The 144,179-nt window shown below is 40.3% G+C and overlaps 4 protein-coding genes and 1 long non-coding RNA gene across 6 annotated transcripts; 1 reads left to right on the top strand and 4 right to left on the bottom strand.

The window, feature by feature from the left end:
- Window positions 1-12,916: 12,916 nt before the first annotated feature.
- LOC129717285 (uncharacterized) lies at window positions 12,917-15,060 on the top strand. Its single transcript, XM_055667146.1, has 6 exons — window positions 12,917-12,926; window positions 12,991-13,335; window positions 13,382-13,539; window positions 13,617-13,898; window positions 13,956-14,304; window positions 14,366-15,060. Exons 1-6 carry the CDS (start codon window positions 12,917-12,919, stop codon window positions 14,653-14,655), a joined length of 1,434 nt encoding a protein of 477 aa, XP_055523121.1. The 3' UTR covers window positions 14,656-15,060.
- On the bottom strand, window positions 14,704-20,289 carry LOC129717286 (uncharacterized). Its single transcript, XM_055667148.1, has 3 exons — window positions 20,265-20,289; window positions 16,158-16,787; window positions 14,704-16,001 (listed from the first exon to the last, which is right to left on the bottom strand). Exons 1-3 carry the CDS (start codon window positions 20,287-20,289, stop codon window positions 15,697-15,699), a joined length of 960 nt encoding a protein of 319 aa, XP_055523123.1. The 3' UTR covers window positions 14,704-15,696.
- Window positions 20,290-20,952: 663 nt separating this feature from the next.
- LOC129717701 (uncharacterized) lies at window positions 20,953-108,724 on the bottom strand. 2 transcript variants are annotated; one of them, XM_055667798.1, is made up of 5 exons: window positions 108,401-108,716; window positions 106,833-107,601; window positions 78,551-78,679; window positions 23,125-23,247; window positions 20,957-22,662 (listed from the first exon to the last, which is right to left on the bottom strand). In XM_055667798.1, exons 2-5 carry the CDS (start codon window positions 107,083-107,085, stop codon window positions 22,478-22,480), a joined length of 690 nt encoding a protein of 229 aa, XP_055523773.1. In that variant the 5' UTR covers window positions 107,086-107,601; window positions 108,401-108,716; the 3' UTR covers window positions 20,957-22,477. The 2 variants fall into 2 exon arrangements, with proteins under 2 accessions (XP_055523774.1, XP_055523773.1); XM_055667799.1 differs by lacking the exon at window positions 78,551-78,679 and having other exon boundaries at window positions 20,953-22,662; window positions 108,401-108,724.
- LOC129717702 (uncharacterized) lies at window positions 91,065-91,758 on the bottom strand. The gene is made up of 3 exons (XR_008726727.1): window positions 91,586-91,758; window positions 91,467-91,522; window positions 91,065-91,406 (listed from the first exon to the last, which is right to left on the bottom strand). It is a non-coding gene; the product is annotated as an uncharacterized LOC129717702 (long non-coding RNA).
- Window positions 108,725-134,153: 25,429 nt separating the features above from the next.
- LOC129717288 (uncharacterized) lies at window positions 134,154-139,583 on the bottom strand. Its single transcript, XM_055667152.1, has one exon. It carries the CDS (start codon window positions 139,581-139,583, stop codon window positions 134,154-134,156), a length of 5,430 nt encoding a protein of 1,809 aa, XP_055523127.1.
- Window positions 139,584-144,179: the final 4,596 nt, after the last annotated feature.

The raw sequence follows: 144,179 nt of genomic DNA on the forward strand, positions 1-144,179 counted from the left end.
GTATTCTTCAAGTGGTGGATGATGTTGTATCGACTCGACCGCTTTTGAAATCATTTCCTCGTATAACTTCCAATCGACATTCCGTGTGAGGTCATGCGGAATGTCAATTGGTTGCATGCGAGTTGACCCGTTTGTAATTGAAATAAGAATAGGCAGATGGTCGCTACCGTGAGGATCGAGGATTACCTTCCATGTGCAATCCAACCGTAGCGACGTCGAACATAAGGATAGATCCAAAGCGCTTGGGCGCGCTGGAGGTTTCGGGATACGTGTCATTTCACCGTTGTTCAAAATAGTCATGTCGAAGTCATCGCAAAGGTTATAGATTAAAGAGGAGCGGTTATCATTGTAGGGGGAACCCCAAGCCACACCATGAGAGTTGAAGTCTCCCAAAATCAAACGTGGCGAGGGAAGAAGTTCTATTAAATCAAAGAGCGACCGTTGCCCAACCTGTGCTCTGGGAGGAATATATATTGAGGCAATACAGAGCTTTTTACCTTGTATTGTCATTTGACATGCGACAACTTCGATGCCTGGAATCGAGGGGAGGTTAATACGATAGAATGAATAGCACTTTTTAATTCCTAAAAGTACTCTTCCATATGGGGTGTCTCGATCAAGGCGAATAATATTAAAATCATGGAAGTTGAGATCAATATTTGAAGTAAGCCAAGTTTCACAAAGGGAAAATGCATCGCATTTGTTTCTATTTATTAAAACTTTAAATGAATCCATTTTTGGTAAAATACTTCTACAATTCCACTGTAAGACAGAGATAGAATCCTTCGTATACGCTGATGAATTAGGCATCGAAGAATACAATCGCTGCAAGGAGGAGCCATTGCGCAGTCAACTGCTTCAAAAATGATCTAACTGTTGGGAGGAATGCTGTAAGAAAAATTTTAATTGGATCGGGTACATTGAAAGTTTCAAAAATCCAGTCCACAATGTCAGAAAATTTCACTAATCCAGAGTTTGTTTCATCAACTGGGAGTGCAAAAGGAACAACTGGGGTTTTAGATGTTCCTGGCAGTGCTGGGAACTCCTTCTGGGACTTTAAATTTGCAAGCCCAGGAGGAGTTTGCTTCGGTTTTTCCGCAGCACTGTTTGGTTTGTTTGTAACTTTCATTTCACTTTGGGAAATCTTTGGACCTTTTCGGGGAAGTTTAGGAGAGGAAATATTTTTCCTCTTTCTAGACGCCCCAGGATTGGCATAAGTTGTTCCCGCTGGCGAATCGTCAGAATCGGTTTCATCAGAGGACAACAGATCAAAGGGGTTCGATGTTATGGTAGAAGTGGTCACGGTCTTCTTCAGCATCTCAGCGTAAGATCGCTTTGAACGCTCCATAAGTGACCGCTTGATTTTATCTCTGCGCTGCATGTACACCGGGCATGTGGAGAGCTCATGCTGATTTTCCCCGAAGTGAATACATTTTTCAGCATTTACACTGCAAGAATCGTCCGCATGAGTTTCTCCACACTTGCTACATCGTGCCTTATTGCAGCAGTAGGCGGCTGTGTGAACAGAACACGTACCTCTTTACTTCTCCTTTCAGCAGGGTTGGTTGTCCGAACAGCCGTTACAGACAGCAGCACCAATACAGCAGCTCCAAACAGCCACCAGCAGCGAGCCGGGTGTGTGATCACTCAGCACAGCGACACAACTTGCTGTCAACTGTTGGCTTCTTCTTTTTCCTCCTTTGTGTTGAGATTCTCGTCCACTGCTGTAGCACAAATCACCTTGCAGCCAAATCGGCTTACGCACCAGCAAACAGCCACGATGCGAAACAGTTGCACAAAGGCGGGCGACCTTGAACCTTCACTCGACCAGGCAAACAATGCCAACACTTGCTCGCGCGTCTTTTGTTTTATATTCTATCGGAGCGATCACCAAACACATCCGATACTGATGCGTGTTCGGCACAGAATGATTCGTTTATATGTTGTCAAAGTTGAAATTCATTATCATCATCACAGAAATGAGAACGAATATCAGTGTCAGTAACTTTTTTTTTTTTTATAGGGGGGGAGTTTGATTCATTTATGTACTAAAATATCTATTCAGAATTAGTATTGTGTGTTCTGCCACAAATGGTGAGATTTCAACACTATTATATATATTTGTACGCTTTTTAGTATTATTGAGCGTTATTAGCTTTCGCAGTTAAGATAATGTAATTGTAGGAAAATTATTAAACCTTCATGTCAAGAAAAAAAAAATAAAACGAGACTTAAAATAAACTTAAAACTATCTTACTGACTATAAAGTGAGCTAATCGCTGCAATTGAGGATTGCAACGATTTTTGTCGGAATTTGTTGTTAATTTGGCTTGACATATTTTCTAATGTTTCTACATTAGTGAGCCTATGTAGCTCGTTCGTGCTAAACCAGGGAGGACGCTTCAAAATCATTTTCAAAAGTTTATTCTGAATCCTTTGAACTGTCTTCTTCCTGGTTGTACAACAACTTGTCCAGATGGGAACTGCATATAACATTGCTGGCCTAAAAATTTGTTTGTAAATTAACAGTTTATTCTTGAGACAAAGTCTAGAATTCCTGTTGATAAGAGGATATAAACGTTTGATATACTTATTGCACTTTGACTGGATATTTTCAATGTGCTCCTTGAAAGTAAGATTCTTATCATAAATTAGCCCTAAGTATTTAACTTGATCAGACCAATTTAAGACCACACCGTTCATCTTAATAACGTGGTTATGGGTGGGTTTGAGAAATGAAACTCTTGGCTTATGAGGAAAAATAATTAACTGTGTTTTTGAAGCATTAGGGGAAATCTTTCATTTTTGTAAGTATGAAAAAAATATATCTAAACTTTTTTGAAGCCGACTGCATGTAACACGAAGGCTTTTTCCTTTTGCGGAAATGCTTGTATCGTCACAAAACAGAGATTTCTCACAACCTGGTGGTAAATCAGGAAGATCAGAAGTAAAAATGTTATGTAAGATTGGGCCCAAGATACTCCCCTGAGGCACACCAACTCTAACAGGCAATCTATTAGATTTACCATTTAGATAGTTAACCTGGAGAGTGCGGTCAGTTAAAAAACTTTGTATCATTTTTGTGAGGTAAATCGGAAAACTGAAATTTGACTGAACCGGAAAACTGAAATTAAAATCACCGATGATTTAAAATTTAGATTTATTTCTTGTGAGTTTCTGCAAATCTCCATTGAAATAATTTTTTCGCTCACCAGTGCATTGAATAGGCAAATACACTGCGGCTATAAATAAAATGCCAATACTTGTTTCAATTTCAATTCCCAAACTCTTGATAACTTTGGTTTCAAGATGGGGTAAAACACGATGTTTTATTCGACGGTGGATAACTATTGCAACTCCACCACCGGCAACATCAATTCTATCAAACCTATGAACCATGTAATTTGGGTTCTTTTCTAGTTTAATATTTGGTTTCAAAGCGTTTCAGTCACAACTGCAATATGCACGTCGTGGACTGTTAAAAAATTGAAAAATTCATCTTCTTTCGCTTTTAAAGAGCAAGCATTCCAATTTAGAAAATTTACAGCATTATTTAAAATCATTGCTGAATTTCAATTTCATTACAATATTAGTTGTAAATTTTATACCTTCTTGAACAGCCTCGTACATCGAGTTACAGTTCAACGAAACGGGCATTAGCTGCAGCATGGATTGTTGTAGGTATTCAATCTTTCCGGGAGTTGGATTACCTAAATCAATACTGGCTGACTTTTCAGCACCAAACACGAATGGTTTGTTACTGTTTGAATTTGGAATATTACCTGAAAGGACACTGGCATATGAGCAGCCTGGTGTTGCCTGAACAGGATTATTTTTCTGAAATTTGTTATCTGAATTTAAATTATTACCTACAGACACACCTGCTAATGAAAGTGCTGGTGATGCCTGAACAGTACTGAAAGTCTTTTGATTACCCACATTGACAACAGGTTGTTTAGAATTCCTACGTTGTCTAGAAGCAATAATTTTTGACCTTACAGGACAATTAAAGAAATTAGATTTGTGATTTCCCCCACAATTTACACATTTGAAACTATTAGTGATCTCTTTCACGGGGCAGATATCTTTCGTGTGACTAGTGTCACCACAAATCATACATTTTGCAGCCATATGGCAGTTTCGAGTTCCATGACCATAGGCTTGACAGTTCCGACATTGCGTAAGATTATGGATTCCTCCATGTCTCTTGAAATTTTCCCACTTTATTCGCACGTTGAATAAAACACGTGCTTTTTCTAAACATTTTAAATAATGTACTTTGGTACGATCAAAATGTACTAAGTAATTTTCCTGGTGTATTCCAGTTTGAAAAATTTTGGCATTTGCCTTTCGTTTCTTCAAAATTACTTGGTTGGGGGCAAAACCAAGTGATTCTGACAAACAATCTTTGATTTCATCAATACTTTGTTCATTTGAGAGACCTTTCAACACAGCCTTAAACGGTCTCTCGTTTTTGGCATCAAAAGAGTAAAATTTATACATCTTTTCAGTCAAATACTGTAAAAGATGTTTATGGCCATCAAAAGATTCGGCCAAAATACGAATTTCACCTTGGCGACCAATTTGAAAATTAACTTTCACATTCGATAGAAATGATGAAAGTTCTGATCGAAATGCTTTAAAGTTTGCTACAAATACCACAATAGGTGTAACTTTAACCTTCTTCATAACGGCTTTATGCTCAGTATGAGAAGTTTGGAATTCTAGATCCCCAACAGAGGAAAGAATATCATACCTGTTAGTCGAAATTTCAGTGTCACTTGGAGGAGATGCCTCACGTTTCCTTGATGCCGCATCAAAGCGAGCTTTTTTTATTTTTTCCAGGCATAACTGGACAACTTCACTACACTTTTACTTCACTATAGAATTTGAGTAGAAATATCTCAAACCAAATTAATTCACTAAACACTCGTTAACTTTAAAAACAAATTTATTACTTTGCCTTTCAACAGGTAGTCTTTTAAAAAGATTGCCTGTTGAAAGCGAAAAACAAAATTTTAATAACTTAACTTAACTTTGTATCATTTTTGTGAGGTAAAGCGGAAAACTGAAATTTGACTGAACCGGAAAACTGAAATTAAAATCACCGATGATTAAAAATTTAGATTTATTTCTTGTGAGTTTTTGCAAATCTCCATTGAAATAATTTTCTCGCTCACCAGTGCATTGAATAGGCAAATACACTGCGGCTATAAATAAAATGCCAATACTTGTTTCAATTTCAATTCCCAAACTCTTGATAACTTTGGTTTCAAGATGGGGTAAAACACGATGTTTTATTCAACGGTGGATAACTATTGCAACTCCACCACCGGCAACATCAATTCTATCAAACCTATGAACCATGTAATTTGGGTTCTTTTCTAGTTTAATATTTGGTTTCAAAGCGTTTCAGTCACAACTGCAATATGCACGTCGGGGACTGTTAAAAAATTGAAAAATTCATCTTCTTTCGCTTTTAAAGAGCAAGCATTCCAATTTAGAAAATTTACAGCATTATTTAAAATCATTGCTGAATTTCAATTTCATTACAATATTAGTTGTAAATTTTATACCTTCTTGAACAGCCTCGTACATCGAGTTACAGCTCAACGAAACGGACATTAGCTGCAGCATGGATTGTTGTAGGTATTCAATCTTTCCGGGAGTTGGATTACCTAAATCAATACTGGCTGACTTTTCAGCACTAAACACGAATGGTTTGTTACTGTTTGAATTTGAAATATTACCTGAAAGGACACTGGCATATGAGCAGCCTGGTGTTGCCTGAACAGGATTATTTTTCTGAAATTTGTTATCTGAATTTAAATTATTACCTACAGACACACCTGCTAATGAAAGTGCTGGTGATGCCTGAACAGTACTGAAAGTCTTTTGATTACCCACATTGACAACAGGTTGTTTAGAATTCCTACGTTGTCTAGAAGCAATAATTTTTGACCTTACAGGACAAATAAAGAAATTAGATTTGTGATTTCCCCCACAATTTACACATTTGAAACTATTAGTGATCTCTTTCACGGGGCAGATATCTTTCGTGTGACTAGTGTCACCACAAATCATACATTTTGCAGCCATATGGCAGTTTCGAGTTCCATGACCATAGGCTTGACAGTTCCGACATTGCGTAAGATTATGGATTCCTCCATGTCTCTTGAAATTTTCCCACTTTATTCGCACGTTGAATAAAACACGTGCTTTTTCTAAACATTTTAAATAATGTACTTTGGTACGATCAAAATGTACTAAGTAATTTTCCTGGTGTATTCCAGTTTGAAAAATTTTGGCATTTGCCTTTCGTTTCTTCAAAATTACTTGGTTGGGGGCAAAACCAAGTGATTCTGACAAACAATCTTTGATTTCATCAATACTTTGTTCATTTGAGAGACCTTTCAACACAGCCTTAAACGGTCTCTCGTTTTTGGCATCAAAAGAGTAAAATTTATACATCTTTTCAGTCAAATACTGTAAAAGATGTTTATGGCCATCAAAAGATTCGGCCAAAATACGAATTTCGCCTTGGCGACCAATTTGAAAATTAACTTTCACATTCGATAGAAATGATGGAAGTTCTGATCGAAATGCTTTAAAGTTTGCTACAAATACCACAATAGGTGTAACTTTAACCTTCTTCATAACGGCTTTATGCTCAGTATGAGAAGTTTGGAATTCTAGATCCCCAACAGAAGAAAGAATATCATACCTGTTAGTCGAAATTTCAGTGTCACTTGGAGGAGATGCCTCACGTTTCCTTGATGCCGCATCAAAGCGAGCTTTTTTTATTTTTTCCAGGCATAACTGGACAACTTCACTACACTTTTACTTCACTATAGAATTTGAGTAAAAATATCTCAAACCAAATTAATTCACTAAACACTCGTTAACTTTAAAAACAAATTTATTACTTTGCCTTTCAACAGGTAGTCTTTTAAAAAGATTGCCTGTTGAAAGCGAAAAACAAAATTTTAATATCTCTCGGTAGTCTAAGACTTAGCCTCGAGCTGTTGGTAAAATGCGACCGTACTGTAGGACAGTTCAAGTCGATCTGAGTGTCAGTAACTTGTACTCAATATTTGTATTACGTTGAGCTCAGGTGCAATATTCAATATTAAATTTCTGGGATTCGACAAGCAACCGACTGACCTAGACCAGTTCATACGTAATTACAGCAGACATCATAGTATATAATTCATTAAATTTATTTAAGTTATAACGTTTAATACGTTTATTCTAATAAATGATATTTCTCATAAATAAGCTCAATCATAATCACAAACTTATTATTTGAATTCATGAACAATTGATCAGCTAAAGCGACCTGTCTATTGGTAATGATTCTTGGTTTCTTCTGTGTAATATCATCATCTTTGAAAAAACCATGCTCATACGCTTCAAAAGAATGACTAGTACGGATATGCCGGATGATATTCCCGACGTCCAAAACGACTTAGGAATGTTTGCATTCGCTCCCAACGTCAATTTGACATCGCCCACGTGCAATCAGCGGTGAAGCAACTTCCTGTAGCGTACGCTTCCCTGGAAGAAGGTTTTTAATGTTGAAGCACTTTTTACAACGTTGAAAACATATGGGCGATAACCATACCTGCACAAAGCTTTCTAGTTTTAATAATATCGTTATCACGAGAAGAGCTTCCAGTTGGTATTGCTATCCATTTCAGATTATTTTCGAAATAAAAAAAATGTAACTGCACTTCAAAAAATATCAGTACCTCAAATCGAAATTGATTTTTTTGCCTTTGAGTTTCATTTTCACGGTTGCTATTTTTGAATTGATAGATGAACCAATCCGAATATCTTCTGTTTCGTTCTTGTTGGGTATTATATTCATTTTGAGACGTCAAGTAACGATGAACACTTTTGTTTACATCGCATATCGGATAGTGAAACCGATTGTCATGGTAATATGTATCACCTACACGACGAAAACGCATAGTTTCAATGTTGTGAAACTCATTTGATAATTTTAACCACTGGCTGACAGTATCGATCATGCAGCTGTTCCTTCGGACATACTCTTGACCGTAAGGTGTAATGCAGGATGGTGTACTACAGTTTTTACCAGGGGAGTTACATCAGCGGTAATAAGCGGTGCACAATCGAGATTCAATGTTCTACCATTTTCGTTGTTTACATGATTGATGGGCTGAATAAAACAGCTAATAATTTTAAAACAGCCGAATGAAGTCTGCATACGGGTGAAAAGGATTGTCACAACGCTCAAGTTAATTTATCAGCTGAACAAGCAAAAAAATTGAGGTTTAAAAAAACTTCTGATATACTTCACGCCATTATTTAATTGTTGGCTGGTTAAGCGCTGTTTCAATTTAAAAAACAGCTACTAGCCAACATCAATTAAACACTGAGTAAACTGGTTGAATAAACGTTTCTTGATTTTGGCTAAATAAGTGCTTTTATAACTGATCTTATTCAGCTTACGGCTGAACATAAGTCGATTAATATATTTCTTAGTGTTTAATCCGCATTTAAACAGTCAGCTTTGAGGAACTAAATCAGCTACTTGCTACATTCGGCTTCCCAAATAGCCAAACAAGAGCTTAATAAGAAATAACCCAGCCATTTGAACAACTTTAATTCATGCTGATAGATTCTGTAGAAGCGATTATTCATTATTTGTACAGTTTGAAGAAAAACTCTTTTACAGCCAACAGTAGCTGGCTTATAGTCTAAATAAGCGCCTATATGACAATTTCATGGCTAAAATTGTACATTCTGTCTACCTGAAAAAATGCTTTTTCAGCTTTATTGCAGCTACGATAAATATAATTCAAAATATATATTCGTCTTAATTAGACAATTTTTTCATTGTTTAGGCGATTCGAACACAGCTAACTCTTTTGATTTTTTGCACTTTTGTGTGCATTTTTCATTGTTTATTTTTATATTATTGTTAGTGAAAATTACCTTTTAAGTATCCACAGAGCCAGAATTGAAAGGGAAAGAAAAAAAAGTTCAAGCCGTTTTGGTAATATTATTGACTTTTCGACGACAGCGTATGCTAGAACTAGATAGCTCGAAAATTGACGTTTCGAGAAAAATGAGTTTGAAAATTTGACCTACTCTGGTGATGACGATTCAAATGTAATTATTAAAGGTTCAGATTTTATGAAACGCATTCATATCGTTTCAGGCCCGTTATAGCAACGAAAAAATCAGCGAAAAGCCGAGTTATTTAGTTTGATTACAAAATACACTTGTTTTTCGTTGAGATATCTAGTTTTTTATTTGATGAATAACACTTTTTCTTGTAATCGTGTTTTAACGAGTTTTGGATATGTTATAGAGCTCGACGCGATGAATATAATGGCATACTTAACTCAAAATTGACAAATTTCGAGTTATCTAGTTCTAGCATTAAGGGGACGATATGCTTAATTTAGCAACAAACAAGTCCAGTGACAGTGAACGTGTCATCAAAAGGCAAGCCAAATGAATAATAATGATAATGATAAGAATGATAATATATGAGCCCGAAAAAAAGATTTTCGATACATTGTGCAGTGAGAACAGTAAAGGGACAATGATTTTTATTGTAACCATAAAAAACATGATATTTTTACTGTAAGCTTACAAACGGTTATTGTCACTACCATGTATTAACAACGTTTTTTGTTGTTGAATCTACCACCGACAATAATTTTACCATGAAAAACATTGTCAGTGACTTCTGAATGTATGGGAAAAATTCCTGAAAAAATGCTGTTAAAATACATAACAACACCCCTTTTTCATGGTAGAAATGGCAAAAACAATATTTTTTATTGTCCCGGACAATAATATTCAATGTAAAATTAATGTATTCACAATGAAAACCAATATTAAATTATAGTATAACTATGTAACTATGACAGCAACTTTTATGGTTTTTTTAATGTTATTTTTTTTTCGGGAAAGCTATTCCTTTTTTTCTTCTCAGTGTAATTTATTTTTTGCCCTCCCCTTAGCTAACTTTGATAACCGTGGACATAAAGACTATTCAAAATTGGTATCAGCCTTACGAGAAAAAAAAACCTTTAAATTAAATAATCAACATTCAACTCCTTCAGGATATCGTACTAGCAACTTAACAATGCTAAGTTTGGCAGCCTGTCATTCTTCATAGTCGTACGCAACCTATTTTTAATCAGTTTCATCCCAAGATCGACTTGAACTGTCCTACAGTACGGTCGCATTTTACCAACAGCTCGAGGCTAAGTCTTAGACTACCGAGAGATACTGAAATTTTGTTTTTCGCTTTCAACGGGCAATCTTCTTGAAAGACTACCTGTTGAAACGCAAAGTAATAAATTTGTTTTTAACGTTAACGAGTGTTTAGTGAATAAATTTGGTTTGAGATATTTCTACTTAAATTCTATAGTGAAGTGAAAGTGTAGTGAAGTTTTCCAGCTATGCCTGGAAAAAATAAAAAAGCTCGCTTTGATGCGGCTTCAAGGAAACGTGGGGCATCTCCTCCAAGTGACACTGAAATTTCGACTAACAGGTATGATATTCTTTCTTTCGTTGGGGATCAAGAAATTCAAACTTCTCATACTGAGCATAAAGCCGTTATGAAAAAGGTTAAAGTTCCACCTATTGTGGTATTTGTAGCAAATTTTAAAGCATTTCGATCAGAGCTTTCATCGTTTCTGTCGGATGTGAAAGTTAATTTTCAAATTGGCCGCCAAGGCGAAATTCGTATTTTGGCCGAATCTCTTGATGGCCATAAACATCTTTTACAGTATTTGACTGTAAAGATGTATAAATTTTATTCTTTTGATGCCAAAAACGAGAGACCGCTTAAGGCTGTTTTGAGAGGTCTTTCAAATGACCAAACTATTGAGGAAATTAAAGAATGTTTGTCAGAAACACTTGGTTTTGCTCCCAACCAAGTAATTTCGATGAAACGAAAGGCAAATGCCAAAATCAATCAAACTGGAATACACCAGGAAAATTACTTAGTACATTTTGATCGTACCAAAGTAAATAATTTGAAATGTTTGGAAAAAGCACGTGTTTTATTTAACGTGCGAATAAAGTGGGAAAATTTCAAGAGACATGGAGAAATCCATAATCTTACTCAATGTCGGAATTGTGGAGCTCGAAACTGCCATATGGCAGCAAAATGTATGATTTGTGGTGATAGTGGTCACACGAAAGATATCTGCCCCGTGAAAGAGACCACTAATAGTTTCAAATGTGTAAATTGTGGGGGAAATCACAAATCTAATTTCTTTAGTTGTCCTGTAAGGTCAAAAATTATTGCTTCCAGACAACGTAGGGATTCTAAGCAACCTGTTGTCAATGTGGGTATACAAAAGACTTTCATTACTGTTCAGGCATCACCAGCACTTTCATTAGCAGGTGTGTCTGTAGATAATAATTTAAATTCAGATAACAAATTTCAGACAAAAAATAACAAATACCTACAACAATCCATGCTGCAGCTAATGTCCGTTTTGTTGAACTGTAACTCGATGTACGACGCTGTTCAAGAAGGTATAAAATTTACAACTAATATTGTTATGAAATTGAAATTCAGCAATGATTTTAAATACTGCTGTAAATTTTCTAAATTGGAATGCTCGCTCTTTAAAAGCGAAAGAAGATGAATTTTTCAATTTTTTAACAGCCCAACAAACAACTACTCATTGAAATAACGTTTAAAAAACAGATTTATTCGGCTAAATACTGAATAACCACCGAACTATTCACAACCACAACTTTTGTTCATATTTTGTTCACACAAATTAGGAGAATTTATTCAGCCCCAAGGTAGTTTTATTGATGTTGCATTATATTTGTTAGAATACGTTTATTCAATTACGTTCCAACAATCAATTCTTCATTAGAAAAACGTTTGCTCAGTAATTTTGTTCAGCTGGATACTAAATAATCGTCGAGCTATTTTCAATCACAACTTTTGTTCAAACTTTGTTCACTCAAATAAAGAGAATTTATTCAGCTCCAAGGATGTTTTACTGACGCTGAATAATATTGGTTGATAATACGTTAAATCAAAAACATTGGTCAGGTCAAACGCATATTCGATCGATTCCTAGCTTGTTTAGTGTTTGTTAAACTGCACAGTCATAAAATACTACTGATAGATCATGCTCTTGAATCTTTGGTTTGAACAACGTATGTAATGCTTTTATTACACTGGTTCATGACCATTTTTTCGAGCATTCGAATAATTCTGAATATAGATTCAACTGTATAGCAGCTGCCAAAACGTTAAATCAAAACTAATTACACCTCTAAACAAAACTTTATTCAAACAAAAAAAAACGGGATTTTTTTTATTTACTATTATCACTCGTTTCGAATTCGTATACATAAGTCCAGATGCTTGTATCTGCACGATATTTTTTGCTGTTAAATCAAAATCAGAAATTTTATACGCATACCTCAGACCATCGAATCCGTTCGCGAACTCGTAACCTCTGTATCCATGTCTCTCAATCGAACCACTTACTCCATTCGGACAGTTGAATAGTTGAACAATAATTTCACATCATAAAGTCAAACCTTCGGAAATGCATGTAGTGATGCAAGGAACGTTTCTGAAAACGTTACCCGAGTATTTGTTCGACTAAATATATAACCAGTATTAAAAATAGTCATAAGAGAGTTTTACAATCGCCTATTACACATGGATAATTTGACGCTGTTCATAAGTTAATTTTCTCCGAGTACATAGTGTATAAAAGCTGTAATACAGTCAAAGAAACGTTTTGTTAATTAACTGGTTACACTGTTTCCCGCTGTGCTTTTTATGTGCAACTGTCAAACGTGTATCCATGTGAAACAGTTTGCTTTTGATGGTGCTGAACACACTTTTCTCTTTTTGCTGTTCTGGTTGAATTTTATAGCCAACATGAGTAATGGTAAGATACAGCATTAATAGCCAACATTGAATAAATATAAATTGTGTTACGATACTTGTTTCAGGAGATCATTTTGTCGTAGTGCAAACCACAGAGGCTGGAGCTCCTTTGTTGTCGGTGGTTCCACATCAGTGGGTTCGTGGGAATGTTCTGTTGTGGCCTACCAAAAATGCGAACAGCTTGTGCAAGGATGCTTCCTCGAAGCCAGCCGCTTCTTGGAGTAAACTTCCTTGTGTAGTCAAACGGAAACATATTGCAACTTATGCAGCAGCGGAGCAGCAAGCAGCCGACCTGTCAGGAATGTCAACAGACGTATCGGACTTCGCACCACGGAAAAAAACCAAAAAGAATCCGAGAATACATTTCCTGCAATCACAACAGCCAACGGCCGAACAGTATTTAAACGCGTGCAACTCTGGAAAAGAGAATGTTACATTTTCTCCTAATGTAATCAGCCAACCTTTTGCAATGCATCATAGACAATGACACAGTCAGCCAATCACTTCAGCCATCTCAAATAGTCCTTCAAACCTCCAACCAAGAATATCTTCAACAGGAGAACACAGAGGATAACAATGTTATTTCTGGAGAATACGTGCTCAATATCTCACAGGTGAATATTATATGTTAAATAGACTTTCAAAATGATCTGTCGACTTAAGACAAATCTGAACCTTTTTTGATTTTTAGCCTTCCCTAGATAGCGAAAAGATCGTACAAGACATATCAAAGAAAATTGAAGAACAATGTGCGAAAACCAAAACGGAAATCGTTAATACTATTGAGGTATTGCTGGTGAGAACAGTAGCTGCATTGAAAAGCGACTTCGATGTCAAAATAGCAGCTGTATTCCGTTCACAGGCAAACAATATTGTAGACAACCAAAACTTTACTTTCTCACCAGCGGCATCAATCGAAGATATTAAACAATTAGAAAAGAATTTGACTGATGAAACTTATACTGATAAACTTGTAAGTATATTACCATTAATCACATATAAAGAGATCACAATAATAATTTATTTCAAGATGGTCTTTATGCATAAAGTAATTGGTCATACTGGTGACAATTGTAACGGTCAAAATATGTGCTATGCTTTGGTCGACCAGTTCTTCGAGCGTAATGTCATGTTGAATTGCTCATGGAGCGGGGGAAGCAAGAGCAATATTCCGAAGTTTGCAATGAAAGATTGCAAAAATATTTCATGTGTTTTCTTCAGAATCGTTCATAACGGTAACCCTACCTTTTCGAAAAAACTCCTGGAAAATTTTTTCAAGCAGGTGTTGCGAAACTCGAAAACACGTAGTCAAGCAAAAGGCTTGCGCCAACCAACGATTCATCGGAGAGGTAAACAAAAAGCGAAGAAATGTGATAAAGGTAAAGGAGCCTGTTACTAAACATTGTACTCAAATGATTTAAACTATCCCATATATTTTAGAAACGAACAATATTAACAATTCCCTGACGGAAATCCTGAAAATTGAGAATCACGTTTTGAATCTGAATGAAATTGAAGAAGAAGATGGCGTTCAAGAATACGACAAGAATAATCCGCTTGAGGAATATGAAAAAGAGGAAATTTGTGAAAATATCGGAGAAGATGTTGATACCGATGATGCTGACGATGAAGACGGCGATGAAATTGGAACGGAAGATGAAGACAGCAATGAAGTCGAAGATAAACAAGAAGATAATCTAGCCATTAATAAAAATGAGATAGTAATGTAATTTTGATAATTCTCATATAGCATAAATTAGAAGTTTTAATGTGTTACTTTTATTAAAAATTTCCTGAAGTTGTTTTTAATGTAAATTTGACATGTTTGCTCGCTTAAAATACATATGTTTCTAGAAACTTTGAACTGTTAAATTTGTTGAGCTTGTGTTTATCTTTTTAGTCAGCACAAAATGTATGAAGTAACGGTAACAATACAACATTGTTTCGCGTATACGGGACAACTACAAACTTACAAAACATTTCATTTATAGTGTATGCCTTCCTGGAACTAATACATAAATTTGTCAAAAAAATATATAGTTTTGATGAAGGAATTGGAAAATCAAAAAAGTTATAGAAATTTGATACGGGGGAGCCATGAATAGTAATGTTATTAAAAATATCAATTGTAGCATCGGTCATCTGTACTATGTCTAAGTTTTTTGCCAAAAAACACGAGTCTTTGAATGTGTTGCTAATTAATAGTCCGTTTTTGATTTCACATTGAACAAAGCTTCCTCGTCTTGTCACTTTGGGTGTAAAATTTTCTTTTTGTTTCAGTTGTTCATTTTTTTCAAGCAACCTGTTAACAACTTGTTCTAAACAGTTGTTACCCTGCCGTACAAATATTTTAATCTGAGATAAATAACTTTCGAATGGATAAGCCGATATTGTGTTTAATGATCCAAATCGATCCACGTCGCCAACAATGTGTTCTAGGTTGTGAATATTACTAGTTATGTATTGTTCTCCATAAATTATCATGAATTCTTGAATAAATTTTTCGAAAAGGCCCTGTGCTGTTGGTCGTAAATTTGCATGAAAATCTGATGAACAAATCGTTACTGCTGTAAAAAGCAACAAAAAATGTTTATATAAAGTTTCGTTTAACACACCTTTTAAAACAACAATTCCCACATAATTTAAAAACGTACGACACTCTGTTTCTTTCCAAAATGCCAGACAATCTATTCCTCGCATTTTTCGGTGAACTTCTTTTGGCAGTTTCACGCTTTCAATCATAGCTGATAAATGTTGTATTTGATATGCACTCATTTTTCCTGCAAATCTAGGTTACCATCTCTCCATCCAGTTAATAAGCGTTTCATTATTCCTAGCTCTAACAGGTGTAATTGATCAGCAACCACGAAATCCTGGATCATGTCGAGCCCTGGAATTTTTAGTAAAGGTGACTCCCGAGCGGTGTGGTGTCTACCATACTCTTTACGACGAAATATTTCATCAGTTCGCAGTGGGCAACGGATAGATGGAAACACCACGGTACGAGAAATGTGGGAATATTCTCCAGTTATCGTACACTTCAGACATCCATTTTTTCCGTTGAAATTCACGACTCCTATAAATTAAAGTATAATAAAAAAAAAGGTTTACGGCTTTGTAAAACGATAGAAGAGATGTTTGTGCTCTGATATTTTTAATTTTCATATGTAACATTCTAATAACGAACCCGGTCTAGAAAAAGCGTGCTTATTGTGAAAAGTCTATTACACACCTTTGACGAATGCTCGCGCTGGCGAGTCGCAAATAAAACACCTGAGTTTGATGCTTACTTTGTGATCATTCACAACAACACCATTCTTTATAAAAAGGATAATTTCATCCACAAAAGGTGTCAGGAACTCGTTAACATCTGCAGGTTTGGTTTTTCCAATGAATATTCCTATAGGTAATACTTGTAAATCGGGATATTCGTGGACATTGCACAAAATAGGCCAAAGTTGAAACTTCGAACTTTTATGTATGGGTAAACCATCAATATTGATGTTGATACTTATAACAATATCAGTAGATAAATTTCCGAACCATTGTTTCAAGCAAGCTCTAAGTCCGTGGTGCCAATATTTACCTCCGCTGATTGGAAGGCACAGTTTACTGCTATTTCGTGGAGTACCCAGGAGAGTTCTTGGATCTGACGGCAAAGTTTTATCGTGGTAATGTTGTTTAACTATTGTCAGTAAATCTTTCAAAGCATGATGAGTAATGCTATGACGAAGTGCCCATACTCGTAAAAGTTCATCTGAATTGTTGCCATGCTGAGGTTTCGGACACTCATTGAAATTCGGATGTAACCGGATCAGTGGTTCATTGAGTGTTTCGTTACTATTTTCTGATATATTTCCATCTTAAATGATTTCGGAAATGGGTGCGATGCATATTGAATCATGAGTTGTGGGAAAACGCGTGGCTTCAGGTTCATCTGTGATATAAAAAAATTGTACCTATAACTTATTGTAACGGAATGTTTAGATTGACTCACGGTAATTGACATTTTGTTGTAGCGGAGACAAAAATGGCTTTGAAGTCGGAATATTTTTTTCACATACTTCCAATCGAGCGTTACTGTATAGTTGTTTGAAAACTTTTTCATACTTTTCACGAGTTTTTGTCAATTTTCGATGATAAGCTCCACTTTTTTTATATTTTTTATACGATCTATCCATATTATTGCGAGAAAAACAATTAGGCGAAAAGTTTACGGAACAATGATGACTTTTTGCACAAAACAAACATAGAAGTTTGGTGACGCTTGTTGAAAGTTCATTCAATGTCACTACCAGGGTTTATTTTTTAAGCTAAATAGTAAACTTTGATTTAGAAGAAAATTATTATTATTCGACTTTGCGCTGAATTGGCCAGTCATATTGAATAAGAGATATAAAAATCATCTTTAAACATTTTTAAAATGCCTTGTTCAGCAAAATGCCAGTATCTGAATAAAAGCATGAGTTTTACTCGAGTTGTCATTTGTACAACATATAATCCAACAAGTATTTTTATTCAGCTCTTGATGCTTCAGTTCAACCATTATTCAATTGATAGGTTTAACTGAAGCTAGCGAATGTTTGTTGGGAGTCCACGATGTGCATATTGCAGTTGTGACTGAAACGCTTTAAAGCCAAATATTAAACTAAAAAAGATCCCAAATTACATGGTTCATAGGTTTGATAGAATTGATGTTGCCGGTGGTGGAGTTGCAATAGTTATCCAGCTTCGAATAAAACATCGTGTTTTACCCCATCTTGAAACCAAAGTTATCGAGAGTTTGGGAATTGAAATAGAAACAAGTATTGGCATTTTATTTATAGCCGCAGTGTATTTGCCTATTCAATGCACTGGTGAGCGAAAAAATTATTTCAATGGAGATTTGCAAAAACTCACAAGAAATAAATCTAAATTTTTAATCATCGGTGATTTTAATGCGAAACATCGATCTTGGAATAATGCTCAAAGCAATTCCAATGGAAAAATATTGTTTAATGATTGCTCGGCTGGATTTTAATCAGTTTTATTTCCAAATGGTCCTACATGTTATTCTTCTATTAGGAATCCATCTACAATTGATTTGGTACTAACAAATCAAAGTCATTCATGCAGTGATTTATTAACTCATGCTGACTTTGATTCTGATCATCTTCCCATAACATTTTCTATTTCCCATGAAACTATTTTAAATCCCACTAGATATGTGTTAAATTATCACAAGACTAATTGGGATAGATATCGTTCTACGATCGAAAAAAATTTGAATGATGATCTTATTTTACAAAATAGTGCTGACATTGACAGAGCATTAGATAATTTTAGCAGCTTAATACTCAATGCCCGGAATTTATCAGTTTCTAAGGCTCGAGTGAAATTTAATGCACCAATTATTGACAGTGAACTTCAACTTCTTATACGTTTGGAGAACATACGGAGACGTCAATACCAAAGATCTCGTGATCCTGCTTTGAAAATTATTTTTCAAGAATTAAAAAAGGAAATTAAACATAGATTCACTCTCTTGCGAAATGAGAATTTAATGAGAGAAGTTGAACAACTAAAACCTTATTCAAAACCTTTCTGGAAGCTTTCGAAGGTTCTTAAGAAACCTTCGAAGCCAATTCCAGTCCTTAAAGACGGTGATTGCATTTTTCTAACGAATGAACAAAAATCTCAAAGACTTGCTCAGCAGTTTGAGAGTGTTCATAACTCCAATTTGAACGTAGTGAGTTCTATTGAAAATGAAATAAACCAAAAGTATGATCAGATCACCACCCAAGAATTTCTTTCTGAAGAGGTATTGGAAACAAATTTCCCCAAATGCTTCTAAAACACAGTTAATTATTTTTCCTCATAAGCCAAGAGTTTCATTCCTCAAACCCACCCATAACCACGTCATTAAGATGAACGGTGTGGTCTTAAATTGGTCTGATCAAGTTAAATACCTAGGGCTAATTTATGATAAGAATCTTACTTTCAAGGAGCACATTGAAAATATCCAGTCAAAGTGCAATAAGTATATCAAATGTTTATATCCTCTTATCAACAGGAATTCTAGACTTTGTCTCAAGAATAAACTGTTAATTTACAAACAAATCTTTAGGCCAGCAATGTTATATGCAGTTCCCATCTGGACAAGTTGTTGTACAACCAGGAAGAAGACAGTTCAAAGGATTCAGAATAAACTTTTGAAAATGATTTTGAAGCGTCCTCCCTGGTTTAGCACGAACGAGCTACATAGGCTCACTAATGTAGAAACATTAGAAAATATGTCAAGCCAAATTATCTGCAAATTCCGACAAAAATCGTTGCAATCCTCAATTGCAACGATTAGCTCACTTTATAGTCAGTAAGATAGTTTTAAGTTTATTTTAAGTTTTGTTTTATTCCTTTTTTTTCCTTGTTAAGTAGGTTTAATAATTTTCCTACAATTATATTAACTTAACTGCGAAAGCTAATAACATTCAATAATACTAAAAAGCGTACAAATATATAATAGTGTTTAAAAGTCACCATTTGTGGCAGAACACACAATATTTATTCTGAATAGATATTAGTAAATAAATAAATCATTACAAACATTCCCCCCCTATTAAAAAAAAAATCAGTTTCATCTTCGAAAAAGACCTTTCCCCAGTCGCGTTCGAGATCATTAGACTCAAATAAATCCGCCACCCTGACACTAATCTACAGAAACTAGAAAAAAACTACACACAAATGCATGCAAAATCTGCACACGGACTCTGAAAATCTGCATTTTGCAAAACCATTTTGCAAATTCTGGTACCTCTGATTCGGACAACGCTGGTTCGATTACAATGGTGTGTTAATGTGTAACATTCCAAGAGAATCCACGGTGAACTTTTATGGATGTAGTTGTGACTTGTGAAATTGACGCTCTCGAACAAATAACACCCAAGGAAAGTTTCAGATTGAAATGGTCTGTTTAAATCTTTTTGCAGTAAATCGAACTTTTGATTGAACCTCATTTGTGATAGAGAAAAAAACTTTTTCTCGATTTGTGGGGGCCCGGCCCCCCCCGGGCCTTTCCCGTAAATCCGGCACTGAGTATCCAATTACTCCACTGCCAGTCTCGAATCTCGAACGTGTTTGAATCATTCAGTCAATTTCCAATTTTGGGTCACTTTTTCGAGCATTTCGGCTGGTATCTCGCGAATAACGCGTGAAATGTTGTCTTCCAAGGCTGGAATTGTTGTTGGCTTATCCGCATAGACGAGAGACTTAACGTAGCCCCACAAAAAATAATCTAGCGGTGTTAAATCGCATGATCTAGGCGGACAATTCACCGGTCCATTTCGTGAGATGAATTACTCACCGAACTTATTCCGCAATATGTCCATTGATTCGCGCGATGTGTGGCACGTTGCTCCGTCTTGCTGAAACCACATATCAATAAGACCCAGCTTTTCAATTTCCGGCAAAAAAAATCAGAAATAATCGCGCGATAGCGAGCGCCATTGACCGTAACGTTGCGATTTTAATCATCTTTGAAGAAGTACGGACCAATGATGCCTTCAGCGTGTAAGCCGCACCAAACTGTGCATTTTTCTGGGTGCACTGACGATTCTTCTATTGTATCTGGTTGCTCTTCGATCCAAATGCGGCAATTTTGCTTATTAACATACCCATTTAACCAGAAACGAGCTTCGTCACTTAACACAATTTTTCGGTAAAAAAGTGGATTTTTGGCAAGTTGTTCTAAGGCCCATTCACCAAAAATTCGACGCTGCGGCAGGCGTAAGTCTGTTGATGGTGAAATGGCAAACGAAACTGAGTACATAAGACTTTGACAGCTGTCAGAATTCCCGCGTGAACTGTCAAATCTGAATACACGAAAAACCAAATAGCATAAAAATCACCCTTTACACAGACTTCGCAGCCGACTAATTAGTGTACAGGACAATTGCAGAGCTAGCGCTATAATCCTACTGACACTAACAGTCTCTATACTAGGTAAAAAAACGTGTTTTATTTTCAAATGCGTATAAAACTTTACCCTTATAATTAACTTATTCATTACCCAACCGATGTGTAAAAGTTTTCCTCGACCTGTTTTCCTCGTACTGTAAATACATGAATAAGAAAAAACAATCTCTTTTAAACTTTGATCCAATTTTGTTCTGGTAACTAACTCAATCAATCCACAAATGCCATAAGCGTCAGCCAAATAATGCAAATGAATTTCAGTCTTACCATGCAACTGCACAAACATGCTGCAACTGAAGGAACGCTGCTGCGGCGTTCGTGATTCGATTACAATTTAGTGCAAAACCCAGCCCCCGACTCTCTGTGTGTGAACAACAGTGTCACTACCCACATCGAAACCATGGTTTGTCGGTTGCGAGATATGATGATCGATGTGTAATGCGGAAAATGTTTGAACTACCAAATGAAATTTCGAAGAAACACGTAAATTCAACATTGATTTTATTGAACAAATAGCCAGCGGCAGCCTTTTCGGACTGAAACAAATTCTTGCTCCACCGTCGGCGCTCCGTGTAATACTCGTGCAATATGGAGGCAAATGTTTGATTTCAGTAGCGCCCCCGTCAACTGGGCAGACGGAAAGCTTTCCGGGAGCGGTTGCAATTCACTTCCACCACTTCAGGAAAAGATCGCCGTCTTATGCGCTGAAAGTACAAACTAATCTTATTTCGATTTTCCTCCGGCAGCTGATGCCCTGGATGTTTCGACATTTACGTGGCAAGAAATCGTCATCCCGAGAAACTGCGCACTGTATCCTCACGTTCCGTGTTTGTTAAACTTTCCCGCCTGCAGTACGACACCCCAAACCTTCCCTCTCCAGATGTCATTGTTTCCACTGAGCGAACGTTTGTACGTCCGCACTTTCCGAAAAGCATGTGATTCTGAGCAGTGCATATCGGGCCCCGTAAATGCACTCCGGGAATATTACTTGTGTTTGCTTTATGTATTGGTTGTATGTACAGTTTTCTTGTTTTTTAAACTAATTTGATACTCTTAGTTATTCTCCTTAATTTATTTTTATTTTAACTTATGCTACCATGATTGCTATTTGAGTACGTATTTTGTTGAACATTTGTTTCTCTAAGTTTTATTTCTCATAAATTTATGTTTTAATAAATCAAGTTACAATGAAAACATAAATTTAATACCTCAAAACGCATGTAATTTGATAGCGCAATACAATAAACAAAGAAACCTGTTCCAAATCTTCACTGCCAACCTTTTGCTGAACTCAATTATTCCCTCGGTGACCGAATGGGAACCAGAAATTTCGGCAACTCCGAGCAAGAAAAACGGTTTCCGCCAATTCGTAATGTATGATTGTAGCAGCAGTAGCAACGGGAGCAACGGCAACAACGCTAGAATCATCAGCCATCGGTGCTTTTCCATTTTTTAATTTTTTTCTTCTTTCTGGCGACCTCGGCCTGAGAAGAAACCTCATACCCGGTGCGAAACGATACATTTCCGGAAGGGATTCGGGATACCATCCCAGTTCGCCGCCCGCTTGCTGCTACTGACTGCCGTTGCTTATTTTTAATCCAATCAAACTGTAAATAAATTTATCTTCAACTGCCAGCTGCTAACGAGGAGAAGTGGAATAATGATTGCCCCGCCTCTCGAGCCCTGTAGCGCTGCCAGCAGCAGGGTTTTGGCTTTCAGCCACGTCGACGTCGTGCTCGTCCTCGTCGTCGATTTTCGATGCAGTAGTAGCGAATCTGCTGCTGACGCTGGAATCAACACAAAAAAGGGTGGATAAATTAGTGCCGCGTTCAGTTCGTGCACGAAGAAAGGAACTGCTACTTAGGCGGAGGATTCAGTTGCCTCTTACAAATCGAGACAACCTGATCCAGTTCGGTAGCAGTATCAGCTGGCAAAATTCTATACATTTAATTACTTTTTCGCAAACTAATAAATCTAATAATGCCATTAATTAGATCACAAGAATTTAAACATCGCCCGCTTCGCAAAAGGTCTTTTGAATGCTGTTAATATCACGAATAGTGCAGAGGCAAGGCTGGCAATGAAAATAACAGCGAAGAAAATCCACTGCTGGTGCTCCCCCCTGGTCGGTACCGAAAGGAGGGGGTGGGAAACCCGGTAACCGTAGTAAGATTACACATCTCTTGTGTCAGCAATTCGGCCAGCTGTCCAAATGGGGAGACAAACAAGGGAAGCTTTTGACAAATTACCTTGACATGACCACTTATCCTCGGAAAGATACTCGAATTCCCGCTTGCACGTACAGATCATTTGTCCTTTGCAGTAAGCATTGGTTATGCAGTGGCTGTCGTACTGGCAGCGTTTTCCGATGGCTTTTTTATCGTTTGAGGCGCAATTTGTATGTGGGGAACGTTGATATTTTCGATATGAAATGACAGAAAACGGAGAAAGATTGATTAGTTGGATTATGTGGAAACGGAATGTTTGAAGATGCGCCCAACGGACGTCAACTGGTGACGTCCTGTTCAGGTTCAAATGTCGGCGATTGTTGGTAGTCCGGAGAAGACACTGGTGGTAGGCTGTGACAGTAGCTACAGATAATAACGAATTTCTTTTTTCGTCTACCTTTAGAGCGTTTTACGAATGAGGCTTCTGGACAAATTTTATTCTAGTGAAGCTAGGAAAGCATGTTCCAGAAAAATAATATAATTGCTAGGTATCTTATACCCGCCTGAAATCATTATTGCTAGATTTTTAGTATGATGTGATATAATAAGCAACTCTGAGGTTAATTTGTAATCTTTTTTTATATGACGTTTTTCGTAATTTATCATGACCACTAAATTTTATTTAGTGTTTGGCCTTTTCCACAGATAATTGTTTGACCTTTTCTAGTCTTAAGAAGAGTTCTTTCGAAATTCGAAGCCTGCTTTGAGATCATTTTTTTCGGCCTATCTTGTATTTTAGAGGCGTTTCGTGACAACTTTGAGCTTGATTACTATAATTATTAAATTACTCCATAAATGATTAACGCTGCTGCAAAACAATTTAAAACGTCTCATTCCGCTGGACCAGATGAGATTCCCGCTGACAATTTTTGGCGTTGTGCCGTTTTCCTTGCTGAGCCAAATTTTCAATAAGTCCTTCACGTCAGAAAAACTTCCAGAGGCGTGTAAAAATTCCATTATTTTTCCAGTTATCGTCAAAAATTAGCGCAACGTAAATCACAGCAACGTCAAAAATTAGCGTAGCATCGCAAGATTATGTCGCAGTTCTTTTCGTTGTAGATGCAGTGTACACGGATTTCAAGGCTGCGTTCGATCGTGTAAATCACTACATCCTTCTACGAAAGCGGGATAAACTGGGGCTCTCTGCCAAGCTCGTGAGATGGTTTCGTTCGTACCTGACCGGCAGAGTTGTATGTGTCAGTCTTGGGTCGTCACATTCTGAGTCATTTTCAACTTCTTCTGGAGTGCCGCAAAGAAACAATCTGGGTCCACTTTTATTCTCACTGTTTATTTACGACGTTGCTAAATTGTTCAAAATTGGAGAAAATCCTTGTCGGTGAAGTTTACCCGAAAGAATGTCAAAAGAAACGGAATCAAAAGCCCCCTTAATGTCCAAGAACGCAGACGCCATTTGTTCTTTGCAGTTTGAGTTCAGCTATCAACCGAGTCGCACGTTTCACACGAAGCTCTTGGTATAAAGTGCGACTGATAAGCTTTGTTCTGTCATACAATAGCGTTTTTTTGTTCGACTTCAAGGTCGAATAGTCGAACCTTGTGATCTATTGTTAATTCGTGACCAGTAAAACAAAGACAATTAAAGTGATCCGGAATTCAGTATCGTCAAGAGAAGATATAAGAACTACCCAGACTAGTTACCGGTGTTGGCATGACGCCGCCCGGCGGCGGCAGCAGCGACGGACCAGCTCCTGGAGGAAAGGGTTCCCCCGCGTTGGGCTTAATCTCGCAACGACAGGATTGACGTTACCTTCTTCTTACGCGCTCGGACGAAGGTGAGACGCTGGAAGGAGTTACACCATTTTTGATCGATAAAGCGATCAAAAACTGCTGTGGGGACGTGGCCAGCGTGAAACGTATTCGAGAAGGAAAAATATTAATCCAGACACACAACGAAAAGCAAGCGAACCAACTGAAGAAACTAACCTCACTTATTGATGGATTGAACATAACCATATCCGAACTCGCCACGTTGAATACATGCAAGGTAGTGATCACGTGTCACGATCTAAAGATATCGACGAGAAGGAAATTTTGCAAGAGCTCAATGGGCAAAAAGTGACTCACGTGCAGCAAATAAAGCGAAAAGCAAACGGTCAACTCATCAAAACCCCTTCCTTCATACTGACAATCTCTTCAACAATACGACCAGAACGAGTCAAAGTAGGATTCCTCAGTGTACCAGCTCGCCCATACTATCCACGACCTGTGCGTTGTTTTCAGTGTTGGAGGATCGGCCATCTTGCTCGTGAATGTCGCAGAGAAAAAACATGTGTTAACTTTTCGGAAGAATATCACGGCGAAGAGTGTTCGAAACCATCAAAATGCGTCAACTGTAATGGAAATCACCCAGCTAACAACCCGAAATGTGACGTCTGGAACACGGAAATGGATATTATTCGTACGAAAATTGATCAGGAAATTAGTTTTGCAGAGGCCAGGAAGATTGTTGAATCACGTAAGCAAACGGAGCAAACCTACGCAAGCAGATGAATCGGAACAGAGAAGACCTGTACGTGTAAATGCACCTGTGGTCAAGTTGCCAAGGCAGAAGGATCTACTGCAAATACAAAAGCTTCGACGTCATCTGAGATCAACAGTAGCCAACTAAATTAAACGAAATCAGCCCACCTAGCTTCCCCAGAACGAAACGTGCTAAGCAAGACGGGAAAACCAGCGATGATGAAACACCTGCAACCCAGATGACTGTAAGAAAAGAGATGGACAATGACAAACCTGATCCCGAAGCAACCAAGAAAACTCACGGACGAATAAGAAAGAAACTAACGCCGGAAACCAGGAACAGAACCGATGCTGAGAATGGACCGAGTGAGATGGAATTATAAATCACCAAAATGCACAACACACCCACTTCATATTCAAACGCGCAACCGCCAACCCTGGTATCTTGGAATATCCAAGGTTTCCGGACAGGAAAGCCTGAACTAGATTTAATCATTCTCGATAAAAAACCATTAATCATTTGTCTTCAAGAAACCATGTGTCCCTCGAGTAAACCACTGACCATCACCGGATATAAGGTATATCACCGGCCGCGACAAAGCGGTATGCGAGCTGCAGGAGGAGTTATCGTCGCCGTTAAAAGCGGGATTGACAGTGAAGAGGTGGAAACAGATTCACTGCTAGAAGCTATAGCCATCAAGGTAGGTCCCCCACTTAACATCACTGTTTTAAATATGTATCTGCCACCTGGAGATTCGATTAATAAAAATAAAATAGGCTCCCTTATTACCGAAATTTCCCACCTGCTTCTACTCGTGGGAGACATGAATGCGCACCACCCCCTTTGGGGCTCGGATTGCATTTCACCCAGAGGCTGCGATATAGAAGAAGTGTTAAATGAGCATAACCTTGTCGTGCTAAATAGCGGAGAACCAACATTCATTAGCCACTCTACCGGTAGAGGATCTTGTATTGATTTGGCTTGCTGTTCATATGAACTGGCAGGACAGATTGACTTTTATGCAGCAGAAGATACTCATGGCAGCGATCATGTCCCTGTGTTTCTAACGTTCCCTGGATTCATCAGGCCGGTGTCATATCGGACAAAATGGAAAATAGAAGAGGCCAATTGGCGACAGTATGAAAGCATTCTAAACATCCCGCAAAAAGATAACGCAGAAGAACAGATTGAAGCAATCACTAGCAAAATGCTTAAAGCAGCAGAAATCTCAATACCGAAATCGACGACTTATACCGGACGAAAATCAGTACCCTGGTGGAACAATTCAGTAAAGGCGGTTATAAAGGCGAGAAAAAAGGCGTTGAGAAAGCTCAAATCAATACCGAATATCCACAAAGATAAAGCACTTTTAGCCGAGTCCTTTAAAGAAACTCTAAGCAGAGCTCGTAATGTAGTGACAGAAGCAAAGCAGATGTCTTGGCGAAAGTTTGTTTCGAAATTTAACATCGGCACACCAGTTAAGGAAATGTGGAACAATTTTGACCGAATACAAGGCAAAGTGACTGAAAACCGAATTTACGCTTTAAAAGATCAACATGGGACTGTTACAGACGCAACGTCTATCGCAGAAAGTTAGCTAACTCTTTCCAATCTACATCAAGCAACGATTCATATTCGCCTCAGTTTAGGCAACACAAGAACACAGTTGAAAGCCAACCGCTTATCATCCCAGATGCTGCAAACGAAGGATACAACGAGCATTTTACCTTAAACGAATTGGAAGAAGCGCTTGAAGGTTTGAAAGGTTCTTCACCGGGAGAAGACAACATACATTACGAGATGATTATCCACCTTCCAATAGACTGCAAAAAACAATTACTTGAAGCATATAATCGTTTGTGGGAAAAATCTCTGTACCCAGAAAGCTGGACTAAATCGATAGTTGTTCCAATTTTCAAGAATAAGGGAGAACGCACAAATCCATAAAATTACAGACCAATTTACCTTAACAGCTGTATGGGAAAAGTTTTCGAGAGAATGCTTAATAACCGTTTAATGTACATTGTCGAAACAAAAAAGCTACTTGATCAGCACCAGTATGCGTTCAGAAAAGGGCGATCTACTACAGACCACCTGGTTACAATGGAGAAGGTAGTACGCGAAGCTTTACATAAGGGTTAATATGCACAAGCAATTTTTTCAGACATCTCGAAGGCCTACGACACGACTTGGAGAAAACTTATTCTGGATAGACTTAGTAGCTGGAACATAGGTGGTCGAATGCTTCAATTTATTGAGCAATCTTTGCGAGAAAGAACGTTTAGAGTGGTAGCAAATGGCGTGTTTTCTGTGAGCGAATGGCGAAAGCGAATGAAGACAGGACTATGCCAGGGATCAGTCCTCAGCGTAACCCTATTTCTGGACTATGCCAGGGATCAGTCCTCAGCGTAACCCTATTTCTGATAGCTATCGATACTTTAAATCAATTTCTACCTAACAACGTATACACTGATGATGTTGTCCTTCTCGCCGAAGGATGCAGCTCAGAAGAACTGGCTGAAAAACTCCAAGAAGCGTTTGATTCAATGAGTGAATGGGAGGTTAAAACAGGGTTTACAAATTCTCCTAGTAAATGTGCCACAGTAATTTTCAAAAACATACAGGCAAGAAAAATCTCTAGCTTACTCACCCTGGGAAACTCAGTGATTTCTTTGAAAAAAAGTTAAAGGGTATGTGCTTGAGTACACAAACGTAGGCTTGACGTGGGACTATTGTGGGTGTAAAGATTTATTTCTGCCATAGCCATAGTATATAACACTCACCAAACGTACAAATACCAAACACAACAATCCATGAACACTTCACAAAAAACACACCACACACACACACACCACACACACACACCACACACACACACACCACACACACACCACACACACACACACACCACACACACACCACACACACACCACACACACCACACACACCACACACCACACACACACACACACACACACACACACACACACACACACACACACACACACACACACGCTAACGCTACTCAGACACACACACTTGGTATACGACACGCTATATACCTACACAAACTACTAACGGCAGCATCCAAACGGCTTCCAAGTCTTCCAATGGTCCCTTCCAACGGCTTCCAATGGTCCCCAGTGCCGATCGAGTCCAGTTTCGGGCTGTATTCCAACAACGATATCTGAATTAGATTACCGCTGGTAGGGTCCAACTCAGATCGAAGGGAAGCCGAACTGTTCGCTTTGACGGTCGACCAGGGAATGAGCTTTTCTTTTTTTTTTTTTTTTTTTGACTAAATTTCAATATATTTCTTCAGTGTTTTTTGATGGAACAATAATTCAACAGTGCAAGTGTTTTGCTGTCTAAGCATTTCATCTTTAGTTGTGATTTTCTCTTTTTTTTTTTAATTATTGTTGGTTATTGATTGGATTTTGGTAATTCTTTTGATGTTTTACATCGTGTTTTTTTAAATTTTAGAATTTTTAATATAACCTACCTACTTATAACTACTTAATCCTACTATGTACAATCTTAAAAGCTATAATTCGCGAATAATCGCATGTTCCGAAGTGGAGTACCTCCCTCCATATCTCAAACAGTAGCGGTCGAATTGCACAGCCAAGGTATCCAGGTTTGCAAGCTCATGTACCTCGCTTGTTCGCGTCCAGGGGGGTAGGTTCAAAATCATCTTCAAGATTTTGTTTTGCACGCGCTGGAGCCTCAGCCTGTGTGTCTGGACACAGCCCTTCCAAACTGGTACTGCGTACTCCAACGTGGGGTAAATGATCTGTCTGTAGACAGCCATCTTATTCCTCTGGCACAATGTCGATGTCCTACAAATCAGGGGGTATAATGCCCTGATGAGGATGCTACATTTGTTCTCAGTCTTATCGACATGTGCCCGAAAAATCAAATGACTGTCCAGAGACAGACCAAGATAAACCACCACGTTGGACCACTCTATGAGGGAGCCACCGAACCGTATCCTGCAATCGTCAGCAGGAACAAGCCTGGGCGACCTCGAATGTGGAAACAAAATGACCTGGGTCTTAGCCACATTGATCACAATTTTCCAGCTGGTGTAGTACTCATCCAGAGCATCCAGGCCTCCTTGCAGCGTGCGTGTCAGAGCGCGGATGATGCGACCCTTATACGTGATCGTGGTATCAACCGCGAATTGGGACAACACTCCATCCCCCGGGGGAGGTGGGATGTCCGGGGTGTAAATGTTATACAGGAGTGGTCCCAAGATACTACCTTGGGGCACTCCTGCATCGATGTTGAGTTGCTCTGAGCACACATTGTGCAAGGAAACCCGAAAAGCTCTGTCCGCGAGATAACTTTTGATGATCTTTATCAAATATATCGGAAAATTGTGTCGATGTAGCTTGTACACCAGGCCATCATGCCACACATTGTCAAAAGCCTTTTCAATGTCCAAAAGCGCCATTGCTGTCGTCTTGGACACCGACTTGTTCCACTGGATGATGTTCGTAACTCGATTGAGCTGATGGATGGTAGACCTGCCTTTGCGGAAACCAAACTGTTCCTCAGGGAGGACACCATTCTCATCGGTGAATGAAAGCAGGCGGCTCTGGATCGACTTTTCAAACAGCTTGGAGAGGGCAGAGAGTAGGCTGATTGGACGATAGCTCTTGGGAATAGAAGGATCTTTCCCCGGCCTAAGTACTGGGATGACTTTAGCTAACTTCCACATTGAAGGGAAGTAGCCAAGCTCCCAGCACCGGTTGAAAACACGTGCTACAAAAGCAAATGAGCCGTGGCTCAAGTGCTTGAGCTCGAGGGTAAATGTGTTATCAAAGCCGGGGGCCTTCATATTCCTAGATCCCCTCGCTAGACCATTGAGCTCATCCGCCGTCACTCGTGCTTCCTCTGGGACCAAACTGTTCGAATTGTCGACCATGGAAACTCCCTCAGAAACAGCCAGCTCGAAAGGGCTGACGATGTTTCGCCCCAGATTGTGTGACGACACGAACTGCTGCCCCAGCGCGTTTGCCTTTTCAACAGGTGTTATGAGTAGTTCACTCTCCCCGGACGGATCAAGCGGAGGAATGGGTTTTGGTCTCTTTTTCAAAATTTTGGTTAGAGACCAAAAAGCTTTTGAGTTTGGTGGAATCTGGCGGAGCTTTTGGCCAAACTCGCGGTTCCGCAGATCTTGAATGCGTTCCTGGATAACCTTGGTCAGTCGGTTGCTCATGGTCTTCTTGGATCGGTCACCAGTTCGTTGGTACTGGCGCCGATAGATGTTGCGCAACCTGATGATGTGTTTAGTGATGCTGTCGATATGGAGGGCGGTACTCACCTGAGTTTGCTGTACAGGGACCGCCGGGACACGTGCACACTTCGTGCCTAGCGTTCAGGTCTTCAGCAATGATGTACTTTGCTCGACGCCGAGTCAGCTTGGCCAGATCGTTTCGTAGTTTAGCAGCAGTACCGTCTCGGGTGGTGGTTTGCTTGGGACAGTACGCTGCGATGATGATGATTGGGCCGAGCGAGGTTTCAACTTCGACCCCGATGGCTTCGATAGTCTTAAGTTGGAAACTCGGCAGCAGGCGACGCTTGACGTTGCTCCTCACAGCAAAAGCAACTCCTCCACCCCTGCACTGATCCTGTCTAGTCGTACCAGCTGGAAGCCCGGAAGAAAGATGTTAATTTCCGGTTTCAGATGAGTCTCCGTAATGACGGCAATATCGACCTCCTTCTCGCCAAGGAAATCGAGAAGCTCAACGTGTTTGTTCCTAAGGGAACAAGCATTCCAATTCGCAATAACGAAGGGCTTATGGTCCATTGTTGGAGATTAGGGCGACGATTGCAGCAAGCTGCTAGCTGCGGGTTTTGTATTTACGCTGGATTTCGAATGCAGCGGAGATGATTTTGACTAGTTCCTCTGTTGACAGTAGAGGGTCATCTTCAGTAGAACCAGCAAACGTCCCAGAGGTAACGCCAGCGTATGACAATCCGGGAGGCGGGGTGGGTCCTTGGTTCGAGAGAGCACGGGGCTGCGCAGAAAATTTCGCAGCGGGGGTGCTACGATTCGGTTGGCTGTTATTCGGGAGCGGAAGCGGCTCCAACACGGGGACCACATGTCTGGTCCGGATCGGTGGAAACTGATCTGGTGTATGAGCCGGAGGAGGCTTCCGATGACGTCCGTTCTGGTTGGCTGTTGACGCTGCCTTACGAATGCGAATGAATTCCGCACGCTTCGGGCAGCTACGGCTGGTGGCACGATGGTTTTGGCCACAGTTGGCGCATTTAGGCTCGGAGTCATCAGGTTGAAGGCAGGTCGAAGAGCGATGCTCCCCAGCACACTTGTCGCAGCGCGGGATCATTCTGCAGTTTCGTGTACCATGGCCGAACCACAAACAGATGGTACACTGGGTTACGTCACGGTGTTGAGGACGATACGGTTCCCACTGGATGATGGTGTGGAACAGATGTTTGATATTACGCAGTGTACCGATAGACGTGCTTCTCTTAGTGAAGCGTACCAAGAACAGCTCATCTCGGAAGGGGTCGTCCTTGACGGTTTGGGATCGGTGATTCATCGGAAAAACCGCTTCCACTTTAAGGCCAACCTGCTCTAGCTCGGCTTTCACTGTCGATGCGGCCAAAGCAGGCAAACCACGCAGTACCACTTTCAGTGGCTTCGTTGGTGGGTTGTCATGCGTGTAGTAGGGCACCTGGTGCGTGGCTAGAAGATCACTCACTTTGTTGTACTCCTCCATGTTGGAGCACAGGATGTTGGTACCTTTGCTACATTTTTTGTAGAGAGGTTCCAGCGATAAATTGGCAAGCTCCGCTTGTAGCTTCAGCATATCCCGGAGGGGGGTGAATAGTGAGGGAACCCGCTCTTTTTTAGCGATGGGTTCGCTGTTACCATTTTCTACCGGCAGCAGTGCAAACTTGTTATTTTGCAGCAGCCGATTCGTTTCTGGGTCCGACGAACCAAGGGGCACGGCCTGCTTGCGTTTGTGTTTCGAACCGGTGGACGTTTCTGCAGCAGATGAATTTTGGCTTTCCATTGTCTTCTTCTTCTTTCTCACTTGGTGGAAACCATCGGTCGACTGCTCCGCGCAGTCACTGTCGGATATATCCTCTAATGGAACAGGAAAGAGCGGCTTGTTGCCAGCCATGGAAGTACCCTTGGCGAGATCCAGAAGATACTCCAAGGTACTCGACGGAAAATCCAACGCGAAAAGAAACTTGCAAAATGGAATACGGAGAACGAACGTACTAAGCAGCGCAAAATTATATCGACTATGCTGCTCAACACTCTAGCAGAGAATGAATGAATGTGATGTCTTGAGCTTCTCTCAACACGAAATGTCCTTTTATAGTGTCATTCAGTGTGGGGAACTTGGGTGATTGGGGAAAGAACCAATCACGTGGATTCATCTATGCTTTCTTTCTTCGTTGTTTACGTTGGGTGATGAATGCGATGCCAATTGGCTGGCATTGCTAGCCAATGACTGAATGCGTGAAATCATGTCGTCTATGTTTTTTGAAGTCTGCGTTAGGGAAATATACCAATCGTATGAAAAATGTATGTGGATATTCGACCTTTAAACTTTCCCGCAATTTTCACGGAGTAATAAGAAAATGGTAACTGAACTTATCATGTTATGCAAATCTTGTATGTTTTAGCTTTCTAACGGTACATTAACTATTGAAATCGAAATAGTTGTTTGAGCGCTATTAGCATCTAAAATCTTCCATTCCGCCAACCAAAAACGTTACATGTTCAATCCAGTTTTCCCAGAATGTACCTTAGTATAGTGAAGAAAGACGTAGTCCCACGTCAAAACACATAAATGTCTTGGAGTGACATTCGGCCATAATTTACAATTCAAACAGCACATCGAAGAAGTTAGAGCAGCCTGTTTGCATCGTTTACAGTTCCTGAAATGCATAGCAAACAAAAACTGGGGTGGTGATAGAGAAACATTGACTAAGCTGTACAAGTCAACCATATTAGAAAAGATGCTGTATTCCGCGCCAATACTTTCCTCAATTAGTGGTATATCGTTGAGACGTTTAGAAGTTATACACAATGCTGGCCTACGTGCAATAAGTGGTGCATTTTATACCAGCCCTATTGTTAGTATTCAAGCAGAAATTGGAATTCCCTGCCTAAAATCGTTAATCGAGCAACGAACAGCCATATATTGCATTAAGAAAGAGTCTCAAGAAAGAACAACCGAAAATAATACGAGTAGCATACCAAGAGTCTCCATTGAGGATCACTCTGAATTGTCGTCGTCCTTTTCTTCAGATAGCGAAAGTTCAGGAGAGCTGTGGAACACTCAGCCATTATGGGATATGCCTACATCATCTTTCGAAAGAAGCAGGAAAATTTTGGAAGACCTAGAAGCAAATCTTCCTATCACACACTGTTTGCGCATACCTGAAAGTGCTCCGTGGCATCGAAGTACAATATCAGTTGATACTACTATAATCAGAGCGAAACTCAAATCAAATAATGCTACACTCACAGCTCACACACAATTACCTGTTAGATAGAAGCGAAGTGCCACGATGTAGGAAATGCAACGACATATTGACAGTGAAACATATCATTGTGAATTGCCAAGGATACGATGAAGAAAGAAAAAGAATAAATATTAGTCCAAACCTTCGAGAAGCGTTAGCTGATAGTGACGATAGAATAGAGTATCATTTTCTCCATCAATTTCCGGATACAGGATAGCATTGCAATCGGCCTATAAGAGTTGTGGCTGGTTTTCCCGGTTTTTAGATAGCGATCACTTTCACTTGCCTCCAATCCTGCGGTACAATGTTTTCCTCCAGGAACTCATTGAACAAGTAATAAGCGCCTCTTGGCAGTGCCGGGTAGATGCTACGAGGGAGGAGGGGGGGTTTGAAATTCATGAAAAAAATGCTACGTCATTTAAGTATGTTCCCTTACAGGACAGGAGGGCAACTAAAAATTCTGCCATCGTAAAAAGTGATTCTATCGCGTCGTGACCCGAAGACGCATGGCGAACAAAGCTTTGCGTAGTAACAGAGTCCTGACAATATCAAATATACACCGACTTGAAGACTTCTCGCTTTCGTTGACCGTTATACAATTTCGCATTCTTTCAACTGTGTTCCAAAGAGTGCTTATTGATGTCTCCCTGGACGTCTCGTTTACAAACCGACGGTAATAACTGCGTTTCTTTGCTTTAGCCAAGCTTTTAAGCTTGGTATTAAGCTTCGAATTACGTTTAAAGTCGTCGGCCTTGTCTGTATCCCGGAAGGTCAAAAACGCGTCGGATCTTTGCGTGTAGATATTGGAGCACTCTTTGTCCCACCACGGAGTGGGAGGCCGTTCTTTGATCGTTACGCCGGGATATTTTTTCGTTTGGGTTTGCAACGCGGCGTCGTGAATCAAGCCCGCGTGGAGGTTGTATTCTTCAAGTGGTGGAAGATGTTGAATCGACTCAACAGCTTTTTAAACCAATTTCTCGTATAACTTCCAATTGATATTCCGTGTAAGGTCATACCGAAATATCAATTGACCGCGTGCGAGTTGACCCGTTAGTAACTGAAATTAGAATAGGCCCGTTTCCCAACCTGTGCTCTAGGGGGAAAAATATATTATATATATGTTTTTTGAAGTCTGCGTTAGGGAAATATACCAATCGTATGAAAAATGTATGTGGATATTCGACCTTTAAACTTTCCCGCAATTTTCACGGAGTAATAAGAAAATGGTAACTGAACTTATCATGTTATGCAAATCTTGTATGTTTTAGCTTTCTAACGGTACATTAACTATTGAAATCGAAATAGTTGTTTGAGCGCTATTAGCATCTAAAATCTTCCATTCCGCCAACCAAAAACGTTACATGTTCAATCCAGTTTTCCCAGAATGTACCTTAGTATAGTGAAGAAAGACGTAGTCCCACGTCAAAACACATAAATGTCTTGGAGTGACATTCGGCCATAATTTACAATTCAAACAGCACATCGAAGAAGTTAGAGCAGCCTGTTTGCATCGTTTACAGTTCCTGAAATGCATAGCAAACAAAAACTGGGGTGGTGATAGAGAAACATTGACTAAGCTGTACAAGTCAACCATATTAGAAAAGATGCTGTATTCCGCGCCAATACTTTCCTCAATTAGTGGTATATCGTTGAGACGTTTAGAAGTTATACACAATGCTGGCCTACGTGCAATAAGTGGTGCATTTTATACCAGCCCTATTGTTAGTATTCAAGCAGAAATTGGAATTCCCTGCCTAAAATCGTTAATCGAGCAACGAACAGCCATATATTGCATTAAGAAAGAGTCTCAAGAAAGAACAACCGAAAATAATACGAGTAGCATACCAAGAGTCTCCATTGAGGATCACTCTGAATTGTCGTCGTCCTTTTCTTCAGATAGCGAAAGTTCAGGAGAGCTGTGGAACACTCAGCCATTATGGGATATGCCTACATCATCTTTCGAAAGAAGCAGGAAAATTTTGGAAGACCTAGAAGCAAATCTTCCTATCACACACTGTTTGCGCATACCTGAAAGTGCTCCGTGGCATCGAAGTACAATATCAGTTGATACTACTATAATCAGAGCGAAACTCAAATCAAATAATGCTACACTCACAGCTCACACACAATTACCTGTTAGATAGAAGCGAAGTGCCACGATGTAGGAAATGCAACGACATATTGACAGTGAAACATATCATTGTGAATTGCCAAGGATACGATGAAGAAAGAAAAAGAATAAATATTAGTCCAAACCTTCGAGAAGCGTTAGCTGATAGTGACGATAGAATAGAGTATCATTTTCTCCATCAATTTCCGGATACAGGATAGCATTGCAATCGGCCTATAAGAGTTGTGGCTGGTTTTCCCGGTTTTTAGATAGCGATCACTTTCACTTGCCTCCAATCCTGCGGTACAATGTTTTCCTCCAGGAACTCATTGAACAAGTAATAAGCGCCTCTTGGCAGTGCCGGGTAGATGCTACGAGGGAGGAGGGGGGGTTTGAAATTCATGAAAAAAATGCTACGTCATTTAAGTATGTTCCCTTACAGGACAGGAGGGCAACTAAAAATTCTGCCATCGTAAAAAGTGATTCTATCGCGTCGTGACCCGAAGACGCATGGCGAACAAAGCTTTGCGTAGTAACAGAGTCCTGACAATATCAAATATACACCGACTTGAAGACTTCTCGCTTTCGTTGACCGTTATACAATTTCGCATTCTTTCAACTGTGTTCCAAAGAGTGCTTATTGATGTCTCCCTGGACGTCTCGTTTACAAACCGACGGTAATAACTGCGTTTCTTTGCTTTAGCCAAGCTTTTAAGCTTGGTATTAAGCTTCGAATTACGTTTAAAGTCGTCGGCCTTGTCTGTATCCCGGAAGGTCAAAAACGCGTCGGATCTTTGCGTGTAGATATTGGAGCACTCTTTGTCCCACCACGGAGTGGGAGGCCGTTCTTTGATCGTTACGCCGGGATATTTTTTCGTTTGGGTTTGCAACGCGGCGTCGTGAATCAAGCCCGCGTGGAGGTTGTATTCTTCAAGTGGTGGAAGATGTTGAATCGACTCAACAGCTTTTTAAACCAATTTCTCGTATAACTTCCAATTGATATTCCGTGTAAGGTCATACCGAAATATCAATTGACCGCGTGCGAGTTGACCCGTTAGTAACTGAAATTAGAATAGGCCCGTTTCCCAACCTGTGCTCTAGGGGGAAAAATATATTGAGGCAATACAAAGCTCTTTACCTATTATTGTCATTTGACATGCGACAACTTCGATGCCTGGAATCGAGGGGAGGTAAAGGGGTTATATACCTTTTTGGTCGAGAAAAATGAGGGAAGTTTGAATCTATTTTTAAGTGCATAGCACCATTTTCATTGCATCAAAAGGGTATTTTTCTGAAAGTACAGTTTATCAACAACAAAAAAAAACGTTTGATTTTGAGATATACCCATTATTACTGGAGTAATGGCCGTTTCCCCGAAACGCTATTTTTTTGCAGAGGCTTGCGGTGATCCTGATAGAGACTCAGCGGGTCAACCGAAATCAAAAAACTCATATTAATTCATTAGTTTAGAAGTGTGCCGGGTCCTTGAACGATCGCTTTTATGAGTATTTTGTTTTCAGTGCAAACGGGAACGTTTTTCCCAAAAAATGCACGTTTTGAGTGCTAAAAATTGCATTAAAATTTTTTTTGCGGCAATATGTAACTGTGTATTGCGAAAAGCGATCGTTCAAGGACCGGCGAATTAAATAACAAAAATTTAAAAAAAAGATGAAGGAAATCGGTTTAGTAGTTTTCCCGCAATCAGGATCACGGCAAAGTCATTTTTCGGAAAACACTATTCCGAGATAATCGCGTGTAAAGTTTCAAGTTTAGCCTATGCGGCCGTGGCGAGGCGCGCTGCAAATCGCTCTAACTCTCTTCCTATTGCTCAGATCTTTATGAAAATTTGTGAAAATGTTCTCAAGATGTTGTATTTGAAGATAATACAATAAAGTTTTTTTCGGTTTTTTGAAAACTAAAAAGCTATATAACCCCTTAATACGATAAAAATAGCACTTTTCAATCCCTAGAAGTATTCCTTCGTAAGGGGTGTCTCGATCAAAGCGAATAATATTAAAATCCTGGAAGTTGAGATCAATATTCGAATTAAGAAAAAAGTTTCACAAAGAGAGAAAGCATCGCATTTGTTTTATTTTTATCAAAACTTTGAATGATTTTGTAAAATACTTCTACAATTTCACTGTAAGACAGAGAAAGAATCCTTCATATACGCAGATGAATTAGGCATCGAAGAATACAATCGTTGAGGGGGCTTCATTGGGCAGTCAACTGTTTTGAAAATGATCTAACTGTTGGAATACTGTAAGAAAAACTTTAATTGGATCGGGTACATTAAAAGTTTCAAAGATCCAGTCCACAATGTCAGAAAATTTCACTAATCCACAGTTTGTTGCATCAACTGGATGTGCAAAAGGAACAACTGGGGTTTTAGATGTTCCTGGCAGTGCTGGGAACTCCTTCAAGGACTGTAAATTTGCAAGCCCAGGAGGAGTTTAGCTCGGTTTTTCCATAGCATTTTTAGGTTTGTTTGTACCATTAATTTCACTTTGGGAGATTTTAGGACCTTTTCGGGGAAGTTTAGGAGAGGAAATATTTTTCCTCTTTTAAGACTTCTCAGGAATGGCATAAGATGTTCCCGCTGGTGAATCGTCAGAATCGGTATCATCAGAGGACAGTGGATTGAAGGGGTTTGATGTTATGGGAGGAGTGGTAGTGGTCTTTTTCAGCATTTCAGCGTAGGAACGCTTTGAACGCTCTTTGAGAGACCTTTTTATTTTATCCCTGCGCTGCATATACACAGCAAATGTCTGATTCTTCCCGCAGTGAATACATTTTTCAGTATTTCCACTAGAGGCGTCCTCGGCATGATTCTCCTCACACTTGCCACAACGTACCTCATTGCAGCAGTAGGCGGCGGTGTGGCCTAACTGCTTACAACTCAGCAGTTCATGACGCGAGGCACATATAATTGCACAGGGAGACGAACCCGGTGGATCGAGACGTGGCTAGGCAATGCAGACCCAGTGAACGTAGCTCGAAACGAATCTTTTGTGCCGCCGACCACTGACACAGATCGCAATTGCTTGCAATCGATAATCTTTATCTTTACATCGTGGCACAAAGAATTTTTGAAGCAACCAAAGCCGCTTTCCAAAATACACTCGGCCGACAGACTCGAATCGGTTATGACACCGTCGATCTCCACGTCTCATTCAGGTATATAAACGCGATACTCGCGTGTTAAGACCTAAGAGCAAGCTATAGCGCTGACCTGTTCCAGGTCACTGACCACGACACGGTCGAAAATTCGGTCGTGGCCTTGTACCCTTTCGTCAGGTCTTTGGAAATCTGCAATATTTTAACCGTTTTTGATTTCAGTCTTGCCTTTGGCCGAAAGTAAACCGTAAAGCTACCCTGAGATCCGTCCAGGTAAAGCCTGGGACGAGGGGGACTGAAAAAAGGACAGGGGAGAGGGTAACAGAAGGGGTAGGATCAGGAGGTTTCGAAGACGGGAGATCGGGAAGTGAGAAATCTATTGCGCTAGAGCTAGCGCACTAGCGCCGACAAGAACACGTAGGGGAACAACGGGCAAGACGGTCACCGTAAGGAAATCATTCATTATTCTGCTCAAAACACAACATTACAACCAACGATATTCATAATATTCGACATTGACTAGTGTTTTTCATAAAATAATGCAAACTTTTCCGTTTTAGAGTGATTTTATATTAGTTTTCACTAAAATAAAAACAGTCTCGAAAAACCACTCTCGATGAGCTGAGCATTTTCTGTATGTGTGTGTGTATGTGTGTATGTGTGTGTATGTATGTAACGGTCTCCCAATCTCACTCGATTTTCTCAGAGATGGCTGGACCGATTTTCATAAAACTAATTTCAAATGAAAGGTCTAGTTGCCCCATAAGACCCTATTGAATTTCATTGTAATCGGATTTTTAGTTTCGAGGTTATGTATTAAAATGTGAAAATCACAAAGCTTCATTATCTCAGAAACTACAAAACCGACTTGAACAAAATTGGTATCAAAAGAACGGGCTTGTTTTTTGAACTATTTGTAAAATAATTTTATAATGATTAGACATGTAGCTCAAAAGTTATGCAAAGAAACGTGTTTCAAACACTGTTTAAACTCACTCACTTTTCTCAGAGATGGCTGGACCGATTTTCACAAAATTAGTGTCATATGGAAGGTCTTGTTTTCCCATAAGATCTTATTGAATTTTATTGTTATTGGCCTTTAACTTTGTCCGTTATGTATAATAATGTTAAATCAGGCTATGACAAGAATCATGTTTCTAAAACTGTTTGAACTCACCCACTTTTTCAGAGATGGACCGATTTTCACAAAATAAGTTGCAATAGAAAGGTCTAGTTGCCTGATAAAGCCCTATAGAATTTTACTATAATCGGACTGTAACTTTTTTTGTTATGTATCAAAATGAAAAATGTTATGAAACTCCATTATCTCAGAAACTACACAACCGATTTAAACAAAATAGGTATCAAATGAACGAGCTGTCTTTAAAACCCCTAAATAACGAATTTCATGATGATTGAACATGTAGTTCGAAAGTAATGAAAAGAAACTTGTTCAGAAAACTTGATCAAATTCACTCGTTTTGCCAAAGATGGCATCACTGATTTCAACAATCTTAGTTTTAAATTGAAGGTTGAGTTGCTTTGTTGGTACCCATTTAATTTGATTATAACACTGGTTGACGAAATCGAAAAAAATGCTGCTCTGAAGCTTATAATAGTTGCCCTAGAAAGAAAAAAATTCACAGGAAAAGCTATAATTTTTAATTTTTTCTTAGTTTGACCTTCGGGGCAACACTTGTGTTGACCAGTGCAATCGGACTTTTATTTTAACCATTATGTGTTAAATTGTAAAAATATTGAAAATCTCTTCTTTCAAAGATTACACGACTTATTTAAAGAAAACAGGTGTCGCAAATTCGGATTTCAAAATAAAGTATGAAGTTGATTCCTGGTCTCTGAGCATCATCCCGGGTACTGAAAAACTCACATTGGGTAATGTTTGTCCCTTTTAGACTGGTAGAAACCGGAAGCTACTGTGTCTAGAAATTTAAAATGGCGTCTGAAGATGATTTCTGGCCTCAGGGTGCCATACCGCTTCCCCAAATCGTATTGGATGATATTTGTCACGTTAGGCTGTTGATCGGAAACTGTCGCCATCTTCGCCATAGAAATAGGCAGTTCGGCAATTCTATGATGGATTTTATGGTTTTATGATTATCAGGCAACCAGAAGTGGTCATCTGGATTGAACTTGGGGTTTTAGGTCGGATTCTGGCCACTGGGTATAATCCAGGTTTCAAGAACCCATATTGATTGGTATTTGGCCATTCATTGGATGCCTCTCAGAAACGATCAGTAATATCAACTGCGTTAAAGAATTTCAATTTCACTGATAAGATCATTCAAATTAATGTATAAGGAACAACATTTAATTATACATTATTTGAAATCTACTGACTAACGTTGACTTGACGAATCTGAATATTTATAGGCAGTATATGAGTACAAATCGATTATACCACAATCAAGAACAAAATCGCATCATCTAGTTGAAAGAATTTAATGTTTTTTTCATGTATATGTGTTAATTTATATTCATATCGTCGGTTTCGTGCAACACTGGCACAACTCAAAACACATAGTTTCGAGAAAAACGCGTTTGAAAATTTGCGTCAAAAATTGATTTTTCGATTTTCAAGAAAACTTTGAAGTTTAAGATTACCAATCCTTATTAAACACCTTTGGGTCTATTATGCACATATTACGTGCTCACGTTGTCCAAGTTAAAACCTTATTTTTACTAACTTTATGGAGACATATCGATTTGTGCAGCAAAGGCACTTCTACTCATAACTCTGGAATATTTGTGATTTTCGAAATGGGATTTCGTGTGATGAAACCAGACTTCCTGTGCACGCGCTTTTATTTCAAGCGACGAGAGAAATCTTTCCCTCGCTCATAGAATTTCCATGTATGTGCGGCAAGACGAGACACGTCACCTGCAATTTTCAGGTTGCTCTTTCGCTTCTCTTTCGGTTCGGATTGCGATACGCAAGGCGATGTTTCATCGCACTACGAACTGAGCGAGACTCCCGTACTGTACATATATGATACAGCTCGTGAGACTTTCTCGTGTACACAGATTTCCTGTACACGAGCTTTTTACTCAAGCGACGAGAGGTTTCTTTTCTTTTTTTTTCGGTATGAGACTGCGGCGCACCAGACGATGTCTCATCGCTTTACGAACTGAGCGAGACGCCCGTACTGTACCTTAGTGAACCTGTATAATAGAGAAATGACAAAGCACTCACCGTTAAGGGAACTGTCAACATCAAAACGGGCAAGCTGTATAATTTTGCATTGCCGTTATCCATTTTGATGTTGACAGTTGCCTTAACGGTGAGTGTCTCTGCGTCTCTCTGGTGTATAGGCTGCCTACCGTACCTACATACGATATATGCCGTCAGACCCTTCTGAAGGTGTATTAATCGGAAGAATTCACAAAACTATATTACTACGATCAGATTATCACGAACCTTCAGAACCTGATTTGCAATATCTATACACTAAGGTCGCTTTTTACGCGGCTTTTTTTACGCGGATTCCGGAATTTATTCGGTGTTTTTTACGCGGATTCCGGAATTTACGCGGTTTTTTAAGCAGCATGTATCCCCCGCATAAAAAACGACTTTAGTGTACTCAATTCGAAAATTCTATCCAACATCAACATGTACTAGAAAATATAAACAATTTTAATGGTTTTACTATTTTTAACTCCCGAAAAACTTATGTTGTATCGTCATCCGGGGTGAGATTGTGCCAAAAAATGATGCTTTTTTGATTTCAAGCTTCTAACGCACACATTTAAGCAAAGAATTCGATCCAAAATACATTCTAGAATGTTTTGTTATCATCTACAACAAATATGGTTGAGTTACAATAAACTATAATTTTGCTAAAAATACATGAACTTTGGCTCAATCTCACCCCTTCTATGGGGTGAGATTGTGCCAAAAACAAAAAGTTGAATTTAATACCTGTTAGATGAACAGTAGTGTGTCTACGAATAACCCACATGACTAACATGATAAAACAGTAAGTATAGGGACGACCTAAACAACGTGGAATATTAAGGGGCTTTAGGGGGTTGATCAGAAACTATGCATCATATGAATTATATAAAAATGTATGGCTAGATCAAATTGATGCATAGAGTAATTAGTTATGAGAACTTGGCTTATAGACAGTCTCTATACACATAGTGGCGTCTCCAGGTAGCCTAAAAAGGGGAAACGTTAGGACATGAAGTTTGAGAAGACTTTTCGTTTTAATTATTATGTGTCATTGACAACTGTATATTCCATTGGAGATCTCAAAACCTCTGGAAACGTACAAACAAACCCTCCTTCTTTTCTTAAAAGTCATCAGTTTATAAAGAATTGGTGTACAAAATTTTGTTACATTCCATAAGTAATATCAATAATTGAAAATTTATATATAACAATTGAGAACAGTAAGCTTCTCAAGCTTTTAGTCATTATTTCAAAGAATACCATAGCTAGACAATATACCCTTTGCTGTGGGGACAAAAAACATACCCTATTAAACAATACAAGTGTTTTTTTTTTTCATCTATAGTTTATTTGACACGGCACAAATACAATTCAATGTTTAACGGCGCCAATTATATCTGGTAGCTTACTTTCTAAAGTATCTTAATAACTAAAAGCAAATTTTTTATCCTCGCTGCCGACTACGAGCTGAAACTAAATCTAACTTAAAGCTAGAATATTTTGCATTAAAAGCACAGGTTTGCTGTTTGATGATTTTCATTGCCATAGGTAAGCAGCATATTAAATTTGTTCCGCTGCTGGGCCAAGATATTACGGACTGGCATATTGGGTTGTTTCCATCGGGCCTTGAGAGTATCGTGCGGGTCTGATTGCTGTTTCCGGATCCGGGGTCTTAACGTGTTCTTGTCGTTTGGTTGGATGTAGGCGGAAGGGGGTAGGACTAAACTGGGGCGTGGATGGATTTCAGGAAAACGTATATAAGGGACATGTAGGATAGGTCACGGCTCGCCAAGACATCACGAACAGGAACAGCCGGCTGCCTACCTTCGGCCTGCAGGGAAGCTATTAATTTAGACCTGGCGTCACGGTGTACAGGGCATGACCAAACAACGTGCTCTATGTCGTGATAACCTTCACCACAGGCACAGATACCACTTTCCCCGAGCCCAACACGACGGAGATGCGCGTCAAATCTATAGTGATTGGACATAAGCCGGGACATCACGCAAATGAAATCCCGACCTACATCCAACCCCTTGAACCACGGGTTCGTCGACACCTTGGGGATTATGGAATGTAACCACCTTCCCAGTTCCCCCTTGGTCCAAGAATTTTGCCAACTGATGATCGTATTCTGACGTACAAATGCGAAAAATTCATTAAAGGCAATTGGTCTTTCATAAATATCACCGTTTGTTGCGCCCACCTTAGCCAAAGAGTCCGCTTTCTCATTACCCGGTATCGAGCAGTGAGAAGGGACCCACGCCAAGGTAATCTGAGTAGATTTTTCGGATAAAGCACTCAGATGTTCCCGTATTTTCCCCAGGAAATACGGAGAGTGCTTAACATCTTTCATCGATCGGAGAGCCTCAATGGAACTGAGACTGTCCGTAAAGATGAAATAATGGTCCGTGGGCATTTTTTCGATAATCCCTAGGGTGTACTGAATTGCAGTTAATTCTGCGACGTAAACAGAAGCAGGATTATCGAGCTTATGGGAGACGGTTAAATTGTTATTGAAGATACCGAAGCCAGTGGACCCATCAAGAAGTGATCCGTCAGTGTAGTACATATTGTCGCAGTTGATGTTTCGATATTTATTGGAAAAAATTTTAGGGATCTGCTGCACGCGTAAATGATCCGGGATTCATGCAAGTGGTTTGATGTATACTGATATAATTTTGTCGTGAATGTGAATTCCGCACACTGTGCCGTTCAATATAGCTTGGCACAATCTCACCCCAAAAGGGCTCGAAAAGTGTACAGTTTGGAAAAACATTATTTTCTGAGCCAGCACAGGTTCAAAGCATAATATTTCCTCAACACATTGGAGACGACATCCTAACGTACCAACTGAGCAGTAAGTTCTTGTGATTTCTTGATCGGGTTGGTTGTGGACATTTTTGGATAACGTTATTTGAGCATGTTTTTCACCCTGTACTTTGAAACATTCTTTAAGTGAAACAGTTTACTGATATTATCTATATTCCATTTTAAGTTGTGAATAAATATGTCATGTTTCATAAGGTATTGAATTTGAGGAATTAGGTTTTGTAAATCTCAAGTAATTTAACATACAAACATTTCCCGTTTTGGCTCAATCTCACCCCTGTGGCTTAATCTCACCCCGGCAGACGGTAATTTCAAACCACATTTTTTATCCTTAGAAATACAAAACAGAGTTCTATCATAAGATAGTCAATGACATCTAAACCGACGAAAGAAACACTTCTGTTAACCAACGTAATGCTCTGCATCCGGTGAAAAGAAAAATATTACTCATTTTTGTACCGTTAGCATAATAAGTATAGTAACAAAACGTTCTTAAGTCATGTTAACAAAAGTCGGATGAATTAATCATAGAATTTTGAATTGATAAATAAATGAACTAGGTTATATCATTGATAATTCTAACGGTGTTTTGATGCATGCTGCTATAACACCGTAAATAAAGAAAAACCTAAATTAATCCACCTAGCGGTCAGACCAAGCCTTTCTCATTCAAACTTATTATTTGTAAAAATAGATTTACATGAACGCTTCAATCCAATAAATGTGTATTCATTTTTTTGATTTTAAAATAATGATGTTGTAATAGAAGTATCAAATATGAAATTTGACGCAATGTAAATGCTCAAGAAATAGCGAAATAAAAGAAATGACTCTTAATTTCGAACAATTCAATCACAAGCGATACCGGGAATATTCAAATGATACCACATTTGAATTATATTGTGGCCACATATGTTGATCTAAGCAGGTATAGTTTTAAATAGCCTTTGAATTTCTTTTCTTTCCATAACTTTTGAACCACATATCAAATTGTTATGAAGTTTGTTATTTGTAAGCTTGAGAGATGACTCGTTCGTGTGACACTAGTTATGTTCAAATAAGTCGTGTAATCTTTGAGATAATAGAATTTCGTTGTTTTATTAACAATTTAATACATAACGGTTGCTTAGTTCGATTATAATCAAATGAAATGGGAACGTATAGGGCAGCCAAACTTTGAAACCACGTGTTCAATCATAATTCATCAGTTAACCCTTAACTAGCCTGTTCATCTGATATCAATATTGATCAAATCGGTTGTGTAGTTTCTAAGATAATAAAGTTTCGTGATTTTCACATTTCGATACATTTCATAACTTTTGAACCACATGTTCAATCTATATAAAATTCAAAAGTTAAGAGTTTTCAAAATAGCCCGTTAATTTGATACCATTTTTATTGAAATCGGTTGTGTGGTTTCTGAGATATTGATGTTTCGTGATTTTTACATTTTTGAACATAACCTCTAAAATAAAAATCCAATTACAATAAAATTTAATAGGGTCTTATGGAGCAACTAGAACTTTCATTTGCATATAATTTCATTGTAATCGGTTCAGCCATCTCTGAGAAAACACACACACACATACACACACATACACATACATTCATACATACAGAAATGCTCAGCTCGTCGAACTGAGTCGAGTGATATATGCCATTCGGCCCTTTGGAGCACTTTCATATCTTCGGTTTTGCAAGTGATTGCTATACCTTTCTAGGAGAAAGGCAAAAAGTTAAAAAAAATATTAATTAGGAGTAAAATATTCGTGCTGAAGAAATAACGAAATAAAAAAAAAATTACTTTGAATTTCGTACACTTCAATCACGAGCAATACCGGCAACGTACGAATAGCATAATACCAAATTTAAATTTTGTTGAGGCCATATGTTTTGATCAAAGCAGTTACAGTTTTAAATAGTCTTTAAATTTCGTTTCTTTTCAGAGCTTTTGAACCACATATCAAATTGCTCCGAAATTTCTTACTTGTGAGTTTGAGAGACAACCCGGATGAACCTATAGGAAAGCCAAACTTTCCATTTGACACTAAGTTTGTCGAATTTAGTCCAGCCATTTTTGGGAAAACGAGTGAATTTGAAAAGTCACCGGAACATGTTTCTTTTCACAATTTTTGAACCACGTGTTTAATCACTATAAAATTCATCAATTAACCTTTAACTAGCCCGTTCATTTGATGCCAATATTATTCAAATCGGTTGTGTACTTTCTGAGATAATGCAGTTTCGTGATTTTCATATTTTGATACATTACAGACAAAGTAAGAGACCGATTACATTGAAATTCAATGGGGTGTTATGAGGCAGCTAGACCTTTCATTTGGCACTAATTTCGTGGAAATCGGTTCAGCCATCTCTGAGAAACATAAGTGGGATTAAACACTCTCCAGAACACGTTTCTTTAAATAACTTCTGAACCACACGTTCAATCCTCATGAAACTCAAAAGTTAAAAGTTTTTTAAGTAGCTCGTTCATTTAAAACCAATTTTGTTAAAATCGGTTGAGTAGTTTCTGAGATAATGATGTTTCGTGATTTTCACATTTTTAAACATAACCTCTAAACTAAAAATCCGATTGCAATGAAATTCAATTGGGTCTTACGGGGTTACTAGACCTCTCAATTGCAATTTATTTCATGAAGATCGGTTCAGCCATCTCTGAGAAAATCGAGTGAGATTGGGAGAGCGTTACACACACATACACACACATACAGAAAATGCTCAGCTCGTCAAACTAAGTCGATTGATATACGAGATTCCACCCTTTGGAGAACTTTTATACCTTTGGTTTTTCCAGTGATTGCTATACCTTTCTAGGAGAAAGGCAAAAACATAAAATCCCCTGCCTGTATCCTTCTGCGCAAAATCAATGTCCTTTTCGCACCATTAGCGCGAGACTAGCTCACGAGATTTTGCACGCAAGCTGTCTCAAGTACGTGCCGCCCATGCACCGCACTCGTTAAGTTGAGAGACAAGGTATCTTCGTGTACGTCGCAAAAAAATTCCCATGTGACGAGACATGGCTCGTACGAATGGTAAGTTTTCTCGCTCGCACGCTGCACACAGCACGAAGCGACTGAATGAGGAACGAGACTTGTAGCGCAAAGCACACTGTCTCTTTTTTGTGCGAGCGAGATTTCAGGAAGTCTGGATGTAACTTAACAGTATTTGGCATCGTTTGCCATCAAAAACTAAAAAATGCAAAATTTTGAGTTGTGCCAGTGTTGCACGAAGTCGATGATATGTTAAATTTTAAATGTTCGGTATAGTTGTGCTGTTGGCTATCAAAAATTTGTTGTTTAGAAAGAATAACAAATCCAGCAAAAATAATCAAGGTGTATTTTTTAAGTGTTGGAGTAAATCTATTTTAACAAATTTTAATTTCGAAGGAGAAAGGCTGGGTCTCACCGCTAGGTGGATTAATTTGGGTTTATTGGTTATTCGTACACACAGACCTAATTATAATGGAACAACCACTTTGCATGTCCGTTTCTGTTGAGTCTTCGATGTGGAATGAAGCCTTTCTCATTTGAAATCTTTTTTTTTTAAATAGGTTTACACGAACTCTTCAATTTTTAAAAGAATACTACAAGGTATACAGCCCTAGGGTTGTATGAAATGGTGACCAGGGACTAAACACTGTAATTAGATGGATTTTTTTGACGAGGCACAAGAATATCGTTCTTGTTTAAGAAGTACCAAGAATTTCTCGAAATGTGTATGTCTAAATCAAAATCAACTCTATTTCCTCAAAAACCATCAACAATAATATATACACGCGAAACTTTTCCTTTTTACTTTAAAAACAACAGCGCCAAATTGTCTTTTAGGTAACAAATCTATTACTTAAAAGGCAATAAAGTTCTTCCCCAGTCATGTAACAACGCATATTTCACATATTTCACACGTGTTATGGTCGTTTCATTTTCTCTGTCTGTCGAAAAAAGCTCTCTTTCTATCTCCAGTCAAGAAAAATCACACCCTATCGCATATGTTGCACATGTTAGGCCTAAAACATGCTGAACGCCATGCTGAACACCAACACGAGCGATCGGATTCCTGTTGTAGATTAATGAATAGCCGTAAGTAGAGCTGTTCATTAACCGACGGCAAGAATCTCGCCCGATCGTTAGCGTTGACGTTCAGCATGTTTCAGGCTGTTTCTTCTATTCCCAGTTCATTTGGTGGGCGTGTATTAGTTCGCTCGTTGTATGCATACGGAGTAGAGAAAAAATATGACAAGAGCTGCCTTCCCCGGCATACAGTATGCAAACGTTGACGATTTCAAAGACTTCAAAAGCGTCTTGAAATCACATCACGATCTGTAAAATGCGTTAGAGAAAAACACTAACATTCGCTTTCTTGCAAGCTATCTAAAACACACACTCATTTGGTTCATCGAAACTCATTTGGACCTGTTTGAAGATACAAAACTCGTGCCCTTCTAGAAGGATATTCGCAAATCCGGCAATTCTGATCACATGGAATTACATATTTTCATTTCAAGTAAACACTGGGGAACGAAACGAAAGTGTTTCTAATTAGACATTTGAGGTTGACGGTTGAGATTCCGATTATATGTGGATGAAGGGGACACAAATAAACCTGATCGTTGCATCAATGCAAAAGCAGCGAGTGATGTCACGATACACATGCATTGCGGTTCTTGGTTGTATGTTCGCCGGCAGAATTACATACATTCGTGTAGCCATCATATATTTTGTTACTTTATGGTTATTACACTTTGTGTATAATGCGGGTCATAGAACACAAAAAGTAATGAAATGTTGCAATAAAGTAACAAAATCTTCCTTATTTCTGTTGGGTGTACGTTATCTCGATGAATAATTTTGTCTTATTTAACTTTGGTTAAATCAAATCTATTATATAGATACTAGCTGACCCGGCAAACTTCGTCCCGCCTATTTTAGTGTTTAATTAATAATAATAATATTAATAATTTTAAACATTTCAAATTCATTGATTTCTTGCGATTTGTTCATATCGTTTGAATTGATTGGTTTTATCGGAATGACAACATCCTCGAATTCTGGCTTTTGTACATCACCTCTATTCTGGAAATATATTGAATGCATTCCAGTTTTTTTTTTGGTTGTTTTCCAGAAACTGAAAGTGGTCATCTTCGAATTTAAAATGGCATCCAGGGTCAATGCTTGGCTTCTTTACATCATTTCAATTACGGAAATATCCATATGTAGTAGTATTCGGTTATTTTCGGCTGTTTCCCAGAAGTTGCCATTTTACAATTCAAACTGGTGTCTGAGGTCAATTTGTACCTCCTTGCATAATTCTGGATCCGGTGATACACATATTGGGTAGTATTTGGTCACTTCAGGCTATTTTTCAGAAACCGTAAGTCGCCATCTTGGATTTTAAAATGGCATTTAAAGACAATTTCTGACCCCTGAGCGTCATTCTGGTTGAAGAAACACTCATATCGGGTGGTATTTGGTCATTTGCCGCTGTTTTTTAGAAACTGGAAGTCGCCATCTTACATTTCGAAATGGAATTTGGCGACATTCCAGAAAAAGGAAGGGTGTCGAAACATTATGGACATGTTTGTTACACCTAAAAACATTCACTAGCCAAATTTGGTTATATTTGCTTGATGGGCTCTCGAGCTGTGCGAAATTTGAGTTTCATTTGTATGGGACCCCTCCCTTATAAATGAAAGAGTGGTGTCAAATCAGTATGGATATATTTGTTACTACTAAAAACATTCACCTGCCAAATTTGGTTCCATTTAGTTGGTTAGTTTTCGAGATAAGTAGAAATTTGTGTTTCATCTGTATGGAACCCCTCCCTCACAGAAGAAGGAGGGGAGTCGAACCATTATGGACATATTTGTTACCTCTAAAAACATGCACATACCAAATTTGGTTCTATTTATTTGGTTAGTTCTCGAGATGTGCAAAAATTTATTATCGTTTCAAAATCGTTTGAAATCTGACGCAATACTTACCAGTTTCATTTCCAATTCCAATGCATCCCAGTACAGAAAACAAAGACGTAGCCCTGCGTCAAAAACAAATACACCTGCTGAATTTATTTTTCACTCTGAATTACAATTTTTTGGTAGCCAACAAATAAAATGAAATACATAAGTTGAAAAATATGACATCCAGTAATAATTCTTTCTACTAATATCTAATCTGTTTTCTAATAATTCTACTAAATGTTTCCAATAATTCTACTATTTCCCCTAATTTTTGTTCCCTTGTCAAAGTATTGAACCGGTTCCCATGCAGTAAGTCTGAAATAATCATTTCGAAACAAAGTTGAAAATAATGGCACTACAATTACCCAATCTTTCACTGATAGACTCGTTTCGCTGATTCTTGGCTATCGAAGCGCATTTTTCAGAGAGATAAAATAACGTATAAATTGGCGCATAAATCATATTATTTCTACGCCCAGGTCACTTTACTCTGTTCAATATTGTCTTACGCCTTCGCGAAAACAAGCCGCAAAGTGCTTCTTATATTTCACTGAACGAAACGGTGATCGAATGGGTGAATCCGTAATAGGTCGAAGCAACAGAAAATTGCCTTCATTTGCCTTATGAAATATTGAGTTTGTAAAAATGCACTTCGCTTCACTTTTATCTGATGAAGTACCTTCGGAATCTTATAACTGTAAAGTTGTACGAGATTCATGAAATTTACTCAACTTCATGTCATGGGAATATGAAATGTAACTCTTTTCACCAAGAGCACACTCAATCATACTCTTGTTACTTAATTGTAATTCGGGAAGCGTATACGAATAAAAAACTATTAAGACTGATCAGCCCATGTCATATTTTAAACCATATTTATTTCATGTTATTTAGATGTTCGGTAAAGTTGTGCTGTTGACTACCAAAAAATTGTAATTGAGAGTGAAAGTTAAATCCAGCAGAATCTGTCAAGGTGTATACTTTTTTCTTCTAAAAATTGAACTGTTCGTGTAAACCTATTGAAAAAATATTGAGTTCAAATGAGAAAGGCTGGGTCTCACCGCTAGGTGGTATAATTCGGGTTTTTCATTATTTGGAAACTTTAGATTGTATATAATGAAAAATTTATGTTACACATTGCTGCGTTTACGTTCGTATAAAACATCGTAGTAGAATCATAATACGGGGAAAAAATATATTTATGGATAAGTTATGACAACAGAAAATTTTATTAAAAAGCAAACAGAGTTGTTCATACCTCAGATTTTATGCAAAAAGAAATTGTTATAGAATTGTGAAAAATGGAATAAAAAGTTGTATATCTTAAACTGCGCGAAACCATTTTGGTACGTATATTGCGTCCACTTTGGTATTTGTAAGGTCATATAGAACGTAATATACAACTTCATCAAATTGTACAATGGTGCTTATATCTCAACAATGACTGAAATATACGGACCGAATTGTTGACTGGGGTACGTTGGTATTGTCTGAGAGGAACCGGCCGGCGATGCGAACATGGTCAATTTGGTTTGCTTTACATTGGCCAGGTGATCTCGGAGTGGTTTTGTGGATGTCTTTAGGCGACATCCATTAAGTACGTCACGCAAATTTTGTTTGAATTTTACTCCCCCTCTCAACTTTGTCACATTTTGTCACACTTTGACTATCTCCCCAGGAGAAGCATTTCACGTCACTGCAACTCCCCTCCTCTATTAAAAAAATTGAACCGTGAGTGTCCTGCCCCAAAGTGCCTGCCAGTAGGTCTCGAGGTTTGCTGCCGGTACCCGCATAACTGTCCCATACTGATTTTGGTCACTTTTGAGTTATCATCGGGAATCGACTTAATTGTTATCATATTTTCTGGAAAAAAAATTAAAATTGATACTTTGTATGAAAAAACATGGGAAAAATACCAAGCTGTTTTTGTCCCATATTGAAAGTACCCGCATTACAGTCCCACTGCATAGTGGTACAAACTGCAAACATATAATTTTGCTCCAGATTAGTGTATATCGGATTATTTTAGGCATATGGAAGTATGTCATTTAATTAACTAGATTAATATTGTTTTTCTGTAGTACAATCTACGTTGCCAATGATATGCCGGTTGCGGGTTGAATTTATATGCGATGGGACAAAATATGCGAGTACTTATGAAATGTATCCACATTTGTTGTCCCATTTCGTCTTTTTTTCAAGTTATAATAACGTAAAACCAATTCCATCCATGGTTTTTTTGTTCCCAACGATAAACTTGTAGTGCCATGAAACTGTTATGGTCATTGAATCTGGATGTAATTGCTGGAAATCCGAAAATTCACGAATAATATTAAATCTCCGTTTTCTCAACATGTTGTTTTTCATTATGGGACAGTTATCCGGGTACCGGCAGTTTGATACTGACCTAACAAGTCAGTCGTTGTAAGTTGGAACCCTGGCTCGGGAGAAACTGTTAGCCCAGCAATTGTCTTGCACGTTAACGCAGTTGGCTGAGAAGTTTGTATCAAATAAACATGAAGAGCAAAGCAAAGCCTTGGTGCTACATTCCGAATCGGAACTTGACCTTCTGTTTATTTATACACAAACTTCGCAGCCGAGTGTTTAGTGTACAGAACAATTGCGGGGCTAGCTAGCGCTACGATCCTACTGACACTAACAGTCTCTCCCGAGTCGAGACTCGAACCTACGACGACCGGCTTGCTGGGCCAGCATCGTACCACGAGACCATCTGGGAGATACACATACCTATGGTAAAACTACGTATCGAAGTGCTCTACCTAATGCCCCTAGAGAAATAAACAAAGAAAAATAACATGCCGCTTATTGCTAATAAATTCCACGGATCCTAGAAATAGTCTCCGATTGCTGTAATCGAATATGTTCCAGGTGCCTTACATATACCAATGAATCTTCTTTCATATCCATGTAATTTTTATGCATTAACTCGAGCTCGTCCGAACATTGTTGCCAATTTTACAAATTTTTCTGGAACCGTACAAAATTTTTCTTTTTTTCGGTACAGATTCTGTACTGTACAGTTTAAAGACTTTTGTGAAAAATTACAGATAAGTACAGATTTTTCAAATGGCTAGAAAAGATCAGACTAAACTTTGTAACAAACTCAGTAACGATATAATAAACGCGTTCTCGCAATCTAGAAGTACCATTGACAAGCTCACTCAGCTCAGAACTAATATTAACAGAATCAATGCAGTCATAGAACAAACGTCGTTGAAGTTGTTTTTTCACAGTTTTTTAAAATAAACAACTATGTTCCAATGAACCAGATTTTGGTATAGATTTTCGTTGAAAATAGTACAAATGAACAGGATTTTTGCAGTTCCCAGTTGAGATGAAAATGTGGCAACACTGCGTCAGACCCATTTGGGGAATCAGGACTTTTTGCTGATGCCTTGTAGCAACTAGTTTTGGAAGAATTTTCTTTGCTGTTATTGTTTTTGTTTAATTTGTGTCAGTTTGATTATTAATCAAAAGATTGTCAATAACAAGTTTTCCGAACTGAATTTCTTTTTCAACAGTGGTTTTTTCCCGTTAACACGCAGGTTCATTAAGCAGACAGTATGTAAAGTAGGGAGAGCGAAAAATAAGCGAACTGGAAATATGATACAGATTTGGAAAAATCCCTGTCTCGTGCAGGCTGTGCGGGCCGATCAACGGTTTGTACACTTCTTCCCTTCCGGTCTGAGTGTTCATGTCCCTGATGAAGTAAAGTTTCTCCAGCTCCGCAAAAAACGCTTCTTTCTCGACTATCGACCGTTTTTTCTTAATATACACAATCTGTCGTTGATCGCCTGCCATTAAATATCATGACTCTGCGTTTCGCCCAGAATTATAAAACCGATGCTCAGTTCGTTGGTGGTGTCACCGCTCTGGTAGTACTGTGCGCTGCATCCATAAACCCTCCGCTCCTTCTCTCCTATTCGGCGGACATTTCTGGACAGCAACGATGTCGAAGTGGCGAAGTTTCAGATGATCCAGTAGGATCCGGTCGCCATCCGGAACGTCTACAACGATCTACAGTTCCGTGTACCGAGCTTCCAATAGTCGTTCTTATTTCATTTGATTTCATCATTTTTAGTCAAATTACGAAATAAATTTAAATGATTCTTACATAATACAGGGTGTTCAATATGTTCGAATACAACCTTCCATCGTTGTGAAGGTACGCACCATGTGCATTCTGTGTATTGGTGTTGGTGTCAGCTTTAGCCTCATATATAGGCTAACCGACGCGCATGGTATCGACTTGCTGACATTTGTTAGTTGTTTACCGCGCACGATAAAAGAATACCGCGACGTCGCGCAATGTGTCCACATCGAGAAACGGACGGCAAAACAATTTTTTCAAGTCCAATATTATCCATGTCTTCTAGAAAGTTGCTTCGTTTACTGGTGTCCTTCATATGCTTTAATGGAATCTGTTACAAATTTCGCCGTATAGAGGGCGCCATACCTAAATTTTAAACGTGACTTGCTAGACGAATAGTTTTTTCTGCAAAGTTATGTAAAATTTGATTACAAAACTGTTTGCTGAATACTTCAAACCTCTAGAAATTGAGATTTCAGAGCTACAAGAAGTTTTCTAAAAAGACTTTTTAAAAGCAGTTTTTCATACATATGTTCAACTTCAAGGCCTAAAACATGGCTGTTTATAATTGAGAGTGACGTGGTAAATCAAGATGAACAATTTCTAGTGATATATTGGTTATTATATACAGTATTCATGAATAGAAACTGTAAAAAAGGGTTTTTAAAGGCTTTTTTCTATTTGAGTTTAAACTTGAAAAGGCGCAAACGAATCCAAGCTTCTATAATGCCATCCGATAGAGTACCTTTCTGACTAACAGAAAAACACAACACTACAGTGGGTTATTTATAGTTTTGAATATATGACCAACTGAAGTTACCGATTTTCATATGCATTTGTGCGCTCTTTATAGCACAAAGTCCGGCGCGTACACAACGTTTCCGTTTCTATGCCCAATGGGGCTAAATCTATAAAGGACGGAAATAGGAAAATTTTGAAGTCCAATGTTATCAGTATCTTCTAGAAAGTTGTTTCGTTTACTGTTGTCCTTTATATGTTTCAATGCAACCCGCTTCAATTTTCACCATGTAGAGGACGCCACATCTAATTTTTGAACGTGACTTGCTAGACGAATAGTTTCTTCTGCAATTATGTGATTGAAGTAGTAGTTAAGATTTTTCATCATGTGTAACAGACGGAAAACCAAAAATTTCAGCATTCGCAAAGCAAGAAAAATTCAACATTGCCTCAAGAACGTGTTGGTGGCCCTGAAAAGGGCCAGTTGTAATTTATACTTGTTCTCGTGCTGGATGGCAGCAGATAACAGAAATGCGGCACTTACGCTATTGCGTCCTAAAACAAAACAGTTATAGTTTGACATCACAGCAGAATTTCCATCTTTATACTCATGTCTATCGTCGGCAATATCAAACACGCAACAATCTCCTCCCATGCGACACGTGGACGGGAACATTTTTTTCTTCCAAGCCGCGCAACACGACACAATACATGTTATTTCGTTGCCTTTATGAGAGCTTTATCGGTCCGGCTCGACAGAATGTCCACAAGAAATCATTTTTGTACATCCCTGTAACGAAAGTGAGAAAATCTGCAGGAACTAAAAACAAAGGTGGGGCTTATCGGAAGATCGCTCTGAGCCAGAATGAATGTGATGTATTTTTCGTACATTATTATTAAGACATACGAAATAAAATTTTTCGAACGTTGTAGAATGGTATAACTGGATAAAATTAAGTCACACCTATTTTTATAGTTATCCCATTCCACAACGTTCGAAAAATTTGTTATATCCAAGCGGATATCTCGCGCTATCTGACCATGAGAATTTATGCGATAATTGAATGAAAATTGCAATTGCAGCAATCGACCTTTTACAAGGCTTTAAATGTATTTGGAAGAGCATAATGAATGGTTATTATTAAACTGCAACTATGGTTTGATGCTGAAAATGCACAGCAGTGTGATGTTTATTACGATTTGTTGATACTGTGCATAACAAGCGGTATATACGAAACAAATCCGATTTTAAACAGAAGAGTTCGGTTCTGCTCACGGTGCTGAGTCTGTTTTATAAAATTCACAACACTTCATTACCAAGGATGTAACGTCTTGGAGAAAACGGTTATAGTTTGACATCACAGCTGAATTTCGACCTTCATACTCATGTAATAATTTACGAAAAGTATACGAAAAAATATACCGCTTTTCACCATTAAATTGATTAACCCTGATCGAGGGTATTACCAAAGCTATTGCAAAAAAATCACAAGAAGGTTGTATGCAAAGCCACGACCGCAAGGTTGAAGTAGAATACTTTTACAAGAAAGATAGCCCGGCTGCTTGCGTGTCAGTCATTTTTTCTAGTAAATAATCGTTGACCGTTCATAGGCAGTATTGTAATTTCTTTTTGTCTGATATTTTGAATGAAGTTAATTGAATATTTTTAAATTTTGTGCAAATGAGAAGTTGAAGTGCTGCCGAATTGTAATATGCACATTTAATACGACATCATTAAACGGGAACGGAACAAAGGCTACGGTTATGCAGAACGCGAATGCCGGCGCGATGCGATTCGCCTTACCGTGGTGAAATGTACAGCTCTTTTTAAGGCGAAGTAGAGCTATACATTTCAACAGATTTCGTCTTGCCGAATCGCATCGCGCCGTTATTTGCGTTCTGCATGACCGTAGCCAAACACTAAGCAACGCAAACACGTAATAATAATCAGAGTATGCATGTAGATGAAGATAATTAACTTTGGATTATAGCGCAAAACGAGAAAATATTAACTCTTCAAATAATCATTTGTGTTCTTCAAATTTCAATAGTGTATGTTCCGGTTTCGACTACCATCTACCTCGCTCTAGTTTAAGGAGTAAGTTTTTAAATATTTTAAGATACAATCATTAGGACCAGATAGAGTATGTTGATGTTGAACGAATTAATAAATAAATAAATTTCAGTTGTTCAATTTAATATCCGATGAAATGTTTGTTTATTATCTGATAAAGCTCTTATATAGGCCAAATGATGCATTCCCAATTTACTAGGTCCATAACTCAGCCGACCGCGCTTGGGAAAGCGCGGAATAACGACCAATCAGAGGTCGAATTTTGTGTTTTGGCAAGGCTTAAGAGTTTTCAATAGTACAATAGTTCGAATGATAAAATTGCAATTTCATGCATTTGGTAGGAATCTTAGAAGATTTTCTAATCGATTGCTGCAAAAACGAAGAAAATCCATCGAAAACTAACCGATTTATTAGCATTTGAAATTTTTCTCACTTTTTTCAGTGTTAGATTTTCATTTCACATCCCTATGTAGCCGAACTTCCTGAGAGAAGTATTCAAATTCAAAATTAAATCTTCATTAATTCATTTGTTGTCCTTATAAGGACAATTGTTCAATTTATCATAGGATGTAGTGTTTATCTTACATCTCTGTGTTACCTTGATAGTGAGGACTAAGGCGCACGGTCAACACAATGAGAAAGGTGTTATCACATTGAAATCTAGACACGGCTTTACTGGAGGAAGTGTTGGCAAATGCATCTACCGCTAATACCACCGCTATCATACGAAAGCGCGTCGTTTCATGTTTCATGTTTCATGTCTGGGGAATATCAACAACGAAAAATGACGCGCGTCTAAGCATAACCCGAACTGTTTCGCCGTGCTGCTCCCATTTACCTTTACATCGGCCTCAGGGAAGTACCGGCTGCATCTGCATCTACCGCTGAGGCTGTCACTATACTGCTATTGGTACCAAAAGCTATTAACTCTTCAAATAAGTGTTTTATTTGTTCTCAAAAGAACAATTGTTCAATTCAAAATCGGATTTACGCAATCGCTTCTATGTAATATTACCGACAATAATATTCTTCTGAACAAAATGATACAACTTTCCCATTAGGCCTCTGCCATAATAGACGCGAAAAGCGACGCGAACCGATTCGCTCGGCTGTAGGTTAATGTACAGCCATCAGTAGAGCTGTACATTAACCTACGGCCGAGCGAATCTGTTCGCGCCGCTTTTCGCGTCTACTATGGCAGAGGCCTAATGGGAAAGTTGCTGGCTGATGTATTCACTTCATGCGAGCCTGCTGCTGATGCTTCCCGCTATCACACTGAAACAGCATTTTAGTGAAGGGAGTGTCGTTGCATCAGCTGACCCTGCTACTATCGATGCTGATATACCCGCTGCAACAGCTACGCTATGCATAGCCATGCCACAGTTGTGGCCGCTATACGCTGGCCCAACTGCTGAGCAACTGCAACGCTATCCGTAGCCATGCCACAGTTGTGGCCGCCATTGGTATCCGCTGTACCTGCATCTGCTAGCCCTGCTGCTATCGATGGTGAGATCCGCTGAAGCGGCTACGCCTATCCGCAGCCATACCACAGTTGTGGCCGCTATCGATGGTACCCACTGCTCGCTCCCGCTGCTGCTGAAGGAGGACTGCTGTCGTCGCTGTTCAGAACTATTATGAGCGGCTTCGACTAAAACAGGCTCTTATATAGGGATGAAAATAGGAATGAATTAATTTTCGTACGTGGTGGAATGATATAACTTGAAAAATATGTGTGACTTCATTCCGGCTCAGAGCGATCATTTGATAAGCTCCACCTCTTTTTTCAGTTTCTAAAGTTTTTCCTCAGTTTCGTAGCACGGATGTACAAAAATGATTTCTTGTCGAGCCGGACCGATAGCACTCTCATTGAAGCAACAAAATAACATGTTTTGTGTCGTGTTGTGCAGCTTGGTTGAAGAAAATGTTCCCGTCCCCGTGTCGCATGTAAGCAGATTATTGCGTTCAGTAGACAGTAGATAGTGTATCCAGCGAATTAACACCGATGGTGCTCTCACACACGCAACGGTTTTAACCCGTATCTTATTGCGGTTTGTAACATCAAGCGATTTCGTTTGCTCGTTGTTGCGTGTTGCATCATGTTGCAACTTGGCAGCTGGGAGACGACGAAATTCTGTTTATGCTGATTGATTGAATCGACTTCATATTAGCTCTGCATAGTCGAACTAACTGCTTTTGTGAATGCGTTCTAACAGGGCAGTTTATTATTCAATGTCGGTTATGCTGATCGCAGCCTTTGCGCTGCCCCTACAGTGGGGGGTTTATTAAATAAAGTGAAAGTAAAATTAGACAACTACAACAGAATTTGCATCCCGCACAGAATGTCTGCTTGTGTTGATGCCAGAAAATCATTAACCTTCAATTATTTTTTTATTTGCCTTGAAAAAAGCATGTTGCGGTTCAAAATCGGTTGCTAATTACAACCTTTGAGCTGCCCTAACATTGGGGGAATTAAGATACACGGACAACATGCACTGTGGAAGCTATTTCACATTCAGTGAATAAGACGGGTGCGACAAATTTGAATTGCTAGGATGCAATACAGAAAAATTATTAACTTTCAATGACTTGTTTATTTGCCTTAAAAAAGGCATTTTGATTTCCGAAATTGGATTTCCTGATGGCAATCATCATGCTGCCCCAACACGGGGGGAATAATGGCTGATTGGCGACACACGCTGAGAAAAACCGCGCTGCTCCTGTGACGTGGTGACAAACCACAGGGCTAGTGCTGCTGCTAAGAAAGGACGACTGCTGTTGTCGCTATCTAGAACTATTATGAGCGGCTCCGGCTGAAACAGACTCTTATATAGGCCAAATAGCATGTTTTCAATTGCAAGGTATATGATCCTGTCGACCGTGCTTGGGAAGCAAGCATATAACGACCAATCAGAGGTCGAATTTTTCGTTTTGACAAGGCTTGACTATTTTTAATAGTACAATAGTGTGAATAATAAAATTACAATTATCTTATTTTGGGAAGAATCTTAGAAGATTTTCTAATCTATTGCTGCAAGAACGAAGGAAATCCATCGAATACTAACCGATTTATTAGCATTTGAAATTGGACATATTTTTCACTTTTTTCGGTTTTAGATTTTCATTTCACATCCCTATGAAGCCGAACTTCCTGAGAGAAGTATTCTACTTCAAAAAATATTGACATAAGACAGGCTGTCCTAATTCTACGTTAACTTGCGGTCGTATATTATAAACAACCTCGTACCGTAAGCCTGGGTGAGATTGTGCCATACAAACCCATTGTTTGTCAGGCTTCCCATGGCGATCACAAGACTAATCTTTCTTGAATAAGTTTCCTCGAATGCTTAACCAAGAAAAACTATTACTCAGACCCGGAAGAGCTAACTGACAAATCACGGGTTGGATGGCTCAATCTCACCCTCACTGGCACAATCTCACCCCGGCTGACGGTATATTTGAACTTATTGAACACCCTGTATACATAATTGATTCGATTAGCTCTGTTCGTTTGCTTGCAGTATTACTGATTATAGTTTTTCAATGTGGAAAAACAGCTTTGAAGACATACACGATGCATAACATAAGACCAACAAGAGAAGAGGGTAACATTATTGTTGCGCTAGTTTTCTGTCCAAAACCATTGTAAAGTGCCAGATGAATAGTAAATTTGAACGCGCTTGTCGACATGATGTGGAAATATCACGTCTATAAGCTGCTTACATGTTTTATGGCAGCTTGAACTTGTTGCAAGTTGATGCACTGTTTAAAGGTTTACGCTATTCATCATGAACCGCGTAATGAAGCACTCAATTTTGTATTCAAAGCGTTTTCTCTACTCTCACTTCAAAATTTTCCATAATTTCGTAACGTTACATGACGATAAGCTTCTCAGAGCAATTCAAGAGAAACACAATAATTGATCGTCGCTTCCAGCTCCATATTTTGAAATCCTCGTTCGTCTCTTTGAGCTGTGAGGAGAGAACATATGACTAACCATAACAGTTTCTTTAATTATATCTACAGGTTGTCGGTTGGTATAAAACGATTACTTCAACAGTTACAAGTACTAGTATATCATACGGTTTCAAACTAATACAATCCAAACGTTTTGTTTTCGACAAGTGTACGACACTCGAAACCAACGTTGAATTTTCACGATCGCATCCGAAAGGGGTAACCGAGGGAAATTTTTCCACCGGAAAAATGGAGCGAATAGATAAAATTCACATCCCACCACCTACCTACTAGCTGGCAGTTCACCGAAGCGCAAATATTTATTAGCGTCGATGCACACAACAATGGCGGCGCACAGCAGCTCGGAACGCTCGCATGAATAATTCCCATTCAAAACTGTGAGCGTTCGACGCTTCGCACCCACTATGCAGTGACGTTTGACGGAAATCATTGCGATTCGAAGTAGGTACTAAAGAGTCGAAACCTGCGCCAACATGTAGTATTATTCTAGAAGCGTACAAACAAATAATACGATTTAAATACATTCTCTTCTTGGCAAGCGCGCAACCTTTCCGCACCTTGTGCCGAATCGACTGTGACTGAGGAGGAGGGTGATGTTGAAGCCTGGTCCCACCCAGCGTGGCAAACAGACAACAGTTCACAATAAGAGCTCCAGCAGAAATGATAAATAAATATAGTGGAACGGTACGCATACGGGATGAATATGAAATTTTCACAGCAGGAAAATTGATGGTACATGTTGTATGCAGTGCACTTACCCGTGAGCAGCCGTTGGAAGAATCGTGTATATACTTTGTAGACGTACACTCTCGAACCCAGAGAGCGTTGGCGCTGCTCTGCTGGTTCACACTTTTCGCCGATGATTTCGAAGACGGTCGCTTGAGTTTTTTTTTTTATTTTTATAGTTATGCCTTGTGAGCTGAATAACTATCCTGCTCGAGAACAAAAAAAAAACGCTAATCGCGACTTTCAGTTCGCTGAATTCGCTCTCAGGTTGGTTTATTGAATCGATTCCTAATGACGTGTAGATGTTAGATGCGAATTTCTTGACAAAGTTTAGTTAATTTTCTCCTCTCTCGAAGCTGATCGTGATTATTGATACTAAACGAAGCCTTTGATATTTGTATTGCGGTACATTCAATCAAAAGGAAACCACCACTAATTTTACATCAGATTTCAAGCGGTAATAACTGGTTGATCGCATAATGTATTGTAATCAGCTATACGTCATTGAATAGATAAAATGTAGCGCACTGTTGCAGCATGGAACTATCATGATTACTGCATTAAACCACATGACTCCCTAGAGTAGATGGCACAATTCAATCTATTTTCGTTTGCCTTCTGACTCTCTATGAAGCATTGTCTTCTTGTTTTCCTAATCCATGTGATTCATGTGCAGAAAGATGTTAAAGACGTAAGCAAGCAAGCTGTTCCTGCGTTTGGCATGAACCCTCATCGAGCAATTCGTCCATTTCAACGTCTTCGAATGTCTTCAGCCTTCCTTCACGCAAATAGTTGGGTTTTTCTTATTCTTGCTTATTTTCCGTTGGTCTAGTTCCGCCATGAACTAGAATGTTATTGTGCCAATGTTATTGTGCCAATCACCGTCGTCAATCGAACCACCTTGCTCGCTACGCGCCCCGTCACCAAGCTCCAGTCGGGCCGTCATCAAGAATCTCTTTCACCGGGCTGTTGTCCGATATCCTTACGAAATACCCAGCCCTCCATGGCCTCCCGATTTTCGCCATTTGGACCACGAGTGATTCTCCCAGCAGCTGATGTATCTCGTGGTTAATCCGCCTTCGCCATAATCCATTTTCCATCTGCACTCCACGGCAGATGTTTCAGAGCCCCTTCGAAGCTCAAAGGACGCGTTGGTCCACGGGCTGCGGCGCATTTTATTTGAGCGGAACATCCTCCGGAACCCAATATAGGCACGATTTTCTGCCATAAGGCGTCGACGGATTACTGGGCTGGTATCGTTGACTTTATTTCATCACCGCTAATCTGAATTCGTGGTGGTGATTCCTCTCATGTACATAATCTACGAGGTGTTCATGACTAGTCCGAATCTTCAGTCTGATGTACGTCTCTGTCGTCATCAAACACCTGAACGGACTTCCTGAATATCGTGCCACTTATCTTTATACCGGACCTTCGTATTACACCTTCCGAAGTGTTATTTAATGGTTAGCACAAAGGGCTTTTGCTGTAACACCTCTTCGGATATCCGGATATTTTAATCCGGATAATCCCAGCACTACCTGGAGGTTAGCGGCTGGAATTCTGTGGTCATTTGCACGTAATTCAAGATCTGGGACATCTCCGTTGGTGCTCGTTGTAGTACTGCTTCCACCTTTCAATCACCTTACACTTGTTCGTAGAAGGTTGCCGCCCAGGTTCCTGCACATGTCGGCTTGCGGCACGCAGATTTGCAGGAACTGTTCGAGAACTCGATCTTTCTGCTGGCGCTTCTTGTTCCGTTCTTTCGGAAGCGTTTTATCTCTTCCGCGCGCGTCGGTAGCGCTCCACGATCTCCATTATTCAATATTACAGCATTCTCGCTCATGCAGTATTCTTCTTTTACACTAACTGTTTACAATCGTCATCAAACCAGTCGTTCCGCTTGTTCGGAACCATGGTCCCTAGGGCCGCGACAACATTACTACCTATGGCTGACCACGAATGTCTCTCCAGCAATGTTCAAGAGTAGCTGCATCAGGCTGTTCTTTCATAGGAGATGAGGTCCTCGATCTTAACCTCTGCAGTGCAAACATTGCTGAGAGAGTCAAAAAATGGCATGTCTCTGAGAAACCTAGCTTGGCAGATCACCGACACATCATTTTTGAAATCGATGCTAATCCTCTACACAGCGAAAAATTTTGATACTCTAGAAAGACTTAATGGTCTTCGTTTGAAAAACACTTAGTTAACTCCCGGACTGAAATAGAGGTCTGTGTGTTACAACGTTTCCTGGTGGCAGGAAACACTCAATTACCTCCTCTTTGAGATCAGGCGCTCGTTCAACACGACAGAAAGCACATCCAACTGAGATGAATAGAATACAGAGCAAAATTACCAAGTATAACGCTGAGCTACGCGAAGCTAAAAGAATTTGCAAATCAAGCTCTGCGAGAGCATTCAAACGATGCCCGAGGTCAAACGACTCCAGAAAGCGATGTCCACCAACGGTCTAGGGCAGTTAGAAATTATAGCAATGCACGCAAGTCGTTGAACTTTATCTAGCTTTGTTCTAGCGGTGGACTCTTCGGTTTTTTGCCATCACACTAACGAAGCGTATGTCAGTTTTGGACGTATAATAGATGTGAATATACACATCACCATTTTCGGTCTCAAGCCCCACTTTCACCCAATGGTTTTGGAGCACAACCATAATGCACTGACCGCCTTGTTGATTGCTTAGTCAAGACGTGCATTCCAGTTTAGCTTGGCATCAAGGATAACTCTTAAGTATTTAACCTGTTCACTGAATGGAATTTCTACTTCTTCAAGCTTGAAAGTTTTCAGATTGAATTTCTTCTTTCTAGTGAAAGGTACGATTACAGCTTTTGTCGGATTAATGCTGAGACCCTCCTTTATACATCAAGACTGGGTATACTTCAGAGCCTCCTGCATTCTTTCCGAAACTATGTTGTCGAACTTTCCTCTTACCAAGATGACTATGTCATCTGCAACCAACTTCGAAACCTTTTGCTTCTAAGCTTTTGAGAAGATCATCCACCACCAAAGACCACATAAGTGACGAACGAACACCTCCTTGTGGACATCCTTTCGTTGCCCTTACCGTAATAGACGAACCTCCCAACTCAGAAGTGATTTCTCTTTTTGCAAGCATGGTATGAATCCACTTAACAATACTCGTGTGAAATCCTTTGTTCTTCATTGCACTTGACATTGAAGAATAGGACACACTATCAAAAGCACCTTCAATATCCGAGAAAGAGCACAGAGCAATTTCTTTAGCTGAAAGTGACTTTTCAATTTTCACGACCAGCGTATGAAGCGCTGTGATAGTGGATTTTCCAGTTTGATTGGCAAACTGGAACTTTGAAAGCGGTTTTGTTTGCATGTAAGATGTATGAATGAAATCATTTAGCACTTTTTCCATTGACTTCAACAAAACCGAGGAAAGACTAGTGGGTCTAAATGATTTAGGATGCGTCTTATCACGCTTCCCAGTTTTAGGTATGAAGATTACTCTTACTACCCTCCACTTTGATGGAAAATGGATGCCCGGCTTGGCTATGAGATTGTGGGCTAGGCCAATGATGTAGTCCTCATAATTAGCGGAGAATGTGATGTAACAATGTCAAACTGCCTTCAGACGGCACTAGACATCACCCAGAGTTGGTGCACTCAGGAGAAGTTTAACGTAAACCCTGATAAAACAGTTATTGTACCTTTCAACACGCTCTGTTTCTTCCTTCCTACGAACTTCTGTAGCGAAGTTGAATATCTGGGTATTATTCTGGATGGTAAGCTGAATAGGACAGCTCAAACTGACTACGTAGTCAAAAAGGTTATAGCGGCAATTTGGGCTTACAGCACACTATTTGCCAAAACCTGGGGCTTGAAACCACAACTGGCTCTCTGGTCCTACATAATCATCGCACGACCAAGAATTACTTACGCCGTCCTCGTGAAGTGGTTAAAGGTGAATGAAGTGATAGCCCATGCAAAGCTCAAGGTCTGGTCTGTCTCTCCGTTACCCGCACTATACGCACCATACCAATGGCAGCTTTAGATGTCATGCTCTGCTTACTGCCTCTACATTTTCATGTAAACAGAGAAGCAGTGCACTAAGGCTTCTACAAAATAAAACAATATTTGAAGGCATTCAGGTTGGTCATCTTCGCATTCTGAGGGAGATGAAACTCACACCCTTTGTCACCAGCATCAGTCTGCATGGTATTTCAGAACAATATGGACGTTCCATATACTTACTTTATGAAATATCCCACAGGATTTCACCTGCGTATCAATGTTATGTCAACGCACTTGGTCCATGGCAGCTTCGTAGCGTCGTACACTTCCAAGAATTTCCTCCACTCGGTTCAACTATCTAGCTCGCTGCGTGCTTCCACGTCTTCTACCGGTCGAATTTGAGACGAACACCATTTTTGCGGGATTGTTGTCCGGCATTCTCACAACATGCCCCGCCCATTGTATCCTTCTAGCTTTAACGAATTTTCGGATGCTGGGCTCATGTTGAGTTGTACCAGCTCGTGGTTCATTCTTCTCCCCCATACGCCATCCTAAAATACTCCGCCGAAGATGGTCCTAAACACACGTCGATCGAAAACGGCTAGTACAAGTCCTCCTCGATCATTGTTCATGTCTCGTGGCCGTAGAGGACTATCGGTCTAATGAGTGTCTTGTACATGGAGCACTTGGTACGGGGGCGTAGATTGCTAGACTTCAACGTCTTGTGAAGTCCCTTGTAGGCACGACTTCCAGCTACAATACGTCTGCGGATTTCTCTGCTGCAGTTGTTGTACGACGTTACTAATGATCCGAGGTACAGAAATTCTTCAACCGCCTCGAGCTCATCTCCGTTGATCATTATGCTACTGCCTATGCGAGCTCTATCGCGATCAGTTCGCTCTGCTAGCAAATACTTGGTCTTTGATGTATTCACCTTCAATCCAACCTGTTATGCTTCACGTTTCAGCTTGGTGTACTGTTCAGCAACCGCCTAGAACATCCTCCCGGCAAGGTCCACGTTGTCAGTGAGGCAGATGAACTGGCTGGATTTGTTGAAGATCGTGCCCTGCATATTGAAGGCCGCACGTTTCATGACACCTTGAAGCGCAATGCTGAACAGGAGGCAGGAAAGACCCTCGCCTTGTTCGGTGGAAGTTTCAAACGGATTTGCACCGCATCTTCACACAGCACTGTACACCACCAATCGTGGCCCTAATCAGTTTTGGTAGTTGCGCAGGGAAGCCATTCCACAGTGGGGAATCGCTGGCCATCAGCCAAAAAATTTTTTTTTTCGTTAGCTGTTTCATAATATTTTTTCTTTATTGCTATAACATTCAAGTGTCTAAATCCAAAATTTGGGCGCAATATCATGGAATCTCAATTTTTTATGACTTTTCAAAGCTTGGCAAACTGACGTTTTTTGTCATTTTTTTGAAAAAAAGTACATTACTTTGAAATGCTCTGTAGCTTCAATGATAGCTTGGATTTTTTTGACGTCAAAGAAAAAGTTGTTGTAACTATTGTGCAAAACAAACCTCGTTCATTAGATATTGTAAAATTTGGTCATAATAGGTCTGACACTAGAAAAAATTAAAAAAAACGTGATTTTTTGTAGAAAAGTAGCTTAAAAGTTTAGTTGCCGCAGTTTGCCACGGTTATGACCACATTCAAAATTTAGGTAAAAACGTAAGCTTTCAAATGCATACTGTTCGCTGCTGCGCAAAACTGCGCAAATTGTCACTTTAGTGAAAAAAGCGGTAGCAGTTTATTTTTCATTTTTTTTTTTGAGGTTGAAATTTCATCCAGGATTAATTTTAATCATAACCATGATACCCCATTAATAGAAATTTATGATATCGAACTTAATTCGTAAGAATAAAATAAATATTTGGGCAAAAATTACAAAATTTATCAATTAAAAGTTATAAAATAAGTGTTAAATAAGAAAATGGTAAACAAATCTTTATGAAATTTTAATTATGTCAAACTTCATCACTTTCTGCAAATTAAAAACAATATTAAAAACATTCAGCTCTTTTCAATTTATGATCATGAAATTCGCTAAACTGATTGAAGTTGTAAATACTAGCAGCAAATTCATACCATCAAACTCCGGCTAACAATACCTCTTTTGAAGATTGCTTTCGCTTCGCACTCGTTGGCATACAAAAGTAAAGCACACATTTTGCTTTATGAGAAAAAAAAACAAAGAACAGTCGTCGCCCTCCGCATCTTTCCGTATTCATTTAGAACGTTGTGTCATTCCAGTGTCTTGGTTTTCAAATTCATAAATTCGTTGAATTTTATTATGGAGCCTTCAACTTCAGCGGCACCACCTATTTCAATGTCTAGTAAGTTGTCAATTCATGGTGTTATACATGTATTTAAATGTCCTCTTGCAACCAAAGAAACCGGATTAGGAAGATAAAATATATATAAAACAATGAAACATCAAAAATTACTAGAAGAAATGAAAATTGCAGCGAAAGACATTTTTCCTGCGGATGAGTATAATGAACTTCAAATTTTCTGGAAACAGTTCAACACGAGATTTCAGCGATCACAGCGGAAGATGATGATGCTGATGATGATTTTTTCAATTTGTAATTAGTTTGTATTACTTATGTTGTTTTAGTTTATTAAAAAAAATATATATAAATATTTAGGGCAAACCTGTTGAGTTCGAGGGGTCGTCCATAAATTACGTATTTTTTCAATGGGGAGGACACCCGGTGGCACTACTTGTGATCAAAGATCATATAATTCTATAAAAAAAGGAAAAAAGTGCCAAAAAATATTAAAAATTGGATTTCGTGCTTTATGGACGACCCCAAACAAAAAATGGATGCCAAATTCGTGTTCAGCTCCCCAAAATTATGTAAATACCAAGTTTTCGTCGCATTTATCGACACTTTTTTTGCTTGGCCAGCCTTTGTATGGAGTCGCCCCACTGTGCATTCTCGTCCATAGCTTTCCATAGCTCTACATGGTCGATAGTGCGGCCCTAAAATCGATAAATAGGTGGTGCGTGGAAACTTGGCATTCGCGACACTGTTGGAGGATCTGGAGATTTGGTCCGTTGTCGATCGTCTATCCACAAAACCGGCTTGATAATTTCCCTAAAACCTTCGTGCTAGCGGCGAGAGACGATAAAAGGTGACCTGAGAGAGCAGATCGCTCGGTAGTTCTCACATTCCAACTTGTCGCTCTTTTTGTATATTGGGCACAACTCCCTCCTTTCATTCCTCTGGTAGCTGTTCTGTATCCCAGATTCTGATTATCAGCTATCGCAGACAGGAAGCCAACCTATTCAGCCCGGTTTTATAAACTCCACTTGTAATGCCATCGTTTCCTGCTGATTTGTTCTTGAGCTGCTTAATAGCATCCTTAACTTTACTTATTGTGGGGGGTGGAATGTCTGCCTCATTCTCTGTCGAAGTCGGTCCTCTTACAGTCTTGGTTCTCTGCCTCAGCGCCATTCACCTGTCGATCACGTCACGTTCATCCGACAAAATTCCTCTAACTTTATCTCGACACATTTCAACTCGTGGCACAAAGCCTGCGTGGGAGGCATTTATTTTCTTGTAGAATCTACTTGTTTCTCGAGAACGATGCAGATGCTTCATATCCTCACACTTCAGATCTTCCAGCTTGGCAGCTTTGTTTGGCACACAGCACCATCCGTTGCGTTGTTAATGGCCGCTTTTACAGTACTCCAGCAGTTCTCCAATCGGCAACGCTGCCTCAAGGATTTGCTCGTACTTAGTAGCTTCAGGGAGTTAGTCGCTTTAGATCATACCGTGGCGGTCAACGGTAGCGGATGTTGTTGACAACCGAAAGTCTGTGGCGCATTTTGACCACATAAGCTGATTGAAACCAATCGCCATATGTGGAGCAAAAATGGTCCTGCACTTCCATCAGCCAACATTTGCTTTTATACAGATGGTTCGAAAATAGTATCTAACACTGACTCCGGAGTTTACTAGCCTATTTACTAACTATTGCAAAGGGTATTTAGCCCGCCGTTTTTCAAGCAGAAGTGTATGCTCCACTCATCCGCGCCAAGATATGCCTTAAACGTAACTGTAGGCATGCGAAAATTCGCATCTTCTCGGGCAGCCAAGCTGCACTATTTGCAATTAAGTCCTCAACATGTTCTGCAATTCATTCACCCTGAGCTATTTCTGGGTACCTCTAAATTTGCTATCAAGCGCGAACTAAAAACATGGGAAACACTAGAAATAGCTAACCAATAAAACAATACACAGGGCTGCAGACAAGCTAAACAGTTTATCTCTCCAAACCGTGCTAACACCGATAGGCTTCTCGGTCTTAAGCGTGATGAACTACGTCCCGGGAGTTATTACCCGACACTACCCTGCACTTTACTACCTAGCCTATAAAAGAGTTAAAACCTGGCACCAATACCAATACACAAAATGCACATGGTGAGCATCTACACAACGATGAAAAGTTGTATTCGAACTTATTGGACACCCTGTAATGTACAATTTTACGTATGTTCTTAACAAAATATGATGGGGGTTTTCGCCTCCATGACGATGGCCTTAAAACAAGCTGTTCCAGATCCACTATCTTTTATGGTGACTCATAAGATCAGAAGGCAAGAAATAAATAAATAAATAAACGATGGATTGTGGTTAACTTAATATATATGTATTATCACATATAGTATTTTAACTTTCATCTATTTTAATATTTGAAAAAATCGGAATGAACTAGAAAGTCAAATTGCAACCGGCTACGGCATTATAAAAACTTTCTCAGCCTATGTCGCTGTTGACGTGGGACTACGTCTTTGTTTACTATACTGGGATGCATTCTGTAAAATTGGAAATGAAACTAGCAAATGTTGCGTCAGATTTCAAACGATAATAACAGCATAACCACATGATGGATAACAATAACCAATATGTTGTTGGATAGATAAAATGTATAACAATTTTGTAATATGCTAGTTATCACTCTAATTCCATTGCTAAGCGGTAAAATTGATAAAAAGTTTCAATGACAAATTTACGCGAGTAATGAACCAATTACATGCGAGCATTCCGAGCACAGACGACGTGAATGGACACCAACCATTCCCAATGGTATTCACTGTATCAATATCGAAAAAAATTGACAGAGTCTCCCCGTCCTAATAGGTCAATTTATTTTTGCTCCTATGAGCTTAGACTAATATGATGTCTCGAAGGCAAAAGTTTTCCGAAAAGTTTGAAACAACACCCATCCTTGAACAATTTGTAAGCCTGCGTGTTAGGTTCTGAAGAACCTAATAAAAACTGATGTCTTGAAAGAAAACATGCCGGTAAAAGCAACAGTACCAGTGGAGTAAAGAACCGCAGGTCTCTCGTCGTCTATGATTGCAGCGGTGCTCTTCTATTCGTACATTTCAGCGGTGCACTTCTATTCGTACTGCAGCGGTACTGTTCGTACTGCAGCGGTACTATTCGTATTGCAGTGGTACACTTTTGTGCGTACATTTCTATTCGTGTGTAATCGTGGAAAAATTGCAATGCTGCTGTTGATGGTGATTGAAAGTTTATCTCATAAATAAGATTACCATAAATTACTCAACAAGAATTGTAAATTTTTGCAAAGGATATATATATTTAATTTTATCTTCGATATTCACTAAATAATCGAGACCGGATAGTATCAAAAGAGTAAATTCCTAAAGATATACATTTATAGAAGCGTAAGAGCCAGCGAATGCTTGTGAATTTTTTGTTTATTTACTAAGATTCATTCAAAATCTATTTTTACATTTCAAAATTGTTAGATGATATATTATTATTCCAAGCTTTACCATAACGAACGTATATTAGCTGTCTTCGTCATACAGCGAATATAGTTGTAGGCAAATGAAAAGGATTGTCAAGCAAAAAACAAAAATGGAATTGTTGATTGCTAAGATTTTTGCTGGAACTTATTAAAAATTTTGTTTAATATATCTTTTTATGTTTGCCAATTAATGAACCTTTGTGAGGGCTTCCTTATTATTTTGAAAGTAAGATCTATATTATAGATTTGATTTAATCAGAGTAAAATAAGTAATATTGGATTTGGTTTTTGACGATAGAGTTAATTTTGACTGCGTGCGTCAAATTACGAGAAATTCTTGGTGCTTCTTCAACAAGCACGATATGCTTGTGCCTTGTCAAATACATGTTGTTTGCACACACAAAAAATACTACAGGCATAATATCGCCAAATATAAACGATATTTTTCGAGTGTTGTTGAATATATTTCAAAAATTGATTTCCAGAGGAGGCTGAAAATAAAAATACGTACAGCCGCTGAGCTGTCTGCTTCTGTCTGCAGACTCTGTATATTTTGTAACAAAAAATCCCCTAATTACAGTAATTAGTCCCACGTCACCATTTCATACAACCCTAGGGCTGTATACCTTGTAGTATTTTTTTTTTTTTTTTTTTCAAAGTACATCATTATTGTATGCAACCTTGAGCGTTTTATTTTCCCGGAGTGACATTGATGGGCCAAATTGATTCCAACAGCATTTAGACCTATCAGTTGTACAAAAGGTATGGCTATAATCTAATAATCCAGTGTTCAAAATCCATGTGTTCGAATTTCAGTTGAGAGTTGAAATTGTCGAAATTCAGCACCCAACAATTTGCTGTAAAATCTGTGTCAAATGAACAGAAGGTCAAATACCGAAACGGTAAGTAACACCTGGGTTTTACTTTTTTTCTAACTATCACTTTGTCGTTTTTTGAAGTAGAATACTTCTCTCAGGAAGTTCGGCTACATAGGGATGTGAAATGAAAATCTAAAACCGAAAAAAATGAAAAATATGTCCAATTTCAAATGCTAATAAATCGGTTAGTATTCGATAGATTTCCTTCGTTCTTGCAGCAATAGATTGGAAAATCTTCTAAGATTCTTCCTAAAATAAGATAATTGTAATTTTATTATTGACACTATTGTACTATTGAACATAATCAAGCCTTGTCGAAACGCAAAATTCGACCTGTGATTGGTCGTTATATGATTGCTTCCCAAGCACGGTCGACAGGATCATATACCTTGCAATTGAAAACATGCTATTTGGCCTATATAAGAGCCTGTTTCAGCCGGAGCCGCTCATAATAGTTCTAGACAGCGACAACAGCAGTCGTCCTTCCTTAGCAGCAGCACTAGCCCTGTGGTTGGTCACCACGTCTCAGGAGCAGCGCAGTTTTTCTCAGCGTGTGTCGCCAGACAGCCATTATTCCCCCCGTGTTGGGGCAGCATGAAGATTGCCATCAGGAAATCCAATTTTGGAAATCAAAATGCCTTTTTCAAGGCAAATAAACAAGTCATTGAAAGTTAATAATTTTTCGTCAACGCAAGCAAGCATTCTGTGTTGCGTGTATCTTAATTCCCCCACTGTAAGGGCAGCTCAAAGGTTGCGATCAGCAACCGATTTTGAACCGCAAAATGCTTTTTTCAAGGCAAATAAACAAATAATTGAAGGTTAATAATTTTCTGGCATCAACACAAGCAGACATTCTGGGCGGGATGCAATCAAATTCTGTTGTAGTTGTCTAATTTTTACTTTTACTATATTTAGTAAACCCCCCACTGTAGGGGCAACCCCCACTGTAGGCTGCAATCAGCATGACCAACTTTGAATAACAAACTGCCCTGTTAGACCGCATTCACAAAGACAGTTAATTCGACTATGCAGAGCTAATATGAAGTCGATTCAATCAATCAGCATAAACAGAATTTCGTCGTCTCCCAGTTACCAAGTTGCAACATGATGCAACACGCAACAACGAGCAAACGAAATCGCTTGATGTTACAAACCGCAATAAGATACGGGTTAAAACCGTTGCGTGTGTGAGAGCACCATCGGTGTTTATTCGCTGGATACAAAAATCAAATGCGAATTGTGGAATATTTCGTCTAAAGAACATAAGGAAATGGTAAACCTGAACTGAAAGGCGTGGCCTATTACGTAGCACTCTTCGGCTATAAAAGAGTGTTTCTGGGATAACTAGCTACATTCATTAGTCGGAAAGTGAACTGGATGGACCGTCCACAACGTTGACAGCAGTAACAGCATATATCGGCACTCAGCAGTAACAGGCCATAGCAGCGGGTTGCGCCTTTGGCTGCCTTCAAATTAAACAAATCACTTTTTTTTTAAGGGGGGATTTGTTAGTAGCTTAAGTTTTTATGATAAATATTAGTAAATAATGAGTATGTGTGTCCAATCACAAATGGTGACTTCTCAACACTGTTAGAATTTTGTAATTTTAAATGTTAGGATTTGTTTGCTTTCGCAATTAGGACTTATCATTCGTAGGGATTTAAACCTACTTGTCAGAAAAGGGGAAGTAAACTTACAACTAACTTAATTGCTAACTTATTGGCTATAAAGAGAGCTTATCGTAGCAATTGAGGATTGCAACGATTTTTGTCGAAAATTGTTAATAATTTTATTTGACATAGCTTCTAATGGTTCAACACCAGTAAGTCTATGTAATTCGAGTGTACCAAACCAAGGAGGACGCTTCAAAATCATTTTCAGAATTTTATTCTGAATCCTTTGAAGCGTTTTCTTCCTTGTTGAACAGCAACTTGACCAGATCGGTACAGCATAAAGCATTGCTGGTCTAAAAATTTGTTTGTAAATCAAAAGTTTGTTCTTTAAACAAAGTTTAGAATTCCTGTTAATGAGAGGATATAAACATCTCGTATATTTGATGCACTTGGCTTGTATACTCTCAAAGTGCTCTTTGAGAATAAGTTTTTTATCATAAATTAGTCCCAAGTACTTAACCTTGTCAGACCAACTTAAAATAACCCCATTCATCTTGACAACGTGATTATTGTTTGGCTTGAGGAAAGAAGCCCTAGACTTATGCGGAAAAATGATCATTTGAGTTCTAGAAGCATTGGGAGAGATTTTCCACTTTTGCAAGTAGGAAGAAAAAATATCTAAACTTTTCTGCAATCGACTGCATATGACACGAAGACTTTTTCTTTTTACGGAAATGCTTGTGTCATCGCAGAACAATGACTTTGTGCATCCTGGAGGCAAATCAGGAAGATCTGAAGTGAATATGTTGTACAGGACTGGACCCAAGACTGAACCTTGAGGTACACCTGCTCTGACAGGAAATCTATCAGATTTTGAATTCTGATAGACAACCTGCAGAGTTCGATCAGTGAGATATTTTTTTAAAATTTTGATTAGGAAAATTGGAAAATTAAAAGTTTGCAATTCAAACCTTTATGCCAAACACTGTCGAATGCTTTTTCTATGTCTAAAAGAGCAGCTCCAGTGGAATAACCTTCAGATTTGTTAGCTCGTATCATATTAGTAACTCTGAGCAATTGATGAGTTGTGGAATGCCCATGGCTTAAACAAATCACTTGCCCTGTGGTTGGTCACCACGTCTCAGGCCTCTGCCAGGCTGAACGCCAACGCGAGCGATCGGGCGAGATTTTTGCGGTACATCAGCCGGCACTTCCTCTAATGGAAAAAATCACAGGAGGGTTGTGTGCAAAGCCACGACCGCAGGTTGAAGTAGAATACTTTTACAAGAAAGATAATGGCCGATGGTAGACATGAGTATGAAGGTCGAAATTCTGCTATTATGTCGAACTTTAACCGTCTTCTTCAAGACGTTTCATCATTGTTAATGAAGTGTTGTGAATTTTCTAAAACAGACTCAGCATCGTGAGCAGAACGTGCCGAACTTTTCTGTTTGAAATCGGAATCGTTTCGTATATATCGCTTGATAAGCACAGTATCAACAAAACGTAATAAACATCACACTGCAGTGCATTTGCAGCAGCATCAAACCTCAGTTGCAGTTTATTAAAAACCATTCATTATGCTCTTCCAAAAACATTTAGTAGCCTTAAAATAGGCCGATTGCTGCAATTGCAATTTTCATTCAATTATTGCATAAATGCTTCATGGTCAGATATATCCGCTGCAACTGCTACCCTATCCGAAGCCATACCACAGTTGTGGCCGCTATACGCTGCCATTGGTAACGCAGCCTCTGCATCAGCGCTGGCCCAGCTGCTATCGATGCCGACACTCCCGCTGCAACAGCTACGCTAACCGTAGTCATGCCACAGTTGTGGCCGCTATACGCTGCTATGGTATCCGCTGTCCCTGCATCAGAGCTGGCCCAGCTGCTATCGATGCTGAGATCCGCTGCAACTAGTGCGCTATCCATTGCTACGCCACAGCTGTGACCGCTAGGGATGGGCGATACTAGCATCGATACCAACAGTATCGATACTAGGGGTCGCAGTATCGAGTATTTTGGCATCGATACTCACCGCGAGGGATGAGCACTGGTATCGATACTTTCTAAATGATGATTTAAAAAAATTACTTGTCTGATACCGATACTATCGAAACATCGATAATCGATACTCCTTCAGCCGATACTTCGATATCTGGTATCAAAGTTCATTGAAGTATCGCGATACCAAAGTATCAATACTTTCGTCAGTATCGCCCATCCCTAGTGGCCGTTATCCGCTATCGCTTGTATCCACTGCACTGCTACTGCTGCTGCTAAGGGATGACTGCTGTTGTCACTGTCTAGAACTATTCTGAGCGGCATCGGCTGAAACAGGCTCTTATATAGGCAAAATAGCATATTTTAAATTGCAAGGTATATGATTCTGTCGACCGTGCTTGGGAAGCAATCATATAACGACCAATCAGAGGTCGAATTTTTCGTTTTGACAAGGTTTGACTATTCTCAATAGTACAATAGTGTGAATAATAAAGTTACAATTATCTTCATTTGGGAAGAATCTTAGCAGATTTTCCAATCTATTGCTGCAAGAACTAAGGCAATCCATCGAATACTGACCGATTTATTAGCATCTGAAATTGGACATAATTTTCACTTTTTTCGGTTTTAGATTTTCATTTCACATCCCTATGTAGCCGAACTTCCTGAGAGAAGTATTCTACTTCAAAAGTTGGATCATTTTGTTTAGAAGAATATTACTGTCGGTAATATTACAGAGATGCGATTGCATCATATCCGATATGGAATTGAACAATTGTTCTTTTGAGGACAAATTAAACACTTAATTTGAAGAGTTAATAGCTTTGGGTACCAGTAGCAGTATGGTAACAGCCTCAGCGGTAGGTGCAGCCGGTACTTTCCTAAGGCCGATGTAATAAGGAAGGTGTTCTTATAAGGAAGGTGTTCTTGGACGCGCGTCATTTTTCGTACGATAGCGGCGGTATTAGCGGTAGATGCATTTGCCAACACTTACTCCAGTAAAGCCGTGTCTAATTTTCAATGTGAAAACACCTTTCTATTGTGTTGGCCGTGCGCATTGGGCCTCTGCCAGGCTAAACGCGATAAGCGGCGCGAACCGATACGCCGGCCGTAGGTTAATTTACAGCCGTAGGTAGAGCTGTGTAAAACTTCTCTACTTCAACCTTGCGGTCGTGGCTTTGCACACAACCCTCCTGTGATTTTTTTTTTCAGACTTTGGCATATACCTCGTTAGGCACATATTCACTACAATACTATACTCCGCCTAGGATCGTCCCATGTATTAACTTACCTCCAACGCAGCTTCTCCGTTCCACATCAGGGCGATATCCTTCGGCGCATTCACAACTGGCCATACTCCTGCCGCAGGTGTAGGCATATTGGCGGCAGTCTGCCGTCACCGAGCAGGATTGTCCAAGCTCTAGGTAGAAATGAATTAGCAGAGTAAAAAAATATCAGCATCATGAAAAAGTGTGAAAAAAAGAACCAAGCGATGTTCGCTAGGTGTGACGACCGACGGCAAAAAAAGAGTTCAAGTCAAATCATTGCACTTTCTCGTTCGGAGGACAGTGATTTTCCTGTTAGGCGAACGTGCCATTTTTTTCCCCGCTCACCGAACGACAACACACGGCAACCTAGTCAAAAGGCGCTTAGGTGAATTGTACAAGACAAAAGTGAATTATATCAGGGCCATAATGTTCGGAGCGGGCGTCCAGGTCAACAGTCCTGTCTGGCAAGTTTGTTCGGGTTCGACGGCGGTCGATGATCGGCAATGGCGGCATAATACGGTCTGGTCCCGATGGAATGATTGAATCAATCTCACTCTTGCCGGAATTGGCTGTTACCATCAATCATCCCGTGCTGCAGGACGATGACGGAAATGAGATTCTACCGGTATGCGGCGACGGCGGTTGTGGTCACCGGAATTTCAAATCAACGCCAACGGGATAAACGGGAATGGTTACTCGAGGCCGGTGATTTTACTCTAACGCTTTGATGATGGTTCTATGGTTCTACTATCAGTTTATAGTGAATGTAATAATTTCAAATCGTGTTTAATAAATGGTTGAAGGGTGTGAATTATTCAGTAGCCTTAATGGTTGGGGTAAAGAAAAACAGTCTCCAACAAAAAATCCGCCGCTGGATATTGCCAACGAGTGTTTGGTTATAGTCCGTGGCAAAAATAGTAGGAGGGTGGTATTCAAGACACGACCGCATGACGTTGACTACCGTATTCTTATATTCCATTAAAACAAATAGTAGAGGGAATTGCAACGCTTCTATTTCAAAACTTCGAGGTACCAGTTGCCGATTATTCTTGTTTACTGGTTAATCCGCCCAGAATTCTAGACATTTCAGTATTTTGCAGTAGCCATGTACTACTAACAGCCACCAGCATAACGGGTGAAATCAGCCCGAGATGACCGGTACAATTTTGTCTTTCCTCCTTTCAGTTGCTAACACCTAGCGTCCGTATGTAACCGGTACGGTTTAGTAATGAAACTGATGGGGTTCGATTGATTGATTTCTTTTGAAGGGACTTTAACCCCAAACGATCATTCGTCCCTCTGCTTTGCTTCAGGAGAAACAGTCTCTTATATAGCCCAAAGACATACGCTGGATGATGGTGGCTTCTCAAACCTGGCGGTGCCGGTGGTGGTGCCACACGCAATGATGCCACATTTTCATCTGTATTTTGGAGCTCAAAAAATCTTATCACCTTGGTAAAATTAGAAAAAATCTGTAATATAAAATCTGTATATGTACTGGACATATCCTTTTCGAAAAAAATGCAATATAGCTTGTTTAACATTTTTTCCGCGAATTCATTCATGCACACGTTTGTGCGTAGCATATGAATATAATAAAACCTCCGACACGCTCCACCGCATTCGAGTTGATTTTTATTTTTCAACTATATAAAGAAGTTTAATTCACGACCCCATGAAAACCAAAAAACTCTGTATAAATCTGTATTATTTCCAGAAAATCTGTAATCTGTACATGCAGATATCTGTATGAAAAATACACAAAAAATCTGTATAAATGCAAATAAATCTGTATATGTGGCACACTGGCCTGGTGCCGGTGGTGGTGGCGGTGCCACACGCGCTATAAACATGCATACACGCGCTACAGACATGCATACACGCCCTAAACATACACACACGCTATATAGCAAGCCACACACCTTATATATTAGGGACACACGCTACAGACATTCACACGCTATATATGCATACGCTGGATGATGGTGGCATCTCAAACCACCTGGCGGTGCGTGTCTCTTTCAGTTTCGGGTTGTATTCTCCCAACGAAGATAAGAACTGCAGCCAACTACTACCACCGCTGCTGTTGCCCAATAAGGTATATTACAAAGGAGTGGCAGATACGATTTCAATATGCGATCAGAGGTTGCGAGTAAAAACTTGTGACGTCACAACAATCGTTTACGTTCGGCATTCAGTGCGGACATTCGACAAATTGTTCTCTTTTGAGTTTTAACGTTCTACGGCTACCAAAAAAATGCGATTGCCATCGTGTTCAGTTGAACTTGGTGGTGATTTGGTTTCGGGAGCCAAAAAGTTAGGCATAAGCATACATGCTTCTCCCAAAAATGAGAAACGCTGGTGTTTGTTCTGTCGGGTACCGGATTTTCCCGCAAACTTTATGTTTGCTCACAACATTTCCGCGCGCAGGATTTTGAACATAGGTTCCAGGCTGATTCCCGGCGCATTTCAGCATCGGAAGGTAACGTATCGGAAGGTAAGGTATTGATCTGTCCAAAAGTAGTTGTTTACGTTTCAGCCGTTCCAACAAATTTTACATTTCCACCAGTGAATCTATAATCACGGACGGTGCGAGCCAGATCCGCGCTGGTAGCAGAGCTACCACACGAGGCAGAGGCACGAGAGACACGCGGCAACACGAGGCAAATGCACCTGCTCAAGAATGCGCTCCTTCGGTCGAGCAGGTCAAAGCACCGGCGAGAACGTTTTTTCGACTGGGGCCGGTGGTGGCTTGTTGGATGGAGCGAGTCAACCAACGACTCTACTTACGACGATATTCATCCACAGATCAATTTTCAAAACAGAAACGTAAAAACTCAAAGACCTACGATCCATCGTTGATCGCAAGAGGTTGAAAATACGAAATATAAGGCATAGGAATTTAAAGTAAGTTACAAGAGAATAAGTTATCGTTTTCATCAATCAATTTTAAAAGATTTCGTAATTTATGCCAATATCTGGGAGACACATGTTGTTTCTGATATTATCATAGTACAAAAATATAATGCATTCCATACGATTTACGATCCATATTTCAAACAAAATTCATACATGTTCCTGCGCCAAACTGTGTATAATTGGTTGTTGTGACGTCACGATCTCAGCACGCGAAAAATGTTGCTATCCAACACTTGCAACCACGCTCATCTGCCGCTCCTCTGATATACCTTATTGGCTGTTGCCCACTGCTTATCCACTTCGCCTTCTGCGATCGGTATTGACGTCCGCTGCTGCTGCCTGCTGCTAGTAAACTTTACTGATGGGGTGAAATGTTCGAACGGTACCTTTATACCAAGGCTTCGTCAGTTAGTTAGAAAGAAAGAGGGGCTAAGTAGCTAATGAAATGACAAGGAACGTAAATAAGCATCGGAAACAGAAAGTGACAACAACAACAACAAAGTCAGATCGATTGTATCCGTAAGCGTCGACTGTGCTTGGGAAGAGAGGTAGTGATTGGCTGCGCGATATAATTCAGACAATCGATAATAATTACCAAGTTTTCAAAAGTGTATCTCAAACAATAGTTTGTTTTTGTTACATAAATTCAACCGTAAAAGAATTTCTGATCGATTGATGCTAAAACCTCGAAAACCTGATTATAAATGACTGAAAAATAAGCGCTCAAAACCTGACCACTGTTCCCTGGTTTTCCCTGGTTGGATTACTAGTTTTTCAAATTCAGGTGCCTAACTTCGATATAGACGTTAGTCAACGTCATAAGCTGAATTCTTGATTAAATTCATAATCATAGACCAAAGTAGGGTTAACCGTCTCACAATCAAAACGTAAAAAACGATCGAAACATTGGACTGGACTGGACTATATAACTCCGAACAAAATAGGAAGCAGTTGCATCCACTGACGAGGTCATGGCATCGGTTTTTTGAAATCGCGTGGAATGATGCTCCTCGATGGATGTAAGTATTACGCGAGCCTGGAGTATTTCAATGATGAACCCAATAAAAAATCATTGTTCAAAACAGAATAAACCGATTCCACTTAATTAACAAATTGAAACTTGTGTCCACTTGAAGATGCATTATTTTTTCTTTTGTAAAATGCAATCTTGCACGACAAAATTCATATTGCTTATAAAACTTCGAAATAATACGATCGAGTACTTCATTCAATTACATTTCTCAAAGAAAATATTATTTTTAAAGATAATTTATTTTTTACTGTTGTAAGGTTTCAGTTTTTGCGCCTGAAAAGTATACTTCTTACATTCTTACATACCACAACATCGGAAATTAAATCACTTACTCACATTTTCCCAACTCATTTTTCTTCAGGATATGCTTCAAAACCACTCCTGGTCAGGAAAAAAACTTCCACAGTAATTTCCTGTATACTTAATCACATCACCGAATTCTTCCGGTGTCGTGAAACAGGTTGAACGAAATCAGTCTGGAATTAGCACTGATCTGGCAGCGGCGGATAGAGACGAAGCGTACTGACGAGTGGGACAGCAGATGGCTTGCGACTGTGTGTGACCGTCACGTTGAAAAGTGCTGTCCATCCGATTGGATTGCCGTTGTCCACCACTAAGCCGGTGGTTCCAACAATAAATTAAACTTTTCCCGCCACCTAATCTCTGCCGCAGTGATGGGATGAATTTAAATCACCGGTCGGGGAGGTGCAGTGAAAACGTTTCAAGTCCTGTAGGTATTACTTTCATGACAGCAACTTCATATTTTAGAGGAATTAGGTTTGTTCTGCATCAAAGAGTTGAAACTGGTTTCTTCCAGAGTTTCTTAAGCGGTCCCGTCCAACAGTTCGGTTCCACAATTTTGCAATTTCCTTTATCTATTTGCCAATTTGATCAGATTTTTACGCAACTCAAGTTCATTTATTTTGGTCAATCAATTTTTGAATAATCATTTTTGAGGTAGCTTTCAACTGAGCAAAAAAGCATTTCTCGAAAACTTAAGATGCTCGCTGGTCAGATTCCTTTCTCGATCAACGTTTATAGTCGTGAAGCATCACTGGGAGGAATGTACCCATGCTTGTCATTTCTCCTCAGTTAAGGTGGAACGGGACGGAGTTTTTTTTCCATACAATTCCGAGGTTAGGTTTCTTTTCACCTGACGATTTTGAGCGTAAAAATCTCAGCTTACGTTTAACAAATAGGGCTCGAATTGCTACTGTATGTAAGCGTCGGCAGTGCCAACAACCGATCAAAGTTTTACACTCGTAATTTCATAATTTTTGAGAAAATTATCTCACAAAATTTGAGGAAAATTCGCGCACGGAGTTTCACCTTAACCTCTAGAGTGCAGGAGAACATCTTGCACTGCAGAAACAACTGCCGTCACACTAATGAGCAAATCAAGGCTCATGCTAGAAGAGAGCGACAAACGATTTTCATCTGTTGAGCTACCTGAACGCACTGCGGTGAAATCTAAAATCTCTCTCTTGCAAGACAATGAACTATGGTGTACTTTCTCACATGTGTGGACATCACGCACAATAAATACACTGCAGAGCTATCTACGGTGCGTTTCACAGTTGGTTTCTTGAGCATAGCAGAAGAGGAAAAGAGATTGGGAGAAAAAAATAGACTGCGTTACCCGTGCCGCTCGTGCCGGTCGAATTTAGTCTGGTGGAATTCGTTTTCGCAGTGTAGCTACACGAGGAGGTTTTTTTCACCTTCTGGACTACTCGCCAGAGGATACTGTTGTGTATTTCTGCGTTTTCTCTGTAGAGTGATGGGGTGAGCTGGAAGTGTGTTTGTCTCACTGCAGGCGCATACTGGAAGGGAAGTGCGCGGTGAATTTTTTCTCCTCTCCTTTCACATACTGAGGAGAATGATAAGCATGAACGTACCTACTACAGAATCCAAATTTCGCCAGAACAAACAAGCTGTGGGATCTTAGTAGACTACGTAAAGCGTAAATGGTTCTGCTGCGGTTGTATGCGACTCTTAACATAGTGCTCACAAATGACATGTTGGTGGTCATTGAGAAAAACTAGGAGAAAGGCAAAAACATATTTGTACAGAGAGTATTTTGTGTGAATGGTCAGGAATCCTGCATTCAAGTTTCATTCTTTTTCCATTGGTCAAAAAACTTTGACGGCTACGTGCGGAGAAAATTTCGACCGCCCGGAATCAAGTCTGTTACTAAATTGAAATTTTAACTACACCTAACTTTTTCAAACCCCGAGAGAAAACATCTAAATATCTAAATCTAGGTAATCTAAATATCTTTTCCAATTTTTCTTCCTGTCATTCTCTAGTTTTTGAACTGTTGGTTTTGTTTCTTTTGTAACCTTCGGTTACATTGCGTGTGCTGGCTCCGCCACAATTGAAACTTCATCCAGACTTGCCCGGTTAAAATCCCCACCTCCCAGATCCTACCCTGGATTCAGAGCACATCTACATGAGTGATATCCCTCCAAGTCTGTCGTTTAACGTCTAGGACGGAGGGGTCTCCCATATAGGAAAGCTTGTCAATAGTATCACCATTACTACTTCAACAGGGTTGAGTGATATCCCTCCAAGTCTGTCGCGTCGCGTCTGGGACGGAGGGGTCACTCATAAGGGTTCGTTCACAGATGCATTGAGGAGACAACCTAGGTATTCGGATCCACAGGGTGGGTCAAAAGGAATGAGTGGCCTACTGAACAGTTCATTACGACTCGGGAGTGTTCGTGGCACTCCCGATTCGGAAATGACAGTTCACATATAAACGACGAGGCAATTCTAAGAGGGTTCTCTTTCGGCTAAAACAGCTAACGATTCAGAGGTGCGCGTATAAAGTTTTTTACCGTACTTAAGGTTTACGCTATGTGTGAAATACGGGGAGTTTTCGCAGTGATTAATTAGAAAATTGTACTATTAGGTGATTAAAATGTTTTAAAATTGTTATTGTCAAGTTGTTAAAATACTGAAGATGTCAAAAATGTGAATTTGTAAAAAAGACCTAACTGATGTCAAACTTACTATTATAGTGCTAAACGGTTTAAAAAGGTCAGAAGACAAGATTGACAGAAAAACTATACATATATCTATTAAAACAAGGGAAAAAAGGTAAAGCAAATTATTTAGCTATTACGATTAGAAATTAAGGCGATTAAGAGTGACTTAGGGATCACTAGTTCTTACAACAAGATGGCTAATTTCCGTCGAATAGGTCCTCGAGGGGCCTTTTATTCTTGGTTCTAGCTCTACGCTTGAGGCGGTGCCATCCATTGTCAGAGGACAAAGAGTCTGAACCCGCCATTTTGTGGAACGCCAATCCCTCGCATATATATCTTCGAAGATGCTGTCTGGACGCTATTGGCCCGGCACAACGATCGAGCACTGCCATTGAACGGAAAATCGTCCAACGCCACGATGTTCGGGACGCCGACTCGTGTTTAGTTATACGGATCCGGAGGAACAAGAACAGTAAACCAAGTAACTTAGGTTAAGAAACAACATGTCGGGACAGGGGAAATAAATTAGTTATGTAAGCTATTTATCTATTGTTTTAAAGCGCGATTTCCCTTGGTTTCACACCTGGTTTTTTATTTCGTTTCGACGTTTTCAAATTTAGTCGTCGCTTAGGTGTTTTACAAAAGTCTCTCAGTTTGTCGGAGTCGTGTGGCAGCATATTGGCCTGGTGGTTCACCCCTGTAAGTTGGTTTGTTTCCCGATGTGTTTTGTGTCGAATGAACTATAAAGTGGTGAATGAAGGCAAGCTGTGGGCTCGTTTCCAAACGTTGCATGACTCTTCCCTCACCCAACACCCACTGAGCAAGCAAGAGGTTATCAATTGGCGCTCAACATACAAAACCCACGAGAATTAACAGAGCTGCGTAAGTAAAAGGGGGAGGGTAAAATCAGATTCCTGATTACGCTTACTTCGTCCTCCAAACGAAGATTTTAATGATGGACATTGAATTTGATTTACAGTATAAGAACCTTTTGGTTCACCATTTGGAAAGAGAGGAAGTGGAATATGAATTAAAAATTCGGGGCATTGAGTTTACAGAGCAGGAAACACGTTCGACGATTGCGAGACGTCTGAAGGAGAAACTAAAAGTCGAGAAATGTAATAACAATGCGAATATAGATTTTGATCGGTTAGAAACGACGGTCGAAGAGGAGATTGCGATTGTAGACAGAAATCTTAAGCAAATTAAAGATTTTCTTTTACATAAAAAAAATATGAAGGCGCGCGCGTTGGGTTGAAAACGCGGCTAGTACATTACTTTGCGCGTGTGAAACGATTAACGGATAATACGGATAGTGAGGAGGATCTCAACGATATCGACACGATTGAAACGTGTATTCGCGGAACGTACAATAATTTCTTTTCCATTTTTTCACCTGAGGGTCAGCAAGAAATAGTGAATCAGATTAATCAATCCATGTCTAACATACAAATTAGTTCAGCAGATCCGAATAGCGGAAATAACGCGTCGGGGTCTAGCCATGATACAGATTTACCATTCGTAACGCCTGGGAGACAAGTGAGAAGACAATTACAATCGGTAGAAAATTCAGCTTTTGTCCAAAATCAGGGACCAAACCAGAATATGTTGCAATCCTTCATGCAGGCATATGCATATCCGTGGATGTTCGGCCCACCACCTATGCAAATGTGGGCAGCACAGCGGATGTTACATTTTAATTCCGCAGAAAATTTAAATTCAAAACTCACTTCTTTGGGAGATCAGGGTGGTAGAAAGCAAAGTTCTCTCGAAGAAAATGTTATAGACGACGCTCCGCATAGAGGTCGTAATGCTACACGTCCGCGTAACTTAGATGAAACAGATTCTGAATCGGGTTGGTCATCAGATAGGTCGCGCCGCGAAACAAAATATAAAAATCGTTTGCATCGATCGAGCAAAGGTAGGCCAGTATCCGACTGGAGATTAAGGTACGATGGCGCGGACAATGGCCAGTCGCTGATGAAATTTATTAAAGAAGTTGAGTTTTACGCGAAATCCGGCAATTCACTTATTCGGTGGGCCCGCTAAAACCTGGTTTATGACAGGAGTGGAAAACGACGATTTCACTTCCTGGGATCAGTTAAAAAAAGAACTAAAGCGCGAATTTTTAAGTCCGGACCACGATCACTTTTGTGAGACACGTGCTATTAATCGGAAACAAGGCCCACGCGAAAGATTCCAAGATTATTACATGGACATGCAAACGCTTTTCAACTCCCTTACCAAACCTATAACCGAGCGGAAGAAGTTCGACATAGTGTACCGTAACATGCGCGCTGATTACAAAGGACACGTGATCTCGAAAGATATCGACAATCTCGCGGATCTCAAACATTTCGGTAGGCGTCTAGATGCTACTTATTGGTATAAATTTCAAACACCCGCGAACGATAGCAACTACCGCGGGAAAGCTGCCCAAGTGAACGAGGTTCACACCGGGACAAAACCTAAATCGTATCGTAAAACAGAAAATGAACCGCAAAAAACGCGTCATTATTACAACTCCAATTTACAGTCGCGTAGTTCGGATGAAGAAGTTAAAAGAAACGGAAATAATAGTATACCGAAAACAAACCAAACCGGATTAGAAGCTTTGCTTAATGCATACCAACCTCCCAAAGAGGGGTATTGTTTCAACTGCAGACTTAAGGGGCATCATGCCCGAGATTGTGAAAGACCGAAACATAAATATTGCATCAGATGTGGGTTTCCCAATGTGGATACGACCACATGCCCGTTCTGTGAAAAAAACGCGATCAAGACTGTCCCCGAGGGCCGACAAGTCGAGCGTTCGTAAAGACCCTCACTACCAAGGAGCAAATGGCTGCTTTACAATCTTTAGGATTTGATAAAGTATCCCCAAACGATTATTTTGATACCAATAATTTTGAACTGAATGAAGTTATAATTTATCCTGAAAGTGATAATAGGCCTTTCGTAGAAGTATCCGTTTTCGATAACGTACTGGTGGGTCTTCTTGATAGTGGGGCCCATTTAAGTATACTGGGAATCGGGGCGCTGAAATTGCTTGGAAAGTTGGATTTACGTATATTTCCATCAGACATGTGCTTGAAAACTGCCAATGGACAGGATTTGGAAGTTAGAGGAACAGTGTACCTTCCAATCACTTTTAATGAGGAGACTAAGATTATTGAAACCTTAGTGGTCCCGTCGCTGAAAAGAAAATTGTTGTTAGGAATGAATTTTTGGAATAATTTCCATATTACCCCCACCGTTCAAAAAGCTAAAATCGAAAGCATAGAAAGTAACGAAGATGTAGAACCAGCTATTGATCACGAGGAAACTCGGCTTAGTAACCGACAAAAAGAACAACTTGAAAAAGTCAAAAAAAAATTTAAAATTGCAGATGAAGAGACGTTAGAAACTACGGACTGGATCAGTCATCGAATCGAACTGACCGAGGAAGCAAAAAAACTTCCACCAGTCCGTATTAATCCATTTCCGACCTCCCCGTCCAGGCAACAACAAATCAATGCTGAGCTAGACAAAATGTTAAAGTTTAAAATAATTGAAAAATCCTACAGCGACTGGGCACTGCGCCTTGTCCCAGTAGATAAACCGGACAATACAGTGCGCCTATGTTTAGATGCCCGTAAAATAAACGAACGCACTGTGCGAGATTCGTATCCTCTCCCACATGCGGACCGCATATTAAGCAGACTTGGAGGGTCCGAGTATATTACAACTATAGACTTGTCTAAAGCTTTTCTTCAGGTTCCTTTGCACCCTAGGTCTCGAAAATATACCGCTTTTTCCGTGGTAGGACGTGGCCTATATCAATTTACTAGAATGCCCTTTGGGCTGGTAAATAGTCCGGCTACGCTGTCACGATTGATGGACAGAGTGCTCGGCAGCGGTGAATTGGAACCTAAGGTATTTGTGTATCTGGACGATATCATAATTGTCAGCGACACCTTCGAAGAACATTTGGCGCTGCTTGAAGAAGTGGCCGCTAGACTCAAAGCCGCCAACCTGTCTATTAATATTTCTAAATCGCGGTTTGGCGTGACTGAAGTACCTTACCTGGGGTATATTCTAGGACGTGGGGGTCTTCGACCAAATCCAGATCGGGTATCCGCCATCGTCAATTATGAGCGACCAAAATCCCTACGAGCATTAAGGAGGTTTCTAGGGATGTGTAACTACTATAGGAGGTTTTTGGCTAACTATAGTGAAGTTACACAGCCATTAACAGACTTACTACGGAATAAGCCTAAAACGATTCACTGGAATGAACGGGCCGAAGCCTCCTTTATCAATATTAAAACCCACTTGATAAGCGCTCCCATACTTACTAATCCGAATTTCAAACTACCTTTTGCGATTCACTGCGATGCCAGCGACGTCGCAATTGCCTCGATTCTGACACAAAGTCACGATGGGGTAGAAAAACCGGTTGCCTACTTTTCACAAAAGTTATCGACTACTCAGCAACGATATTGTGCAACGGAGAAGGAAGGACTAGCAGTTCTTAAATCCATAGAAAAATTTAGATGTTACGTCGAAGGTACTAAATTCACGGTCTACACTGATGCCTCGGCCCTAACTTATATTATGCGCAGTAGCTGGCGTACATCATCTCGGTTATGCCGATGGAGTATTGATCTCCAACGGCATGATATGACAATTTTACACCGGAAAGGTTCTGAAAATATAGTGGCAGATGCCTTATCACGTTCTGTGGAAGCAATGGAGGCTACTACTGGCTGGTACGCTGACATGGTCAAGAAAGTAAATACTTACCCTGAAAAATATAAAGATTATAGAATCGAAAACTCTACTCTTAAAAAAATCAGTTCCGCTCCAAGCGACTCATTAGATTATCACTTTACCTGGAAAACCTGTGTACCAGAACAAATGATAGAAAAAATTCTTGTTGAAGAACACGACGACAGTCTACATTTGGGGATGGAGAAAACCTTAGCAAAAATTAAAAGAAAATATTTTTGGCCTAAAATGGGAACACATGTAAGAGAATACATTGCTCGCTGCTCCTTGTGCCGCAAAATAAAACCTGCTAATCGTTCTCAAACTCCAGAACCAGGCAACCAACGAATTACCACCAAGCCCTTTCAAATCATCGCGATAGATTTTATTCAGTCACTTCCTAGGAGCAAAACTGGACATGCACACTTGCTTGCGATTATGGATTTATTTTCAAAGTGGTGCTTATTGGTCCCCGTAAAACGGATCAATGCATCCCAGGTGGTTAACATTTTGGAAGAAAGTTGGTTTCGACGATATTCAGTCCCAGAGTTCCTGATCTCGGACAATGCTACGACTTTCCTCTCCAAAAAGTTCAAGGCTCTACTAACAAAGTATGGTGTACAACACTGGACCAATTCTCGACACCATAGTCAAGCCAATCCTGTGGAACGGTTGAACCGTACTATAAACTCATGCATAAGGTCCTACGTGACACAGGATCAAAAGCTATGGGACACACGGGTATCGCAAATTGAATTTTGCCTAAATAGCACCCCGCACTCTGCTACGGGATTTTCTCCATACAGGATCCTTTTCGGACATGAAATAATAGAAAAGGGGGACGAACACCGGGTAGATCGGGACATGGAAGAGATTGCAGATGACGAGAGGGTAAGGAGAAAGGGGCAGGTGGATGAAAAAATTTACTCTATGGTAATGAAAAATTTGAGGAAAGCACACGAGAAAAATATTAAAAATTATCACCTGCGTTCAAAACAAGCCGCCCCTATTTACTCGGTGGGGCAAAAAGTTTGGCGCAGAAATTTTCGTCAATCTTCCGCGGTGGACAATTATAACTCCAAGCTCGATGCATTATATGTCCCTTGCGTCATTCGGGCTCGGGTAGGAACTAGCTCATATGAGCTCGCAAATGAAGAAGGGAAGCCTATCGGCGTCTTTTCGGCAGCCGACCTGAAACCGGAGAGATAAAATAAAATTTGTGACTACTTTCTTGATTGTAATTGTCCATACTTATCGTAGCCAAAATTTATTTATGCGATTCACGTCTTGTTTTGATTGCATGATGGCTGTAATGATGGAAATACTTTGTTGCGGGAGTTCATCTATATATATATTTTGTTTAACTTTACCTGTTGTAGCAGTCAAAAAGCGATCTCTTAGTGGGCGTTAAATTCGGAAAAATCCAGAGGCCCTTGATAGGCGCGAAAACTACTTTTTTTCCCGTACATAATTGTTCGCGATAGTTGAACGAGAGGGTCTAAGATGCTGACAGTCGGTAATTGAAACTGGATCACTCGCGAGGCGAGATATGCGTTTGACAGTTAAAGCATTAGTGTTAGTGGAGGTGAGTTCTTTCGCTTCTCCGGTTGAAGAAGGGAAGTGAGCTTACAAACACAACGGCACCGATAGGCAGCAAAGGGAGACGAGAATAGTTTGTAACGCAAATTGTTTCTCAGTGTCAAGATAGGGGACTAATGAACTGGCGGAAATCAGGTTAGGAGATTTTTAGGCAACTACGAGAGGGGATACGATGGGGTATTGTAACCTTCGGTTACATTGCGTGTGCTGGCTCCGCCACAATTGAAACTTCATCCAGACTTGCCCGGTTAAAATCCCCACCTCCCAGATCCTACCCTGGATTCAGAGCACATCTACATGAGTGATATCCCTCCAAGTCTGTCGTTTAACGTCTAGGACGGAGGGGTCTCCCATATAGGAAAGCTTGTCAATAGTATCACCATTACTACTTCAACAGGGTTGAGTGATATCCCTCCAAGTCTGTCGCGTCGCGTCTGGGACGGAGGGGTCACTCATAAGGGTTCGTTCACAGATGCATTGAGGAGACAACCTAGGTATTCGGATCCACAGGGTGGGTCAAAAGGAATGAGTGGCCTACTGAACAGTTCATTACGACTCGGGAGTGTTCGTGGCACTCCCGATTCGGAAATGACAGTTCACATATAAACGACGAGGCAATTCTAAGGGGGTTCTCTTTCGGCTAAAACAGCTAACGATTCAGAGGTGCGCGTATAAAGTTTTTTACCGTACTTAAGGTTTACGCTATGTGTGAAATACGGGGAGTTTTCGCAGTGATTAATTAGAAAATTGTACTATTAGGTGATTAAAATGTTTTAAAATTGTTATTGTCAAGTTGTTAAAATACTGAAGATGTCAAAAATGTGAATTTGTAAAAAAGACCTAACTGATGTCAAACTTACTATTATAGTGCTAAACGGTTTAAAAAGGTCAGAAGACAAGATTGACAGAAAAACTATACGTATATCTATTAAAACAAGGGAAAAAAGGTAAAGCAAATTATTTAGCTATTACGATTAGAAATTAAGGCGATTAAGAGTGACTTAGGGATCACTAGTTCTTACAACAAGATGGCTAATTTCCGTCGAATAGGTCCTCGAGGGGCCTTTTATTCTTGGTTCTAGCTCTACGCTTGAGGCGGTGCCATCCATTGTCAGAGGACAAAGAGTCTGAACCCGCCATTTTGTGGAACGCCAATCCCTCGCATATATATCTTCGAAGGTGCTGTCTGGACGCTATTGGCCCAGCACAACGATCGAGCACTGCCATTGAACGGAAAATCGTCCAACGCCACGATGTTCGGGACGCCGACTCGTGTTTAGTTATACGGATCCGGAGGAACAAGAACAGTAAACCAAGTAACTTAGGTTAAGAAACAACATGTCGGGACAGGGGAAATAAATTAGTTATGTAAGCTATTTATCTATTGTTTTAAAGCGCGATTTCCCTTGGTTTCACACCTGGTTTTTTATTTCGTTTCGACGTTTTCAAATTTAGTCGTCGCTTAGGTGTTTTACAAAAGTCTCTCAGTTTGTCGGAGTCGTGTGGCAGCATATTGGCCTGGTGGTTCACCCCTGTAAGTTGGTTTGTTTCCCGATGTGTTGTGTGTCGAATGAACTATAAAGTGGTGAATGAAGGCAAGCTGTGGGCTCGTTTCCAAACGTTGCATGACTCTTCCCTCACCCAACACCCACTGAGCAAGCAAGAGGTTATCACTTTCAAGGAAATTTCATCGCTACTCTTTTTGTCACCTACTACCATGCGGCCGTCGTTGTTTCTCCCATGGGAAACAAGATGTCTAGTATCACCAGTTTATTATGGCGAAGGAATATCGAGAAAATATGTTCTCGTATTGACTATTAACTGTACTACCTAACGGTTTATTCAAACAGCACGCGCGATGCACGGTAAGCGATATCGCTAACGGCAGCAAGAATTTATTTCATCTTTTACGTTGCTCTCTCTTATTGTCTTCAATATTCTTTCGCACTCATATCTCTACAACAACGTAACCCGTATTGAAAGTGAATGATGTGAGCGCGCTTTTCTAATCCCGTTTTACTACATAATAATCATTGATCTAGGATACTTTCCCTTCAATATTCTGAAAATTCAGTTTTTTAATCACTGCGTCAAATCTATCTCCATCGATTACAATCTCAATCATCAACACCCGCACTCCTGATGCATGATGTGTCTGATTAGACTAGATGCAGTCAGCTTTGTTATAAAATCGTGATCAAGCATAATTTGCCAAAACTTATTGCTCCCAACAGAATCATACGCAACCTTGTCATCTATAAAAAGTAGGAGGGTGGTATTCAAGACACGACCGCATGACGTTGGACTACGGTATTCTTATATTCCATTAAAACAAATAATAGAGAGAATTGCAACTCTAGTATTTGCTGCAATTTTATCTAACAGTGCATTTCTGAATGCTGAGACGTTAAAACGTTATAAATAATAATATATACTAAAAGAATGGATATCTTTTATTTAATCGCTGTCATTTCATACATATTCGAATCAACCCTTTGTTTGCTGCACTACCAAGACAATCATTTAATTAAGCGAATTGGTAAAATTTTCCTATCTAAGCAAAAAGCAAACTTTACGAAACTATCTGAAATTGGAGCCCAGAACGATTCAAACGAAAATTTTAAATTTGAAAATTGTTTGACATTTAATCGATAAAACTCATGCTAGGTTAGTTCCAGCCCAGCATATAACTTCATGTATTTGAAAAACAAAAACGTTTGGTTCAATAACTCAATATAGTAAGAGCTCAATCACACGTTTTTCGGTAGTTGTTATCAAGGTTTGGGCGAGTGACAGGATAATATCTTAACTTCTTCAGTTGTGATTTAGAGCATTTTTAATTGTTTTGTTATTTTTCACGATAGCGACAAGATTGTTTCTTTCTCTGTGTGCGAGAAACAAAATCAAAACCGCGCACCGAGAAACAAAAACGAAAATTTAATGAATGCTCATTGAGAAAACTTGCAACTCTTTTTACCAATAATTTATGATACTCAAAAGAACCCGTTTTGATCTAAATCAAATTTCTAGTAAATAAGTGTTGATCATTCATAGGTAGTAATTTTTCCTCGATGAATTAAGACTGGCTGAAGAAGTTAAAACGCTGCTGTAAAATAAAATTCACAACTGTGTTCGTTAAGACATTTTAATATTTTCAATGACAATAATAATCTTCGATAAACACCCGCTATAGTTATTCACACACATGCTATAACTATCTAAACACGCGTTAAAACTATTCATACACACGCTGTAGCTATAGTTTTTTATACACACATGCCGAAGCTATCCATACACACGCTATTCCTTTCCATACATCCGATACAACTATCTATACACACGCATAAGCTATCCAACCATGTGCTATTACTATCCATACATACGCTATAACTAATCATTACACACGCAGCAGCTATCCACACACAAGCTATAACTATCCGTACACACGCTGAAGATATACACGCAATAGCCGTAATATGCTACACATCTAGTGTCTTACACACGCTATAGCTAGCCATACACACGCAACAGCGCCATCCCTATCATCGCAAATGTCGTAGCAATACAGATGCACATACGCTATATGTGCACACTGCACACACACTAAATGGCGGTAGCTTTCCTAGTGGCGGTGCTGGCTCGTGCAGTTTCTGGCAGTTCTGGCAGTTTCGTGCAGTTTTCACCCAACAATATCTGAATTGGATTACCGCTGGTGGGGTCCAACTCAGATCGAAGGAGAACCGAACTGAATGAAGAAATGCAGCTGCCCACTACCTCCGCCGCTGCTGCCTGATACCACCGCTCTGGTTCTGCTGCAGCTCAGTTTGGCCGCTGGAATCAGCCACCGCTGCTGATTATACAAGACCGGCCTGGTGGCCTTCCACTTGTTAACTGATGAGGCCTTCCACTTGCTATGAGACGACACAGGCTATTATATAGCCCAAAACAAAAATCCATCCGCGAGCAAACAAGAAGCGAGCTTGCGATTGGTTGAATGTGCACGACTTTTAACACAACTTTTAACTAGTTTAGTGTCGAAAACATATTTAAATTATTATATGACAATCTTGCGCAATATGTCCCCTATCAATCAAGCCATTGGTGTTTAGAATCTGTTCAGTGTTAATGATAAAAGAAGCATTTTAAAACGGTGTTGAAACACCTGTTGCAGCTACCGAAAGCGAGCTCGTTATTGGTTAAAAGCTGCGAGACTGTTTACAAAGTCAGATCGGTTGTATCCGTTAGTGTCGACTGTGCTTGTGAAGAGAGGTGGTGATTGGTTGCTCGGTATGATTTAGACAATCGATGTGATTTATCAATTTTTCAATAGTGTATCTCGAACAATAGGTTATTTTTGTTACATAAATTCAACCGTAAAAGAATTTCTGATCGGTTGATGCCAAAACCTCGAAATTCTGAAAAGAAATGACTGATATATAAGCGCTCAAAACCTGACCACTTTTCTCTGGTTTTCCCCGGTTGAATTACTCGATTTTCAAATTCATGTGCCTAACTTCGATATAGACGTTAGTCCAACGTCAAAAAAAGATAAGTTTGTGAGTTTACATCTCTGAACTTGTCAAAAATTTCAGTTTGCCTTCAAATGTGATGCAGGATGTGAGAGATAATTTTATACACTCAATTCTGTGTACACAGAATTTATGCAGTTTTTTGTAGACTGGTTGAACAAGAATGGTGAGTTGACAACCTGCAAGAAGCGTCAAGCTTAGCTCCGGTTTATACAAGTTTCTATCTTACACCTTCAAGAGTGATACGCTTACAATAGACTACTTTACTTTACTTTTACTGTTATGGCGACAAATCATTAAGATCTTATGCCGAATCCAGAATACGTTTCCACAAAACTCGGTCTTCATTGGCTTCTCTGCTTTCGTTGCGATAAGAAGCAAACGAGAATCGCTCCGATATATACTGGTTCGAAAAATTAAAACAATACTGCATTGTACGCAGACGGTACGCGTGTGGTTTCTGCAGCAATCCAGCAGCCGGAGCAAACTCCCCGCGCCGCCGGGCGCCCGTTACCCCCTAACGGTGCAGAAGACAGTGTATATGTATAGACGGTCCGCGTGTGATTTCTGTTTTCGATTTCGGTGCTGTGAAAACAAAAGCAATCCAGCAGCCGGGGCGAATTCCCTATGTAGCCGTGCGCCGGTTACCGTCTAGTGCTATAGAAGACTGTGCATTGTGTGCAACCGGTACCCATATGGTTTGTGCTTTCGGTACCAGTGTAGTACTATGTAAACTGTACAGCTGCCAAAGGCAACTTGCAGCATCCCGCACACCACCAACCGCTGGTTAGCCCCTAATGCTGCTTCAGCTGACCGAAGGAGACTGACTACTGGATTAACCCAACTATCAGCCAGGAACGCCCGTAGACAAACATATAAAAAATCTGGTGGAGTATTCACATTTATATTTTTTTTATAAATTATTTTTTTCAATACGATTTTCTGGTTTTTTATTCAATACATACTTTTTTGAAAAATTGTTTTTACATTTAACATCAGTTACTTGATCCCCCCCCCCCTTCATATTCGCATATTAATTGTTTGCGTGCGGTAGAGCAAAACGCTTCCGCAAAAAATGGACAATATGCAGTAGTGCTGGGACTTTTAACCGGATATATTCGTGATCCGGTTATCCGAAGCTCGAATCACGGATGTGTAAACGAATACTACTCGGATGTCCGAATATCCGGATCCGGATAATCTAATAGTCAGATATCCGGATATACTATCCGGATATCCGGATTTTTTTTTCTGTCTTTTAGGCCCGTTCGAATGAAATGCAATGCAAAAAATGGCTTTTTTCACAATTCCCCATACCCTCGTAAGTAATTATTTACATAATTCTCATTAAACTATGTTCGGATACAATATCCGGATATCCGGATATCTGACTATCCGAAAATCCGAATATCCTGTCGGATAATATCCGGATAGCCGGTTGACCCGGATTTTGGATATTTGTCGGATATCCGAGGTCGGATATCCGGATATTTTAATCCGGATAGTCCCAGCACTAATATGCAGATGGAACTATTTCTGGATGTGGAAACAAATGGGGAAGAGATTGAGATCTCCCCCAGCAGTTCCCCTCTACCTTCCCCGGTACCATCCCCCTTACCTAGCCCTGTATCAAGGGCGCCAGAAGTACGGGTAAAAGCTTACCCAGATGCCGCGAAAGGTCCGTTCTTAGTTTACTTCAGACCCATAAAGGAGGCACTAAATATAATCCAAATCGGCAAGGACCTGGCAAAACAGTTTTCGGACGTAACCGAAACTACAAAGGTTAGACCGAAAAAACTGCGAGTTGTCGTGAGTAGCTTGAAGCAAGCAAACGCAATTGCTAGCTACGAGCTCTTCACGAGAGAGTACCGCATGTACATCCCTGCCAAGGAGGTGGAGATCGACGGTGTGGTTACCGAAGGAATCCTCACGGTCGATGACATTGTGCGTCACCTGGTTGGCTGCTTCAAGAACCCCCTGATTCAAGATGAAAAGATACTGGATGTCAAGCAATTGCATTCAGTATCCATCGAAGAAGGGAAGAAGAAATTCCTCCCTTCGGATTCCTTCCGTGTAACATTCGCCGGATCCGCACTGCCGAACTACATCTCTTTGGACAGGGTTCGTCTGCCTGTACGCCTGTTCGTACCGCGGGTCATGCATTGCCAAAACTGCAAGCAGTTAGGTCATACAGCCACCTACTACTGCAACAAGGCACGCTGCAGCAAGTGCGGAGGCAATCATGCTGAGACCGCTTGCTGTGAGGATACTGAAAAGTGTCTTTACTGCAAGGGAACTCGGCATGACCTTTAGGCGTGTCCCGCGTACAAACAGCGCGAGGAAAAAATCAAGCGTTCCCTCAAGGAACGATCAAAGCGCTCTTTTGCAGAAATGCTTAAGAGGGCTGAGCCACCCTCGACAAGTAACATCTTTTCCTTTTTGCCAACCGATAAGGGTACATTTGACGATCCCGTCGAAGGGTGTTCTTATGCCATGCCAGAAGTATCTAGGAAGAGGAGAATGATGAACCGTGACGTTTCGAATGAGAGTGAGGAGTATTCAGATCGCTGGATACTCGATTTTGCCAAAAAGGTCTGTCCGGACTCTGTACCGGAACAGAAAACCTTTCGCGACGCGTTTTTAGTAACTACGGAAGAGCCTCCATTTTCGATGTTGGAATTTTCAATGGCTCTCCTGTCGTGCAACAATAAAGCTCCAGGGTTAGATAGAATAAAATTCAACCTGTTGAAAAATCTACCCGACTCTGCAAAAAGACGCTTGTTGAATTTGTTCAACAAGTTTCTTGAGCTAAACATTGTCCCGTACGACTGGAGGGAGGTAAAAGTCATTGCTATTCGGAAACCCGTGAAACCTGCCTCTGATCACAATTCATATAAGCCGATTGCGATGCTCTCTTGCCTTCGGAAATTAATGGAGACAAATGGGTCGAAACAAACGGTTTACTTACAGATACTCAATTTGGCTCCCGGGGCAAAGGGACGAACGATTGCCTAGCGTTGCTTTCTACTGAAATTCAACTCGCCTTTGCTCGAAAAGAACAAATGGCTTCTGCGTTCTTGGATATTAAGGGGCTTTTGATTCTGTCTCTGTAAAAGTTTTAAGCGAGAAACTTCATTCGCAGGGACTTTCACCAAATTTGAATAACTTTTTGCTCAATTTGTTGTCAGAAAGCATATGTATTTCTCACATGGCGATTCGACAACTTCCCGAATTAGTTACATGGGTCTTCCCAGTGCTCATGTTTAAGTCCTCTCTTATAGATTTTTTACGTCAATGACATCGATGAATGTCTTGCTAATTCATGCACGCTGAGTCAACTTGCGGACGAAAGCGCTGTATCCATTACTGGAAGCGAGGCTAACGATCTGCAAGGACCATTGCAAGATACCTTAGACAATTTGTCTGAATGGGCTCTTAAGCTGGGTATCGAATTTTCTCCGGAGAAAACTGAGCTGGTCGTTTTTTCTAGGAAGCATAACCCAGCTCAGCTGCAGCTCCTACTAACGGGTAAAACGATCTCTCAGGTTTTAGTCGCTAAATATCTCGGGGTCTGGTTCGACTCTAAATGCACCTGGGCTTGTCATATTAGGTATCTGACACAAAAATGCCAACAGAGGATTAATTTTCTTCGTACGATTACTGGAACCTGGTGGGGTGCCCACCCAGGAGACCGTCTAAGGTTATACCAAACAACGATACTGTCAGTTCTTGAATACGGTTGTTTCTGCTTTCGCTCCGCTGCGAAAACACACAGAAAGAATACAATATCGTTGTTTGCGTTTTTTTTTGCGTATTTTTTGCGTATTGCGTCGTTAGAAAGAATACAATATCGTTGTGTGCGTATTGCCTCGGGCTGCATGCAGTCGACCCATACGATGAGTCTCGAAGTGCTAGCGGGCATTCTTCCGTTGAAACATCGTTTTTGGAATCTCTCTTACCGGTTGCTAATTCGATGCACAGTTATTAACCCATTAGTAATTGAAAATTTCGAGAGGTTGGTCGAACTTCAATCTCAATCCAGATTGATGACTTTATATTTTGACTATATGGCTCAAGATAACGTCGCACTTTTAGATACTTCTGATAATGCTATATTCTTCGACACCACCATGAAAGAAGACATTACTGGTATCCCGGATCAATTGCGACCCCAAGAGATCCCTAAGATTTTTTCCAATAAGATAAAACATGTTAGTTATGATAAAAGGTTTTTCACTGATGGATCTAATTTAGCTGAGTCCACTGGCTTCGGTGTTTTTCACGAAAATTTTACCGCCTCCTACAAACTCGATGCTCCTGCTTCCGTGTACGTCGCAGAACTTGCTGCTATTGAGTACTCTCTTGGGATCATCGAAACCCTACCCATAGACCACTACTTCATCTTCACAGACAGTCTCAGTGCCATTGAGGCTCTGCGATCGATGAAGACTGTGAAGCACACCCCGTATTTCCTGGGGAAAATACGGCGGTTTTTAAGTGCTTCAACAGATAAAAATTACCAGGTTACCAGGGTCCTTTCTCATTGTTCCATCCCGGGCAATGAAAAGGCTGACGCTTTAGCTAAGGTGGGCGCTATTGATGGCGATATTTATGTAAGACCAATTGCTTATGATGAATTTTATAGCATTTTGCGTCAGAGAACACTCAACAGTTGGCAATTATCATGGAACTCAGATGAACTGGGACGTAAGGTATCGACGAAAGCATGGTTCAAGGGGTTGGATGTAGGTCGGGACTTCATTTGCGTGATGTCCAGACTTATGTCCAATCACTACACGTTAAACACGCATCTCTTTCGTATAGGGCTTGTAGACAGTAATCACTGCGTTTGTGGCGATGGCTACCAAGACATCGAGCATGTTGTTTGGTCGTGTGCCGAATTCTGTGGTGCTAGGTCCGAGCTTATAGAATCGCTTCGGGCCCGAGGAAAACAACCGAACGTACCCGTTAGAGACATTCTGGGAAGCGGTGATCTCCAGTTCATGACACAGTTATACGGGTTTATAAAAAATGCTGGCATTAAAATTTGAAACTTTTTTTTATCTATTTGTTAGATTAAAATTCCCGTCACAAGTTGAAAAGAAGACTCGGCATCTTTATGTTTACGCAGACACCTCAGACCAAAACTGTCAATTAGAACATCACTGGTTAGCCACGTACAAAGGAATACCTTCTATGATTTAGAATAGTGAAAAACAAAATTGTAACTCCCGTCCTCTCACCTTAAATCCCCACTAGCTCGTAGTCGGCCGCGAGATATGAAAAATGTGCCTTCCTCTTTCCCCTGCTAATTTAGAATTAAAAATATGTACTTTGTTCAGTTAAACATAAATTGTATCGTGCCGTGTCAAACAAAAACAAAAAAAAATACAAAACTCGGTCTTGGCCTGCTACTCTCCAGTCTCCTCTTACACCCGCTGCTCTGGCATCCCGTCGACAGCACACATCAAGCGCGTGCGAGGCCTGCCTCGAAGTCGTCGGCCTCCATCCGGTTCCCTGCTAAATATTATCTTTGCCGGTTGCTCATCCGCCATCCGTGCTACATGGCCAGCCCACTGTAACCTGCCGTGTTTCAACAGCTTGACAATATTAGCGTGTTTGTATACTTCGGACAGCTCGTGATTCATGCGCCTGCGCCACACCCCATTCTCTAGCTTGCCTCCGAGTATCGATCGCGGGATTCTACGTTCGGAGACCCCAAGCGCTCGTCGGTCGGCCTCCTTCCACGTCCACGATTCATGTCCGTAGAGCGCCACCGGGAGGATCAGAGTCCTATAGAGCGCAAATTTCGTACGGATCTGTAGGCTACGGAACCTAAGCTAGCTACGCAATCCGTAATAAGCCCTATTCGCCGCCGCAATCCGCCTCTTCACCTAGCGGCTCACCTCGTTGTCACACGTCACGAGAGTACCAAGATAAACAAATTCGTCGACCACTTCGAAAGTATCCCCATCCATCTCCATCGCAGCACCAACACCCGTAGAACTACCACGCTCTCTGCCAGCCACCATGTACTTCGTTTTGGCAGTGTTAATGGTGAGTTCAATTCTCGTAGCTTCCCTTTTGAGAGCCGTAAAGGCCTCCTCAACTGCTCTACGGTTAACACCAATTATATCAATGTCGTCCGCAAAGCCCAGAAGCATGTGAGACTTAGTGATGATGGTGCGGCTTCTCTGTACACTTGCCCTTCGTATTGCACCTTCCAAAGCTATGTTGAACAGCAAATTCGAGAGCCCGTCACCTTGCTTCAGACCATCTAACGTCACAAACGCGTCCGAAAATTCGCCCGCTGCTCTGACGCATGATGTGAAACCGTCAAGCGTCGTACGTAACAGTTTAACTAGTTTTGTTGGGAAACCATGTTCTAACATTAAAGTCAACAAACAGATGATGCGTCTGCAAGTTGTGTTCTCAAAACTTGTCGAGAATCTATCTCAAGGTGAACATCTGGTCCGTAGTAGATCGCCCCACTCGAAAACCGCATTGGTATTCTCCAACAAAGGCTTCCTTCAACGGCCTCAGTCGCTGGAACAGGATACGGGAGAGAATTTTGTGAGCGGAATTGAGGAGGGTTATGCCTCGATAGTTACTACAGTCGAGCCTATGTCCATCCTTGTAGATAGGGCATATGAGTCCTTCCAACCAGTCCGTAGGTAGTTGTTCCTCAGATCATAACCTTAGGATAATCTGGTGAATTGCACTAAAGAGCCGCTCGCTCCCGACATTGGAAAGTTCAGCCGTCTTTTCCAGCGGATTTGGGGTTTTTCAGTTCTTTGCAAGCATTCTTCACCTCGTCCAATGTTGGTGGGTTCACAGCTTGTCCGTCTTCCCCAGTTTCTATCCTGTTCCCCTCGACGACTCTCCTACCTTCCTCGTCGTTCACACCACTTCAAAATGTTGCTTCCAACGCCTGGCCACCTGCGATTCATCGGTAATCAGGTTCCCCTCCCTGTCATTGCACATGGCAGGTACTGGGACAGTCCGGTTCCGGATTCCCTTGATCGTTCTATAGAAACTCCTCGAGCCTGGTGAAGCAATTCTCCGCCTCCACGAGGACGCGATCGTAGTGCACACGTTTCTTGCGGCGATGAAGCCTCTTTTCGGCAGCTCTTGCCTCCCGGTATTTCTCCCGCATGTGACGCGTTACACGATTAGCTGCTACTACCGTGTTGGCGTAGGCTCGGTTCTTCTCCTCCATCACCTCTAGACACTCAGCATCGAACCACCCACTACGCGTGGTTCCCGTTGTCATGCCTATCACTTCTCGCGCTGTTTCGCTGACCGCATCCGGATGTGCTTCCACTTCTCGTTCAGGTCCACTCCAGCTGGTTCACCGATCCGTCTATCAACTTTCCGAGCATACTCTGCAGCAACTGCTTCCGGTGATAACCCCTGGATGTCCAGATGTATCTTCCTCGCCGATCTCGATTTAAATACGTTGGACAACCGGGCGCGAATCTTGCCTACCACGAGATAGTGATCCGAGTCGATGTTTGGCCCTCGAAAGGACCGCACATCTATGACGTCTGGAAAGTGCCGGCCGTCGATCAGCATGTGGTCGATCTAGGAGCAGGCCTCTCCATTGGGGTGTCTCCAAGTGTGCCTCTGAATGTTCAGACGTGCAAAATGGGTACTACAAATGGCCATTCCCCTGGCCGCGGCGAAGTCACTAACCTCAAGCCGTTGTCGTTGATGGTAGTTGACCTAATAACACGCTTCATTTGGTTTCCAAATAGCACGAAACCAACGCCCCGTTCCACTCTGTCGCCGCCACTGTAGTAGATGCGATACTTAAAAGAAGTGCCCGCGGTCGGATCAATCGCCCGGAATTAACGTTCTCCGGTTTTAGGCCGACGTACCTCTTGTATGGCTGCTACCTGCACTTTTGCTTTCCGTAGCTCTCTGGCCAAAAAGCCCACGCGTGCCGGTTCGCGCAGAGTCCTAACATTCCAAGTGCCAAGTTTTCAATCGTTGTCCTTTTTCGTTTGCCTAGGTCTATACCGATTGTTCCGATTCGTATCATTCTCTGGATTGTTCGTAGCACGTTTATTTCAGCATGCTGCCTTACTAGGGCTGCGATGCCTAGTTTCGCGACGGGGCTGCTGGCGAGACATCGCATTTCATAGTTCAGCCGTCCGCTCCGGATCAGTCGCTGATTGAGCCACCCGTAACCTGGGGAACAGACGCTCAGGTAAGCTGCTCTCCAAGGAGAACAGCTCCCCCTGCCCTGTCAGCATACGACCAAGTTCCCACCGGTTAACTGATCTTCCCTTGGTTGCTCGTATCCCAGTCGGTACCACGTGGAGGTAGGGATAGGAGTTGCTGGGCATTATGCTATGGACCACACTGAGGTCTATTTTATGCCAACTAGTAGGGTGCTACTGCTGGTACGCATTGCCCAGACGTTTACCAACTCGTTCACAATAGACTGCCAACCGTAAAATGGAGACAACTGGCTCATGTTGCCTGGGTAATATTGGTATCCGGCAATAGTAGAACCATCCTTCGGTGGTAGAGGAAAGCCTCTGACATCCATTTCGAGACCCCACGGGAATCTGTTTCAGTACGGCCATTTCGAGGACAACTAATCAGATGGACTCAAAATGGATGTAAATTGATTCTTGGAGTGGTTTATGAATTGTGATGCCAATGTTGTTCAGTTTTATTGACAATTATATTAAATAATGTCACCGGAACGCATAGGCGTAGCCAGAGTAAGACAGGGGAGGGGCTGTTGCCCCCCCCCCCCTCAAAATGTTGACACTGGTACAAAATTTTGTTTTAAATAATTCTAATAGCCCAAAATGACATCTTTAGCCCATAGAAACATGTGTGTAAAGTAACAGCCAGATCAAAAATAATTGATTGAAATGCTTGCGCTACGTTGCGTGAAATTGCATAGGTTTTTCAGTTGATCCACCAAGGATATTGCAGCGGCAAAAGTACCGGGCAATCCGCCTGCATCAACTAGCTTGGAGAATTGCAACCGAGCTGTGACAATTCGTTACCTTGATTCCACACTGGAAACACGGTTCGATGAAGATGGAGCACCTGCCTACGCGTTGTCCTTGCTACATCCCGCTAACGTAATACGTATGTCGTTGGAAGAGTTCATGCGCAAAACGGAAAATTTCGTAATTTTTTATGAATTATGAATTATGAAAATATTTTGTTGGAGAGGTGAAAGTTTTGTATTACCATTGCAGCAGTATGAGAGCAGACCGTAAGAACTTGGAATAGTTGGATCTCATAGACCTGCTAGCTAAAGCCCGTTCTTTCTTCCCTGCGACTGAGAAAGCAGTTAAAATTTCACCTGCTCTACCATGAAAACATGCACGATTGAACGCTCGTTCAGCACATTACGTCGGGTGAAAACCTGGCTGAGGTCAACAATATTTGAACAGCGGTTGAGTGCTCTCTGCTTGCTGAGTGTTCATCGGCAGATGGTCAACAACAATCGTGAAAAGACACATGAACCGCTTCCGGAACGTTTGACGTTTGATGCCCGAAGATTTTATTGAGAATCTCGACTGTGTCTTCAATCTTCACGTCCTTGGGAAGCTTTGACAGGATGTAGTTGAGATAGCGGCTGTGCGAATGTGTTTCCAGCTTCCAGAGAAGTAAACGTACCTTCACCGCATCATTCACCTGGCCTGCATCGTTCTCGAAGAGGTCCTGGTAGCGGTTAAACAACAACGTCCGAACGTAACTCCGTTTTCTTCGTCGAAGACAAACTCGATGATGTTCCACTCTAATGTTAACGACAACTTTTCACTGGTTGCCTTGATGTAACAATCACTAAAGATTAGTATTTATTTCTATTTTTCAAAACACACTTAAGTCGCTTTTTACGCGGGGGATCCGTGCCGCGTAAAAAAACGCGTAAATTCGGGAATCCGCGTAAAAAAACGCGAAAATTTCTAAATCCGCGTAAAAAAAACGCGTAAATTCCGGAATCCACGTAAAAAAAAGCCGCGTGAAGAAAAACCGCGTAAAAAGTGATCTTAGTGTACCATTTTTTTTACTTCTAAAATTTTGAAGAGCTTGACCGCACACCCCCCCCCCCCTCCCCTATTTGAAATTCTGGCTACGCCCATGCCAGAACATGCTCCCGAAGATCACAAGTGTCACAAAACTATAAAGTTTTGAGTAATCAGACTTCTATCTTTCGTTATCGAGCCATGATGTTTTTGCACAAAAGCTCCAATTTTTCGTTACTAAATTTAGAATGAAAGACAGATACGTTGCGAAGTTAGTCAATAGGATGCGATATTCTTAATTAAAAGTTAAGTTAGTCCAAATTAATTCTAATCTCAATCAAAACATTGGGAAATCGAACAGACATTCGATTTCAGTGTTAAAAACAAAGAAAGCGAGCCATCCTATTGTAATTCAGTGTCGTCACAAACTAAAAGCAATCACTTCAATCTGCACTAATTATTATCAAAACATTAGTTCCAAAACTTACCCCCAAGCAGGCGATACTTCTGTACCGTTGACGATCCCAAATTGGGCAATGAACCATTTGCGTTTATGCTGCCACTAGCCACTAGCTGGGCGTTAGTGTCGACGGAAACCACCGCAGCGCCCATCGACGTCGTTGTGGAAAGATTCGCTTTCTCGGGTGGCGTATTAATCGTGGATGCCATGGACACGTTCCAGCAGCACTGAAACAACACCACCAAATGCACACTGAATATTAAGTCACCGCTGAAGATCATTTCCGGTATTTCAAATTCCGACAGGGCAAAGGGAAGTCAACTCATTTACTCCGGAGCTGGTAGGCGGTCCTGGCAGTGAAAATCGGTGTCGAGCTGTTTGGCACCTGACGTCGTGCCAGGTCCGGGCAGGGAACGAGCGGACGACGTTCAACACGTTTCACGTGAAGTCTGGAACGTGTCGAGTTCAATGGGTGCCGGTGGGAGGGCTGCACTCGTTTGCTCGGTAAAATTGGTCGGGTTTGAATGCTCACAACTCGTTTCATTCACTGGTCGTAGATTTTTGGCATTTAGCTACAGCTGTTGTATCCTTATATTATATAGGTTTTTTTTTTCTCTCTCCTGCTGGACTGTATGCAGTGGAGGCACAGTGTGTTACGCAAGGTTGCCACAGGCACGTACCGTTATGCAGTCAAGTGCTTGATTCTTCGCCTCGCCGCTAATTACGTTTCGAATTATCCGGTACGTGTGCTGTAATCGGTTGCTGGACCCGTTTCTTAGTTTTGAGCGTGCAACGAGCTGGAGATAAAATAGGGAATGAATAGTTTATCTATAAAATTCGTGGAATATGGGTTTGTTATTCTTGAAACAGAAAATATTTTGGTGCGTTGTTTTCAAATATACTTCTTATATTATTTATATTATTTGTAGCCCTTTTTTACAAGATTTCGGCAAGTTTATCAACCTTCTTAACTAATCTGCGGAACATTGTTATCATATTCTTTCCGAACTGCTTATTGAGTGTCACAAAGCGGTTAAGATGGTCACAAATTTCGATGCTATTCCCACTGCACTCCCATATAGTTATATTCATATTAGTAGGTCATCATCCTGATTTCGAAGACACTTGCGGCACACACTGAATTCTAGTGTTTGATATTTGTCGATGTATTAACGCCAAAATAACCGTTCATCAATAATTTGGAAAGTCATGCGATAATTTTACGCATGATTATGTTTTTATGCACATTAAATTATGTATAATCTTCTATCCAGGGATAAGCAAGTATATTTTTTTCTACAGAGTGAAACAGTTAGAAAAAATTCGTTAAATCCCACTACTTTCCTTTTCCTTTTTCCTTTTATTGCTTCTCCCAATATTCCTTCAAGTATATTTCACTGGTCACCACATAATGAGACATGCATTTCACAGCTTCGTTTACAGAACTCTCTTCGGTTATTGTTTTGATACTTCTCTATTCCGCACACTCAAATTAGATTTGAACTAAATTTTTCATTTTGCATCTCGTTATAAAACAAAGGAAAAACACTATCCGGTAGTAGTTGCGTGTCAAGGTAACGCAATAAATCTTCTAACCTGCCTTAGACTGCCGCTATTCACTGTCGACACGTGTTTGATACTGTACTGCTTTCCGGAAACTATCGATATGGAAGTCACTCATGTTCCGTTTCGAACAACAGTCACAATGGTGTAAAATGATATTTTGTTTTGGGTGGGAAAAGACAGTATGCCTAAACTACAGCTACTAAGGTTGTTTCTTTACAATTGCGGTTGCTAACTTCTACACGGAGGAGAAAAGTTTCTGCCTTTGAGTAAATGAATTATATCCTTCCTGGTGGAGCGAGAGTGGAGGATAAGGCGAAACTAGATACACCATGGTTGGGTTCGGCTGTCGGTGAAGAACGACTTCTCGAAAAGTTGTCATACGAAGCAGCTCGGCTCAAATTCCAAATAACCAGCTCCGACTTGTTCGACGACAGCTCAAGTATGTCACATAGACCTTTTTCGGCATCTTTACCCTGCACGGCCAAAACAGTCATGTAATTTACCTCACAAGTCACAACCTTGAATGGGTTCTGCGTGTAGCCTGACAACAGACGATGACCATGGGAAACCAATAAACTGTTTATACATGTGTTATATATGTACGGGCAGGTTCAAAATGTGGAATTCTTCAATAGGTGCGTGACTTTCACTTCCTGTCTATTTTGGGCGGGTAATTATTTTCTGCGGTGAGTTCAATAAACTGCCGAGAAAGAGTACGAAAGATATCCTCCCTACAAATCACGATCGACATGGTACTACAAAATTGGAATTGTAGTTATAAAATGGTTTTATTATCGATTAAAACAACTTTGCTCACTTATGTACCACAATGACAATTTATTGCTCAGGACCAGCGATGGAAAAAAATCACCTCTAGCGATTTTGAATACATGTAAAGGAAGCCTAAGATGCGTTGACATCGTCGTCAGTATGCGAATAACAAAGTATCGGTGTTGGTTCACTCTCTTTGCATTCCCTTTTACGATATATTGCTTGTCGTTAGCGTACACCACAACATATGGTTCTCAATGTGCACAATTCGGTATATGAAGTTATTCGTCTCTGTTACACAGAGCGATCAGATCTTGTTATGTTACTACCCATGAATAAGATTTTTTGTCAGACAAGGAAAGAAAATGACAATGTATGCTCTCCTACTTTCGCTCAAGTCAACCGCTGCCGAAGTAGTCCCTTCCCCCACACTTTCCTTCTCACCGCACCACACCTCTGCTGCTGCTCAGGCGACATGATATTCTTCTGCTGCTATTGTTTGTTCCCCTAACGACCGGCATATGGAGAGACAAACGCAACGAGCGAATCGCTTCTCAGAGCAGATGTAGTCTAGTCATGTGTTTATTTTCTCCCAGAAACCTACGCACCATATCATCATTTCATTATGTGTTGAGAGGGTTCAAGTTTAGTCGCGGTCTGTAACACATCATGATGTGTACTTGTGGAGATTAAACGTTGATTGCATCATATTCGTTTCGCTTCCATCACTGCTCAGGACTACTTTAACCTACTGCATCAAAAGATTGTACAAAAACAACAAACGTTGTAGTAAGACAAAAACTTAGTTCAAAGAGTAATTTCAGCGATGGTTGGTTATAATTTCGGCTGAGCAGTCTTGAATAAATAGAACGATCTGGTTTTTTACTGTCCGACGTTTCGACACTGATCAGTGACATCTTCAAGGGAAACTGTTGTTGTTTATTAGCGATTAGTGTCTGTTTTAATTCTCAAATTTGTTTACAATTGGTAAGAGTTTAGCTAGTTGTCTGTGGTTGAGTTGTCTGTGACATACATAATTCTTGTTCGTTCCTTGTCTGGATGCTTTTTAGAGCTTATCGCCAACATTAATTGGAGCGATTCGGGGTACATTCTACAATATTGGTTCATAAAAGTCTGTGGTACAATTTTTCTCTTATAAATATTTTAAACAAACTTACAAATCTCCACCAACTCAGTTCGTGTTCACACATTGTCAAGTGCAGATGTGTCCATCGCTATAGAGTGTATTATTCAAGCGAACAAAAACCTAACATTTCAATTTCTTTTGTTTTGAACTGCGTTGAGTAAGCCGTGGACGTTAAGTCCGAAGTGGTGTTGAAAAATGGCGGACATGGAGCTCCGAAAAAACTCACTCAGGGTGCGTTTCGAGAGAAGCGACCCGGAACCAACGGATAAGGAAATATTTTCTTTTATGAAGGAAAAAATGTCACTACAAAGCGAAAATTTGCTGTCGATGTACAAGGAGAAAACTGAAATGTCGGTAATAATCAAGTTCAAAAAAGAGGAGGACGCACAACACGTGCTAATGCGATTACCAAATATCATGGACTTCCAGTACAATAATCATCTATGCGCCAAGGTCAATTTGTCGAGAGCAAACGCGATCGTCCGTTATGTTCGTCTCTTCAATCTCAATCCGGAGGTCGAAGACCAGGAGATCCGGAAGGTTATATCGAAATATGGCAAGGTAATTCGAATGATAAGAGAAAAGTACGGTGAGGAAACCGGCTTTCCCATTTGGACGTCGGTAAGAGGAGTCTACATCGAAGTGGAAGAAGATGTTGAGATTCCGTCAACGGTGCTTGTCAGGAACTTAAGGGCCCGGATTTTCTATGAAGGACTCGTTAATAAATGCTTCCAGTGCGGCAGTGCAGAGCATATGAAAGCGGAATGCCCCCAACGTAAATCAGTGAACGAGCGTCTTCATGCTGCTGGGCATTCTAGTTACAGTGCTGCCCTTATCGAAGCGGGGAACTGGACAATGAAGCGGAAGGATGAAACGCAATCCGGAATTCAACAAAATGAAGGACTTCAATTCACAAAACTCATATCAGCAAGAAGCACATCAGTAACCACGCATACATCGAAAAAGAACTCAGCAGGTAACTCACCATCAGTAATCAAATCAGCCGCTAGCAACCATCCTGCTCTTTTGCCGAGCGTGGTTACCATTACGAACGAAGAAGAAAAGAGAGTAGACGTCGGAATGGAAAAGAACGAAGCAAAGTTAAACAACACACACGCTGCGGTGCACGAGCAGCCAGAAGCCTCCACCTCTACCATCGTTACGGTGGAGAAGAGAAGTACAAACAACGGAAAGAAACACGACAACAAGCAACAGCGGAGAACGGGCATTCGAGCGTCTCCACCACTGATGACGCAAAAGGTTACACAACGATGAAAAACAAAAGAGCACGGAAACTAGCAACGAAGGAGAGAGATGCAAACGCTCATATTCAGAACATTCAACGACGGAGTCAGATCACCACGAGGAGAGTGGGACAGCGAAAGTGAAAGGAATTATTACTAGGAACAAAGCGAAGCAACTCAAGCTAAGTAAGGTGGGTGCAAATACAGCAGAAGTAAGTGATACATCTTATTATTCGGAGAACAAGACCGATGATATTGGGATGGATGATGCAGATGTAACTTTATAGATTTAAATTTTTCACAGAAATGAATTTTGTTATCAAGGTAGGAAGTATCAATTTGAACAGTAGCACAACGATTGTGAATAAGTATCTTTTGCGAGACTTCATATTCAATGATGATATTGACGTAGTATTTCTACAAGAATTATGTTACTCAAACTTTTCGTTTGTTCCATCTTACAAGGCCTTCGTAAAAGTAAACGAGAACGGCTCCGGAACCGCCATATTGGTTAGAAATTCATTTGAAGCTAATCAGCCTTTGTTTAGCTTGGATGGACGTATTTCGTCTGTAGTTGTAAACGGAATTAACCTCGTGAATGTGTATGCTTTCTCGGGATCAAATCGCAAAAAAGAACGCGAAAATCTTTTTTCAAATGATCTTACAGTACACCTGGGGAAGGGTGGTGTTACAACAAGTATTGTTGGAGGTGACTTCAACTGCATCGTTGATGGATCAGATTGTCTTGGAGAATCTAGGAGCTACAGCCCTAGACTAAAGCAACTGATTGATTCATTTAATTGGAAAGATGTAGCAGTAATGCTGAAGAAGAAGAATTTTACTTTTCACAGAGGAGTATCAGAGTCGCGACTTGATCGATTCTATGTTCCAAAATAATTTTCCGGGAACATTCAAGATTTCAAAACTATACCAGTACCTTTTTCGGACCACTGTGGAATAGTTATGAAAATAAACGTAGAAAGAAGGGCAGTTACTGCAAAAGGTAGGGGCTATTGGAAAATAAATAGTACGATTTTGATAAATGATCAAGTATCTCAACATTTTGCAGAAAACTATGAAAATTGGAAATTAAGAAACCAATACGTTACAGAAAAATGTAAATGGTGGAATGAAACTTTCAAAACTAAATGTAAACAGTTTTACAAAACAAAAAGCTGGGTATTGAACAGTCAAATAGCTGCAGAAAAAAACTATTTCTATTGTAAATTGAATGAATGGATGGATAAGAAAAGTAGAGGAGAATCCACTCTATTTGATGTTAAAATGATTAAATCTAGATTACTTGAAATCGAGTCAAACAGGCTAAAGCACCTTGGTAATAATATGCCAAATGTAAACCTCATGCAAGGGGAATCTGTGAACATTTTTCAGATTTCCGCACAGATTAAGAGAACGGATACGAATGGTAATTTTAAATTGACAGATAATAATGGTGAATCTATTACTGAATCAGCAAACCTAAGAAAAATTGTACACCAACATTTTTCAGAACGGTTTAGCTCAGGACAAAGTTCTGATGCTTTCGTTGATACTGATGATCCCATACATAGTTTAACTAACAGGTTAGATGATAACGATAGAGGTGATTTGACACGCCCTATCACTTTCATCGAGTTAGAACGAGTTTCAACGATGTGTTCAAAGCAAAAATCTCCTGGCCCAGATGGCTTTGGTTATGAAATTTATATAAAGAATTTTGAATTTATCAAAGAAGATTTATTGCAGATATTCAATTCATATCTATCGGGATCCTTCTGTCCAACAAAAGGTTTCGCAGATGGAATAAAAACTCTCATACCAAAAAAAGGAACTCCGAGCAAATCATTGGACGATTATCGTCCAATCTCTTTGCTAAATAGTGATTATAAGTTATTCATGAAAATATTAGCAGAAAGGATATCGGTACATCTGGAAAAACTACTGTCTACTGGACAAACATCTTTTTAAAAAATAAATCTTGTGTGGATAACCTGAAAGATCTTCGGAAAATACTAACGAAATCTTGCGAAAACAAACGTTTTAAGGGGTGCCTTGTAAGTATCGATCTAAACAAGGCCTTTGATCGGGTCAATCATAACTATTTGTGGAAAGTTTTGAATAAATATGGATTCCCACAATCCTTCATAAATTGTGTTAAAAACATCTATAAGAGTGCCTCGTCTAAAGTGCTGTTCAACGGTTTTCTCACAGAAGAAATTAAAATAAAGAGTTCAGTGCGACAACGCTGTCCTCTCAGTATGATTTTGTTCACATTGTATATTGATCCGCTTATTAGAGAAATTTCCAATAACGTGGTTGGTTTTTTAGTATATGATAAATTCATAAAAGTAATTGTTTTTGCAGATGATTTCAATATTATCATACGAAATGATAACGAATTCGATCTTCTGCTGAAAATTTTTGAAAATTTCACCAGGTACGCCAAAATTAAAATCAATTTTACGAAATCTGCCTTCTTAAGGATCAATAATGCAAAACATGGACCTCAAATGAATAAAGAGGTAGATAGTTTAAAAATACTGGGGGTAGTTTTTTATAAAAGTTGGTACCTAACAGTAAATCACAATTATAATACAGCTATTAACAATATAAAAATACAATTAAAGAAACACAGTTCCAGGAACTTAAACTTGATTCAAAAATGCTGGATTTTAAATATATTCATTTTTTCGAAATTGTGGTATCTTGCACAAATTTCCCCCCCCTGAATAAACACATTGCGCAGATAAGAAGATCCTGTGGTATGTTTTTGTGGAACGGATATATTTTCAGGGTAGAACGCAATCAGTTATATCAAGATTATTTAAAAGTAGGTTTAAAATTAGTAGACCCTGAAGCTAAGATGAAGGCCCTCTTTTTGAAAAATATATTTTATAACCCCGACGGAAATGGAGGTTTTGTCGAAGAAATATATTCAACCGAACTAAGATCTTCAGAACGGTTGTCAAAAAATGCTAGAGAATGGATAATGGAAGGGGCCCAAGTAAAAATAAATAATAATTACGATAACACAAAGCTCTTATATAACTATTTTGTTAACATGAAAAACTGTACACCAAAAATAGAGCAAAAGGTTATTTCAAATTGGCCAATAATATGGGAAAATATAAACAAAAACTTCATAACAACAGAGGATCGCTCCACCTTGTTTTGTTTTGTTAACGATATAATCGCCAATGGTTTTAAACTCTCTACCTACAATATTCACAGCGGTCAAGGAACATGCAAAAAATGTGGATCAGTAGATACTAATCAACATAGATTAAAAGAATGCCCAATGGCGAAGGTCGTTTGGGATTGGTGTGTTTCTGTTATTAACTCACGCTATAATCTAAAACCCAACAAGTTGGAGGAAATTCTCCAGTTCGCGATATGCGAAGCATCACAAAAACAAAAAGCTGCATTGTGGTTGGCTGCAAGAGTGATATCGTACTACTTGAGGGCTGCGGAGCCGTCTCTATTTGAATTTAAAAAAATAATAAGGGAAACAAGATGGAACAACAGGAAATATTTCACAAAAATTTTTGGAACTAGATTAAACATATGTTAATTGACTGATTACATCAGGATTACCTTTAGGCTAGATTAAGGATTATGTTTGTAACACAACTTATAATTATATATAAATGAAATAAACTTATGATTTAAAAAAAAACTGAAATATAAAATCAATACAGCCTGCAACTTCATCAACAGAGTAACAACATTCTCCAAAACAAGCACCTACAAAGAACAAAAAGCAAACACCTATAAACTACTTCAACCCAAAAACCTTAATCAGTCGACTACTGCAACATAGAGCACAGTGTAACCGCACGCGTAGCGAAGCGTTGGAAGAGTTACGAGCTAAACTCGAAACGCTGAAGTTTAACTCGACACCCCTAAGGTAGGTCGACTTTTAGCCTAAACAACAACCAATCCACGCGAACCGGTTGATCCTTTGCCGTGAGCAAAGAATTCCTCTCAAGACCTCTCAAAGCGGTAATCTGATCCAGCCAATTAGAAGGCGACACATGTTGGCGCAGGATATCGCCGAAGAACTCGGCGGTCAATATAGATCGATCAGAGAGACACCAGATCATTCGCAGATCGACCTCCAAGTTAGACAGACGAAATTTAGTTGGCGTACAAAGTGATTATAAGTAAAGCTAACAAGAGAAGATTATAAGTACAAGGTGCAATTAGTGGAGAAAAGTTTAAGATAATTTAACGATTATAAATAAGTGGCCTCAGAGGCAAGCGAAAAGTGCCACCATACCGGCGGGTGTAGTGTAATTCACCCAGAGCAATAAGGTAAAAGTGCTATTCACAAAACTGTCATGGCCCAATGCCAATCATTGTCGTTCGAAGATCAAAGCCTTCGAACGAAGGTTTTTATTCCGGACAGGTCGTAGCAGCATCCTCAACGTGATGTGACAACATCAGCGATACGATAAACTGCCAGTGCGACACACAGATTCATTGTGCGACCTGCTGTGGTTTTTGTAGACCATGTGCATCGGTTCCTAATTACCTTTGGCGCCATCGCGCCAGCTCCCACTGCTATCGGCTCGAACACGCAGTGCGGCGAGCGGTTACTTAGAACCAAATCCGTCCATCACACCACGTGGCCAACCGGCTTGTTGGTCCGTCGATAAAATCTATTGCTTAGCGGTCCTGACGAAGGACAGGTTTGTCGAACGCGTTTTCAACACCTTTGGCGTTCACGTTGTGTAATCGGCTTAGTTCGATATCCGTGCAACCAGCATCGACAGTCGGCCATCGTGACGAATTCGGGCCCGGTAGTGAAACTATCGGCCATTGCAGCGTCAGCGTCAACGCACCTTAAACGACATGCGCCAGCGTCTCCTGTCGTCGATTCCGTCGAAACTAGCAACTGATGTTGCAAGTTAAGGTCAGAAAAGAACTATTAGAATTAATTCACACCATATGTATCCTACACTCTACTAACCTAACTAAACATCAAACAACCGAATAAGAAGATGATCAATACAAGTCGATGTTTCGTTTTTAAACTACACGTGTCGTGTTAGATAATTAGTTAGTAGAATTTGAGTCCTCTTTTGGTAACGTCAGATTTATCGTTCGCGTCTTTTTGAGATTGGTCCCGCGATCGATAGACCCGCCCTGAGTGAGTCAGCCGGGCAGGCCTCATAACACGCGATTCCGCATCACGCTGTAAGGCGTGTTGGCGCTAAGGCGGATTTGTAACCTTTTACTTAGGGTATTGGTCGAGGTTGTTTAGGTCAGAAGGGCGGTCTCGCATTTTCCGTTGAATTCCGTTTTGATTTAGTATTTGGGACTGTTTCCCCTTCTGTTACCGATTCACGGTGTATAGGATACTTCCGGCCCAAACAACGGCAACGCGGTTTCAGTATCATTTTGTAAGTTTCGCGTTCTTCTCGGGCTTGCAGCCGGGATAAATCTGTTACAACAGAAAAACAATACCAAACGTGAAGATCCAATCGTCACCCAGCCACCAACGAATCAACTCGCCCACATAACACCACAGCAACTAGTCAGCATACAACATAGTACCAGCCCTCAGCATACCATTCCGAATCAACCATCCAACGAAGCATCAACCACAGGAGAAACAGCAAACCAGCCAACACATATACTCAACATACAGCATAGCACCACACAACAGCATACTACTCCGAGCCAATCATCCAACGAAGCATCAGCCACCGAAGGTAAAACAAGCCAGCCGATACCGCACCAAGTAAGCACAAAAGCAGCAACATCACAGTCACAACAGCCAACAAATCGATCAGTAACTTATGTCCTAAAACTCACTGAAAGACTCAAGAAGATATTAACTCCCGACTATGCACACATCACTATCAGCTGCAGACAGCACAACACGGTTTCCCAATTACACACGGTAGTCAAAGATCTAAAAATAAAAGAAGAGCACAGCCACATTATTTACAAAATTCCCTGTAGCGACTGCAATAGTTGCTACATCGGAATGACTCAGAACAGACTTAACATGTGATTAGCAGGACACAAATCGAACGTAACAAGCTACAGCAGATACTCAGTGCCAGCACTAACACAAAACGAGAGCTGGACGGGTTAGAAGAGAAAACGGCACTCATTAACCACTGTATACAACACAAACAGAGTTTTGACTTCAGTCGAACCACTATTATCGACCATAGCAACCGCACCCATATTCTACCATTCTTAAGCAGGTATTTGACGAAGCAAATATTTGCTAATTTTAATACAGATTTTATTTTGTGCAAATAAAAATCGTACCAAAAATAGCAAATATTTGCGTCGTCTAATACCTGCTTTAGAAATGTGTCATATACACAACACGCCCAATACTGCAAACAAGCGAGTCGATCGCGATGGACTCAACACAGCTTACGCAGCGGTTCTGTAGAGTCTCATACCGAATACCAATGCACCAGCTAATTAGTTCCTTCTCTGTCCCTGTCTTTCGAATCTCACCACAAGTAACACAGATGTCCTACCCCCCCCCCCCCCCCCCCGGATCCCAACTATTACTCCCCATAACGTTACCATCCGCCATCGCAAAAGGTCCACAGCAAAGAGATTTGTTAGTTTGTTTAAAATATTTTTTTTTGGTACAAAAAATTGTACCACAGACTTTTATGAACACCAATATTATAGAAAGTACCCCGAATCGCCCCAATTAATGTTGACGATAAGCTCTAAAAAGCATCCAGACAAGGAACGAACAAGAATTATGTAAGTCACAGACAACTCAACCACAGACAACTAGCTAAACTCTTACCAATTGTTAACAAATTCAAGAATTGAAACAGACACTTATCGCTAATGAACACCAACAGTTTCCCCTGAAGATGTCACTGATCAGTGACGAAACGTCGGACAGTAAAAAACCAGATCGTTCTACTTTTTCAAGACTGCTCAGCCGAAATTATAACCAACAATACTTTTTCACATCAAAAAAACAGTCGAACTGTCATACAACAATCGAGTAATTTCAGCATTACGGAACTTTTTTGTCGATGGGAGAACACCGACTGAACACGCTCTCTCTCTCTCAGTTACAAATATAGCTCTCACAAGGCAGTGTGTGTAGTTCGCCAAGCAGTGTTGACTTAAAACCAGGGCTTTTTCTCCAAGACAACGCTCCCGTTCACTCTGCTCAGAATACGAACGATAAAATAAGGGAATTGCGCTACAGTCATACTCGATAAAGGGCAACTTCGATATGACGTAACTTTTACCTCGATATAACGTAACTTTTAAGATGTATTGCAATTGAAAATAAATGATACAGCAATTGTTTTTGGGGTATGAATAGCTTCAAAAAATGTTTGTAGCAAGTTTGGAAACCAATGCAAAAATTGTCCTATATGGGCATAAGAAAGGTTTAAAAATACTAATAGGTAATGGAAAACAGGTTTTCGCGCATCTTTGAGTAACCATTAACATTCTTGCGTAAATAAAAAAAAATTGCTTCGATATAACGTAACTCGATATAACGTAACAAAAAAAAAATAAAGTTGCCTTATATCGAGGTATGACTGTATTGACTGTTTTTTTTACCCTCCCTATTCGTCAGATTTAGCCCAGAGCAACCGGTTGAAAATGTGATGAATTTCGCAAGTGTCTAAAATGTACCTGAGCAGAATCGAAAAATTAATGTTTAGGGTAAGAAAAATTACTATCAGTTTATAAGCAAAAAACACTGATCGCTCTTCAGTTGTCGAATAAATAAGCAAAAAATAGATGAGTGAATCAATTTGGTGAGTGAATATTCCCATTAGTTGACATAAAAAATATAGGAAATTCGGTTAGAATATATGATAATTCATTGTGCCAGACACTAACGAAGCTCAACCATCACGTAATGATTTTTAAGCTCCGGCGCAAACCAATTCAAATCTTCTCTCGGATTTCCCAGATATATATTGTTCGTTTTGGGAAATTTTCGTCGTTCCCATTTTATGCCAGCGCAGATGGAAAGCTATTGCCATAATTGTGTACTGCTCTCCGGATCGAAAACCGAAAATTCTCCAACCATTTTCCATTTGCTTCCAGAGTGAAACCCGTATCGAAACATTTAATTTCAAGTTGTTAAATTGCACCATGCCGAATTCATTCTGAAATAATTCCCCATTTTCGCACGCCAGCACGCTTGAACGAAGCGAAGCGACAGAAGCAACGGTGGCGGACGAGCACCAATCCGGACGCTGCAGGCAAACTATTTGCATTTCGTGAAAGAATGATTTCAATTTGCTGAGTGCATTTTGGACCCAGCCAGAACCGAACCTCGGGCGGGTACACACCGCCACCAGCCGTTTCCGTTCCTGTCCGTTTGCCTTGTTTGCCCAATAGCCAGCGTCAGCAGCGTCGCGTCGTTTGTGACGCCAACGTCGTTGGTTGACAGCAGTGCTGGGACACACCGATGATTGAATGTCCAAACGGGACGGCTGGCGGCTGCTTCGGAACAACATTCGATTCGACGTACTGTTGATTCTGTCCCAAATTTAATAATAAGTAGCGGAGATTGATTTAATTGCTGCCATTTGGAGCGCATCGTACAGTTGGAATGGCACAGCCGAAAGGCACTCCGGCAGCATGCAAATGCTGCGATTCGGCACAAGTCACCCACAGTGTGTCACTCGACAGGAACGACTCGAATCCGTGCCGGGCACGTATTTGAATAAAAATCAACTGTGTCGCAAAAATTTCATGAATTAATTATGAAACTTAATTTCACCATATTGTCCTTATTTCTCGTGCTTGTCGGAACTATAATTTGGATGAAATTAACAGAATTTGCAGGCCATGGGATGTTTCAGTGTGTCTTCTACATAACTGCTGGACACAACATTGTTTTATACTTGTAAAAGGGTGCTTTCTCAATACGCACCGCTATCAGTTATTGATTTTCTGGTACTTTCCTAGCTAGTAATTCTATCGGTTTATGAAAATTTTTCTCATGAACTAATAAGTACAGGGTGGCAACGTAAAAGTTTTTTTTTTAGTTTTTAAATAGTTTATTTGACACGGCACGATACAATTTATGTTTAACTGAGCCAAGTACATTTTTTTTAAATTCTAAATTAGCAGGGAAAAGAGGGAGGCCTTTCTTTATTCTCGCGACCGACTACGAGCTAGTGGGGATTAAAGGTGAGAGGAGGGGAGTTACAATTTTGATTTTAACTATATTGAGTTATACGATTTATTTATTTGTACATGGCTAAGCAGTGATGTTCTATTTGAGCAGTTTGGACTGAGGTGTCTGCGTGAACATAAAGATGCCGAGTCTTCGTTTGAGTGTCTCCAGCTTAGTGTATCATCTTCTTTCAGCGTGTAGCGGGAATGGTAATCTAACAAATAGATAGAAGAGTTTCATATTTTAATACCAGCGTGTTTTATGAACACGTATAGCTGTGTCATGTACTGGAGATCACCGCTTCCCAGAATGTCTCTAACGGGTACGTTCGGTTGTTTTCCTCGGGCCCGAAGGGAATCTATAAGCTCAGACCTAACACCACAGTATTCGATACACGACCAAACAACATGCTCGGCAACGTGAAAGTGATACACTTTATTTATGTCATGAAACACAAACCAGTTTTTATTTCTCTTCGGAATCGATTTCAATAATCGATAAGTAGTAAAATCACAATGTATTTAGTTGAGTTCAAATCATTCACCACATTTGTGTTTGCTAACGGTCCGTAGACGCTTTTCGAAGTCATTGCACGCACAACTTCGGTATTTCGTCCCAAATCTTCACCAAACGTTTTCTAAATGTGTCCAAACTCAAATGCCTCACGTCGTCCAACTTTCCTAGCATGTATCCCCAGATATTGAAGTCCAATCCGGTGACGATGCAGGCCACTCAGATGAACTGACGGAACAAGGCAAATTCTGCCTACATCATTTCTGAAAGATCAACGCCGTTGGTGCTGAATCCTCTTAAAAGCAAAAATCATTTTAGCGCAGCGATGCAAATGGCCTTTGATAACGTGTTGCAAGTAGGGTAATCGCTCCATTATTCATCTCAACAGCTTGGTGCACCTATATTTATCTTATTTCTCTCATTCGTCCAATTTACCATCAAATTTCTACAAATTTTTGTAAGTAAATCTATTTGCTTCTCGATTTTCTCAAGTGGCTGAAAGTTATACCTTGAAAATTAGGTAAAATTGACGATAAATTGATCGAAAAGGCGTAATGAGATGAATATAGGTCCTGAGATGAATAGAGGAGCGGTTACCCTAGTACTCTTTGTTCATTTTCACGCCCTTGGCAATGAATAGCAATGGTAATTTCCCTTTGCTCGATATACTGCTCCTTTCTCAGCTGGAAGATCATGAAGACATACTCCATATACGGTCATTTTTCTTGTTCGTAGTTGCCTTCAGAGTAAAATATTGTTGTGATCTGCGTGCGACTTCAGCTGTAACCGAGATCTAGTAACCCTGTCGGCAATATTTTTACGAGTTAATCCGTGAATTTTCTGCTTCTTAAAATAATATTTTTCATTGAAGTGAGACTCATGTTCATTTCACAGCCATTTTTCTTGCCGAACGGGCTGGATTTCGCTGGAAACTTTCCATCACTGCTTTGTTGACCAGTGGAGTTCGAACATTCCGTTTTTACCAGGTTCCTTCGTGGGAACAACCATGCCTGTATCTTGAAACGCTTGAGGGTCCTGTAGACGAGTAATATGCTTAAACTCAGGTGTGACAGCTTCCTTCTGATCTCGATGTTAGTCAATAATTGCAGGTGCAAGACCCTTTTTTGTTCCCTATTTGAATCCATTGCAATTTTCTTGAGAGCGGAACTGAAAACTGACTTATTCATTCCGAATAAACAGTAAACACACTCGAATACGTGTATCACTTAAATGTTGCCACCTCGTACCTAGAGTATATATTCAAATATCAATGTATATAAATATATTCCAATATCTATTAGTCATTCCGAGTAGAACCATTGTAAAAAGCACTTTTTTATAACAATCTCCAGTCTGCATTTGCTGTAGTTGACCGTTAATCCGCTGTCAAGGTTATTGTCCATTGTATTCTGTGTGCATCACTCTTAGCTGCTAGAAATTCAACCCCACGCTAAAGGTGAAACGGTACTGAAGCCACAAATAGCCGATTTCGAGTTACCACTTCTAATTGGTCGGCGTGAGACTAGACCGAACCAAGCGCCATTTTTTGAAAATTGAGTTTTTAACACTACTGGATGTTAAAATAATCTATCTTTCATGAAAAAACGAAATCATTTGAACAGTTTATAATGGTATTATAACAAAATTTTTCTCCTGCAGCTTGCAAGAAAGCATACGGGGTGAGTAAACTTTGATCGCCGATTACTCGAAACAATGCTTTTGGCACTTGGTTCGGTCTGGTCGCACGCCGACCAATTATTAGAAGCATTTTAACGAAATCCCGGCAGCTTACGGAGCCTGTGGAATACCTGGCGCTCCTCCACAGTATTCTAGCCGTCTGCGTTAGGCCATCAAAACACGCAGAGGACCCCCTTCTTTCGTGGCAAACTCGTGGGATCAAAACTGAATTCGATAAACAAACAACAAATTTCAAACCCGGGCTCCGGAAACCTGCGGACAAGCTCCATGCCGTGCAGCCCTACAAGGCTGCACGCAACAGGCAAAACCGAGGTGATGGAACTGGAGGAGGACTACAACCTCGACAACGAATCGCTGGATGGAGAACTTTCGGTTTCATTACTTGGTTCGCCTAGCAGGAAAGAGGAGAACCGAATGACAAAGGGAAACCTGAGTCATCTCGTGCTCTTGTCAAACGGCCCTCGTAATCGCAACGGCGGTGCCAGAAGAGACTGCTAAGGCAAGGCCACTCACGCGAGGAGGTCACTAGCTTAGTACGTCAATCAGTCTACTACGCTGCCCGCTCAAGTCAGGTCGCAACCAAGGGACAACGGTCGACTGAAACAGCGTCACCAAACACGAGTGATAGGGGCCCGGGCAGCAGAAACCTCTGGGACTTGGCATGCGCGGAGCCCCCTGAACCACGACTTAGACCTTATAGGGAGGGGAGCTCCGTAGCCGCAAAGTTAGACGATATTGCTAGGAGGGACAGTGGATCGGTATAGTAGAGTAGTAAACTTGAAACGGAAAGGTAAAACTTACACACAAGCACGGATATGAATGATAAGCGTATCACTTGCTTCAAAAGTGATACTGCCAATAATATGAAGTGCGGAGTACAGAAAACACCTGGGCAATATCACAATAGCTCTAATCTCTGGTCGCAGTGATGAGTCCATACAGGAAAAAAATAGACCTTATAGGGAGATGCTGGAGACCACTAGCATGTCAATCACATCGTTTGACTATCCAGCTTCTCCACTTATCCCTGAACAATTAAAAACTGTTAGCGATGCCATCCTGGACTGCATTGCGGACCAGGGATCACCTGCCATCAGGCCCAAGTTTAGGAGCTGCCGTCACAAACGGTACCCCTCAACTTTACTGTGCTGAAAACGACACAGTTAGGGGGCTGGAAACTACGGCGACTATTCTCAAACCGTGGGAGGAAGCACACCTTCGTGTCTTGCACACGAATAACCTGCCAAAGGCCCCAAGATTTATAGGATACTTCCAGGACAGTGTGGACACCACAAATGAGAGAGTTTTTCGTTTACTCTAAAACCAGAACGACGGTTTCTCCACACGTGCATGATGGGTATGTCATCGTAACGTTATTGGAAAGACTGTTGTACTGATGGTGGAGCTGGACGAACAGTCTGCTAACCTAATAGTGGCACAGAGCTTCCCGCAAAACTACAAGTACTGCAAAACACGCAGGCGTCAGGTTGGCAGAAAGTCCTGTAACACTGGAGCGAAAGGCTCTCATGCTAAGGCAGGAAAGGTACGTTCGGAAACTTCCTCAGGGAGTGCATCGCTACCATCTGCGAAGAAATTACCGCCGAAAAATCGAAAAAGAAGCAAACTTAAGCATCTGACCCGTCAGCTGCAACGGAAGCCTGTTGCTGAGGTTACGCAGTCTACCCAACCCAGCATCACCGCTGATGCCAACCGTCTGCTAATCGGACCTCAACTAGATGAAAATCCCGTCGTCAACATCGTAAGCAGCATACGCTGCGTTCAGGAGAATCTTCATCACGCAAAGGGCGCCTCTAGTGTTCGTGCTCATCATTGGCTGCGATGCCAACACGCACCACAGAGTCTGGGGCGGTTCGGATGTCAACACACGAGATGAGAACCTGCTTGAATACCTTTACCTGACAAAAATAGCCTTAATGAATATGGACTAGTCAATGGGATTAAAAACGAAGCGAAGAAGACGCTGTGAGGCCCGGAAATTCAATTAAGAAAGGATTTCTGGTGAGTCTATTTCGGAGTTTAAAACTTTTGCTACGAACACCGCTTGCTGAACTTCTCTGCGTTGTTGCAATGTGTCAATCCAAAGCAGACGTCAACGATCGGGATATGGAGGCAGATTAATCGGGTCACGCCACGGAAGATTTCTTAACGCAATCTGCACGAATCTTTTCTGCACTCGCTCAAGTCGCAAATTCCAAACTAGTTGTTGGGGGCCCCAAACCAAGCTGGCATTTTCGAAGAGTGGCCGAACGATAGCACAATACAACGCTTTCAAGCAATGGGGATCCATAAAGTCGCGAGCAATTTTCTATACGAAACCAAGTTGTCTCGTCGCACTAGCGATTATGTTGGTACGATGTAGATTGAATGTAAGTTTTGTATCCAATAAAACTCCGAAGTCACTGACGCGGTCAACTCTTCTTAGGTCTTGATTATCGAGTTGATAGTTGAATACAATCGGATTCATTTTTCGGTGAGAGGTCATCACTTGACACTTGCTGATGCTAATCGTCAACCGGTTTTTGCGACACCAGTAAACAAACTTATCCAAAAGTAACTGAAGCCGCCGACAGTCGTCGATAGAGCGTATCATCAGATACAGCTGGAGATCGTCTGCGTATACTATTTTACAGCCAACATCCAGCAGCAGAGAAACGTCATTGAAAAACAGCGTAAACAGCAATGGTCCTAAGTTGCTACCTTGTGGAACGCCGGACGTGTTTGAAAACTGAGACGAACAGCAGGAATTAATGTATACTCGTAGATCTCTATCGCATAAGTATGAGCTAAGTCAACCGACAAACCTCTGCGATGCACCAAGCCGTAAGATATAAGGTATTAAAATAATATATCGTTAGATTAAGCAACTCTTGGAGAATACAAAAAAAAATTGTATTGCCACTTTTCCACAAAATGGCGGCTGCGCAGCGATTGCCGTAAACCACTTTTTTTTAAAGTTCCTCCGCGGCGAGCAGTAGAAGTCGTGCCCAACACCACCTATAGAAGCTTTTACGTCAAACTGTCCATTAAAGAAACGGGTAGTCTTTCGTAATGTGCCCTGGTGGAACGAAACTCTCAGCATCCTTCGTCGGGAAGCCAGACGCTTGTTTAACCGGGCTTAAATCACGTTCAACTGGGAAGCCTATATAACGCTGAGCTACGCAAAGCCAAAAGGAGATCCAGGGTTCGATCCTGCGAAGACATTCAAACTCTGCCTGAGGCAACGTGACTGCCAAAAGCGATGTCCGATGATCATAACAATGGTCTCGGGCAATTGAAAAAGAAAGATGGAAGTATGACTGTCACAGATATAGTAACACTGAATGTTTTGACGTTGGACTAACGTCTATATCGAAGTTAGGCACCTGAATTTGAAAATCTAGTAATTCAACCGGGAAAAACCAGGGAAAAGTGGTCAGGTTTTGAGCGCTTATATATCAGTCATTTCTTTTCAGAATTTCGAGGTTTTGGCATCAACCGATCAGAAATTCTTTTACGGTTGAATTTTGATAAATCACATCGATTGTCTAAATCATACCGAGCAACCAATCACCACCTCTCTTCACAAGCACAGTCGACACTAACGGATACAACCGATCTGACTTTGTAAACAGTCTCGCAGCCTTCAACCAATAACGAGCTCGCTTTCGGTAGCTGCAACAGGTGTTTCAACACCGTTTTAAAATGCTTTTTTTATCATTACCACTGAACAGATTCTAAACACCAATGGCTTGATTGATAGGGGAAATATTGCGCAAGATTGTCATATAATAATTTAAATATGTTTTCGATACTAAACTAGTTAAAAGTTGTGTTAAAAGTCGTGCACATTCAACCAATCACAAGCTCGCTTCTTGTTTGCTCGCGGATGGATTTTTGCTTTGGGCTATATAATAGCCTGTGTCGTCTCATAGCAAGTGGAAGGCCTCATCAGTTAACAAGTGGAAGGCCACCAGGTCGGTCTTGTTTAATCAGCAGCGGTGGCTGATTCCAGCGGCCAAACTGAGCTGCAGCAGAACCAGAGCGGTGGTATCAGGCAGCAGCGGCGGAGGTAGTGGGCAGCTGCATTTCTTCATTCAGTTCAGTTCTCCTTCGATCTGAGTTGGACCCCACCAGCGGTAATCCAATTCAGATATCGTTGGGTGAAAACTGCACGAAACTGCCAGAAACTGCACGAGCCAGCACCGCCACTAGGAAAGCTACCGCCATTTAGTGTGTGTGCAATGTGCACATATAGCGTATGTGCATCTGTATTGCTATGACATTTGCGATGATAGGGATGGCGCTGTTGCGTGTGTATGGCTAGCTATAGCGTGTGTAAGACACTAGCATGTGTAGCATATTAGAGCTATTGCGTGTATATCTTCAGCGTGTGTACGGATAGTTATAGCTTGTGTGTGGATAGCTGCTGCGTGTGTAATGATTAGTTATAGCGTATGTATGGATAGTAATAGCACATGGTTGGATAGCTTATGCGTGTGTATAGATAGTTGTATCGGATGTATGGAAAGGAATAGCGTGTGTATGGATAGCTTCGGCATGTGTGTATAAAAAACTATAGCTACAGCGTGTGTATGAATAGTTTTAACGCGTGTTTAGATAGTTATAGCATGTGTGTGAATAACTATAGCGGGTGTTTATCGAAGATTACTATTGTCATTGAAAATATTAAAATGTCTTAACGAACACAGTTGTGAATTTGATTTTCAGCCAGTCTTAATTCATCGAGGAAAAATTACTACCTATGAATGATCAACACTTATTTACTAGAAATTTGATTTAGATCAAAACGGGTTCTTTTGAGTATCATAAATTATTGGTAAAAAGAGTTGCAAGTTTTCTCAATGAGCATTCATTAAATTTTCGTTTTTGTTTCTCGGCGCGCGGTTTTGATTTTGTTTCTCGCACACAGAGAAAGAAACAAACTTGTCGCTATCGTGAAAAATAACAAAACAATTAGAAATGCTCTAAATCACAACTGAAGAAGTTAAGATATTATCCTGTCACTCGCCCAAACCTTGATAACAACTACCGAAAAACGTGTGATTGAGCTCTTGCTATATTAAGTTATTGAACCAAACGTTTTTGTTTTTCAAATACATGAAGTTATATGCTGGGCTGGAACTAACCTAGCATGAGTTTTATCGATTAAATGTCAAACAATTTTCAAATTTAAAATTTTCGTTTGAATCGTTCTGGGCTCCAATTTCAGATAGTTTCGTAAAGTTTGCTCTTGCTTAGATAGGAAAATTTTACCAATTCGCTCAATTAAATGATTGTCTTGGTAGTGCAGCAAACAAAGGGTTGATTCGAATATGTATGAAATGACAGCGATTAAATAAAAGATATCCATTCTTTTAGTATATATTATTATTTATAACGTTTTAACGTCTCAGCATTCAGAAATGCACTGTTAGATAAAATTGCAGCAAATACTAGAGTTGCAATTCTCTCTATTATTTGTTTTAATGGAATATAAGAATACCGTAGTCCAACGTCATGCGGTCGTGTCTTGAATACCACCCTCCTACTTTTTATGCACATTCACTCTTTTGGCTCGACAGTCACTGTCGGACAGTGGCCTCCGAGTGGAACACTGAAGAGCTACAGAGTCTCGGATCCAGACGCATGACTTCGTATGGATCCGCAAGGCCTTCTTCGCCTGTTCACGGAGACTTCTATCAACTGGGCACTAAATTCTCTAGGACCGGATGGCATTCTAAATTTCTTTCTGCGAAAATCAGACGAACTGATTATGTCCGAGCTCATCTGCATTTTTCGAGCCAGCTTTACTCTGGGACATATCCCGGTCAGCTGGCGAAACGTTAAATTATTGCCCAAAGCCTATAAGTCTTACTTCAACTATTCTCAAGTTGATGGAAAAAATCACGGATAACTATATCCGCAGCGAGTTTCTAAAAGAGTCCCCTTGCATAAGCATCAATGTCTATCAACAGGGTAAATCTACTGAAACCGCTTTGCATTGCCTAGTGACGAAAATCGAGAAGTCACTGAAATATCAAAAGACAGCGGTTGGCGCTTCTCTTGATAATGATGGAGCGTCCTTTGCATCAATTTACACGGCTCTGCCAAATGAAGCAATCGACAATACTGCAATGAACTGGATACAAGCTACGCTTTCAAGCAGGAATATCACAGCTGCATTGAGGGATACGTCCGTTACAGTAGAGACAGCGAAAATGTATCCTCAGGGAAGAGCTCTCTCTCCGCTGCTATGGTCACTGCTAACCTAGCTATCGCAGCTAAGCTACGAAGTCATTGGTTATGCGAATGACATAATCATTATCGTTCGGCAAAAATGTGACGCGACTCTATTTAGTCGTATACAAACTGCTCTTAACACCACCTCTGAGTGGTGCTTACAAAAAGGGCTGAACATTAACCCCGCCAAAAGAGTGATTATACCCTTTACCAAGCGAAGGATGCATTCAGTTACTCCTCTGCTATTAAATAAGGTAAGACTGAGCTTCTGATCATAGAATCATTCTGGACAAGCAGTTTTTAGACTGTTTTTATGGAGTGGATTTCCAAGAAGGATTCATGGAGTATGTATATTTGTGGAATATTCAAATGTAAATTTGAACCGAAGCGGTTCAATAAAGATAATGATGCGACACTAACCATTGCACACTGGGAAAAAACGGACCCAAATTCCCACTAAATTAATGCCGCTGAGCTGGCAACCTGAAATATAGCATTTCTTATGTAAAATTGGTCAATAAATCGATTGGTGATAGTTTCATCCTGTGAAAGGCACGGGAAAAGGCATATATTCCAAAAAATACGCAAAAATAGGGTGAAAAGGGACAAAATAGACCATTTTCCGTGTCCTGCACAAAATGAAACCATCACCAATCGATTTATTGAACAATTTCACATAATAAATGCTATATTTCAGGTTGTTAGTCCAGCGGCGATTATTTATTTCTGGTTTTTCCACTTAAAAATCGCCGCTAGACTGGCAACCTGAAATGTAGCATTTCTTATGTAAAATTGGTCAAAAAATCGATTGATGATAGTTTTTATTTCGTGCAGAGCATGGAAAATGGTATATTTTGCCCCATTCACCCTATTTTTGCGTATTTTTGGGAATACAGTGCTTTTTCGGTTTTATCACGGTCAAAAAAAAATTTACCGTGAAGTTAGCGAAATGATAAAAATTGAATTTTTTGTGTTGGATTCAATTGAAATTTATGATATTTTGAGTAAAATGATGCACTTGCATAGTTGAATGGAATATAAGTTCAAGATACAAATGAATAAATAAGAAAAGGTTAGTTTTTGATATTTTTCTCTGTCGAATTTTCGCGGGCTTTCTCACGGCTATTATACATGCAATATCAATATGATTTGTAGTGCCCATTCTCTAGCATAGCTGGCAGAGTCTAATGCTTGTTTATGTGAAATTGTGGAACCGCTAGATTTTATAATTTTTTAAAACCACGCTCTTTGAGGACCGAACTGTATGGATTTTTAAGTTGTTAACAGATCTTCTTTCTCAACTGCTCGAATAATACGTAATTTTTGCTTCAAAAACAATGAAATTCATATTTCACGGTTCATTTTTCTCTAAATTACACACAAACTATTTGTAACAGATATAACACTTGGTTGCCTCAGAAAATTGATCAAAAAATTGAGTTTATAAAACTGCACTGAGCACTGTATATGCCTTTTCCCGCACTGTATATGCCTTTTCCCGTGCCCTTCACAAGATGACACTATCACAAATAGATTTTTCGACCAATTTTACATAAGAAATGCTATATTTCAGGTTGCCAGCTCAGCGGCATTAATTAAGTGGGAATTTTGATCCGTTTTTTCCCAGAGTTCATTGGCTGAAATCGTTACGTGTGCATTTTTTATGTCTGCGCTAGGGAAATGTCGTACCGAAATTGTAAAGGACACATTCTCAGCGAAGGTATACCAACTTACAAATTTTTAAAATTCATATTCCAGTAATGCCAATGTTGTCTCCAGAGCTGCCTTTCGCACACTCATTGTGCTCAGTGTATTAATTTCACGTCAAGACACAACGAGAACGGTACCTACACATTTTGACAACCAGCAGGCAGATAGAGAAAAAGAGTGAAAACAAAATAACTATGAAAGTGATATCTTTCATGAGTGAGAAATATTTCAAGAGAGGGAGAACGTAAACAACACTTTGTGCTGCTTTTTGTGTCACATTGTGTGAGAACAAAGTGATTCATTTTGAGCAGTTTGCGTGGCGTTGCAGGTGAAAAAAGGAACCAAGAAATTGATTTGTCGAAATTTTTCAGCCTAATGAAATGGATCTCGGAAAATGGTGTTGAGAAGGAGAGGGAAGTAGACTAATGTACAAGGGCCGCACGTACATTTTTCAGAATTCATTTCAACACGATTCTCAATGGCGTGGACGTGTTTCTTATGACATATTACGCACGTCTAGACATGTTTCTGTCCCGGTATTCATATACAAGCGCTACATGCATTTACTATTGATACTGTTCATTAACCCTCATGAATGTAATGCTTGTATGGAAAAAGTTGTCCTTCGTCGCATTTAGAAGTTCGCTCAGTCGAAAAGTGAATCTTTGACCGCTTTGAGGTATCTCTTCCCGGAGTCCAATTAGGCCGAAATTTTGTATGAAAACATTGCGATAATGCGATAATCATTGTTCCAAGCAACACACAAAGCAAGGCACAATGTGTGGTGTCGCCCATTTTGCCAAATGCACAAAGTGTACTCAGTCGTATTTTTCGGTGCGAAAGAAATGCAGAAGAGCGAATGGGGAGAAGAGAACACAGAAGAAATATCGGGAGTGGCACACAGGAGTGGTTTGATGGCAAATGTGTTGTGTACAATTTAGTTTGGCTCCTACCTACCAAGGTCATAATGAAGTATCTTTGTCGATATACTAGAATATTTCTGTTTGACGTTTCGATATCCATAGTATCGCCAACTATCGCCCATAACTGCGAAATCGTGAAACTGCGAGATTCGACTGTGATAATCGAGTATTACGGGGTAGTCCAAACTAGTGCGAAAGTCGCAATATATAGTTTTTGATACTTCCAAAAACGTAACAGTCAAATTTCTAGTGTTTTAGACACTATGAAAAACTTATTGTACAGTTTAGGTAAAATTTAAAAAAATTAGCGCTACTTGAATTTTTTTCCGTTTATATTATGCCTTATTCGATGCTGGAGTGGTTCCGCTGTAAATTCTCAAACCTAAATAATTTAAAACTGTAAAAATACTGAAAAGCAATCTATTCACATGACAGAAAAAAACCCTCTTTTTCTTTTGTTCACTTCAACATCACACCGCACTAAACTAACGACGAGATAATACCGCTTTCATCGAAGAAAACTTCGATTGCTCACAGTTTAATTAATAGCAACAACTTTTCACCGATGGGTACACTAATTTGCTAAACGCTGCTGCAGTTCTAACCAGCAGGATACCGACTCCGAGTATTACAATACCCGTCGGCATCGCTATAATGGGAAAGACTGACGGGATTTATGGAAATTATTCTGCAATTGAAACTCTACCGGCTCCGTCCCCGAGCTGCAGTCCATGCGGGAGTACGTACACTGGTGAAGTGTTTAGTGCACAGTAATTGCAAATCCTTCTCGCAACAGTCGGTCTCCTTCACCTCACTGCCGGTGTTGTTACCAGGAGAGGTACGAGTAACACTATGCCCCAGCAAGACAAATGAGTTTCTAAGCACAACATGACATCTTATTTTACACTTCTCATAGAACAATGAAGTTGTTTTCCCATTGTTTTGCTTCCGTTATTATTTAACTAATCATTTTGTGAACAGCAGTTTCCATCTAAGCACACAATTATACTTATTTACCGTTGGTTCACCACTCTGGCTCCGACCAGGGGAACGAGCTGTAGCAGCTGCAAGCTGTCATTATATCTGATAGTGCGCTATAAATTCGTGTTCCATCCTATTACTTGCACCACCTTCAGTTTAAAATATATTCAAAAACTCGTAAACAAATCTGCTTGAAGTTTCTCCTCCGTGCCAGCAGGTGCCTACCACAAGAATAAAACTTTCATCCAAGAAAGCTCATTTAATTTGGAATATATGCACGCGTCTCTACAACTTTTTTCGCTGCGTACCAGAAATTTGCATTCTTTACGGCTGCTGCGGGTCGGCACCTTCGCTCTGGAACACAAAATACAACGCCAAAACAACTCGAATCATAGCGTATTATTTTCCCCATTTATATAACTACCGTACGTCTTGGCTGCAGCGCCACCGTTACTGCTAAGTTTTCCAACAAATCTCAACAAAAGTCTGACAAACGCCACTTTCCACGGATGCACATCACATATGACGACGACGACGCCGACGGTACCTGCACCCAACAACAAGTTTGGAGGAGGACCTAGCAGTGACGCATCGAAACCAGCAGGAAAAAGTTCAAATCTTTCATCTTCCCCCCAAATACTGTCAAGTTTTACTTCTGGGCTCTGAACAGAGGGTTGTAGAGTAAAATGTAAATTATTTTGGTGTTTTCTGGAGGTCGGGCGCGAAATTTGGTTAGTTAATTTGTTAAACAATTATTTTTGTCACCTTTATTGTATGGTAAATTGCTAGAAGTCGGTAAAAAAGTGTCCTATCAAAAAGAGGGCGCTTTTTGGCGCGTTTAAACGCAAACAAACTGAAGTTAAAGTGGTTTTTATGATTTAAAGCCTAATACCAGAGCTTGAAAAAAGTCAAAATAAAAATTTGGCTTGTTACAACCTTTCAATAGTTTAGATTAACTGTGTCCACGCCAACTCGTGAACTTCGAGAACGATTCTTGTCCGCTTCAAACTCGCGGACTTCGAGAAAAAAGAATTCGGAATAATTCCGCGAACACGACGAGAAAGTATTTCACTCTCCACACTTTAGGAGACACGACCGCAATTAGCTGGAGTTTCGCTCGATAATAATTCGACAGCGCAAGTTTATCGTTTAACAAATATATTTCAAACTGAACTTCTAATGCTCATTGTAATGGGTATATAAATGAAATTTTAAGTATGTGTATGTGAGAATATCAAATATAAAGAAAGTTTTTATAATAGGAAGTAGGTAAACGCAATTGCGTTTTTATCCAGTATGGTAGATGCGTTCTGATTACACTGAACAGAATCAATGTGCCAAGTTCAATTTTAGGGTTGGATCCGACTCCGAACATACCGGGCCGCGTTGAACCAATTTGGTTCAACTATCCTTGGTAGTTTGCCTGACAGTCTACGACAGTGGTCATCTGGTTGGTTGTTTCCGATTCAATTGGTAAAACGCTGATCTCCGTGACAGCTCGCTTGAACAGGCCTCGACCGGTTCGTACCAACACAACACGCACTAGTCCGTCCGACCCAGCGTATGTTTGTACCACCCTTCCAAGAGGCCATGTAAATGGGGGGTAGTTGTCCTGTTTGAGAAGCACCATAGTTCCAGGTTCGATATTATTCGTTGCTGTTTTCCACTTCGAACGCTGGTGTAACAAGGATATGTAGTCTCGGGACCAACACTTCCAGAAATTTTGGACACTACGACGAGATTCCTGAAAACGAGACAGGTTGGAAATAGGTTTATCAGAAACATCGGGCTCGGGAACGGAAAACATCGGTTCTCCAATGAGAAGGTGTCCAGGTGTTAATACGGAAAGGTCCTCGGGATGCTCGGTGAGGGGGGTGAGAGGCCGAGAGTTGAGAATGCCTTCAATATGTGCAGCTGCTGTTGCGAGTTCGTCGATTGTGTACGACGACGAACCGAAGATTCGTCGAAAATGGCGTTTAAACGATTTTACCCCGGCCTCCCACAATCCCCCGAAATGTGGTGAGCGCGCTGGAATAAATTTGAAGTTGATTCCTTCGCTTAGGCAGTACTGCTCCCATTCATTGGTCTGGAACTGTTGTTGATACCGACGACGTAACTCGCGCATTTCACGATCAGCCCCGACGAAAGCTGTCGCGTTATCGCAACGAAGCTCGATTAACCGCCCGCGTCGAGCTACAAACCGTTTAATAGCATTGATGCACGCAGCTGATGTTAGGTCGGGTACGATCTCGATGTGAATGGCTTTCACCGACAGGCACACGAATATCGCAACGTACATTTTCACGCTAGCCCCCCTACCATACAAAAGACGAACGTTAAATGGTCCGCAGTAGTCCAACCCAGAATAGGAAAAAACTCGAGCAGGATTAACACGTGCGGACGGTAGCGGAGCCATTTGTTGGTTGGTACTTGACGGTGAACAGCGGAAGCAAGTCACACAAGACCCTACAACTCGACGTACTAGCTGTCTTCCTCGAATCGGCCAATAACGTTGTCGCATTGTTGAGAGTAATAGAGTAGGTCCAGAGTGAGCCGTTCGTAAATGCAATGACCGAGCTATCAGCCAGCTGAGGTGATGATTAGGGGGAAGCAGCAATGGATATTTCGTATCATAGGGCGCTTCTAAATTTTTTAAACGACTGTATAGCCGAAGTAAACCGTTATCGTCAAGGAATACGTTAATATTTTTAAGAACAGAATGTGTGTCGAATATAATTTTATGCTCTGGTTTTAGTTTCATAATGGCTAATTGTTTAATTTCACTTGAAAAGGTAGTTACCTGTACCATTCGAATAATCGTTTTGTGTGCCATGTCGAGCTCCGGCAGTGTCAGCGTACCAGTGAAACGGTCTTTCTTCTTGCTCCTAACGTTGTTGGAAAACCTGAGGCACCAGGCAACAGTCTTCAGCAACCTTCCTAGATCGGAAAATCTCGAAACAATGGAATCGTCATTCTCCATGCTCGCCAATGCAACCGTGTTTCGTCTCTCCTGGTCTACATCGGAATTGGGTATCGCATTGGGCAACATTTTCGGCCAACAGGTAACAGGATCCTTAAGAAACGGTGGTCCATGCCACCACAGAGCATCGTCCATTATTTGGCTTGGTCGAATCCCACGGGAAATTCGGTCTGCGGGATTGAGATCCGTGGGGATGTGTCTCCATTGGCAGTTTTTTGTAAGCCTCTGTACCTCAGCAATGCGATTAGACACAAATACTTTCCAATTTGTGGGTGGTGCTCGAAGCCAATATAGCACCACAGTCGAATCCGTCCAGAAAGTGACGGTTGCCGAGAAGTCCGTTGCATTTCGTAATTTATCCACCAACTGGCTGCCCAATACTGCTGCACATAGTTCAAGCCGTGGAATCGACAATCCTCGTAAAGGAGCCACTCGTGCCTTTGTAATTAAAAGATGACTGTCGATTTTGCCTTCGTGGTTTGGACCAACCACATAAACACAAGAGCCGTAACCCTTCTCGGACGCGTCACAGAAACAGTGAAGATGGTAATTCCGATGTGAATTGGACAGAACCCGCCGAGGGATTGTTAACTGCTGGAGCAACGTAAGTTCACTGCGAAAGTCCTTCCACCAGGCACTTTCCTCACTAGAAACCTCCTCGTCCCATGAAACATGTTTGGCCCAAAGACGTTGAACAAACATTCTAGCGTTGACCACGACTGCCCCAAGAAGTCCTAATGGGTCAAACAGTTGAGAAGTTTCGGAAACCACGATGCGTTTGGTAACCGTCGATAATCCGGGTAACGTGGGAATCTTGAAGCTAAAGCTGTCATTTCGTGGGTTCCATAGAAGCCCTAAAGCAGTCACCGTCGACCGTCCTATCTCCATTAGAGAGTCGCTCTCCCACAGCTCACTTGGTATGTGTTGCAACACAGTTTGGCAATTTGTGCTCCATTTGCGTAATGTAAATCCTCCAACCCCGAGAAGCTCTCGTAATTGACGACAAATTTCAGTGGCTTCTTCGAGGTTGTCGCTTCCAGCCAAACAATCGTCTACATAAAAACGATTGGTTACAACTTTCGATGCTAGAGGGAATTTGTGGCCTTCGTCTTCGGCCAGTTTGTTGAGCACCCGGGCAGCTTGATACGGAGAGCTTGCAAGTCCGTAAGTCACCGTTTTCAGCTGATAAATCTGCAATGGCATGGATGAATCTCGTCGCCAGACAATCTGCTGATACGATCGATCCTCGGGATGAATCCAAATTTGGCGGAACATTTTTTCCGCGTCAGCAGTGAAAACGTACTGCGGCATTCTGAAGTTAACAACGGTAGCTAATAGTGTTGGTTGCACTGTGGGACCAATGCGCAGCACATCATTGAGAGTGAGTGTACCTGATCCCTTACTGCTAGCATCAAAAACGACACGAGTTTTTGTCGTACTGCTTTCCAACCGATGAACAGCATGATGTGGGAGGAAATACTGCGGACCCGCGACGCTTGAACCAACTTCCATATGCCCCATGCTCTCGTAATCATCCATAAACTTCACGTATTCATCGCGAAGAGTGTTATCTCGGGAAAACCGCTTTTCCATGAGCAGAAAACGCCGCTTTGCCTGCTCATAAGAGCTCGCCAACAATGGAATCAAAGACTCCCGGAGTGGGAGACGAAGCACGTAACGACCGTCAGTATCACGAGACACGGTTTGCTGAAAGTGATTTTCGACCTCCTGTTCCTCTTGCGTAAGAGCCTTTCCAATATCGAGATTTTCAACCTCCCACATTTTCTCTAGTTGAATGTTCAAATTCTGATCAGTGACAACATGACATGCCACCGTTGCAGATTCGTTTGCTGAGTAATTTCCACATACTACGTAACCCAGCATTGTTTTCTGTAAAATAGGATAATTGTCAGCTAAAACTAATTGATGCGATTCGATCAGTGAGAAAAATAGTTCAGCCCCAATTATCAAATCGACTCCGTGGCTCACATTGAACTTTGGATCTGCTAAGGGCAACTTACGTGGAATTTGCCAGTGTGAGATGTCAACATGAGCACTTGGAAGGCTAACTGTTAGCTTGGGAAGAACTAGACAGTCTAGATTGTGTAGGAATTTACCAAACCGTGATTGCAACGAGATTTCTACACGATATTTTACACTGACTATTGCTTGACCTATGCCGCTCACTGGTATATTGATACGAGTGCGTTTCAAACCAAGTTTCTGACACAATGACTCTGATATAAAGTGGGATTGTGATGCGCTATCGAGCAAAGCTCTGGCATAGTGACCAATACCATTAACGTCCACTATGCGCACCAGTGCTGTTGATAGAAACACAATCTTTTGTTGTTTGTTTGTTGGAGCGAACACAGTTGCATTATCGTTAGAGCAGGAGGGAAGTGGTTCAATTTCTGCGAATTGACGATTTAAGTACACCGACGACGTGGGAGAGGGGCTACTTTCGACGGACGACACCGGCGGCGAACGGGTTGCCTGTTGTGAGCTACGCGAAGACACCACCGATGGTGCTACCGATACCGAGAACGAGGCCTCAGGCAGAGGCATGCTTTCTGAGCACACAGCGGTATAAGTTGGTAGAATTGATTGTCTTTCTTCTACAAGACTCGGAACCGATGTGATTGGTGGTAAATGTAGTAAACTGTGATGTCTCTTTGCGCACGTTTTACACAGACTGCCACGGCAATCTCTAGCCATATGTCCTCCCCGTAAACAGTTGATGCATAGTTGATGTTTCTTGACGAAATCCAACCGATTGTTAGGTGACAATTTTAGAAATAATTCACACTGAAAGATTGGGTGCGCCTGTTTACAATTTGGGCATTTAACTACGCTCCCAGACACAACGTGTGCGGATGACTTGTATTTGATTGCTTTTAATTGATTCACTGCAGGTTGAGTGTAGTTTGATTTGCACATTTGAAGTGTGCGTGATCGTTTGATAATAAAACTCATCAGTTCATCGTATTGCGGAACCGTATTGTCGTTGCAATGAGCTTCCCAATCCATCAAAGATTTTTCATCCAATAAACTGCTGAGACGCTCAACCAGAAATGAATTCCAATGGGCTTCAAATAATTCGAGCTTGTCTAAAATGCCTACATGTCGGTTGAATTCATCAGCTAATTCCGCTAGAGCTGAAGCTGATTCTCTTTTAACGTGGGGAATCTTTAAAATCGCCGACATGTGTTGCTTGACGAGAAAATTTTTGTTTTCGTATCGGTCGCAAATAGTTTTCCACGCGATAGCATAGTTATCCGAAGTAATTGTGAATGACGAGATTAAACGAGATGCTTCACCTTTCAAAGCACTACGTAAGTAGTGAAGCTTTTGAACCGACGGAATTTGAGCATTGGAATGGACTAATGACTTATACAGATCGCGAAACTCAATCCATTCATCCGACTTTCCTCCAAATTCAGGTATTTTTATTTCGGGAAGTTTAACATGCACGGCGTGATTAGCAGGGGGTACAATTTGAGATACGGGCCGCGATTCAGAAGTAGACGGGTTAGCAACTGCAGGGCGCGGCAGTTTACTTACGAGGGATGCCTTAAGCTCAAAGTAAAGATTTTGGAACTCTTGACGTGTTTCCGAAAATCCATCTTCCTGATCCTCTAACGCTTCTATTTCGTCCTCTATATCTTCAAATTTATCCCACAGGCCATCTAAACGTTCGATTCTAATTGCGACTTGATCAACTTTGCTATCTTCATACGAATCGTTAAAGCACTGAATCAGTTTAGCTGACCCGAGGATATTATCTCTTTTCCTAACCAGGCTCTTCAGATGCACTGTGTGCTTTCGCAGAGTCGATTTTTTAGATAAGGGCATTACGCAAATAAATTAGAGTCACCCACCTGCTGTTTTGGCTTCACTTACGACACCCACGTGATTATCGTAACCTCAATGTCGGGTATATAATCTTCGATCTTTTTACAATCCTGACTCGTGATGATCGACGGGACAGGTAGAAAGATGATTCAACGCAATCGCCTACGATGCTACAGAAATCCAACGTGATTTCCGATGATAGCGAATAACTCCAACCTCCAAACGGTGTTCTCCACGACAAATGAGAATTCCTCCCGGGTTTCGGCACCAATGATTGTCCACGCCAACTCGTGAACTTCGAGAACGATTCTTGTCCGCTTCAAACTCGCGGACTTCGAGAAAAAAGAATTCGGAATAATTCCGCGAACACGACGAGAAAGTATTTCACTCTCCACACTTTAGGAGACACGACCGCAATTAGCTGGAGTTTCGCTCGATAATAATTCGACAGCGCAAGTTTATCGTTTAACAAATATATTTCAAACTGAACTTCTAATGCTCATTGTAATGGGTATATAAATGAAATTTTAAGTATGTGTATGTGAGAATATCAAATATAAAGAAAGTTTTTATAATAGGAAGTAGGTAAACGCAATTGCGTTTTTATCCAGTATGGTAGATGCGTTCTGATTACACTGAACAGAATCAATGTGCCAAGTTCAATTTTAGGGTTGGATCCGACTCCGAACAAACTGGAAGCATCTTTTTAAAGTAAACTGTCAATCACGGTGTTCCGCAGCACTGATGAACGACGAGTGCTCTACTCCACTTGGCTTGTAGTTGTCCTGTTAGCTATACCAACATGTTTTCCTTCAAGACATCAGTTTCAGTTACATTCCAACAGCAGGTGAATATGCTGATTGAACCGAGGCGAATGACCAACACACGGTTAAAGCCTCGTTAATTTAATAAATAAATAAATTAATTAATTAATAATGCTGATTGAACAAAGGGATTGTCACGAACTTTTTTGAAAAGCTTTACTTTCGAGACATCACTTTAGAATTTCTGCAAAAGTGAAAATTAAACCGGCTAAATGTTAGATTAGGCTAGATCAACCGGTAATAACTGTATAATCACATGATACATCAAAATACTCGTTGGTTAGCTAAAATGTTGGATAATTTTGCGATATTTCAGTTATCATTATAACTTCATTCTCTAGCTGTTCGAAATAATAAAACATTCAGAGGGTGAAGTTCTGCAACAATGAATTATTCACGTGCAAGCACACCTTGCACAGACCTCATTAATGAGTAGATTCCAATCGTTTAAATCAACAAATGTTAGCTTCCATAAACCTAGATTAACTCATGTCTAGATCCAAGACTTTTGTAATAATCGTATGTTTTGAAGTAGCAGATTCCTTTCCTATAGTATGGTCAGTATCGATATGGGGCTGAGTATATCCCATATGAGTGAGAAATAAAGTAAAACTGTATGTCGTTAATATGTTATTCACCTGGATTGAAGATTTACCGTTTTTAATCAGCATTTGCCTTAGAACTTCTTACTGCCATTTTGTTTTTCATCTTACTGCCATGTTATGCAAGCATGAAAATTATCTCATTTGAAACCCATTTACATTAAATTGATTGTGACCATCATGTTTTCTGATTGGTTAGGTTAACACATGATGCGTAATGTAAAAATTTGATAGTATAGACTGTTCTTAAAGTGGATTAAAACATACACACTTCCGCTTTCGATCGTGGATAGAAGAGTACTGCTTTATTTTCTTTTTCAAAATACAAGGTATGTTCACTGACCACACCACTGACCAATAGAGTGGGCCAAAATTGTACTATATCTGGAAACCTGGGGACTCACTTTTCAAATGAAAGCTTAAGGTGTTATAAACAATCATTAACTTGGCGGTTACTTTGGAAAATACTGTTAGGAGGATGTCCAAGTGCAATTTCTGAAAAGATGGCAATCTGCTGAAGGTTTTTTTTGGAAAATATACAGAACTTTAAAATTTTTCAATTATGCTACGTTTCAAATTTTTTAACGGATTTGTTATGACTTGAACTAGAAAACAGATTTTTTCAAAGCAATTCTGGGTCCTAAGCACGAATTGCAATTTTTGGCCGGTAAGACGTAGTTTACCGAACTATTTCGCAGTTTTGCTAAACAAGTAAGAAGCAAAACCTATCTACACCTAATCTGCTTGAAATCGAAACATATGCTACGATTCTTAAGTCTTTAGGACACAATGCTTTCAAGATACTCTTTGTTATTCATTAACTCGCTGAAGCAGCAGTTAATGTTTGTATTAAAAAAATGGACAAAAATTGCAAATTGTTAGTAGGTATAGCTTCCCAAGCAACAATTGAAACATAATAAAAAAATAAATTGTGATCATTTGTTGCACTTATGAAATTTCGAGGTTTTAAGAAACATTTTTTGTTCCTACGATGAAATTGTAAAAAAACAAGCAACAACTACAGTTGCATCGCTGCTTCAAAAATCTTCACACCAACAACGTAATTCGCGAGGTTGGATTTGTTGTTGAAACGTGTAAACGGCATTTGAAAACCTATCCTTCACTGAATAGATCTAGTGATGTTTGTGAGATACAAAAAACAAACACACAAAAATACTTCTAAAAGTTGCTGTCATGTTCTGAAGCCATGTAACAGCAACTTTTGCTCGATCGTTCGCCTTATATTTGTTTTTGAGATGAGGTTATTTACTGCCTTGTAACTTTTGGGTACTTGGACTAGAAGTCATCCAAAAAGTGTGGGTCTCTAAAACGAAATGTGATAAATCGCTTTGAATTCCATTATCACGCTTAGGTACTGATGAATTGAAGAAGCAAAATTAAAACTGGTAATGACCATTAGCATGATAAGGGAAGCAATATTTAAAACTGAGCCATGAACTTGCAAGTGTTTCTACAGCAAATGACGTAAATAGTACAAACGAGAAAAGTGAATAGAAATCGATAACTGGAGTTGAAACCTCAATTTTCTGGAAATAATCAAAGATAAATCGCTATACAGACAATATCTTTCCATTCTGGCCATTTGCCATTTTACAATCATACCACAACGCCATGAAGTTTCTATTGCGCCCTAGTTGCCTCTACGATGCATCTTCGTAGCTGAAATTTCACCATGCAGCATTTAACATGTTGTTATCAAATTCCATGCATTAGTTCTTACACATTGCGGTTTCGTTCTTGAAACTAGTATTGAAACAACGAAAATGTTGCAATTGGCTCCACCTCCTGCGCTTTTTTTGTCATTGTATAAGAAACTGAGATGTAATTGCAGCTTAATTTTGCATAAGAATTTGTTGCTGTGATGCACAAATTTCATAATCGAAACAAATTTTGCTGCTTGGGTTCACACGCACTGACGAAAGTACCCATGCAGTATCAACCATAGTAACTTATGAGTCAGCAGAAAATGGCTCTATCAGTTGAACTCTAACCGTGATGGCATAAACAGTGCAGTGCGGAAACGCCCGTTCTGGCACTAACAACATTTTGGTACTATTGGACTATAATCAAAGCATCAATAAAAGCCCGGAGCTGCAGATAATGACGCAGCGGCAGCGGCTGAAGAGGATGATCAAGTCGATTTTTTCGACGACGTGGCGGTGGTGATGGACGACAAGACCTATCTCATCCTGGATGGCAACGACTGGCAGGGCACTTCCTACTTTAGGAAGTGAGCTCCGAGGTGAAGTTCATTTCATACGCCGAGTTCTACAAGAAGGTGCTGCTGTGGCTGAAAATAAGCTAGAAGGGAATGCCAAAGCCGCTCTTCTTTCGCTCCAGACTGGCCGTCTGAATCAAATAGCGTCGTTCATCAAGAAACACCATAAAGGCGAAGATGCAGTGTTCTGGGTGAGTCTGACGTCGGCCCACTACTCGAAGCGATCGTTAGTGAAGGTGGAGCGACTCAATATCGATGTGGCATCCAAGTCGGCGAATCCGCGCAACGTTCCCCAGTTACATCCTATCAAAAATTTCTGGGCAAATCAGAAGCTTATAATCTACTCCAACAATTTTGTCGTGAAAGCTGAGGAGGAATTGGTCAATAAATAAAACGAGAAAAGAAATCAAAATAATGCCTACACGCAAATGTTCGTCTGCCATGGCGAATGTTGCGGATGATTACCGGAAGTCCGCTCGCAAGAGCGTAGAACTTTTTACAAGTAAGCTAATATGTTTCCCTTACATGGACACTCAAAAATTAGGGATACCATCTGGTCGATGTTAGAAATTTGTCGATGTAGAACCATTTTTCGGCACAAATTTGATCTGAGCTATTCCTATTCTTCCATGGAAAAATAATATAATACGTTATATGTGATTAACATATCAAAAAACACCAAAATACTTATTCACTTATTTGACATATTTCTTAGACCATCCAGTATTATTAAGCAGCCTTGAATTAATGGGCAGATACCTAAATAATGCAGCACTCGTTAATTATTTTCAACTAAGCTTAACGGTTTCCAGATGTTTGACGGTTACAACGCCTAAACGTTTTGTCTCGTCACTTCACTAAGTTTCAGCCGAAGAAAAAATTCGTTCGCGTTGACCGTTATGTCCTGAAAACGGAACAAATTACGGATTTT

The sequence above is a fragment of the Wyeomyia smithii genome, chromosome 1, assembly GCF_029784165.1.
Source record: "Wyeomyia smithii strain HCP4-BCI-WySm-NY-G18 chromosome 1, ASM2978416v1, whole genome shotgun sequence".
NCBI classification, from domain to species: Eukaryota; Metazoa; Arthropoda; class Insecta; order Diptera; family Culicidae; genus Wyeomyia; species Wyeomyia smithii.

Excerpts from the sequence above, each read along its gene's own strand:
- LOC129717285 (XM_055667146.1), top strand. Across the intron at positions 13,336-13,381 it reads CGAACAGTATTTAAACGCGT|CCAACCTTTTGCAATGCATC; the intron begins GCAACTCTGGAA and ends TAATGTAATCAG. Across the intron at positions 13,899-13,955 it reads AAACTTATACTGATAAACTT|ATGGTCTTTATGCATAAAGT; the intron begins GTAAGTATATTA and ends ATTTATTTCAAG.
- LOC129717286 (XM_055667148.1), bottom strand. The coding sequence starts at position 20,289 with ATGGACATATTGCGGAATAAGTTCG. Across the intron at positions 16,788-20,264 it reads CATATTGCGGAATAAGTTCG|ATGGAAATATATCAGAAAAT; the intron begins GTGAGTAATTCA and ends AAATCATTTAAG. Across the intron at positions 16,002-16,157 it reads AGCGCGAGCATTCGTCAAAG|GAGTCGTGAATTTCAACGGA; the intron begins GTGTGTAATAGA and ends TTTAATTTATAG.
- LOC129717701 (XM_055667798.1), bottom strand. The coding sequence starts at position 107,085 with ATGATCTTCAGCGGTGACTTAATATTCAGTGTGCATTTGGTGGTGTTG. Across the intron at positions 78,680-106,832 it reads GAAGTATCGCCTGCTTGGGG|AGCTTGGACAATCCTGCTCG; the intron begins GTAAGTTTTGGA and ends ATTTCTACCTAG. Across the intron at positions 23,248-78,550 it reads ACGGAGAAGCTGCGTTGGAG|CCATCGGAAAACGCTGCCAG; the intron begins GTAAGTTAATAC and ends ACGATAAAAAAG.
- LOC129717288 (XM_055667152.1), bottom strand. The coding sequence starts at position 139,583 with ATGCCCTTATCTAAAAAATCGACTCTGCGAAAGCACACAGTGCATCTG.